This window comes from Melospiza melodia, unplaced genomic scaffold, assembly GCF_035770615.1.
Source record: "Melospiza melodia melodia isolate bMelMel2 unplaced genomic scaffold, bMelMel2.pri scaffold_28, whole genome shotgun sequence".
In the NCBI taxonomy this organism is placed as follows: Eukaryota; Metazoa; Chordata; class Aves; order Passeriformes; family Passerellidae; genus Melospiza; species Melospiza melodia.
Window position 1 is genome coordinate 3,879,785 of NW_026948600.1, and position 143,350 is coordinate 4,023,134.

The 143,350-nt window shown below is 50.3% G+C and overlaps 2 protein-coding genes and 2 long non-coding RNA genes across 4 annotated transcripts; 1 reads left to right on the top strand and 3 right to left on the bottom strand.

Annotated features, from left to right (window-relative positions):
• Positions 1–24,967: 24,967 nt before the first annotated feature.
• Positions 24,968–88,572, bottom strand: LOC134433921 (zinc finger protein 850-like; the record flags this gene model as incomplete). Its single annotated transcript, XM_063182612.1, has 7 exons — positions 88,421–88,572; positions 84,126–84,191; positions 83,387–83,978; positions 83,199–83,302; positions 55,854–56,496; positions 54,647–54,650; positions 24,968–25,840 (listed from the first exon to the last, which is right to left on the bottom strand). Coding segments are annotated over exons 2-7 (2,238 nt in total), but the record flags the coding sequence as incomplete, so codon positions are not given.
• Positions 88,573–89,518: 946 nt separating this feature from the next.
• Positions 89,519–90,461, bottom strand: LOC134433928 (uncharacterized). The gene is made up of 2 exons (XR_010031764.1): positions 90,181–90,461; positions 89,519–89,833 (listed from the first exon to the last, which is right to left on the bottom strand). It is a non-coding gene; the product is annotated as an uncharacterized LOC134433928 (long non-coding RNA).
• A 472-nt stretch (positions 90,462–90,933) lies between these two features.
• LOC134433922 (zinc finger protein 239-like) lies at positions 90,934–99,403 on the top strand. The gene is made up of 3 exons (XM_063182613.1): positions 90,934–91,016; positions 97,868–97,933; positions 98,087–99,403. Exons 2-3 carry the CDS (start codon positions 97,912–97,914, stop codon positions 99,091–99,093), a joined length of 1,029 nt encoding a protein of 342 aa, XP_063038683.1. The 5' UTR covers positions 90,934–91,016; positions 97,868–97,911; the 3' UTR covers positions 99,094–99,403.
• LOC134433929 (uncharacterized) lies at positions 91,570–94,814 on the bottom strand. Its single transcript, XR_010031765.1, has 2 exons — positions 94,261–94,814; positions 91,570–92,073 (listed from the first exon to the last, which is right to left on the bottom strand). It is a non-coding gene; the product is annotated as an uncharacterized LOC134433929 (long non-coding RNA).
• Positions 99,404–143,350: the final 43,947 nt, after the last annotated feature.

Genomic DNA, 143,350 nt, shown 5'->3' on the forward strand with positions numbered 1-143,350 from the left:
AGGGAGTCGCTGGCCCAGGAGAGCTCCAAGGGCTCCTTTTGGAGCGCTGTTTGCAGGGCCCCAAGAGAGGGGCTTCAGTCCCAGCAATGGCTCATCCTGGCCACACTTGGCATCAACAGCTTTCTTTGGCACTGTGAGAACAGGGATGTTGTGCCACTGAGGGAACAGAAACAGTTCCCAGGGCTGCTCCTAAAGGAACCAGGAGCTGGTTGGGCAGCAGCAGTGCCTGGAGCAGACAGTGTTTGTGATGAGCTGCAGAGGAGCTGAGCCCAGGGGCTGTTGGCCAAGGCCAAGGCCCAAGGAACATTTCTCAGCTGGAAGGGCAGCCTGAGAAGGGGAGGAGGGAATGCAGCAGCACAGGGCCCATGGAACCAAGGGACCATTGTAACACTGTGGGGCCTTGTGAGACCAAGGGACCAGTGTGACACTGTGGTGCCTCATGGAATCATGGAGAGCACTGTGACATTGCTGGGCCTCATGGAACTAAGGGAACCGTACTGACGCTGGTTGGCTCCATGGAATGTAGGGTTCATTGTGACACTGAGAGGCCCCATCAAACCAAGGGTCCATTGTGACACTGCGGGGCCTCGTGGAACTGTGTAGACCATTATGACACTTTGGGGTGTCATGGAACCAATGGGCCATTGTGACACTGTGAGACCCCATGGAGCCAGAGGTCCATTGTAACATTGCAAGGCCTCATGGAACCATGGAAAGACCATTGTGACACTTCACAGCCTCATGACACCAAGGCACCATTATGACGCCTTGGGGCACCCTGGCACCAAGGAGACCATTGCAACACTGAGAGGACTCATGGAATCATGGAGACCATGGTGACACTATGAGGCCCCATGGAATAAGCAAAACATTGTGACACTGTGAGGCCTCATGGAACCACTGAGACCATTGTGACTCTGGGGGTCCCCACAGATCCAAGAGGGCCATTATGATACTGTGGGAGCTTCTGAAACCAAGAGGCCATTGTAACGCTTAGGGCTGCATGGAACCAAGGCTCCATTGTGACACTGCAGGGCCTGATGTCATCCATGGTCCATTGTGACACTGTGGAGCCAAAGGAGACCATTGTGACACTGCAAACCCCCAGGGTCCAAAGATCCACTGTGACATTGCAGGATCATGGAACAGAAGAGTCATGTGACATTGTGGGGCCTGGGGAACCACAGAGACGATTGTGACACTTCAGGGCAGCATAAAATTAAGGGAACGTGGAACAGACCTGGCTGCTTTGGCCTCCTGGGCCTCCTTACTGGTCCAGCTGACCTTGGCATGTTGAAGGTCTCTTCTCATCTGCTACTGAAACACTGGGGCTCCATGCTTTCATTACTATGGAAAAGAACTGTCCTTCTCCAGGTGCCCATGGCCTGAATTGGGATTTCACCTCCAACATTGCCTATTGTGAGAGACTGGAGGACATTGTTGGCTCAAAACATTTCATGTGTGGGAGATGACAGGGAAGGTTCAGCCCTGTCCTGCCTAGAATCCCTACCCTTCCTTGGAACCCCAATCCCCCCAGAGTCTCTATCCCAGCCCAGCAGTGTCTGCCAGTCCCTGGCACAGCACAGGCAATGCTCCACAGCCACCTCTGGAGCCCCAGCCCAGCTCCTGAGGGACCAAATGAGCCCAAGTCTCACCTGGGGGAAGGGCCCAGGGAGACCAAAGGGTATTGAAGGCTGACCACAAGGCAAGCACACATCTTGACCCTACCTCCTCTTGGAATTTCCATCTGAACATTGCTGGAATCCAGGATTTCGTAGCTGTGTGTGTGCTTCTCTGTATCTTTTTTGTCTTTCTCTCTCTCTGTGTCTTCTAATAACCTCCTCTTGCAAATTTTGATTAACTTAAAATTGAACAAGCTAAGAGTTTGTTAAGTTGAATGGGCCAAGGTAATGCTTTGAGAAGTGTTTTCTGCTGATTGAATGTGGCATTAAACCTTTTGCTAAGCTCCTCTAATTTTCTAAAATTGCCAGTAAATGCTGTTTGGTTCTTTTGAGCTCCTGAGAATATTTCCCCAGGGAGTCCAACTCAGAGTACACAAACAATTGTAATTCTTTTTAAACGTCTCACTGAGAGAATTTTTTGGGGCAGGGCAGTCAGGGCATGTCTGTCCTCCTTGGCACACCCCAGGCAGGGCTTTCCCAGCCACATTCCACACTCCATTTCCCAGCTGGAGCCGCTGCTGCCTCTCAGTTGTGCTGCCCCAGCCCCAGGGACGCTCTTCTTGTCTGCCCATTCCCCCACGGTCTCTGGGCAGGGATGGCCTCAGTGGGGGCTGCTGACATCCTCAGCAACTTGGAGGCTGCTGCTGAATTTTCCTGCTGCAGAGGCTTGTTCAGCCTTCAGCTGTTGAGTGCAGGAATTCAGTGTCCCAGGGCTCATTAACATTCAGAACACCTTAACCAGCCAAGCCTCTTGGAATAATTTGATTTTAATTTTCATATCTTTTGTGGTTAATTGGACAGATTTGAGTAGTGTATTCAAACTGAATATATTCTATATAAAATGACAGTAAGAAAAGATTTTTTTAAGTCCTTTTAAGCTTTTTCCCCATGTTTATAAATTGACATGCACAGTTCTCCAACTGACACTGAATGCAAGTACCTCCTCATGCACTTGGAATAGATATGAAAATCAAGACCCTTCATGACTGACAATCAATCACACTCTGTCCCTACCCTCACCCCACCATTTCCCCCATCAATGCTGTGGCACCCAGAGCAGCCTTGTGCAAATCTGAGCTCCCTCCAGCTCAGGCTGCACCTGCAGCTTTCAGCTCCTTGGCTCCAATTCCCACCTACTTTCCTTGGAGAAGGAACTACCAGAGACACGGAGGGATGTTCATTTATTGCCAGTCAACAAACCCAAGGGAAGGCAGGGCTCCATCAAATGCAAAAGTCATTCTTCTCCCTGAATTTGCCCTGCCCCTGATCCCCACATCTTGCCCTGTTTCCTTCCTTTCTACATTGCCAGGGACTTTGTGGGACAAGGGAGCTCTGCTCTGACTATGGAGGGAGATGCAAGTGCCACCACTGAAGTGGGAACCACAACTCATCAGGTTTGTGTCCTCTGGGGGTCAGGAACTGGTGAGACTCAGAGGCACAGGAAGTTTCTCTTCATGGCCAACAGACCATAGTGTAACAGGACACAATTTAATAACAGTCACACCCTTCCCTGAGCTATGTGCAATGTCCCAGCAGTGTCTGATGAGTTCCTCCATCCACAAGCAATTTCCATACTAAAATTAATTTCAGACAAACATGATTCTGTGATAGATATAAACACAATTCAGTTCTTGTATCTGGGTGCTCACCCTGGAGTGGGGGCAGAACAGCTTGAACAATTCCTGATTTGCAAAGCTGTCAGTCCTGGATGGAGAAGGGAGGTCAGCCTGCTCTTGGTGTTGAGGAAATGCTGAAACCAGCCTGACTCATTTAATTTCCTCCTGTCCTGGCTGATCTCTCCTGTTTCCTCTTCCACACAATGACTTTTTTCTCCCACCAGACCCCAGTGAAGAGCCTGGCTTCTGTGTTCTCCATCCCCTCCTCACTGGCACTGCCAGGCTGGGATGAGGAGCCCCTCAGCCTTCCCTGCTCCAGACTGTACCAGCCCAGCTCCCTCAGCCTCTGCCCACAGCCCAAGGGCTCCAGCCCCACCTTGGAGGCCCTTCCCAGACCCTTCTCCAGCTGCCAGACATCTTTCCTGCCCTGGGGAACCCAACCCGGCCACAAGGACCTGGATAATCCCCGTCCTTGATGTCCTGGTGACACAGCCCTGGCCCCTTTTCCCCTGTCAGGCTCTGGGGTGGATCCTGTAGAACATCCTTTGGTGGAGGCTGTGGCTCCAGGTGGGCTGGGAAGATCCTGGGGGACAGGGACCCTGCTGGGCATGAACAGCATTGGAGTTGTTGGGAGAAACTGTGAGGGGGAGCTGGGGCAGAGTGACCAACCCAGTGACCTCACACAGCCCTGCTGGGATGTCACACAGCCCCTCTGGGGGATGTCACAGCCAGCTCTCTGAGGTCACAGCCCATTCTCCAATGTCACACAGCTGGTCTCTGATGTCACAGCCAACTCTGTGATGTCATAGTCTGCTCTATGATGTTAGAACCTCTGCCCTGTTATGTCACAGCTTGCTCAGTGATATCAGAGAGGCAGTCCATGCCATAGCTGCTTGATGACCTCACATAACCCACTCTGTGATGTCATAGCCCACTCTGTGACCTTGTGTTACCAGATGATCCGTTGTCTCTACCAGGTGACACCTGGAGCTTGTTCTCCAAAATCCCAGGCCTATGGAAACCACACAGTGCCCATTGTGTGAGAAGGGCAAGTAGAAGTTCAGCAGCCTCAGTGTCCTGCCAGCTCAGCCCGGCCCACCGGAACACTGGGGTCCGTGACCACCACGGACCACCAGAGAGATCCTCAGGACAGAAGAACACATGGGTTAAGGGAAGGGGAAATACATTAATGATTCTGGAGAAATGATTGTCATATGTATGCTTAGTCTGGGAAAATCAATGAATATGTGTGCAAAATACACAAAATTAACAGAATCTTTCCTGCACTCAGCCTGCACGGCTTTGGGAAGAGCTCTCCCCCATGAATCCAGCTGAATAAAGAATGCTTCTTCTTAATGCTACACTGGTGTTAAGGAGTTTTCTGTTTTACCAAATTTTTGGTAACATTCCCACTGCCAAGGAAAACTCTGTCTCCTGCTGTTCACAAACAGAGAAGGGCTGGTGGCAGATGTGGGGCTTGTAGGCTGCCTGGGGCACAGTGACGAACAACTTTTCCATATTCAGTGAGAGAAGGAGGGGCAGCAACAAAATTTCTGCACTTTAATTAGGAAGGGCAGATTTGGCCTATTCGGGATGCAGATTTGAGGAATACCTCAAAAAACACAGATTTTTTTAAAAAAGAAACAGCCCTTAAAAACAAAGGGGTCCAGGAAGGAAGGACACATTTCAAGAAAGTAATCTTAAGGGGCTAGTGAGGAAAATGGCTGGCCTGGCTGTCCATGGATCTTTGGTAACAACTTAAGGGAAAAAAGATGATGCATCATTTTGAAAGGCAAACAGGCAACTAAAAAGTGTTTAAGGAGGTTGTTAGGTTATGCAGAAAGAAAAGGAAAGAGATGAAAGCTCAAGTAGAGCTTAATCTGGCCACTTCTGTTAAAAATAATAGGAAATGTTTCTATAAATAAATTAGTAGCAAAACACCAGATAAAGAGAACCTCTACTCTTTATTGGATGCAGTGGAGAATAGAGTAACTAAAGAAAGGCTGAACTGTTTAACATCTTGTCTGTCTCAATGTTCAATATCAGAACAAGTTGTCCTCAGGACAAGTGTTCTCCTGAGATGGTAGATGGGCACAGGGAGCAGAATAGGCCCCTGGAATCCAGGAGGGAGCAGTTGGTGACCTGCTTGAGCCACTCAGATGCTCACAGGTGAATGGGATAGGATGGGATCAATCCCAGGGGGATGAGGTAGCTGTGGATGAGCTCCCCAAGCTGCTCTCCATCATTTACCATCAGTGCTGGCTCAGCAGGGAGGTCCCAGAGCACTGGAGGCGCCAATGTGAGCCCATCCCCAAGAAGGGCTGGAAGGAGGATCTGGGGAGCTCCAGGCCTGTTAGCCTGACCTGGGTGCCCAGCAAGGTTATGGAACGGATCACCTTGAGTGCCATCACAGGGCACCCACAGGATGGCCGAGGGATGAGAGCCAGCCAGAGCGGATTTAGGGATGGCAGGTCCTGCCTGACCAACCTGGTCTCCTTTTATGACCAGGTGACCCACCTGTGGATGTGGGAAGGGCTGTGGATGTTGTGCGCCTGCACTCCAGCAGAGCCTTTGACTCTGTCTCTGACAGGATTCCCTGGAAAAGCTGCAGCCCACAGCTTGGGCAGGTTCCCTCCTCGCTGGGAGATTTAAGAGCTGGCTGGAGGCTGGGCCCAGAGAGTGGTGGGGATGGTGCTGCACCCAGCTGGTGTCCAGGCACTGGTGGTGTCCTCCAGGGGTCCGTGCTGGGCCCAGTCATGGTTAATATCTTCACTGATTATCTGGCTGAGGGGATCGAGTCCAGCATTCACAAATTGCAGATGGCACCAAGCTGGGTGTGAGTGTGGATCTGCTGATAGGCAGGACAAGAAGACACAGCCTTAAGCTGCATCAGGAGAGGTTCAGGCTGGACAATAGGAATAGGTTCGTCATAGAAAGGGTGAGTGGGCATTGGAATGGGCTGGCCCGGGGGGAGGTGGCAGAGTCACTGTCCCTCTCCAGTGGCACTTAGTGGCATGGTCTTGGTGACAAGGCAGTATTAGGGCATTGGTTTTTTTTATGATCCCAAAGGTCTTTTCCAGCCTATTTGATTCTGTCATTCTGTGATGATTGGGACACTCTGGAGCCATTGTGACACTGCAGGGCCTCATGGAACTAAAGGGACCATGGTGACACTGTGCAGCCCCATAGAACCAGGGGTCCAATGTGGTGCTGTGGGGCCACATGGAACCAGGAAGTGCACCGTGACACTCTGGGTCCTTGTGGAACGACAGAGACCATTGTGACACTGCAGGGCCTCGTGTAACCAAGGGGTTTCACCATTTTGGCACTGCAAAACCAAGGAGACCATTGGGAGACTCCAGGGCCCAGTGGAACCAAGGGGCCATTCTGACACTGTGGGGCCTCATGCAACCAAGGGGACATTGTGACACTGCAGGATCCTGTGCAACCAAGGGGCCACTGTGACACGATGGGGCCTCGAGGAATCTGGAAGAACATTGTGACACTGTGTGGCCTCATGGAAACAAGGAGTCCTGTAGGCGACGGGGGTCACGCACGGTAGGGATGGATGGAGACGAGATCTCTTTGAAGCCAAGTTGTGAAACTATCGGTTTATTACAAAGGGCGTGGGTGAAGGGTCCTGTTGCGAGCTGCCAGCCGCAGCTCGAAGCAGGGCCCAGAGAGGAGAGGCTTAAAGTGTGAGAGAGTCAACAGCAAAGATTTAAGAGTGGAGAGCATGTAGAAAGGAGGGGGTGAAGAAGTGCAGAGGGAAGACAAAGAGACAAAGAAAGAAAAGGGCGCGAAGAGGAGCACGAGAGCAGGCAAAGAGATAAGGGAGAAGAGAGATAAGAGAGCGTGGAGAGCAAGCGAAAAGAGAGCAAAAAAAAAGAGTGCGAAGCTCCCGTTACAACACAATAAATTGTCTTCAGTGTTGAATATGCAGATTCTCATTAACCAATCTACTACAGCATGCATATCTTATAACATTTCCACACAACCTATAAGAATCACTACATTACCATACTATGTTTACGTGTTAAACCCTAAATCTTATTCTTTGGGCCCTATCTGCCAAGCTGCAAGGCCTGCTCTGACTCTTAGGCCTGCCTGCTTGCAGAGGGAATTGTTTCCTCCAGGGGGGATTACATTGAACTGGTCACAACTAAGGTAACTCAAAGGTTTCTTTCATTTCAATCTCCTTTATAGTTTCTATATTCTCAAAATCTTTTGCTAGGCAGTCATATTTAAAAGGCTTTCTTGTTTCATCCTGCCCAACAGAGTCCATTGTGTCACTGAGGGGACTTGCGGCACCACAGAGACCATGGTGACAGCGTGGGAGCTCATGTGACCATGGGCCCATTGTGACATTCTGGGACCCCATGGAACCAAGGGGCTACTATGAAACTGCAGCACCAACAAGAACATTGTGACACTGTGAAGGCCCACAGAACCAAGGATTCTAAAGTCACATATTGGGGCCCCATGGAACAAAGGAGACCAGCGTGACAGTACATGGAACAAAGGAGACCAGCGTGACAGTAAAGGGCCTGGTATAACCAAGAGGCCATTGTGACACTGAGGGGCCCTTAGGAACCAAGGATATCTTTGCAGATGTCACCAAGCTGGATGTGAGTGTTGACCTGAAGAAACATAGGAGTGGTCTGCGCAGGGACCACTGATAGGCTGGATCCAGAGGATGAATCCAACAAGGTGAGGATTAACAAATGCAGGGTCATCCAGGCCCTGCTTTTTGGCGCCTGTACTACAGGTTGGGGAGGGAGTGTCTGGACAGCAGCCAGACAGAAAGGGACGTGCAGGGACTGATGGACAGCAGGCTGGACATGAGCCAGCAGTGTGCCCAGGTGGCCAAGAAGGCCAATGGATCCTGGCCTGGATCAGGAATAGTGTGGCCAGCAGGAGCAGGGCAGGGATTCTTCCCTTGCGCTTGGGGGAACTGGTTGGGCAGCACCTCGAGTGCTGTGTCCAGTTCTGGGCCTGCTGGGGTGGGCAATTAGAAGAAATTTGAAGCAGAAGGAGTAAAGAAAGCAAAGGTCAAGCCAAGGAAATGCTCAGGGCAGTTTGGGGGTGGCTTCCAGGCAGCCCCTGCTCTGAGCAACAGTGTCTGCAGTGCCACAGGAAGCTCCCAGCTGATGGGAACAAACTTTCTGGCTGACTGCAGAGGCCAGGACAAAGCTGAGTGCTTTCCCTGGTGTCCCCCAACCCTTGCTGGCCCCAGGGGCTGATGGCATTTCTGCTCCCTCATGTTCATGCCCCCACAGCAACAGGATGGGGGTGCTCCTGTATTGGAGAATTTTGCTCAGAAATGGCTTACAGAGTTTTGTTCAGACATGCCATAATCATATACAGCTGATGGAAAAGTAAAAGGCAGCTGTGAGCAGAAAATTCTCACAGCCTGTTTCTGTAAACAGCTAAGTTTTTAAGCCTGTCTTCAATAACAAGTAAACATTCTGTCCTTGGCTGTCTTGGGAACAGACATGGAGGTTTGGAGAGCCCTTCGTATCAGGGTGAGAACACAAATCTTGGTTTCAATAACAAACCACAGGTATAGAAAATAAAAGGAGGGGTTAGTGTTTGATCTGTGGCCTATGGTGAGCTCAGGTTTGCAATATATATGAGCTTAATTAACACAGTTATAAAAACCTGCATTTTGGATCAATAAATTGGAGTTCGATGCTGATCAACAAGGATGGGTCATCTCCCTTCGCTTTCAACACTCCTGCCTGCTGTGTGCAATGCAAACAGGGGCTGCTGAGCCAGTGCTGCCGTGTCTGTTCCTGCAAGGATGGGGCACCTGTGTGAGCTGGGGGAGAGGCCAGGGCTGCAGAGGGGGGATGTTGTTGGCAGCTCCATGAGGACGCTCTGGGACACTGCCCTGGGCTGTCCAGCGCACTGGGGATGAATCAGCCCTTGCTCTGCTGCTCCTTCCCATCTGCCTCATGGCCCTTGCAGAGCCCCAGCCATGCTGTTTGCCCCCAGCCTGCCCACAGCCAGCCTGGGGCTGATCATGGGAGTTTCTGTGCTGAGCATTGGCCTGGGCGTGTTCTTGAGAGAGCCTGGGCAAGGAGCCTGGAGCCCCCAGGCCCTGGCCTGAGGCATCAGCACTGCCCCAGCAGTGCCCGTGGCCTGTCCCTGCTGCAGCCCCGGCACTGCCACACCCAGGACTGTGCCTGGCCCCGAGAGCACTCAGGCCCTACAGCAACACCAGGGCCACCAGGGCAGTGGGACAGGGCCATGGCAGCAGCACTGGCAACACCAAGTGCTGCTGCTGCTGGGCACAGCTGATGGGCCAGCACTGATCTGCCCCCAGCTCTGCACACAGACATTGCTGCTGCAGTGCAAGCATCTGCTTCTGCAGAAATGGCACAAACAATGACATTTCTTTGGGGACAATATTAATACATGTAATAGAGAAGGAAAAAACCCACAAACAAACCTAAAAGAAGTATCAAAGATAACTTTTATTACCAGTGATTTTCAGAAATTTTCCAGCAGTTTAATGTTCCTAAAATCATCCAATCATCAGACTCCTCACAGCAGCCTTGGGCTCCTGGTTCCTCGGGCTGCAGATGAGGGGGTTCAGGGCTGGAGGCACTACGGAGTACAGAACTGACAGGGCCAGATCCAGGGATGGGGAGGACATGGAGAGGGGCTTGAAGTAGGTAAAAAATGAGGTGCTGAAGAACAGGGAGACGACAGCCAGGTGAGGGAGGCAGGTGGAAAAGGATTTGTGCCGTCCCTGCGCAGAGGGGATCCTTAGCACAGCCCTGAAGATCTGCACATAGGAGAAAGTCATGAACACAGAACAGCCAAATACTAAACCGCCACTAACAGCAATCAGCCAAAGTTCCCTGCGGTAAGAGTAAGAGCAGGAGAGCTTGAGGATCTGTGGGATTTCACAGAAGAACTGGCCCAGGTCATCGCCATGGCAGAGGGGAAGGGAAAATGTATTGGCTGTGTGCATGAGACTAGTGAGAAAGGCACTGGCCCAGGCAGCTGCTGCCATGTGGGCACAAGCTCTGCTGCCCAGGAGGGTCTCGTAGTGCAGGGGTTTGCAGATGGACACATAGCGGTCGTAGCACATGATGGTAAGGAGATAAAACTCTGCTTCAATGAAGTACATCAAGAAAAAGAGCTGAGCAGCACATCCTGTGTAGGAGATGTCCCTGGTGTCCCAGAGGGAATTGTGCATGGCTTTGGGGACAGTGGTGCAGATAGAGCCCAGGTCAGTGAGCGCCAGGTTGAGCAGGAAGAAGAACATGGGCGTGTGCAGGTGGTGGCCGCAGGCTACGGCGCTGATGATGAGGCCGTTGCCCAGGAGGGCAGCCAGGGAGATGCCCAGCAAGAGGCAGAAGTGCAGGAGCTGCAGCTGCCGCCTGTCTGCCAATGCCAGCAAGAGGAAGTGCCTGATGGAGCTGCTGTTGGACATGTGCTGTGCCTGCACATGGGGACCTGTTCATGGAGAAAGGACAGTGAGAAGTCAGGAGAGGCTTCTTTGAGCCAAACCTGGGTCATTCCCTATAGATTGTCCCACTGGGACTCACCCAGCCTTGTTCCTGCTCTGGGAAATCCTTCACCCAGGTCCCTGCCTGAGTTCCAGTTGTGCTGGCTGAGTGTGCCAGGAGCAGCCAGGGCTTTGCATGGGGGCCCTCAAGGAGCCATCTCTGCCCCACTGCCCTGGGTTTGTGGCCATGGGGTAGAGGGACAAGGCTGGATATTCAGTATTTGTCAGGGGAATCACTCGTACTGCTGACATACTATTAGCATCTGCACTCCCAGTTGTAACACAAATAGATGGCAGGAGTTGGTTTTAGGAATTATTTTCCTATCTACCAATCATTCCTGGCTCTCTGAGGTCAGAAATCCCCAGCATTTCTGCTGCACTCAGAGTTTGCCACTGAGAGATGTGAGAGGCAAAGGATTTCCTGTGGCTGAAGGAAGGTGAGGGGCTCGATGGGCTTGTTCAGAACCTGCCCTGGCTTTGCACCTTTGGCTGCAATCAGAGCACAATCACACTCCCTGGGTCACCCTGGGACAAACCAGACCCTGCCCAGAGCAGAGGGATCCCTGAATGTCTTGCCCTCTCTCAAGGTCTCTGGGCAAGATCTCAGCACCCCCTTGTGCCAAGGACACTCACAGCTCCCTTGGCAAACCCAACAGCATTTCCTCAGCACTGGCAGCTCTGCCCTTCCCCGTGGGACATTAAGGGAACTCCCAGAGGCTCTGGCACAGATTTGCACCCAGGAGGGCAGCTCAGAGCTTGGAAGGGCACAGCAAGGAGATCCCTGGCAGTGCCCATGATGGGATCTCAGGGATAGGGCTCAGCTCATTCCCCTTTCCCATGGACTGCTTTGCTCACAGCCCCACAGATGCCAGGGAATCTTGGACATCCCATTCCTATGGACAGCCCTGCCTGGCAGGAATGCCAAGGGCAGTGCCTGACTCAGCTGCTGCAAATGCCAGAGCCTCCCTGAGAGCAGCAGGTAACAGTGACAATATCAGGGCAGGGCAGAACCAAGAGAAGATGTTGTGGTGCTGTCCCTGAGAGGGCAGGGCAGAGACAGCCGGGCACTCAGGACACTGTTCCCGTGCCCAGCTGTGCCCGGCACCTCCCACACACCAACAATGCTCCCCTGCCCCCAGCACTGCTCTCTTCAGCCCCCTCTCCTTCCCTGAGCATCTCCCTGGGCCTGGACATTCCCTCCTGAGAGGAGCCTTGTCCCTGCCAGCGCTCACAGAGCCCATCCCAACCTGTGTGCCCTGGCCAGGGCCCTACAGAAACCTGCCCGTGTGCAGGGCCCTGGCTGGGGCAGGCTCTGTGTGCAGCTGGGCAAGGGCAGCTCAGGAGAGCCCTGCTGGGCCCTGCAGAGGTGATGCTGCTGCTGTCCAGGGCTGAGGAGTGGCTGATGGCCCTTTGGGAGGCTCCCAGCAGAGAGACTGATTAAATTTACAGTTCTGCAGTCCCTGTAAAAGATCAAACATTACTTTGATGATTCTGCTGTGTCCCTTTCAACTCAGAATCTTCTGTGATTCTGGGATTACAATTCCTGCTCTGCTTCTCTCATCCCCCTGTTGTCTATAATCCAAAGAGAAAAAAACAAAAAAAACAAAAAAAAACAAAAAAACAAAAAAACCCTTGCTACAAGTGTTAGAACAGTAAAGTAAAAACCAGATATTAATTGAAAGCTTCTGGGTGTCCCAGTGGGGATGGGTCACACCCAGGCCCTGATTTCAACAATTTATTGAGATTGATTAACTAGGATATTTAACAGGAACATTCAATAAGAGATTCAGTTGCCCCAGTTACACACCTCTGGCTGAATCCATTGGAGTAGGTCCAAGGGCTTCTTTGCCTTAACTTTTTATAATGACTGCTCATATTCTGCTCATTCTCAAAACCCAAAATGTTCCTATATGTCCAGTTCCTAGAAGACTACATAGTATTTCAGGACTATATAAAAGAATAGGACTATACAGCATTTTAGGAATATATTTAGACTGTCAGGTTATTAAGAGAAAGGTAAGAAAACATACTAGATTTAATTCAGGATTAAAGCTTTTATAAGAATATAATAGTGGTTTAAGAGGTCCAAGAGTTTAATAAACTAAGGATTATAGTATTGTAAATATATAATAGTAATTTAGAGAGCTATAAACATATAAAATGTAAAAAATACAAAAATCTTTTGTCATCACTCCAACGTTTCCATCCTCTCCAAGTAGGAAATTGAAAACACTCTCAGGAAAGCTCCTGATCTTTCCAGCAATCCCAGGCTTACCTTCTTTGGGAAGTGTCCTCTGGAGCTGTGCCCAGGCACAGCAGGGAGCAGCCCTGCCCCACCCAGCCCCTCTCAGCAGCAGCCCCTGCCCAGCTCAGGGTGGCTCCTTCCCCCCACAGCTTCTCCCCAGCGCTGGGAGCAGCTGCCAGGGCTGGCTGAGAGCTGTCCCTGGCAGGCAGCAGAGTCCCTGCCCCAGCACAGTGCCCTGGGCTGCAGGACCCTGCTCTGCAGGACAGCCCTGGGCACCCCTGGCTGCAGCCCCGGCTGCTCAGCCCTGCAGCAGAGCCTGGCAACAGGAGCTGCCTTGGGCTGTGCCTGGGCTGGGGCAGCAGGGAAAGCCAGCCCTGGCCTAGGACCACAGCCCTGCCCTGGAGCAGCTCTGAGAGTCCTCCTGAAAGGTCCTAAAAGCTGTGGGATGTGCCAGCTCCAGGAGATCCCTGCAGGAACTGCAGCTTCTCTTCCCACAGCCAGGGAATTACTGTTTCAAACCTGGAATGATTTCTGCTCTAGTGAGCCCTGAGTGAGCTCTGCTCTGTGCTCCCAGCCCAGGCTGAGTTTAACCCCTCTGTGCTGTGCCCAGGGTGGCTGCAGGCAGTGCCCCAGCCCTGCTGGGCTGTGCACAGGAGCTGCTCCTGGGCAGAGCTGTCTCTCTGCAGCGCTGCCCTTGCCAGGAGCTGCCTCTGTGCCATGAACCTCTGTGCAGGTTTTTCAAAGGACTTTGGGTTTGGCTTTTCCCTTGGAGTCTCTGAGTGGTTTGTGCAATCATGGCCTCCAATTATCTGCTGTAATTAGTCCCTGGAGAGGCTTTGTCAGTAACAGCACTCAGTGGGGCTCATTAATACTTGAGGGTACTTCATTTATTATAAGGTAGTTGGTGTTTTCCCTTTGATACAGACTTTGTGAGAGGTTTGTGCAATCATGGCCTCAATTATCTGCTTTAACGAGTCCCTTGAGAGCTTTGTACTGAAACTTAGTGGGGCTCATTAATACTTTGAGGTACTCAAGGTTTTTAAAGGTATTTTAAGGATTTAAGGATACTTTTAAGTACTTTTAAGGATTTTCCTTTCCATACTGAGTCTCTGAGAGGTTTTTGTGCCGTCCTGGCCTCCAAATCTCTCCTCCAAAGAGTCCATGAGGAGCCTGTGTTGAGGATGGACCTCAGTAGGACCCATTCATGCTTTGAGACACTTTGGGTGTTTCCTCTGACTTTTCCTCCTGGAAAGGTGTGGTGGTTTGACCAGGAAGAAGTGGGAATTCTGGGATGCTGTGGTCAAACCAATGGGTGCTTGGATTTTGATATTGGCACCTGGTGTAGCCAGTGGGGTTTTGGACACACCTCTGAGAACACACAGGGGTTAAAAGCAGAGCTTCGGCCCTGGGAGTTCTCTCTTGGGACTTCGAGGGACGGAGGTCGGATCTCCCTTCCCCCGTCCAGCCGCTGCTGCTGGGCGGGAGAGGGGCAGCCATGTGGTAGGCCTGGGCCTGGACAGAGATGGGAGGTGAGGAGGCCCTGGAGGATGGAAGGGTGGAGGAGCCCCAAGAGACATCAGGCAGCCATTCCCCCCCCGGAGAGAGAGAGGGAGAGCTGGCGACAACGAATGTGATAGCAGCCGGCCCAGGAGGAGAAAAGGGGGGGAATGCAGCGAGGGAGGAGGTGCCCGGCCAGCCGGAGCAGCAGCAAGTGTGGGAGTGCCGGAGTTCTGGGACAGACAGAGACTGAAATTTTTAACCCCTTTCTTTCATGATTGGGACCTTCCAAAAAAAATACTGATCCTCCTCGGAGCTGAATAAGACGGGAGATAAGAGATGAGATGAGACAAGGACCTGGCCCGAAGGACGTGGAGAAGGCTTGCTGAGTGGAGAGAGAGGTGATTGGAGTGGCCTTTTGGCTGGACTTTTCTTGTGTAGCCATAGACTGAACCAGTTTTATTCCTGTGACACAGAGACTGCATTTAGGGGGAGGCAGTGCCTCAGAACCAGGAGGGTTCATTGTGGGGACCCCTCGGCCCCTGGGGTTGGATAAAAATGGGGGGGACAGATGTCCCAAAGCAGAGACTGCGCCTTTTTGGAGTGAGACAAGGCATCCTTAAAAGACAACTCTAAAAGCAGCTCTGGTCCATGCCAGTGGTGAGAGCACTGAGCATGGAAGGAAGATGTTACAAGCGGCAAAAGGACTTTCCGGGCAGTGCCGAGTGACATGGAAGCACACGAGGTTTCAGCGTGTTTCCAGGGGAAGCCTATGGTGCAAGAAAGACTCCTCTCCTCTTCATGGACTGAAGTTTGAATATCCAAAAGGGTGATGCCAGACTGGGCAGTTGGTGATTTTTGGGGGAATGTATCGGATTGGGAAAATTTTGGTGGTGGGGAGGAGGAAAGTGTTTTTTGTAAGGTTTTCAATCTTTTTTCTCTTATAGTTTTTGTTCCGTCTTTCTTTTCTTGTAGTTTAGGTAATAAAGTTTTCTTTATGTAAAAGCTGGAGCCTGCTTTGCTTATTCCTGGTCACATCTCACAGCAGACACCAGGGAGAAGGTATACTCATGGGGGCTCTGGCTCTGCCAGGCCCAAACCATGAGAAAAGGTTTGTGCCATCTCCTCTCAGGCCATGAGGTTCCAGTGCTCAGATCAAAGTGCACCACAGGGCTCATTAGGATCAAGCAATTCCTGACAAACCATGGCTCTGCCTTGTTTTCCCTCTGCTCTCATGCAGTTCATCAGGAAGGTTTCCTTTTATGTTTTGGTTCTCCAATTTGAGATTTCTTGGCAAATTCATCAATTATTGTGGTGTGTTCAGTTTTGGCTGATTACCAGTGCACTCGCTAGAATATACTTACTCATTTCCTGCTGTGAGAGAGGATTAGGAGAAAGGCAAAACAGGCTCAAAACTTTAAGAGTGTATAAAGAAAAGTTTATTAATAGCAACTAAAAGAAAGAGTAATAAGAATGTTGGGATCGGCGGGAGAAATGCGGCACGCAATATGAATGATCAGCAAATCTCGAACTTTATTGATAGGCACACATCTTTATGTCGGTGTTAATGAATCTCATACATATTACAAAGGCCAGCTCACTATTGGCTAGTAACTTATCAGCCAACTACGCCTACTTCTGCATTCTTGTGGATATTTTATTGAAACTTTTCTTTGTATTTCTGCCAAAGATGTTCTCCCCTATCCTGTTGTTGCACCAAGGGCACAATGTCCTTGCCTGTTATTGGACACTGACTCCTGACTCCTATATTGTTGCCTTCAAGCTTAACCAGCGGCATTATGTCGACGTGACCTTTCTCGGCTAGCCAACTGTCCACAAAGCTCTCCACACTTCCCCCGTTTTTCTGTTGGACAAGCATAGTCTGATTAAATGCAGCAGATATCATCCTTTGCACCATGTTCTGTAAGCACATGCAAAAACATGGCAAAATTAACACTACTAACAGAGCTATAATGCCCACTATAATGCCAGCTTTAACAACAGAACGTAACCATGATCCCAGGCCTAACGATAAGAGCCATCCATCAATACCGAAACCTGATTCTACCTGTAAGTTTCCAATTAACCTTCGCAATTCAGCGAGCTGGGTATGGATGGAGACTGCGAATGGTCAGAAAGATTCAAGAAACACATGCCCTCAAATTCTTCACAGCCATGGCCTTGTGCAAGTAAAAGAAAGTCAATCACAGCTCTATTTTGAAGCAGTGCATGACAAATAGAATCAATATCAAGCAAAAGGCTAGAAAGTGCCAAAGAGGTGGCATTGGTTTGCTTTGCAAGCCAGCATCCCAACTTATTTAGGGCACCATAGGCACCTGCAGCTGCCACCCCTGGAGCCAAAAAGGATGCTGCAATTATGGCCCCTGGGGACCAAAATTTTACATCGTCCCTACAGTCAGCAGTAAATGCATGGATCATTCTCTTATGTCGATAACGGTGGCGGCTCATGTTTAATATCATGGACGTATTGGGTGTAAGCAGAGACAGCCGTCCAATTGTACATGGCCCCCCCACACAGCATCGATGGGACACCAAGCATGGTCCCCACAGATTAAGAAGTAACCTGCTGGCAGTTGAATAGGGTCATTTGATGAGATTGACACTTTCCCTGTGGTATAATTGCACCAAGCTGTTGCATTACGGTACACAGCCATGCTGGAAGTTACAATAGTGGAATGGTTTTTTGCTGAAAACTGGCTTCTATGGTTAAAATTAATACATGCATCTGCCATCACTGAACCTAAAAGCTCCAATTCTTGGGGTTCCTGTGGTGCTACGGGGAGGTGAGAAACCCATTGGTCCCAATTATCTGCAGTTGTCTTAGGATTGTCAGTTTTGCAGGTGGGTACACCTGAGGGACATGGCCAGGGATCTGCTGGTAGTCCTACTAAGCAAGTTGTGGATGGATTACCGGGAGGAGATAATGACAGGCAAATAGCCTCCTAGTTTGTTAAGTTTGCCAGGATAACCCAAATATTAGTCTTAGGCTGAGGTGGGGCCCATGCATGATAAGTTTTCACCTCTCCGGCAGCATCTGCACTGTCTGCTAAGAGGGTGAGGATCAGCAACATAACAGCATAAATGTGCCACATCACCCTGGTCTCCCCAGGCGCTGTTTTGAACCACCCACACATTTGGTAGATAAACTTGTTTCCCACAAGTCGTTAAGAATGTCTCTCCTTTCCCCTTCTTTCTCCTTGATCTGCCCAGATTTAACCTCTTTAGGTCTCTCAGACAATTGTCCCACGCTTGGTTGAGATCTTGATCTGCAGAAATCGGACCTATTATACTTGTTTGTGAAAGGGGAATACCCCTACCACACTTAGTCTGTAAAATATGCAACTTGGACTGTCCCAAAGCACGTTTAACTAAATGCTGGGTTTCCCACCTAAACCATGCAATAATTTTCTGTTCTGGTGACTCATACAACTGTAACCCTTGGCAACCAGGTAATCCTGTAAAGGCCCGGAGTTCTGCTTGCCAGGAGCCGAACCGCCAATAAAATCCACAGTTCCTGCACCACAAATAAGGTAATTGAGTCTGATGTAGCCACTTAGTTTGCTGACAGCCCCCACAGAAAAACAATACCCATGCAGCACACTGTCTATTATGACAATTAATACAAGCTTGGTCCCTAGGCCCTCTAAAATCAAATGTAGAAAGCGCTTGAAGCAGGCTTAGTATATAATCTAAGGATTTACACCGATCAATCGCTCGGTAGATAGCCAAACTACACTGTCCTTTCAGCTTAAGAAGTATTGGTCGAAGGATGATCAACAGCTTCGTCTCTACTCGCTGACAGTCTTCTGCGCTCAGTTGATGGAGTTCTGGTGGTTCCATCTAATACAGCTGCTCGGGTCCATTTAGCAGGTACCCATAAGGATCCTGTAGGGGTAGAGACACAAAGATGTTCTCGGCCCAAATATAACACCTTAGCAGGACCTTGCCATTGCCCTGTTTTAGGATCTCTGTATTTTACCCATACGTCTTGCTTTACACTCTCTTTCTCCTGTACATAGTGGTGAATGTGAATTACAGCAGGCACCTTGCTTTCCCCAAAAACACACAAGTGATTTAAAACAAATAAACGCCTTAACAATCTTTCTTGCAGTTCTCTAATATCCATGTATTTACCTAGATATCTTTTCAAGGTACCATTAGCTCTTTCTACGATTGCTTGCCCTGTCGGGGAATTAGGAATGCCTGTCACATGTTCTATCCCCCACATTTGCATGAACTACTTTATTCTTTTGCTGCAGTAGGCAGGCCTGTTATCTGTCTTAATACACCATGGCACTCCCATTACAGCAAAGCAGCTGCTGAGATGCCTCTCCACTTGCCCAGCTTTCTCACCTGTCTGTGCTGTGGCCCATATAAAATGACTATAGGTGTCTATAGTAACATGCACATACTTCATCCTTCCAAACTCAGCAACATGTTTGACATCCATTTGCCAGGTCTCATTTGTACTCAACCCTCTTGGGTTAACTCCCAGACCTAACCCGCAGACCCCATTATGATGACTACACATGGGACAGGCTTTGACTATTGCCCGTGCCTCGCCCATAGATATCTGAAATTCTCTATGGAGACCTTTTGCATTTTGGGGAAACATGGAATGTGCCTCTCTGGCAATAGTCTGCCTGGGAATTGTAGTAATTTGTGTGATTGAGGCTAGTTTATCTGCTTGCACATTACCCTCTCCTAGACCAATATCCCATTTGTGACTTCTGATATGGATAACAGAAAAGGGATGTGTTCTCAGCTTAATTGCCCTCTGTAATTGAATAAACAGTTCATGTAAGCTCCTGTTTTGAACCTCTTTTATAGGCGTCCTCTATTCACTCACACACTCATGCAACATACAAAGAATCTGTCACTATGTTGAGGGCCCCCGAAAAATGCATCATGGCCCATAAAACAGCCAATAGCTCCATCATTTGTAAAGTATCCGACTTGGAAGCCTGGAGAATCTGATGGTGCCATTGTCCCTTTTCCTGCCAGGTCACTGCAGCAGTTCTTGATTTTCTTCCTGCATCCGTGTAGGCTGTTATAGCATCCAACAGGGGCTTCTGTGATCTTTTTGGGCATTGAATCCAACCCCACCGCCCTATCCAGTTCAATGGTATATTGGGAATATCATCAGTGGCAATCACGCTTCCAGCTCCCAGCGGTGCCTCTTGTAATTCCATATTGTTTATCAGGTACCAGGTCAATGTATCTTTCTTCATTGGTATCCGTATCTGATCAGGCTCCTTTCCCGTAATCTGTAATGCACGTTCACGACCCTTCTTAAGCAGGTCAGCCAAAATTTCAATTTTTTGAAGAAGGGTTTTATGCTGTTGAAGTGGAGGAGATATCCATTCTAAGGCCCAAGCCTCCCCCATTTTTCTGTTTTGCTGAATAAGTGCACCCAGTAAAAATTTAGTTCCACACCAAACTGTCAGCTGTATGGGGAGGTTAAGATCTCGTCTCTGGACACTGCCCTGTGTCACACAGTCCAATATCTGCTGAAGTGTCTTAACCTGCTCAGAGGTTATATGGACAGGTTATGCTGGGTCAGTCCCTTTTAGTAAAGGTCGAAGTTCATCTAACAACTCATTTGGGATGCCCACAATAGGGCGCAGCCATTGCTGATCACCAAATAACTTTTAAGCATCATGCAATGTATGTATTTTAATTTTGAATTGCAATTTCTGGGGGGTAACAACCTGATCAGTAAGCGTCCATCCCAAATATTTCCAGGGTGCAGATAATTGAATTTTTTCAGGAGCTGCAACCAAGCCATGTAGTTCCAGGGCCTTATGTATTTCTTGAATTTGTTGACCTGCAAAAGGTTGTGGCTGCACAAATAAAATATCATCCATGTAATGATAAATGGTTGTTTTGGCCCAGACCTGTCGCAAAGGTTGTAAAGCATTGTCAACATACAGCTGACACAAGGGGGCGCTGTTGCGCATTCCCTGTGGGAGAGTAAGCCATTCAAATCTCTTGTCTGGTTCTTCCCTATTTAAAGCCAATAAGGTAAATGCAAACCTCTGAGTGTCTCGAGGGTGAAGAGCAATAGTAAAAAAGCAGTCCTTAAGATCCACAATTAACAGTGGCCAGTACTTTGGCAACATGGCTGGGTTAGGCAAACCTGGTTGTAAGGCTCCCATAGGCTCCATTTGTTCATTTACAGCCCATAAATCCTGTAGCAAACGATACTTTCCCGACTTCTTTTTAATAACAAAAACAGGGGTATTCCATGGGCTTACTGACAACTGTAAATGACCCTGCTCATATTGTTCTTGTACTAGTACATGTGCTTGTTCCAGACTTTCCCTTTTTAATGGCCATTGCTTAACCCACACTGGTGTGTCTGTGTTCCAAATGAGTGGGATTGGGAAAGTCCACACAATGGCCATTAGCCCAAAGAGTACTCATTTGTCAGCACTACCCCCATTTGAGCAAAAATGTCCCGACCAATGAGGCACTGCACAGTAGGAGGCATAGGCACAACAGAGAAAACACTCCGTAAAATTTTTCTGTCAATACTTACTGATAACATGGGTGATTTCCTTGCAAGCGTTAAGCCTCCAACCTCGGTAACGGCTACTGTGGTTGGCTGTAACGGCCAGTTGTGGGGCCAGCAATCCGGGCTGATAATGCTGGAGTCTGCACCAGTATCTAATAAACCTTCCAAGGTTTTCCTGTCACCCTGATACTCTATCAATACAGGAGGTTTTGGTCGAATGTTTAAGTTCATTGTTAACAGAGTAAGTCCTCCATTGGAGCCAAAGCCCCGTTCCCCCTGGACAGTGATTGATGAGGGGGTAATGTTTTAGTCATTTGTTCCAATGGAACTAATTGAGCTATCCTCTGTCCTTTCTCGATTCATATCGGTGGAAAAGGAGCGAAAGGGCCGCTCCTCTGTGTGAATCCTCTGGTGCCTGACAAGATGAGAGCTGGTCTGAAACCTCTTCCTGCATTTATCACACTCATAGGGCTTCTCCCCAGTGTGGCTCCTCAGGTGGTAGATCAGGTGGGAGCGCTGGCAGAAGCTCTTCCCACACTCCCCACACTCGTAAGACCTCTCGCCAGTGTGGATCCTCTTGTGGACAATCAGGTTCGACTTGTGGGTGAATCTCTTCCCACTTGGGGCACTTCCAGGGCTGCCCTTAGTGATGGCTCTGTTGGTGTCTGGTCAAGTTAGAGCTCTGAGAGAAACTCTTCCTACGCTCAGAACACTCGTAGGGCCTCTCCCCGGAGTGGATGCACCAGTAGCTGATGAGAGCAGTGTTCTGCTTGAAGCCCTTCCCACAGTCAGGGCAGTTGAAGGGCCTCTCATCTGTGTGAAGCTGCTGGTGCAGGAGGAGAAAGGAGCTGGTCTGAAACCTCTTCTTGCATTTAACACACTCATAGGGCCTCTCCCCAGTGTGGATCCTCTGGTGGCCAAACAGGTGGGATTTTGACATGAAGCTCTTCCCACACTGCCCACATTTGTAGGGCTGTTCCAGCCCTGTGTGGACTTCCATGCGGCGGGTCAGGTGGCTTCTCCTCTGGTAGCTCTTCCCACATTCCCCACACTCAAAAGGCCATTCCCCAGTATGGTTTCTCTGGTGGATGGTCAGTTCAGAGCTCGTCCTGAAGCTCTTTCCACCCTCTGCATACTCATAGTTTTGTTCCTCCGTGTGGGTCCTCAGGTGGGCAGTCAGGGTGGAGTTCTGGGTGAAGCTCTTTCCAAACTCAGGACACTCGTAGGGCCTCTCCCCGCTGTGGATGCACAGGTAGTGATGAGGCCGGAGTTGTACCTGAAGCCTTTTGCACAATGGTGGCAGCAGAAGGGCCTCTCGCCTTTGTGACTCTGCTGATGCCTGATGAGACAGGAACTCATCTGAAACCTCTTCCTGCATTTATCACACTCGTCGGGACGTTCTTCTGTGTGGATTCTCATGTGGCGGATCAGGGAGGATCTCAGGGAGAAGGTCTTCCCACATTCTGAGGACTTGTGGGACTCCTCCCCCTCCTGGAGCTGCTCATGGATACCCAGCTCTGAGCTGCAGCTCCCTCCCTGGCCCAGGGTGGGCCTTTCCCCCTCAGATCCCCGTGATCGGCGTTTGCAGCCCCTCCTCGTAAGGGATCTCTGGGGCTTTTCTTTTCCCTTTGATTCCTGTGCTGTGGAGCTGCACAAAACAGCCTCTTCTACAAGGTTCTGCTGTGGGGATTTGACCTCCCTGGTCTCTGGCCTAAGCTTCTTGTCTGGGGAAGGAAGGACAAGGAGAAGATGGGATTTGCCTCTGTGCCACAGGGAAGGACAAGGAGATCCTCCCAGTGCGTCCCCAGCAGGACAGCTTTGGCACCAGGGTTGTCCTGCAGCCGGGGGCCGTGCTGGGGTGGGAGATGGAGCAGGAGAGAGGGGGAAAGGGGCACTGACTTCCTCCTCACCTGCCTGGGGCTCCTGGGCCATCTTCTTCCTCAGGGCGTCCTCCTTCTTCATCGGGCCAAGGTTTGGAAAAAAAAAATCCTGGTTTGGGGGAAAACAAAGGGCTGAATGTGTTGGGTTTGATAGTCCTGTTGCCCAAGTGCAGCTGGAGAAGTCAATGCCCCTTTCAGCCTTGAGGGGCCTGGAGCCCACTCATCCCCAGCCTCCCCCACCCCTCCAGGCAGCCAGTTTGTCTCCCAGCTCCGGGATCGCCCCTCTGCGCTCTTCCCCACTCCAGGGCTCCCGAGCTCCCGTCTGCTCTCCTGGGCATCCCCCAGCCCGAGATCACCCCTGTGCCCATCGGTACCAGGCGAACATGAGGCTGTTCCCTCCACGGGAAATTAACGGTTCAGGTTTGAGGTCCTGCAAGAGTCAAAGATCCCCTGCCCCATGAAAAAACCCTCCCAGAGACCCCCCCAATGGATCTGGTGCACGCTCCCCCTCCCCACTCACCTGTGGCTTCTGGAGGGGGCAATGCAGCAGGAGTCGGGGGAGCTTCAGCCTGAGCGGCAGGGGAAGGCGGCGGGGAAACCAACGTGGTTGTGCTGCTCCTCTTCCTTCTGCTCCTCCACTTACTCCTCGTCTGTTTCTCCTCTTCCTTCCACTTTTCTTTCACTCCTAGACCGGCCCAGGCAATGCTGACACCCAAAAGCAGCCACGCTCTGCCCTGGGCGGGTTCGGAAACAGCATGGCAGTAAAACTGGGGAGTGAAATGGGAGCATTGGGAAAGATCATGAGAGCAGCAGGAAGGAATTGGGAGCGCTTTCCCTGCCAGTCCCGCTTTTACTGGGAGAACTGAGAGGGAACTGGGAGCAAACAGCACTCAGAGGCGGCTGCAGCCGGCGGCTAGTGGGGCCACGATAGAAGGCCTGGTTATGAGAATAAGAGAGCGATCACTTGCTGGGATTGGTGGACGGGAGCAGCGCGGGGTTTGCTCGGTTATGTGAGGGCCGGGAGGGGCCGGAGCAATGGCGGCGGCGGCCGGTGAGAGGGGACAGGGAGCGGGAATGGGGACCGGGAGCGGGAATGGGGACGGCAATGAGGACAGGGAGTGGGTATGGGGACAGGGAAGAGGCATGGGAATGGGGACATGATCGGAAATGGCACGCGGAACTGGAATGGCACAGAGAATGGGGACAGGGACCGGGAATTGGAATATGGGTATGGGACGGGGAATATTGAAATGGAAATATGGGAACAGGAGTGGGACCGTGAATAACAGAAGGGGAACAGAGACTTGGAATATGGGAGACAGATAGGGAATGAGACTGGAATGAGATTCAGGCTGGGATGGCAGCGGAACGGTACCAGGGTGACATGGGAATGGGTGGGTGAGAGGGGGTGACAGCAGGGAGAGGGGGATCCTGAACAGGGACACTGGCAACCAGGACAGAGGGACATGGAGACAGTTCCAGGGCAGGGGGGCCTTGATCAGCTGTGCCACAACTTTCACCAGGGTCCCCAAGCACTTTTGCAGCTACTGGGCCTGTTCTGCCCAAAGCCCTGAGCAACCCCCAAGTCCCTCCCAGGAACGCCCACCTCCCTCAAACCAAACATGCCCCCCGTCCCCTGGCAGATCCCCCCATGTCCCCATCAATGGCTTATTCCAATGTCTTTTTTTTTACCCTAGTTTTGTGTGTTTTGAAGGGACCAACAGAAATGAAAGGAAAATCCAGGCCACGGGGTGCAAGGAAGATGTGAAGCAGCTGGACAGGTGGTTTCTAAAATGGATAACCAGCAACAGGAATGGCCTGGGCTCTGCTTACCGGCGTTTCCTGGGGATTACCCAGGGTGGATCCCTCTGTGGTGGCTGGAGCTGGAGCAGTGCAGGAAGGTCTTCCTGCACTTGGGGCACTCACTGGGCTGCCCTTAGTGCTGGCTCTGTTGGTGTCTGCTCAAGATAGAGCTCTGAGAGAAGCTCTTCCCACACTCAGGACACTCATAAGGCCTCTCCCCACTGTGGATGCGCCGGTGGGTCACGAGGGTGGAGTTGTCCCTGAAGCCCTTCCCGCAGTCAGGGCAGCGAAAGGGCCGCTCCTCCGTGTGAATCCTCTGGTGCCTGACAAGATGAGAGCTGGTCTGAAACCTCTTCCTGCATTTATCACACTCATAGGGCTTGTCCCCAGTGTGGCTCCTCAGGTGGTAGATCAGGTGGGAGCGCTGGCAGAAGCTCTTCCCACACTCCCCACACTCGTAAGACCTCTCGCCAGTGTGGATCCTCTTGTGGACAATCAGGTTCGACTTGTGGGTGAATCTCTTCCCACACTCGGGACACTCATAGGGCCTCTCCTGGGTGTGCATGTGCTGGTGGCTGACAAGGGAGGAGTTGTACTTGAAGCCTTTCCCGCAGTCGGGGCAGAGGAAGGGCCTCTCCTCTGTGTGAGTGCGCTGGTGCCTGAGGAGATCAGAGCTGGTCTGAAACCCCTTTCTGCATTTATCACACTCGTAGGGTTTCTCCCTGGTGTGCCTCCTCATGTGGACAGTCAGGTGGGAGATCCGGCTGAAACTCTTCCCACACTCCTCACACTTGTAACACCTCTCCTCGGTGTGCCTCCTCAGGTGGACAATCAGGCAGGAGATCCAGCTGAAGCTCTTCCCACACTCCTCACACTTGTAAGACCTCTCCTCGGTGTGGCTCCTCAGGTGGACAGTCAAGTTGGATCTCCGGCTGAAGCTCTTCCCACACTCCTCACATATATAGGGCCTCTCCCCCGTGTGGATTTTCATGTGGCAGATCAGGTTGGATTTCTGGCTGAAGCTCTTCCCACATTTCAAGCACTTCTGGGGCTTCTCCTTACCCTGAAGCTGCTCGTAGACCACGAGCTCTGAGCTCCAGGCGCCTCCCCGGTCCAGGGTGGGCCTTTCCCCCTCAGATGCCTGAGATCTGCGTTTGCAGCCCCTCCTTGTGCGGGATCTCTGGGGTTTTTCCTCCCCGTTGGATTCCTGTGCTGTGGAGCTGCTCAAAACAGCCTCTTCCACAAGGTTCTGCTGTGGGGATTTGTCCGCCCTGGTCTCCATTCTCAGCTCCTGGTCTGGGGGAGGATGGGATTTGCCTCCGTGCCACAGGGAAGGACAAGGAGATCCCCCCAGTGCGTCCCCAGCAGGACGGCTTTGGCAGCAGGGTTGTCCTGCAGCCGGGGGCCGTGCTGGGGAGGGAGATGGAGCAGGAGAGAGGGGGAAAGGGGCACTGAATTCCTCCTCACCTGCTTGGGGCTGCTGGGCCATCTTCCTCTTCCTCACGACCTCCTCCTCTTGCATCGGGCCAAGGTTTAGAAACAGGAAATCCTGGTTTGGGGGAAAACAAGGGCTGGGCGCGTTGGGTTTGATGGTCCCGCTGCCTGTCTTGGTGTCTGCTAAGGAAGGCAGAGCCTCCCTTAAAATTGAAAATGTAAACCCCCTCCCTCCAAAGTACTATAATTTTGAAATTAAGGGGCTCTCAGGGAAAGATATGGAAATAGGAATAACAGTTCTTTGCTAGGAAAAATAAAATGAAAAATGTAATAGTAGAAAGAAAACCACTGACAGAGTCAGAATCCAAGCTGACACCCTGTTAGTCAGGGTGTTTGTTGCACTCCAATTAAATGGTGGCTGCAGTCCTCCTGCAGGGACAGATGTGGTTCTGTTGAAGCAGTGGTTCCTGCAGAAGGGTGTAGTTTTCCTCCAAAGGTCCAGTGGTGGTGTAGATAGGTCTGGTCTTCCTCGGCGAATCCAGTGGAGAAGAAAAGCTGCTCCTCTGGGAATCCAGTGGAGAAGAAACGCTGCTCCTCTGGGAATCCAGTGGGAAAAGCCTGACTGTGGTGTTCCAAATCTCTGATTATATCCAGGTGGGAATGCCTGGCTCCTCCCCATGGGTGGAACATCTGCCAATGGGGTGAGGTAATTTTATCAGTCCTGCAGTGAGGCTCAATGGCCCATTAACAGAAGATATCTCCCTGGAGGGCTTGTGGAAGAGATAAAGAAAACTGCCCAATTAACAGAAGATAACTGCCCCACCTCTAACAGATGGCAATAGAATACATACCCACATCTTGCATTTCCAACCTCAGACACTCTCCGTTGCTCTCAGTAGCCCAAAGTGTGATCCCAGTTGCTCCCTTTTAACAGCAGTATGATCCCAGTAACTTCCAATATGATCCAAGTCATCTACCACTATTCCCAGTATGGTCCTAGTATAATCCTAGCTGCTTCCAGTCCATCCCAGTATGGTCCAAGCTGCCTCCAGCTACATCAACACAATCAGTCCCAGTATGATGCCATTTGCTACCAGCGTGCTCCCAGTTGCTCACAGCATCTCCCACTCACTCTCAGAATGATCCCAGTCATTCCCAGTATATCACATTAGCCCCTAACATGGTCTCAATTGGCCCAGCAGGTTCCTACTCACTTCCAAAATGATCCCAGGATGATCCCAGTACAGCCCAGTCCCTCCCAGTGATGCCACTCCTGGCATCCCCCAGCCCTGTCTGTGTTCCCCCCTCCCAGATTGCCTGATAGGAGCCCCAGGGGCTGGAAGGCCTCAACCAACATCCCCAGCAAGCCCCAGTGTGGATGTGCAGCCTCCAGTTTTCCCAGTCTGCCTCTCCTTCTCCCCAGGCAGGGTTCTCCTCCTCCTGCTCCTCCCGGCCCCAGCGGGTGGGAGCAGCTGAGAGCCCCGCACTGCCGAACCCGACCTGTCCCGGCTCCATCCCCGCTCCTGCCGCGGGCTGCGAGGGCTGCAGGACCGGGGCAGGAGGAATGGGATGGTGGAGCAGGGAGGGAGAAGCAGCAGGACAAGGGCTGGAGGGAACAAGAGAAGGAGGAGGAGGAAGAGGTGTGGAGCAGGAAGAGGAGGAGGACGGGTGGGAGGAAGAGCTGGGTGAGAGGAGGAGGAGTGGGAAGTGGAAGCGGGGGGAACACAGGCTCCAGCCCTCGCTTTCTCCGCAGCACTCCCGGACCCTGGGGCATTTCCCCCCCATATCTCAGGTGATCACAGAGGGGGAGCTCAACCAAATATCCTGGGTGCTCCATAGCTGGGTATCTTTTTGGGGATGGGGGGATTTTTGGAGCTCAAAGGACTCCAAAGCTAAGCTGCAAATGCCCATTGGGGAGATTTTGGCGGTGTCCTGGCAGGTTGTTTCTTCGCGGGGGAGGGCAAGAGAGGGGAGAACACTGGGACACCGACGTGTGTAGCCCAGAGAGAGGAGACCGCCAGGATTCAGCCCGGAGAGGGGAACACCCTTGCGAGGGGGAAACCCTGGAGCTCCCCACAGCCTGGAGCAGAGTCAGGGGAAACGGGAGCGCTGAGACACCAAGAGCCCCGGCATTGCTAAGAGGGAGCCCAGAGAGGGGGATCTAGGGAACCCCTGGGGGCTGCAGGGAACCCCCAGCAGCACAGAGAAGGGGGAGCCCCAGAAGCCCAAGGTCAGAAGAGCAGAGAGGGGGGACCCTGGGGATTCCCGTGACAGCCTGGAGAGGGTGTGGACTCCTGGAGAGGAGAATGCTCAATAGATGCAGGACTCCAAGAAGTCCAAAGTGGAGAGACCAGAGAAGGGCAATTCATGGGGAGCTCTTTTTTGGAATAATCATGAGACATTCAAGTCTTGGCAGGCTTAAGGATGGTATTTCTCAGGGTTTTTCCAACTAAAGTTTTTTGGTCTGGAGTTTTTTTTTTGGGCAGGATCTTGGTGGTCTGGAGATTTTTATGGACACAAAATGTCTGGAGACTTCTAGAGATGGGTTGGGGCAGGAGGAATGCCCAACAAAATGCTCTCATACCTTGTTTTTCTCATTTCCAAACCTCAGCCAAGTCTGTTGCCCTGTCTCTGGGAACACCCGCTGGTGTCACCTCGATACATTGTCCCCGCTGCCTGGTGTCGCTCTCTGGTCTGTTCCCTGTGTCATCCCATTCCTAGTGTCCACCATGCCTGGCATCAACCCCTGGTCCATGTCCATCTTGTCTTATGTTGCAATGCGAGATGTAACCAGCAGTATGTATTTTATCACCATCTGTTGAAACCAGGAGGAGCAGTGTTCTTTATCACTTCCATGACACATCCCTCCTAACACCAGGGCAGATATTCTCTATTAATGGGCAAGCTGTTAAAACCAGGTGAGGCAGGTTTATTTTTATCTCTTCCATAACCCATCATCCCTCCAGGGAGATATCTTCTGTTAATGGGCCATTGAGATTCACTGAGTGACTGATAAAATTAATCAACAGTGGGTGTTCCCAGAAATGGAGCTCACAGACTGGGCTAAGGTTTGGAAATGAGAAATCCTATTTCCAAGAGAAAAACAAGGTATGAGAGCATTTTGTTGGGCATTCCTCCTGCCCCAACCCATCTCTAGAAGTCTCCAGACATTTTGTGTCCATAAAAATCTCCAGACCAAAAAACTTTAGTTGGAAAAACCCTGAGAAATACCATCCTTAAGCCTGCCAAGACTTGAATGTCTCATGATTATTCCAAAAAAGAGCTCCCCATGAATTGCCCTTCTCTGGTCTCTCCACTTTGGACTTCTTGGAGTCCTGCATCTATTGAGCGTTCTCCTCTCCAGGAGTCCACACCCTCTCCAGGCTGTCACGGGAATCCCCAGGGTCCCCCCTCTCTGCTCTTCTGACCTTGGGCTTCTGGGGCTCCCCCTTCTCTGTGCTGCTGGGGGTTCCCTGCAGCCCCCAGGGGTTCCCTAGATCCCCCTCTCTGGGCTCCCTCTTAGCAATGCCGGGGCTCTTGGTGTCTCAGCGCTGCCGTTTCCCCTGACTCTGCTCCAGGCTGTGGGGAGCTCCAGGGCTTCCCCCTCGCAAGGGTGTTCCCCTCTCCGGGCTGAATCCTGGCGGTCTCCTCTCTCTGGGCTACACACGTCGGTGTCCCAGTGTTCTCCCCTCTCTTGCCCTCCCCCGCGAAGAAACAACCTGCCAGGACACCGCCAAAATCTCCCCAATGGGCATTTGCAGCTTAGCTTTGGAGTCCTTTGAGCTCCAAAAATCCCCCCATCCCCAAAAAGATACCCAGCTATGGAGCACCCAGGATATTTGGTTGAGCTCCCCCTCTGTGATCACCTGAGATATGGGGGGGAAATGCCCCAGGGTCCGGGAGTGCTGCGGAGAAAGCGAGGGCTGGAGCCTGTGTTCCCCCCGCTTCCACTTCCCACTCCTCCTCCTCTCACCCAGCTCTTCCTCCCACCCGTCCTCCTCCTCTTCCTGCTCCACACCTCTTCCTCCTCCTCCTTCTCTTGTTCCCTCCAGCCCTTGTCCTGCTGCTTCTCCCTCCCTGCTCCACCATCCCATTCCTCCTGCCCCGGTCCTGCAGCCCTCGCAGCCCGCGGCAGGAGCGGGGATGGAGCCGGGACAGGTCGGGTTCGGCAGTGCGGGGCTCTCAGCTGCTCCCACCCGCTGGGGCCGGGAGGAGCAGGAGGAGGAGAACCCTGCCTGGGGAGAAGGAGAGGCAGACTGGGAAAACTGGAGGCTGCACATCCACACTGGGGCTTGCTGGGGATGTTGGTTGAGGCCTTCCAGCCCCTGGGGCTCCTATCAGGCAATCTGGGAGGGGGGAACACAGACAGGGCTGGGGGATGCCAGGAGTGGCATCACTGGGAGGGACTGGGCTGTACTGGGATCATCCTGGGATCATTTTGGAAGTGAGTAGGAACCTGCTGGGCCAATTGAGACCATGTTAGGGGCTAATGTGATATACTGGGAATGACTGGGATCATTCTGAGAGTGAGTGGGAGATGCTGTGAGCAACTGGGAGCACGCTGGTAGCAAATGGCATCATACTGGGACTGATTGTGTTGATGTAGCTGGAGGCAGCTTGGACCATACTGGGATGGACTGGAAGCAGCTAGGATTATACTAGGACCATACTGGGAATAGTGGTAGATGACTTGGATCATATTGGAAGTTACTGGGATCATACTGCTGTTAAAAGGGAGCAACTGGGATCACACTTTGGGCTACTGAGAGCAACGGAGAGTGTCTGAGGTTGGAAATGCAAGATGTGGGTATGTATTCTATTGCCATCTGTTAGAGGTGGGGCAGTTATCTTCTGTTAATTGGGCAGTTTTCTTTATCTCTTCCACAGGCCCTCCATATCTTCTGTTAATGGGCCATTGAGCCTCACTGCAGGACTGATAAAATTACCTCACCCCATTGGTAGATGTTCCACCCATGGGGAGGAGCCAGGCATTCCCACCTGGATATAATCAGAGATTTGGAACACCACAGTCAGGCTTTTCCCACTGGATTCCCAGAGGAGCAGCGTTTCTTCTCCACTGGATTCCCAGAGGAGCAGCTTTTCTTCTCCACTGGATTCGCCGAGGAAGACCAGACCTATCTACACCACCACTGGACCTTTGGAGGAAAACTACACCCTTCTGCAGGAACCACTGCTTCAACAGAACCACATCTGTCCCTGCAGGAGGACTGCAGCCACCATTTAATTGGAGTGCAACAAACACCCTGACTAACAGGGTGTCAGCTTGGATTCTGACTCTGTCAGTGGTTTTCTTTCTACTATTACATTTTTCATTTTATTTTTCCTAGCAAAGAACTGTTATTCCTATTTCCATATCTTTCCCTGAGAGCCCCTTAATTTCAAAATTATAGTACTTTGGAGGGAGGGGGTTTACATTTTCAATTTTAAGGGAGGCTCTGCCTTCCTTAGCAGACACCAAGACAGGCAGCGGGACCATCAAACCCAACGCGCCCAGCCCTTGTTTTCCCCCAAACCAGGATTTCCTGTTTCTAAACCTTGGCCCGATGCAAGAGGAGGAGGTCGTGAGGAAGAGGAAGATGGCCCAGCAGCCCCAAGCAGGTGAGGAGGAATTCAGTGCCCCTTTCCCCCTCTCTCCTGCTCCATCTCCCGCCCCAGCACGGCCCCCGGCTGCAGGACAACCCTGCTGCCAAAGCCGTCCTGCTGGGGACGCACTGGGGGGATCTCCTTGTCCTTCCCTGTGGCACGGAGGCAAATCCCATCCTCCCCCAGACCAGGAGCTGAGAATGGAGACCAGGGCGGACAAATCCCCACAGCAGAACCTTGTGGAAGAGGCTGTTTTGAGCAGCTCCACAGCACAGGAATCCAACGGGGAGGAAAAACCCCAGAGATCCCGCACAAGGAGGGGCTGCAAACTCAGATCTCAGGCATCTGAGGGGGAAAGGCCCACCCTGGACCGGGGAGGCGCCTGGAGCTCAGAGCTCGTGGTCTACGAGCAGCTTCAGGGTAAGGAGAAGCCCCAGAAGTGCTTGAAATGTGGGAAGAGCTTCAGCCAGAAATCCAACCTGATCTGCCACATGAAAATCCACACGGGGGAGAGGCCCTATATATGTGAGGAGTGTGGGAAGAGCTTCAGCCGAAGATCCAACTTGACTGTCCACTTGAGGAGCCACACCGAGGAGAGGTCTTACAAGTGTGAGGAGTGTGGGAAGAGCTTCAGCTGGATCTCCTGCCTGATTGTCCACCTGAGGAGGCACACCGAGGAGAGGTGTTACAAGTGTGAGGAGTGTGGGAAGAGTTTCAGCCGGATCTCCCACCTGACTGTCCACATGAGGAGGCACACCGGGGAGAAACCCTACGAGTGTGATAAATGCAGAAAGGGGTTTCAGACCAGCTCTGATCTCCTCAGGCACCAGCGCACTCACACAGAGGAGAGGCCCTTCCTCTGCCCCGACTGCGGGAAAGGCTTCAAGTACAACTCCTCCCTTGTCAGCCACCAGCACATGCACACCCAGGAGAGGCCCTATGAGTGTCCCGAGTGTGGGAAGAGATTCACCCACAAGTCGAACCTGATTGTCCACAAGAGGATCCACACTGGCGAGAGGTCTTACGAGTGTGGGGAGTGTGGGAAGAGCTTCTGCCAGCGCTCCCACCTGATCTACCACCTGAGGAGCCACACTGGGGACAAGCCCTATGAGTGTGATAAATGCAGGAAGAGGTTTCAGACCAGCTCTCATCTTGTCAGGCACCAGAGGATTCACACGGAGGAGCGGCCCTTTCGCTGCCCTGACTGCGGGAAGGGCTTCAGGGACAACTCCACCCTCGTGACCCACCGGCGCATCCACAGTGGGGAGAGGCCCTATGAGTGTCCTGAGTGTGGGAAGAGCTTCTCTCAGAGCTCTATCTTGAGCAGACACCAACAGAGCCAGCACTAAGGGCAGCCCAGTGAGTGCCCCAAGTGCAGGAAGACCTTCCTGCGCTGCTCCAGCTCCAGCCGCCACAGAGGGATCCACCCTGGGTAATCCCCAGTGAACCCCGGTAAGCAGAGCCCAGGCCATTCCTGTTGCTGGTTATCCATTTTAGAAACCACCTGTCCAGCTGCTTCACATCTTCCTTGCACCCCGTGGCCTGGATTTTCCTTTCATTTCTGTTGGTCCCTTCAAAACACACAAAACTAGGGTAAAAAAAAAGACATTGGAATAAGCCATTGATGGGGACATGGGGGGATCTGCCAGGGGACGGGGGGCATGTTGGGTTTGAGGGAGGTGGGCGTTCCTGGGAGGGACTTGGGGGTTGCTCAGGGCTTTGGGCAGAACAGGCCCAGTAGCTGCAAAAGTGCTTGGGGACCCTGGTGAAAGTTGTGGCACAGCTGATCAAGGCCCCCCTGCCCTGGAACTGTCTCCATGTCCCTCTGTCCTGGTTGCCAGTGTCCCTGTTCAGGATCCCCCTCTCCCTGCTGTCACCCCCTCTCACCCACCCATTCCCATGTCACCCTGGTACCGTTCCGCTGCCATCCCAGCCTGAATCTCATTCCAGTCTCATTCCCTATCTGTCTCCCATATTCCAAGTCTCTGTTCCCCTTCTGTTATTCACGGTCCCACTCCTGTTCCCATATTTCCATTTCAATATTCCCTGTCCCATACCCATATTCCAATTCCCGGTCCCTGTCCCCATTCTCTGTGCCATTCCAGTTCCGCGTGCCATTTCCGATCATGTCCCCATTCCCATGCCTCTTCCCTGTCCCCATACCCACTCCCTGTCTTCATTGCCGTCCCCATTCCCACTCCTGGTCCCCATTCCCGCTCCCTGTCCCCTCTCACCGGCCGCCGCCGCCATTGCTCCGGCCCCTCCCGGCCCTCACATAACCGAGCAAACCCCGCGCTGCTCCCGCCCACCAATCCCAGCAAGTGATCGCTCTCTTATTCTCATAACCAGGCCTTCTATCGTGGCCCCACTAGCCGCCGGCTGCAGCCGCCTCCGAGTGCTGTTTGCTCCCAGTTCCCTCTCAGTTCTCCCAGTAAAAGCGGGACTGGCAGGGAAAGCGCTCCCAATTCCTTCCTGCTGCTCTCATGATCTTTCCCAATGCTCCCATTTCACTCCCCAGTTTTACTGCCATGCTGTTTCCGAACCCGCCCAGGGCAGAGCGTGGCTGCTTTTGGGTGTCAGCATTGCCTGGGCCGGTCTAGGAGTGAAAGAAAAGTGGAAGGAAGAGGAGAAACAGACGAGGAGTAAGTGGAGGAGCAGAAGGAAGAGGAGCAGCACAACCACGTTGGTTTCCCCGCCGCCTTCCCCTGCCGCTCAGGCTGAAGCTCCCCCGACTCCTGCTGCATTGCCCCCTCCAGAAGCCACAGGTGAGTGGGGAGGGGGAGCGTGCACCAGATCCATTGGGGGGTCCCTGGGAGGGTTTTTTCATGGGGCAGGGGATCTTTGACTCTTGCAGGACCTCAAACCTGAACCGTTAATTTCCCGTGGAGGGAACAGCCTCACGTTCGCCTGGTACCGATGGGCACAGGGGTGATCTCGGGCTGGGGGATGCCCAGGAGAGCAGACGGGAGCTCGGGAGCCCTGGAGTGGGGAAGAGCGCAGAGGGGCGATCCCGGAGCTGGGAGACAAACTGGCTGCCTGGAGGGGTGGGGGAGGCTGGGGATGAGCGGGCTCCAGGCCCCTCAAGGCTGAAAGGGGCATTGACTTCTCCAGCTGCACTTGGGCAACAGGACTATCAAACCCAACACGTTCAGCCCTTTGTTTTCCCCCAAACCAGGATTTTCTTTTTCCAAACCTTGGCCCGATGAAGAAGGAGGACGCCCTGAGGAAGAAGATGGCCCAGGAGCCCCAGGCAGGTGAGGAGGAAGTCAGTGCCCCTTTCCCCCTCTCTCCTGCTCCATCTCCCACCCCAGCACGGCCCCCGGCTGCAGGACAACCCTGGTGCCAAAGCCGTCCTGCTGGGGACGCACTGGGAGGATCTCCTTGTCCTTCCCTGTGGCACGGAGGCAAATCCCATCTTCTCCTTGTCCTTCCTTCCCCAGACAAGAAGCTTAGGCCAGAGACCAGGGAGGTCAAATCCCCACAGCAGAACCTTGTAGAAGAGGCTGTTTTGTGCAGCTCCACAGCACAGGAATCAAAGGGGAAAGAAAAGCCCCAGAGATCCCTTACGAGGAGGGGCTGCAAACGCCGATCATGGGGATCTGAGGGGGAAAGGCCCACCCTGGGCCAGGGATGGAGCTGCAGCTCAGAGCTGGGTATCCATGAGCAGCTCCAGGATGGGGAGGAGTCCCACAAGTCCTCAGAATGTGGGAAGACCTTCTCCCTGAGATCCTCCCTGATCTGCCACATGAGAATCCACACAGAAGAACGTCCCGACGAGTGTGATAAATGAAGGAAGAGGTTTCAGATGAGTTCCTGTCTCATCAGGCATCAGCAGAGTCACAAAGGCGAGAGGCCCTTCTGCTGCCACCATTGTGCAAAAGGCTTCAGATACAACTCCGGCCTCATCACTACCTGCGTGCCCACGAGCACGGCCTGGGGATCCTCTGCAGGTAAAATGGGGGGAGAGACCCCTCCCCAAATTAACAAAAATCCTAAAAACCCAAAAAACGGAAATTTGGGGAAAAAACCCGGAGAAAATAAAAAATTCTGAAGAAAAATATCAAAAATGGGGGGGAAACACTCAGGAAAGGGGAGCAGATAGGGGCAGTAAAGGAAGGCGGAGACCCCTCCCCTAATTACCAAAAACCATAAAAATTAGAAAATCCCAAAGAAACTGAAATTTGGGGAAAAAATACCCAAAATCCTGGAGAAAAAAGCATCAAAATTTGGGGGGAAAATACAAAAAAATTCTGGGGAAAAATATCAAAATTTAGGGGGAAAAAAGGGGAGGGGGTGGGGACCCCTCCCCAAATTAACAAAAACCCCAAAAATCAAAAAAATCCCATAAAAAACCCCCAAAATTCAGGGGGAAATCCCGAAATTTGGGGGGTCTTGGGATGGCTTGGGGAGGTTTTGGGTGATTTTGGGTGAATTTTGGGCAATTTCTGGGGGATTTCTGGTGGTTTATTGGGTGGGTTTTGGGGTAGATTTTTGGGAGATTTTCAGGTGATTTTTTGGGCATTTTTGGGGGATTTTTGGGTGATTTTTTTGGGTCATTTTGGGGTGTTTTTTGGGGGAGTTTTGGGTGATTTTGGAGGGAATTTTGGGGAAGGTTTTGAGGGGATTTTGGGGTGATTTTTGGGCTGTTTTGGGTGATTTTGGGGCAGTTTTTTGGGGGATTTTTGGGTTATTTTGTACTATAAATACTGAATTTTCCCAAAATCACCGTTTTTCACCCCAGCCTGTCCTCAGGCTGCCCCAAGGGGCTGCGGGAGTGCCGGGACCCCATGTAGGAGGAGTTTTGGGGGAGTTTTGGGTGATTTTTGGGTGTTTTTTGGGGGTTTTGGGTGAATTTGAACTGAATTTGCCCAAAATTGAGGAAAATTCGGAGATGAGGGAAAATTCGGACAGACTCTCACACTGGCTCAGTGCCTTTCTGTGACCCAAGTATGGGGCTCGGGCTCTTCCTTTTTGCTCTGGGATGCAAAACCTTTTCACTGCTTCCATGTGACTGAACTCTCGAGGTCCCTGATGTGAAATGTTTTAACACAGCTCCTGCTACAGCAGACAAGTTTGGATTTACAAATGTGAAAGGAGAGCTTTTCTTTTGGAATTTAAAACCCGGCCAAGAAGGCTGGAAGGAAAGAAGAAAAGGATTCAAAAACCAGCAGAAATGTACTTTATTTTATGAAATGGGTTGGCCCTGCCCTTTCTCCTATGACCTGAGCAAAGTGAGCAGAAACGTGTGTTTCCCTTGTAGATAAAGTGTCCCTGCTGAAAGAGTTCAGCTACCAATGGAATCACCTGAGTGGCCAAGCCCTGCTGGATGTCACCGAGCGTATCACAGGTTTGGCCTCCCCTTCTGAGCCCAGAGCTCTTCCCAGGGAGCATTTACAGGGAATGCCTGTGAGCAGACAGCAGAGCAGCTCCTCCAAACCAGGAGGTGCTGAGCGTGTCCCTGCTGCCCCATGGCCAAGGCAGGTGGGTTTGGCAGGTTTTCCCTGGCTGCTGCAGGGCTGGGCAGCACCTGAGATGGGGGCAGCGCTCGGCCTGGGGCTGAGCTCTCACTGGGGCATCTCAGAACCACCTCCAGCAAAGGGAGGGCTAAAAATGCCCCAGCTGGCTCCTCTCTGGGGAGCTCAGGGACATCTGTTATCTTTGAGGGGAAGTGGCAAATGCTGTTTCAGGGCATCAATTTGTTTTGTCCTCACAGAATTCTTGTTTGTCTCTTGGAAAGTTTTGAGGCTGAACCGTGCAGAGCCTGGGGGTCACAGCTTAGGCTAGAACTCAACAGAGGTACCAGAGGCACGGGTTCAGTGCAAGGCAGCCTCTGGGGCACAGGGACAGAAGCAGAGTGCTGAGGCTCCCTGCCTGTGCTCTCAGAGGGGCCTTGGACTGAGCCTTTCAGGGTGTGCAAACAGTGTCTGCCTGTGTCAGCGCTGCCCAAAATGATACAAATGCAGCTGATAATTGATTCCTCAGCGGAGCTTGCTATGTCAGCAACAGCCAAGGAATGGAAAAAGGATAATCTCAATATATAATGGAGAAGATTACTGATAGCCTTGCTTTAACTGGGGCTAAATCCACTGCTAATTATGCCAACATCTTTGAATGCAAGGTTTAATACACTTTGTGTCTTCATTAGGAATCTCAAAAGGGCATGTTTAGCAATTGGGAATGTCAAAGGGCCTTAAAGACCATTTGAATAAAGTAGATCTCCAGCAATAGGGAATTTAGTTTAGCAGTTCTTTTGATCTCTTTTTTAAATATAGGAATTAACCATAAATTATGAGTACTTTAGAAAGAGCAGATGTTCTCTCTAGTAGGAACAGAGAGCTGTTCCTCACGTTCAGTAGTCACCAATGTCTTTAATTGCATTTAAACTCAAATACATTCCCATTTTAAAATGGGTACCATAACCCTTTCCTGCTTAGCAGAATTGGTTTTGGGTACTTGCAGGAGCTCTTTCAATGTTGATGACTGCTGGTGGATTAACAGCATAGAGAAAATGAAGTCTCTTCCACCAGAGAATATTAAATGGCTGCTAGATAACATTTTGTGTGATCAGAAAATAAGAATGGTTTCCAAAGCATTTCAGGTTTTGATCTCTCAGCCAAATCTGCCATGCAAGAAGCCTGTTGGTAGTAAATATTTGTCTGTGTTTGATAAAATTCAGTTCAGAAAATGGACAGAGAGGTTTCAGAGAAAATATGAGAAAAGACTCGTGTTTTGGTTACATTTCAGTTCCATGTGTAGCATTTTTCTTTCTCTATGCCCCTATTCAAGTGGACATTATAAGAAAAAATGCCATTAACATTGAGAGGGGGAGTGGCATTAAAATGTGAGGATGCCCAAATGCCAAGGCAATGGGGTCTGGGTAATTCTCTCAGATACCCTGAGGTTTGAAACAGCTCTTTGTTGGAAGCCCCAAAAGCATTCTGCCAAAGACACCAGCTGGTCACTGATGTTTCCCATCCAGCTGTCAGGCAGCAGCCATCTCTGGTGGGCTGGAGTTTTGAGGTGTGTTCTAATCCTGCCCTTTGCTGTGTGCCGCTGAGCAAAGGGAAGTGCCAGATTAGACATTTGGCACTTGACATCTAAGTTACAAAAATGGAATCATCCCTTTTATTAGAAATCTCTCCATTTCCTCTCTATGGTGCATTTCCAAATCTTCAGTGTGGGTTTAGACAACTTCTTAATGGAAATCAAAGGCAGTTGGACATTTCATTCATTGTTCATGCAGAAAGAGATTGTGAAATAATTTAGTAAAGGTAGGAAGTCTGCCACAGGGACAAGGGCTCTGGTTGGAGCAATTAGTGCTGAGGGGTTGGTGGTTCTGTTTCCAGGATGCTCAGCTGCTTTGCCCGTTTCTGGACCAAGGGGCTCTGTGTGCTATTTTGCTGCTCTTGGCCAGAGAGGCTGGCAAGAAGCAGAAGCAGAGGTAGATCCTTGTTGCAGTGAGGCTGGTGGGTAAGGAGCTGTGTCTCTGTCCCGGCAGTGCTTGTGCAGGGGGTTCATGCCAGGAGCCCTGAAGTCATCCAGCGCGACGCCCTGCCCGTGCTCTGGCCCTGCCTGGAGAACAAGGCGCTGCCTGTGCGGAGCGCCAACGTCCGCACCGTGGCCACCAAGCTGGCCTCTGCCCTCTGCAAGGTGATGGGCACCCAGCTGAAGGAATGTGCTGCCAGCAAGCCTCCACATGTGCGGGAAAACCTCTCCAAAATGTTGGGCTGGTGAAGGCGAGATGTTCTCCAGGAAGCTGAGGAAGCGCTGAGTTGGACACCTCTGGATTTGCCTTTTTAGCTGTGCCAAAATGACGAAATCCTAAGGAAAGGTGTGCATCTGCCCCTGCTCTCTTCATTGCCCTTCCTAGTCATGGCATGGGGGGCCTGGAGCAGCTCCAGACTGAGGACAAGATGAAGGCAATCATGGCTCAGCCTCACACAGAGGTGAGGGGGGAGCTGGGCCAATCTCTGCTGGTAGGAAGGGTCTTGTGGCAGCCCAGAGGGGCCGTGCACATTGCCAGGGAACAGCTGTGCCCTGCACGTGCCCCTGCAATGAGCTGTGCTGCTGCCAGTGCCCCTGGAGCTGTGGGGCTGCTGAGCTGTGGGGCAGGCAGAGGAGCAGGAGGGTGTGTGTGCAGCTGAGCCATTCCTGGGGAGCACAGGGCTCTGGGCTCCCTGCTGTCCCAGGGCAGCCCAGAGGCCAGGCTGTGCCTGTGCCAGCTCTGGGCAAGTGGCTCAGGGTTTTGCCCTGGCCTGCCTCACGTGTCTGCCAGCAGGAGCATGTTTCCCTGTGCAGCTGTTTGTACATTTCCAGGAAATGTGTCCCATGAAATATGGAGCTTCAGCTGCTTTAGGTTTGCATTGTGGCCTCTGTTAAACTTTGCCTCTCTGTTAAAATTTGTGTCTCTATTTTGCAGATCTGGCTGGTTACAGTCTTACCGAGAAGTTTTCTCTGAACACTTCTGATGTTCCCTCACCCACAAAGTCCTTGCCTCCCCTCCAGAAGAGCTCTCTTTCCTCCAAGCTCAGGAAGAAGCTGCCGCCTATATGAAGAGTGTTTGAAGAATAGGATTGATGTGTTAGGCTTCATAGTTAGAGCTGTACATATGTTCTGAACTTTAGATGCAGTTTTGATTTAATGAGTTTTGATGGTATCTTTCAAATTTGATTACATATTTTTATTCTATATATTTTATTTTGATGATGAAGAAAAGTAAATAAATAAATAAAATTTAAATAAACCAGGAGGAGAATGTGAGACCATGACCTGCTAGCCTAGAGATTATGGGAGTGCAGCTCACTCAATGTGCCAGTGTCTCACCACATCCTTTCCTTATTGAGTCTCTCCTCTTCCTCTTTGGCCATGGTTTCTTTGTGTCATTTGTGCTGCTGTTTTCAACTTGTCATTGTAACAGGGCCACACATTGACATGTTTGGGGGACAATGGATCCAAAAGATCCTGTCTAGTCAAAGGTTTTCTACCTAGGGGTGTTCTCTGCTCACCAACGGCCTGAGCAAAGAAACCAAGAGAAGTGTGCCCAAATCCCAAAGCTTTGCTCCTTTGCAATCTCCCACAGATCTGGCTCACAGGTGTCTTCAATCACAATTCTATAGGTAAGAAGAGGTAATGTATTTCACTGGGAAATGATGCACTGCTTTGGCAAAGTCACCTGTATGTATATTTACCCGGGACAGCAGTCCAGCTGTGTTGTTTGCACCTTGTTTGCAGAAGGATGAGTGCACTGGGAGGCCAATAACAAGTGACAAGGGTTCCTCAAATCTGCACTGCAGCCTGGGCGCCATTCAGCCCAGAGCTAGGGGATCATTTGTTCCCATGGACCAGTGCTTGCCAGTGGAATGAATTGCTGCACAGCTGGAAGAAGCAATTCTGGATTCAGCTCCAGCTGTTGGTGGGCAGCATGATCATTGACAATGCTGCCCTTCCAGAAATTATTCTGCAGTTTCCTTTCATAGTCATTTGAAGCTTTGAAACTTCACATTTCGATTTGCTTTGCCTTAAGGAAAAACACTTCTGGGCCAAGTGCAAACTGTAACCTTTCGGCAGCAAAGTCCTCATGGTTGCCAGCTTCTGATGTCACACAATGTCACCTGACTGCCTGTGTTTGCTTAGCTCTGGGTCTAGTCCCATCCCAGTAAAGCCCAGGCAGGGTGGCACGTTGCAGGGAAAACTTGTCCATGAGCTTATGGGGTTGCCATCAGCAGCAGAGTGAATGTGCCCTTTGGGGATTCCTCTGGAGACAAAATTTGGGACCCACTCCGTGCCACAATATTCTCTTAGATCTTTTTGAAATATCCTAGAAAAGGCTGTGAAACTTCACATCTCCTTGCACAGCTACTGTTTGAAGAGGGGCATTTTGGTCCCTCCTCAAAGTCATTGCTCTTGTACATGAGAAACATGAACATCCACCAACAGGAATGATGCATGGTCCAGCTGCTGCTGCTGCAGACAACTGGGCAGTGCAGACCTGAGTATTACCAATATGAGCACTTAATTAGCATTTCATGCTCCTTCAAGCTCTCCAGATCTCAGGGCTTTTTGTTTCAAAGCAGCCACTGCACCATCTCTAGGGAAGAACAGGAACTGGGAAACAGCGACTGCCAGCCTTGCAGGGGTGTAGGGGAAAACGTGAGGTGTCTGCCTCAAAAGATGAATGGGAAGAGTGTATTTGCCAAAGCAAATGCTCTGTTAGGACAGCCGGATCAGTTCTTTACTGCATGCTTGCATGAAGATCATGTGGGATCTCCTTTTTGTATCTCATGCAGAAAAGGAGCTCTTAATAATACCATGCTACTTAAACCAGATTGGCATGCAGCTCTGTAGTGGTTCACAATGAAGCAGACTGCCTGCTCTGTCACTGCCAGCCCTGGTGAGCCTGCGAGGGACTGTAGTTTATCCCATGCCTGTTTTACCTCCACGCAGAGCTTGGTTTTCCTTATTAGTGTGGAGTAAATAGAAGAGTAATAAAATGGACAATTAGACTGACCACTTTGGAGGATATGCTCATGCTTTCGCATGTCAGTCCTGCACCTCATTCTCCCAAGGCCTGTTATTCATCAAGAAATATTTTAATACAAAAACCTCAGCTCTCATGTTACATCTGAATAAAATTGCACAAGATCATCAAGAATTCTGCTGTCAGGAACAAGACAAGAGCCTTCTGACACTCACTTGCAGCTGTCCTGGATTGCTGCAGCCCTTTGTGAAAAGCTGCAGAGAGAGTGTTTGGAGTTGGTTTGGGCCTTTATGAAAGATCTATGGAGCAGTGCGCAGGGCTCTCCTGGCAGGAAACTGTGGAGAGTTTTGTCAAAGAGTGGCTTGAGGAGAGGGGACACAGCCAAATCAATTTGGTGAAGATGTCCTAACTAGGGCACAGGCCCTTTCGCAGGCAGGGTGTCCTTGTTGACAAAGAAAATGCTGAAGTTATACAAGAATGGGATGTGGAATGCAGAAGTTACTATGCTTGCTAACCACAAGAATGTAGATAAAGGCTAAATTAGGCGGGGTTGACATGTAGCTGAAGAGCCAATCCTGAGCTCAGCTTTTGCAATATGTATGAGGCTCATTATGGACTGTATTTAGGTTGCCGAATCAATCAATAAATCAGACCTGTTGATGACCATCTGGTGTCCTGGTCTCCTTCCTTTGACAACTGGTGACCCTGACGTCTGCCTCCACATCTTGCTGAAAAAGAGAACGGGGGAGGACGCGCCACGGTTGAGGGAAGTTGGAGTTGGGTCCTGATAGCAGCCAGGATGGTGCCGGAATTTTGAAGCACCCTCGAGGTTCTCATCGGTGACTTGAGCCATACGTGTCTGCCAGAGCCTGGAAAGCTGCAACAGCACTGACGTATACAAATAGGTATGGATAGGCAAGCAGCATATGATCTTTTCACCGCGTATTTAGAAAGGCGAGGAGCAAAGGGGATAGATCTAAAAAAGGAGCTACCAGGGTTGTTAGCCTATGGCTATGCTAAGGGGGTTTTCCTTAACCCACATACGGTCCATGAGCTCGCGAAATGGAGAAAATTTGGGGATATACTGTGGGAAGCGGTGTTAGAAGATGGTAAGACAGCAGAGAAATAGGGCAAGCTATGGTGGGTGGTGCACAATACACTGCTTCGGCATGTCTCTGAGCACAAGGCAGCAGAAAGGGTGACAGAAACTAATAAGAGGAATATAGGGTATGGTCGTGAGGACGATCCTTTTGAGCCTTCAGTAAACAAGGTGTTAATACCAAAGGGTTCAAAATAGTGTTGTATGGAGGATCCTGTTACAGGCGTGGGGGGCCGTCCGCACCTTCTATGTCGGAGGAGAAGGATGAGTTGGAGGATGGCAGAGAGAGCGAGCTAAGCCTGCCGCCCCCCCTGCAGAGAGAGAGAGTTAAGCCTGCCACCTCCCCGCAGAGAGGGTGAGCTGAGCCTGCCACCTCCCCCACCCGAATGGCCTGCACAGAAGTGCCAACAGCGCAGAACTCTCGGAGAGTCAGATTCTATCCCAGGGGCACTCAGTGACCTATGGGAGGAGATGGCTAAACAGAGGAGGGAGGCTTGGGCTGCTCTGGCAAAAGAGGCAATGCAAACGGGAGATGGTGAGGCTATGGAGTCCGCTTTTGCTCTTGCCTGTCCAGTTACATACACGCCACAGTATGATGCTCAGGATAACCACACACAGGATCTGGCAGAGTATACCCCTTTAGACTGGAAGTTGTTATCTCAGTTGCGGTCCACAGTCAGTCAGTTCGGTGCAAAAAGCGAACCTGTTAGGCAGATACTGGATTATCTCTTTAATACGCAGATTTTGTGCCCAAATTACCAAATTATTTGAGGGGGATGGTACGATTAATATTTACTCAGCATCAGCAATTGTTGTTTAATGCGCTATGGCAAGCCTTGGTTAATGAGTTGGTTGCGTCACAGCGAGCTCAGGGGGACCCGCTGCATGGAGTGACGATAGATGAGCTCATGGGCTTAGGGGCATATTTGTGCACGGAGGCACAGATGATATCAGGAGCAGATAAGCTTAGAGAAGCTATGCGTTTGGTACGTGCTGCCATAGAGAGGGTTAAAGAGCCAGGAGGGCTGCCGGTGTACATGGGCATAAAACAAGGTAGAGAGGAATCATTTGGGAGTTTTATTGACAAAGCAGCTGCGGCTATAGACCGGGCAGGAGTTGCAGAATATACGAAGGGGGCGTTATTGGAGCAGTGTACCTTACAAAATAGCAATCAGGCAACGCAAAGGTTGCTAGCCACTCTGGGAGGAAATTGGACCATTGAGGAAGCACTAGAGTGAATGGCATTAAGGCCAACAGCCTCACAGGCATTTTTAGTAGATGCCTTAAAGGAATTAGGATTAGGGCTGCAAAAGCAAGCAGAATGCACTCAAAATCAGGTGTTAGCTGCTCTTACTCCTCTCCGAAATGGCTCCATGACAGTCACACAGGGAGGCTCGAGATCACATCTCAAGTGCTACCGGTGCAGCAATGGGGGACACATGGGCCGAGAATGCAGAGCGACTGGCGTGTGGTGCCAAAGCTGCCAATCTAGCTCCCACAACACTACGGCTTGTTGGCACCGATCGGGAAACGGTTAGTGACATCAGCGCCACCTTCTGTCTGCAACCAGCAACAGCAGGGAGCATCGGCTTGGACATAGCAGCAGCAGTAGATGTCACATTAATGACGAACCGGCCTGAAAGGATACCATCTGGAGTAAATGGTCCTCTCACGCTACAAGGACAAAAATGTGGAGCATTATTACTAGGACGCTCCTCGACATTCATGCTGGGACTATTTGTATTGCCTGGGGTCATAGACGCAGACTATACAGGGGAAATACAAATCATGGCTTACACCCCTTATCCCCCAGTTAAAATAACAAAGGACAACGCATCACACAATTGGTACCACTACCACAGATGACATCGGGTATACCATCGTTTACTGGACAGAAGCGTGATGAGAAGGGTTTTGGCTCTACCGGTATTACACTTTTGACTGTGGACTTACAGGAGAGACCAAGACAAAAAGCTGAGATCACCCATAGACATCAGAGCATAACCCTCTATGGATTACTGGATACAGGAGCAGACACCAGCATTATATCTCCAGAGGCATGGCCACAACATTGGCCCCTGCTCCCATCAGTAAACATGCTCACAGGAGTAGGAGGACTTACTTTTGCAAGCAGAACACCGCTTCTCTCAGTGCGCATTGATGGGCAACAAGTGTCCGTTGTGCTTTCAGTCGTTCAGTTGCCTCCTACGGTCTCCTGCCTGATAGGCAGGGACATTTTAACACAGCTGGGGATGGTGTTGACCAATCACCACCCTTTGGGGTAATTGCCATTGCTGGGACTTTCCCCATTCTACTCACTTGGAAAACAGATACACCGGTGATGGTTAAGCAATGGCCCTTCAAAGGGGTAAGTCTTATGCATGCCCATGAATTGGTGAAGGAACAATACACGCAAGGACATTTACGACTCTCAATGAGTCTCTGGAACACGCCCATTTTTGTGATTAGGAAGAAATCAGGAAAATACCGCCTGGTACACGATCTGCGAGCTGTGAATGACCAGATGGAACCGATGGGGGGAGCCTTGCAGCCTGCTCTTCCGAATCCAGCCATGATCCCACAAGATTGGCCACTTCTAATCATCGACTTAAAGGATTGTTTTTACACTATTGGGCTGCATCCCGATGACATGAAGAGGTTCGCCTTTACCCTACCAGCAATAAGTCATGGAGAACCAGACAAAAAATTTGAGTGGACGTCACTACCACAGGGGATGCACAATGCCCCTATGTTGTGCCAGCTTTATGTTGATGCTGCATTACAGCCATTGCGTCAGCAGTGGCCAGCTACCATAATATATCATTACATGGATGATATCTTGTTTGCGCAGCAACAACCATTTTCCCCTTTGCAGGTTGACAGGATCAGAGACACTCTTGCAGCATATTCACTTGTTATTGCCACAGAGAAAATTCAGACCACGAAACCATGAAGTATTTGGGATGGACCCTAATGGACCAAACAGTGGTACCCCAAAAATTAGAACTGCACTTGGACATTAAGACTTTACATGATGCTCAAAAGTTTCTAGGAGACTTACAGTGGCTAAAACCCATTGTGGGAATACCAAATCATTTGTTAGAAACCCTACGACCCTTGTTAAAGGGCACTGATCCCTCTACCCCCATGTGCCTCACAAAGGAGCACCATCTTGCCTTGCAGCAAATCAGCAACTGTGTGCAACAAGGATATGTGTCTCGTCGATAACTGGATTGCCCTATTGATCTCACTGTTCAGAATAGCCCTTGCCACTTGTTTGGCGCTCTCCCAGTGTGAAAACAAAATGGGGGAGATACGGGTATTGGAATGGCTGTCACCACCGCTACAACATAAAAGAACAATATTCTCAAAAATCAAACAATTTGCTGCGTTGATCAAAAAAGGCCATCTCAGAATTACTGAAGTGGACGGTAGAGAACCTGCCACCACTAGGCTACCCATGGAAAAAGAAATGCTGGACTGGTATCTGGTTAACTCTACGGACCTACAGGAAGCACTATTGACACCATCTGCAAAAGTGCAGACAAGCAAGTTAGTGCCCATGGTCCTGCAATGGATGACAGAATGGGACTGGATCACTCGGCCGCTGAGAAGAGAGAGCCCCATAGAAGGAGCCACCACAGCCTTCACAGACGCAGGGAAAAAACCGAGACGTGCTGCTGTCACCTGGCAAGAAAAAGGACAATGGAAGCATCAACTTCTTACAGCAGACCCTGCAGATAGCCTACTAACCTTAGAATTGTTAGCAGTAGTATGGGCAATGTCCAACCTGCATGAGCCCTTGAATGTGGTCACAGACTCCATGTATGTCGCTGGAGTAGCCAGACGTATAGAAGGAGCAGCAATTAAGGAAGTGAATAACAAACAGCTGTATGAGTTACTGGTTCAATTAAGGAGAGCTCTCCGGGATAGAAGTGCAGTGTACTCTGTAATCCATATCAGGAGCCATAAGTGGTCTGAGGGTCTAGGAGATGGGAATGAGCGTGCAGATAAATTGGTTACCTTACCCATTGATAACTCTTGTCCTGTTGATAAGCATACATTGGCAAGAGAAGCCCATAGTAGATATCATCAAAATGTGAAAGGGTTGGTGAGGAACTTTGATCTGGGCTTATCAGAAGCCAAGGCCATTGTCAGGGCATGTCTAATATGCAGTTATCATAATGGGGGAATAGGTCTGGGCTGCGGAGTTAATCCTCGAGGTTTAGAAATGAATGAGAAATGGTAAATGGATGTCACGCATGTAGCTAGGTTTGGCAGGCTTAAGTATGTGCATGTTACTATAGATACATATAGCCATTATATATGGGCTACAGCTCAGGGAGGCGAGAAAGCGATACATGTGATCAGGCATTTATTGAGTTGCTTTGCTGTTATGGGAGTCCCACAAGGTATCAAAACGGATAATGGTCTGGCTTACACAAGTGCTAGAGTCCGAAAGTTTTTGGACCAATGGTCTGTCAAGCATGTGACAGGTATTCCGCATTCCCCCACAGGACAGGTGATAGTAGAACGAGCAAATGGTACCCTCAAACAATATATTGACAAGCACCAGGATTTAAAGGATCCACAAGCATGCCTGGCTAAGGTTTTGTATGTGATCAATCATTTATGTATTTTTGGGGAGGATGATGCCACCCCTGCAGTTAAACATCACCCGAGATCAGGTCAGGAAACTATTAAGGAAACAGAGGTCTGGGTGTAGAACCCAAGCACAGGGATATGGGAAAAACTCTCAAAAGTGCTATATTGGGGTGGGGGATATCTTTGTGTTTCCTCACCAACAGGGCCTTTGTGGGTGTCTGCCAAGTGGACTAAACCTGTCTTTAATGCAGCATCTGGTGAACAACCTTAAGGAGGGGGACAAGGAGTGCCTGAAGAAGAAGCTGCTGCTGATTTTACAACCCTTATTGCTGCAGCTGAAGGGACACTCGAAAGCAGTGGACAGAGCAGCGACACGCTGCTACAGGACGGCCAGGGAACTGATTGACAACGTTGAAGCACTATCGACCTTCCACATAAAAGGACCAGCAAGGGAGCGCTGCCTTGAGTGTCACAGCCCCTGTTGTGCTGCGTGGGTAGCTCTGTATTGTGGGGGTTGTGGTAAAACCTTTTGGTTAGAACAGTCCGGGATCTGGGGTTTATGGTGTAACACCTGCAAGCATGACTACGCATGGGGGGAAGACTGGCAAAGGGAACTAAGGAGACAGACGGGACTAGGTACGGCTCTAGCTTTAAATCTTTATGAGTCTCCCGAGCAGAAAATCTTGGCCTATTACCAGTGGGAGGTACAGTGTATTGTGAAAAGAGTTAAAGCTCAAAGTAAGTCATACATAGCTTCTGCTAGGTGTAGAAAATTGGTGCCTTTAACACAGCATTCAGTTGTAGGACCCATCAGAGGAGATCCCGATCAGGCATTGGACTCCTGCATCGAGGCCCTACAGAGACGGAGATTGCAAGAGTTAGGATCGATGAGGTTAAAGACAGATAAGAAAAGGAAAGTGAGAAAGAAAACAGAAAAATGAGGCTTATTTTTGTTATACTGCTCAGTGCTGTGACGGACGGGGCAGTAGGAGTAACACGCTTTAATCAGCCAAGAGATAACATATGGATAACGCTTGCTAATCAAACTAACCAATCATCACTTTGTCTTAGCCTTGGAGGAGTTACTAACCCATTTTGAACATGCTTGGTGGGGCTTCCAGTGTGGTCTCCTTGGGAATTTTGTAGTCTGATTGATAACCAAACTCTATGCATGCAGAATATGACAAACATTAGGTTACCCACACAACAAGGGTACACTACAAGTCAAAGTGACGGTTACCGCCAGTGCTTAATAATCTTATCACTTAATACTACTTTGTACTCTCCTCCAGAGGAGTTGGATATCTTCGGAAGTGCAAACGCCAGTATGACTAACACCTCAAATGGTGGATGGTTCAGTTTCGATCCCTTAGATCCCCAGAATTTAAATCAGCATAGAGGAGCATGGGCTACCCTAGATTCATCCCTGAATTTGGGTACAGTGTCTCAGCAGCTTTATAGCCAATGTAACGGCACTAACATCACGGCACTGATGAAATTACCCACAGGGTTATTTTGAATTTGTGGAGACAGAGCTTGGAATGGTATATCAGCCAGGCCACAGGGTGGACCTTGCTATTTGGGAAAATTGTCATTGTTTCACCCCAATGTGTCTTTATTAATGCAATTGAGTCAAAATTCAAGCAGGAAGAGACGCAGCCTGCATGACTTAGACTGCAGCCAGATAGGACCCACAGTTTTGGAGTGAGTTAAAGCAAGAGATAGTTTCAGCTATCTTGCCAGGAGGAGCTGCAAATAAAGCTATGAACTTAGCAAAGCAATTGGGATGCTGGGCCAAGGATGAGCTAAACAAGACGTCACAAATTTTAGATATGCTAACCGCAGATGTGCAAAGTGTTAATCATGCTGTTTTGCAAAATAGAGCCGCTATAGATTTTTTGCTTTTAGCACAAGGTCATGGATCTGAAGAGTTTGAGGGAATGTGTTGCATGAATTTGTCCAATCACTCTGTATCTATTCATGCAAAGGTAAAAGAATTATAGCAGGGACTTCACAATCTTAAAGAAGAAGAGGGTTTAGGAATTGACAAATGGCTTAAAAACTTAGGACTTGGACTGTGGCTGAGAAACTTTGTGACATATGCTATAGAGATACTGGGTGTGATTTTGATGCTTTTGCTTATTTTGCCTTGTATCTTAAATTGTATTCAAAACATGGTCAGCCAAATGATAGAAAGAACCTGGCAGACTAGCCTCCTTGTCCAAGAACAAAACGGGGGAAGTGTGGAGAGTTTTGTCAAAGAGTGGTTTGAGGAGAGGGGACACAGCCGAATCAATTTGGTAAAGATGTCCTAACTAGGGCAGAGGCCCTTTTTGCAGGCAGGGTGTCTGTTGGGAATTTAGCCGACTAGAGAATGGAAAAGTACAAGGCCGTGGCTAATTCCAAGTCCTGCACCTGCAAGATAGCGTGTCCTTGGGCCTAGCTGAGTATGATAACGAGTGGACAGAGAGATGTAAGAAATAGAGAACGTAGGCCCAAAGGAATGAGGAAGAGTTGATGGTATAGTTTACCCAATAGATCGCTTGGCTTACAGAATATTCATAAGCTTATTACTTGCTGTATAAGTGTCTGATGCTTTCTTCAATAAAGGGGACCTGTTGATGACCATCTGGTGTCCTGGTCTCCCTCCTTCGACATCTTGCCAAGTGTTTTGGGAACAGATGAGTGGTGACCCTCATGAAACCACTGCCATCCAGACTTGTCCTGGCAATATTCCTATGGGAACAATCCCTGGATATAAGGAAATTTGGAGGTGAAACTCCAATTCTGGCCATACGTGCCTGGAGCAGAATGTCAGATCTTTTCCATAGGAAGGAAAGCATGAAGCACCACTGTTTCAATAGTGGATGAGACCCTCAACATGCCAAGGTCAGCCTGACCTCTTGGGTGGTCAAACCAGCCAGACCTGTACTGTATTCCTTTGTTTTTATGGGGCCCTGAAGTGTCACAATGGTGCCTTGGTTCTGTGGGGCTCCACACTGCCACAATGGCTCCTTGATTACAAGAAGACCTGAAATGTCACAATGGACCCCTTGTTCGATGGGATCCCACAGTGTCACAGTGGCTCCCAGGTTTCACAATGGTCCCACTGATTCCATGAGGCCTTGCAGTGTCACAATGGTCTCCATGGTTCCCCAGGCTCCACAATATCACAGGACTCCTCTGTTCCATGAGCCCTGCAATGTCACAATGGACCTTTAGACCCTGGAGGTTTGCAGTGTCACAATGGTCTCATTTTGGCTCCACAGTCTCACAATGGTCCGTTGATAACAGGAGGACCTGCAATGTCACAATAGACCTTTGGCTCCATGCAGCCGTGTAGTGTCACAAAGGCCTCTTGGTTTCACCAGGCCCCATAGTATGAAAATAGTCCTCTTGGTTCTGTGGTGACCCCCAGGGTCACAATGGTCTCACTGGTTCCATGAGGCCTCACAGTGTCACAATGCTTTGGATCCTTATAGTGTCACAATGATCTCCATGATTCCATGAGTCCCCTCAGTGTAACAATGATCTTCTTGGCTCCATGGTGCCTCACAGTGTCACGATGGCCCCTTGGTTCCATGAGGCTGTGAAGGGTCACAATGGCCTCTCCATGATTACATAAGGACTTGCAATGTCACAATGAACCTTTGGCTCCATGTGGTCTTGCTGTATCACAACAATCCCTACATTCCATGGAGCCACACAGAGTCAGCACGATCCCCTTGGTTCCATGAAGCCCAGCAATGTCACAGTGCTCTCCATGATTCCATGAGGCCCCACAGTGTCACAATGGTCCCTTGGTGTCACAGGGCTCCACAGTGTCAAGGTAGTCCCATGGTCTCACAGGGCCCCACAGTATAACAATGGTCCCTTGGTGTCACAGGGCCCCACAGTGTCACAATGGTCCCTTGGTTCCATGGGCCCTGTGCTGCTGCATTCCCCCCTCCCCTTCTCAGGCTGCCCTGCCAGATGAGAAATGCTCCTTGGGCCTCGGCCTTGGCCAACAGCCCCTGGGCTCAGCTCCTCTGCAGCTCATCACAAACACTGTCTGCTCCAGGCACTGCTGCTGCGCACCCAGCTCCTGGTTTCTGTAGGAGCAGCCCTGGGAACTGTTTGTGTTCCCTCAGTGGCACAACATCCCTGTTCTCACAGTGCCAAAGAAAGCTGTTGATGCCAAGTGTGGCCAGGATGAGCCATTGCTGGGACTGAAGCCCCTCTCTTGGGGCCCTGCAAACAGCACTCCAAAAGGAGCCCTTGGAGCTCTCCTGGGCCAGCGACTCCCTCTGAGTGGGGCCTCTCCCAGCCGGGCACTCTCCCGTTTGCTGCACTTGGGGATCCCAAACAATGATGGAGCCTGCGCTGATCCCCCCATTCCTCCAGGCTCCTCCAGGTTCAACCCTTTGGCCTTTGCTGGGGAGATGCCAAAGGATCCACAGTGAGCATTGCCTGCCCTCAGGAGGATTTCTTACAGGTGTCTAGCACTGATTTTTGTGTCTGTGTGTACATGGGAGTGCCTGTACTAGGGAAATGTGGCAGAAATGCTGCTCTCTGAGGGCTTGTAGTGCCTTGGATAGCTGAGTCAGTCAGGCCTGTAAGTAAGGTTACATCATGACAAATAAGTTATGAGTTTTTTTTTTTTTGCAAAGTTTACTATGTTGTAAGCTAAGTTGAATATTGTTTAATGTTATTCCACTAATAAATCTCTAAGTCATTGGTTGTAAGTGAGGTTAAATTCTGTTAAGTGCTGTTCTTTTCCTAAATTGTGAAGTTGAAGATATCAGTTAAGGTTAAGGTATCAGTGAAGTCCTGTTAAGTTTGACCTTTGTCAAGCTTTTATTTCTTTATTCATTTTAACCTTGCCCTCACTGTCCTTGTGTCTCACACACACTGGTACAGTTCTCAGCTCATTTCTGGTTTGATTGCCTGGATTCTGTTTGGTTTTGTTGTTGCTTTGTTTCCTTGTTGTGCCTGAAGTGTCCAGTCAGGAGAAGAGTGACTCTTGCCAAGGAACTCTGTGCTGCTGTCCCTTAATATTCAGTCTGGTTTTTGCTGCTCCCTTGCTGGGGATTTCTTCAGCGCTCTCAAGGCCTCATTCATAACAGGGTGAAGGAGCCCTGGCCCAAGCTCTGGCCCTGGCGGACATGGGGACGCTGCCGGAGGGTCCCTGTCCCCCTGTGCCACCCCCAGGGCCCCGTCCCCCCGTCCCCGTGTCAGGCTCTGGGGTCGATCTCGTGGAACATCCTCTGGGGGAGGCTGCGGGGCCGGGGGAGGGGGGACCTGGGATGACAGGGGACCCCGCTGTGCACGAGCAGGGTTGGACTGCTCTGGGGGAACTGTGAGGGGACCGGGGCAGAGTGACCTCCCCAGTGACCTCACACAGCCCCTGTGATGTCACACTGCCCCTGTGATGTCACAGCCCCTATGATGCCACACAGCTCTTTTGCAATGTCACACAGCCACCAGTGATGTCACAGCCCACTCTGGGTTGTCACACAGCCCCTGTGATCTCACACAGCTAACTATGAGATGCCACCCTATGATGTGCTACATCTGCTTTGTGATGTCACAGAAGTCTCTGTGATGTCACAACCTGCTCTATGATGTTACACAGCCACCCAGTGATGTCACAACCCACTCTCTGATGTCACAGAGCCACCCTCGATGATGGCAGAGACTGCTCTATTGCCTCACACTATGATGTCACAGACAGCTTTCTGATGTCACAAACCCCTCAGTGATGCCACGAGACCTTTTCTGTGCTGTCATACTGGCACTCTTTAATGTCACAGCACATACTTTGAACCTCACAGCCAGCTCTATGATGTCATCCAGCCATGCCATGGTGCCACAGCCTGCTCTGTGATGTCACAAAATCTCCTCTATGATGCTGTAGCTGCTCAGTGACTTCTACAACAAACTCTCAGATGTCATAGACCAATCTGTTGACTTCAAAATTGCTTCCTAGAGCACTATATTCTAATACTTGATAAAGATCCTGAACTGTGGAGTAAATAGCTCAGGTTAAAATCTTTCTGTCCGATCATGATCAGAATCAATCAGAGCTGTATTTATACAAATATATCTGGTATTCCATCATTAATCCTGTGGGAAAAATTGGGGTAAAGTTCAATTCCACCTCTCCAATCCTTTACACATTAACCTTTGACAAATTCTTGGGCTGGGATTGGATCCAGCTGTTCCCAGTCTCCTCTCTTAGAAGGAATTTTAGTAGTCTAGGAGCCCTGCAAGGGTTTGAGGATCCATGGTGGCTGTTGGGTGTACTTTCTGCACCTCATGTATCAGGAGGAGTTTCTCCAATAAAGAAACAAAGCTTTTGCCTGAAGCTCCCACTGTGCCCATGACAGGAACCCCTGTGAGTGTCTGGAACATCCCGGCTCTTTGGCAGCCTGGGGACTCCTGGGATGTCACCGTGGACCCCCGTGAGTGCCTGTGACAGATCGGTGCCTTTGCAGCCCAAGGTGACCTGGGATGTCACCATGGAATGGCTGAGAGTGCCTCTGACCACAGGGCTCTTTACCATCCTCAGAAGGCCCTGGAAGGTGTCCATGGAGCCCCTGTCTGTGCCTGTGACATTCCAGCTCTGGAACAGCCTGGAGACTCTTGGAATGTCCCCACGGAACGCCTCTGAGGGCCTGTGAAAAATCTGATCCTTAGCAGGTAACCATCACCAGGCCCCTGTTGCTATGGTCAGTTTCCATGGCAACCATCACAAACCCCCTGATGCTATGGTCAGTTTCCATGGCAACCATCACCAGCCCCCTGTTGCTATGGTCAGTCCCTTGGCAGCTCCATGGAGACCCCATGCCAGGGGTGGTTGCCATGGACACCAGCTCAGGCCTGCAGCCACAGCCTGTTGCCATGGCAACCGTTGGCAGCCCCATCCCCAGGCTCATGGGATCCCAGAACCACAGAATTGGCTGAGCTGGGAGGGACCCATCAGGATCCTCCAGTCCAACTGCTGGCCCTGCACAGAACACCCCAAAAATGCCAGCCTGGGCCTGGCAGCGCTGTCCAAACGCTGCTGCAGCTCAGAGAGCCCTGGAGCTGGGACCCTTCCCTGGGGAGCCTGGGCAGGGCCCCAGCAGCCTCTGGGCAAAAACATTTTCCTGACATCCAACCTGAGCCTGCCCCGACTCAGCTGCAGCCGTTCCCTCCACTCCCGTCCCTGGGCACCAGAGGGAAGAGGTTCCCACAGCCCCAGCCAGGGACCCGCTCCCAAGGCTGTTGCCATGGCCACCAGGGCTGGGACCAGCTGGGATTCTCAGTTTCCACGGGCGGGGGTTCAGGAATGGGATTCCTCAATTTCCTGCCCCTGCTAAAACCGTGTTGCCTTCGCTGCCCTCCCGCCTCCCATGGAAAGGACAAAAGGCAAAGATCCTGGGCTGGGATAAGAACAATTTATTGGGAACAACAATGAGATAAGGAACAAAGAAAAAGAAATTATATTGATAACAGAAGGGATAAATGAAACAGTTTACTGGGAAAACTAATACATCAACAACAGGCTCTTCCTGGCCACAATTTCCCCTGTCTGGAAAGGACACCCTTCTCCTCAGGGAGAGAGAGGGAGTCCCTTTCCTGCCCCTGCCAATGTTCTGAGGTGCGAGTGAATGTAATGACACGGCCATGGCCAGACCCTCATGTTCTTCCGTCCCACATCATGTCTTTGGCAAGGGCAGGAAAAGGGACAGGTGTTTTTCCAGCATAGACCACAGGGAAACTGGATCACCAGGGTTCTTCCCAATGTGGGCCCTCTAATGGGGGATGAAGCTGGAGTGGTGCATGAAGCTGTTCCTGCATTTTTGGCATTTGCAGGGCTTCCCTTACTGGTGGGTCCGTTGGTGTCTGGTCAAGTGAGAGCTACTGGTGAAGCTTTTCTCACACTGGGGACACTTGTAGGGCCTCTCCCCTGTGTGGATGCGTCGGTGGGTAATGAGGGTGGAGTTGTGCTTGAAACCCTTCCCACAGTCGGGGCAGTGGAAGGGCCTCTCATCCGTGTGAATCCGCTCATGCAGGAGGAGATGGGAGCTTGTCTGAAACCTCTTCCCACATGTGGCACACTGGTAGGGTCTCTCCCCAGTGTGGATGCGCCAGTGCTTGATGAGGTTGCAGTTGCGCTTGAAGCCCTTCCCGCACTCAGGGCAGAGGAAGGGCCTCTCCTCAGTGTGAATCCGCTGGTGCTGGAGGAGATTGGAGCTGCTCGGAAACCTCTTCTGACACTGGGGACACTCGTAGGGCCTCTCTCCAGTGTGGAGACATTGGTGGGTCACAAGGTTGGATCTGTAGCTGAAGCCCTTCCCACACTCCCCACACTCGTAAGGCCACTCCCCAGTGTGGATCATCTGGTGGCTGATCAGGTTGGAGCTCCACCTAAAGTTCTTCCCACACTGCAAGCACTTGTGGGGCTTCTCCCCATCATGAAGCTTTTTATGGACCACCAGCTCTGAACTCTGGCTGAAGCTCTGTCCACCTTCCTGGCTCAGGGTGGCTCTTTCTTCTTCAGAGCACCCTGGGCTGGGTTTGGAGCCCCTCCTCATGGGGGATTCCTGAGGTTTTTCTTCCCTGTTGGATTCCTGTGTGCTAGAATCACTCAAAACGGTCTCTTTCACGAGGTTCTGCCTTGCAGATTTTTCTTCCCTGGTCTCCATCCTCAGTTTCTTCCCTGGGGAAGGAAGGACAAGGAGAGGATGGGATTTGCCTCCATGCCAGAGGGAAGGGGAAGGAGATCCCTCCAGTACATCCCTGGCAGGACAGGGCTGACAGCAGATTTGTCCTGCAGCCGGGGCCTGTGCTGGGCGGGGAGATGGAGCAGGAGAGAGGGGGAAATAGAAACTGACTTCCTCCTCACCTATCTGGGTGTCCCGGGGCTCCTTCGTCTTCCTCACAGCCTCCTTCTCCATCCAATCAAGGTTTGGGAATGGGAAATCCTGGTTTGGGAAGAAAACAAAGGGTGCGCCCATTTTCTTTTGTACTGGTTTGAAGGCAAACCTTTGGAGCATCTTAAGGAGAATTACAATTTAAAAGAAAACTAAGATCAAGGCAATGATACAGAAACACTGCCTTAAACTGACAGAGTCAGGATATAACCTGACACCCTGTTGGTCAGGGTGGTGGCAGCTGTCCCAGTAAATGGTGACTGCAGTCCTGTTGGAGAGATGAAGGTGATTCTGTTGAAGCAGTGATCATGCAGAAGGGTCTGGTCTTCCTTTGGAGGTCCAGTGGTGGTTATGGAGCTCTTGTCCTCTGGCAATCCAGTAGGCAAGCTGCTCCTGGTGTGGCAAGTCTCAGCTTATATCCAGGTAGGAATGCTTGGATCCTCCCCCTGGGCGGAGCATCCCACAATGGGAGGATGGAATTTTATCAGTCCTGCAGTGACAATCAATGACCCATTCACAGAAGATATCTCCCCTGGAGGGCGTTATCAGTGCTGAGTCCTGGAAGAGATAAAGAACACTGCCCCACCTGTTTATAGCAGTTGATGAAGATGGGGATTGAAAACATGCATTTGGTTACATCTTGCATGGCAACCTGAAACAGTGGGGTAATCCCTGCTCAGGGGGTGAACACCACCCCCCTTACCCAACCTGGCTCAGGTGTAAAACCCCCACCCTGGGAAGGCCACACACACAGGGGATAATGTCGTACTTGCCCTGCTCCAGGGGAGGTCTCTGTCCCTTGTCATTCCATTGCTCTCTCCTCTTTTCTCTTTCTTTCCAACTCTCTCTCTACCTCACATTTACTGTTCAGTAAAATCCATTTTGGATTTGGTCTTGTTAGCACCTTAATTGGGGCAGAGGCATATCTCTAACAATTTTCTTAACCGTATTGCCATATTATTTTGACACAGTGAGTTCAGGGCACTGTTCTCTGACCCCAAGTGCCTTTGACAACAGCATGGTTCCCTCCATTGAGGAGGTTGTGGTTCTTTCTGGAAGAACTCTTGGAAACTTGGACACAGTGCCTCCTTCATCCTGGGGACCTTATGGAACTTATAAAAGTTTTATTTCTTTATGGGAGAAATGATGAGGGAAATGGCTTTTATGGGTGGCCAGTGTAAAGAAAATAATTTGCTGTCTTTCCTTATAAAGTTATTAAAATCACTGGAGGAAATGGACCATATGTTACCAGCGAGACTGACAAGGTTCATTAACCCCATGGTGAGGAACGCAAGGCAGCTGAAAGTCCCACAAGAAGCCCAGCTCAAGGAGCTAAATTTCCAAATAAGTCCTGAATTCCCAGGCTTGGGGGCTTTACCAAATGTGAAAATTATTTTTCTCTTGATCCCTGTCACCTTTGTGACTGCTACACAGAGCTTTCCATTCCTTTTAATAACCTGTTTTGGGCCAAATTTCCACTTTCCTTTTATCGGAACCTGTCAGCAGCTGAGCTGGAGCTGTGCAGGAAGCAATGAATATTGGAATTGCCACATCACTGCTTGGATTGTCAGTTTATTCATGTTTGGGATTTGTTTGCGCTTTCATCACAAGTTACTTGTGGGAAGAGGATATATTCATCAAAGTGATTTATGCAGAGTCAAGTTTGATTTCTGCCAAGTTTATTTTGTCCAGTGCCCAGGGGATGCTCAAGGGGTCTCTGTGCCTCTCACACTGGGGGATGCTTGGGAGGGGTTTGGGGGTGTTTTTCCTGTCCCTGTCACCCCAGGGCATTCCCCAGGGGGTCTCCATCATTTTCACCCAGGGAATGCTTGGGGGTTCTCCCTCCCTCTCATACCCTGTGCCAGGGGATGTCTGGGGCAGTCTCTGTCCCTCTCAGCCCAGGGGATGCTCGGGGGTCTCTGTCCCCTCCCTCTGTGGGATGCCTGGGGGGTCTCCATCCCTCTGGCCTCAGGCAATGCCTGTGCAGGGCTGGGGACCAGGGGCTCTGTGTCCCTCTCACCACTGAGGGTGCTCGGGGCTGGGGGGGCTCTCCGACCTTCTCACACCTGGGCAGGCCGGGGGGGTCTCTGTCCCTCTCAGCCCTGCTGTGACCCCACCCAAACATCATCGGGCTCAGAGGGACAGAGACACCCCCAAAGCCCCAGAAGGGCTGAACCCGGGATTTGATTTGGGGCTGAGGATTTAGGAAGGGGCTGGAATTGGGGCTGGGCTTGGAGTTGGGGCTGAGGATTTAGGAAGGGGCTGGAATTGGGGCTGGGCTTGGAGTTGGGGCTGAGATTCGGATTAGAGCTGGGATTGGGGTTAAGGCTGGACATGGGATTGGCTTTAGGGCTGGGGTTGTGATTGAGTCTAGGGCTAGACAAGTCTGGCACTGGGATGAGATTAAATACAGAACTGTGAGTGTGTTTAAACATGGAGTGAGACTGAGACCAGGATCAGGGTCAGGTTTGGGACTGAGCTCACCCAGAGCAGGACAGGGAGAATGTTACGGTGGGAAGGTTTAGGGAAAATCCTGGTTTGGGGAAAAACAAGCTGTGAATGCCTTGCGTTGGGGATTCCTCCCACCCATGTCCTTTTCTAGAAGTCACCTGATGTCCAAAAATCAAGAGTGAATCACAAAACCTACCAGGAGTTTCCCATTTCCAGTCTCATCCCTCTTGGGTTATGGTTGGTCCCCCATCTCAGGGCTGGTGGGGATCCCATGGGTCCTGGGGATCCCCCCTCTCCAGGGTCCTGCTTTTGGATTTTGGGAGGTTCTGGAGTCCCAAGGTCCCCCTCTCCAGCCTCCTCTCAATCCAGCCACTTGGGGTTCCCCTTTCTTTCCACCACCCTGTCCTTGTTTAGGGCAAAATCGGTTGAAACCCTCCAAAAGGAGTTTCCTCTAGAATGCTGATTCAGCAGCCCCACCCTCAGCCAGTCCGGGAAAATATTTCCGGGGAGAAAAGTGGAAAAAAACTTTATTCTACAGGCAAAGCATTCACCAGCACAAAAATTGAACAATATTAAGCAATAAAACCTCCTGCTGCTCCAAAATAGATGACAAACTCCGAAAGTCCCTCCTTGGGTTGTAGCTCCGTGCACTCAGTGTCTTATCAGTCTCTTATCAGTCTCTTTTCAGTCCCTCCAGCACTGGAAATGCTGGCCCAGGCTCAGCCAGGTGGGTCACAGGTGCGAGCTGCCGGTGGTGTTCTGGCTGTTCAGTGCAGAGCAGATTTAAACAGCTCCAAAGAAAAAGAAAAACCACAGTCCAGGGAACTTCTCTGCCTCAGCGAGCTAAAAACTAACTAAAAGCAAAGGAGAGCTCTGTCCTGCTCTCTGTCCATCCAGCAGCTGGAATGTGGAGGAGTGAGTGCAGTGTATGAAAACAAACTGCAGCTTCTTCCTCCTCCCCTTTGCTCTCAGAACCAGCCTTAAAGGTGCAGAACTCATTTCTGGGCTAAACAGACCGATGGGGTACGAGCATCATGAAGTCACCCCAGGACACGCCCCTGTCAGGGTCAGGGGGTCCCGTCCCCGCCTCATCTCTGGGCTGCCGGGGGTCCCCCAGCTCCGGTATCGCCCCTTCCCCTCTCCCCGCCCCGGGGGTCCCCCGTTCCACAGCCCCGGCTCTCACGGGGATCCCCAAAACCAATGTCCCGCCCCGTCGGCACCGGGCCATCCCCACGTGGACCCCCGGGACCCTCCCGAGGGGCGATCGCGGCTGCTCTCCCCCCGAGAAAGCTCCTCTTGGGGAGCCCGGAGATATCCGGGGCTCGAGTCCGGGATCTGCCGGCTCCAAACACTCTCCAAAAAATCCTCCCGGAGACCCCTGGCTGGAGCCGGGGCGAGCTCGGCCTCTGCCCTCACCTGCGGCTCGGGGCTGGGGGCGATGCTCCCGGGGCAGGGGATGCTGCAGGCTCGGCGTGCGGGCGCTGCGAGCGCCGCGATTCTCCCCCTCCTGCTCCTGCTCCTCCTCTCCCTCCTCTTCCTCCCGCATTTCCTCCGCTGCCAGCCCGGAGCCCCCTTTCCCACCGCTCTGCCCCGCGGCCCCGCAGCACCGGCTGCTGGGTGGGGGAGCCCCCGATCGGCCCCAGGGCTGGGCAGGGGCTCGGGGACCCCCCCGGGGCGGATCCGTCCCCCGGCCCGAGCCCCAAATTCCGCTCCGGGGCCGCCGGGCTCTGCGGGCCCGCCTGGCAACCGGTGAGTCATCGGCGAGAAAAGCTCTGGTTGGCTGGAAATTGTTTACCGCGTCCTCTGATTGGCTGGAATTGTAAAAGGCGCTACGCCCTGCGGCTGTTGCTGGGAGCTGCGGAGGCCGGGCGGGAGCCTTTTCCTGTTTCTTTCTGTTCTCTGAGACCTCTTTCCTTTTTCTTTCTCTCTTTGAGACCTCTTCCCGGTTTCTTTCTCTCCCTTTCTCCTCCCCATTTCTTGTTCCGTTCAGTCCACGCTCAATAATCGTCGGTTGCTTTCCCACGCTCTCATTCGCTCCTTCCCTGGGGCAGAGGCGTCTCTCCCTCGCGGGGTCGTAATCCATGGACAGGGTCCCTTCCCACCCCAGTCCCTGGAAAATGTCCATCAAAGCCACCTTTGCTATGTGCTCTGGGAGCCCACAGAGCTGCTGGAGCTTCTCCCCTTGGGAGGCACGGCAGGAGCGGCACCCTGGGAGCCTCGGGAATCCACGGCACACACTGCAGGGTCTGGAATTCCAGTTCTCAGCTATGAAAAGATGTTCCTGCCCTTGAGGGCAAAGCTGTCAAGAAGGAGCCAAAAGCCAAGTGGAACAAGATCTTACAGTGGCATTTCACTGCGAGCCTTCATAACTTCCCCCATGGTTGTTGTAGCTCCTGAATTGGGAATTAAATCTGGGCGCGGTCTTTGGTGTGAGCTGCCCTCGGTCAAGGAAGACACTGAGAGAGAAACAGAGCAGGGAAAGAGAGGCAGGAGAGAAAAGAGGGCACAAACACAGTCAGCTGAGAAGGTGGCACTCTGAAAACAGACCAGAACTGACTGAAAAGGAATATAACAGAAAGGAATAATTTTGCACCTTTTTTTTACTATCAAAATACAATTTCAGCCCCTTCTCACAAACCTCTTGCCAGTGTCATTCACCAGGGCTGCCAGAAAGTCCTTCATTCTGGGTGGATGTTCCAGGCTGCAGCCACAAGGAAAGAGGGAATGGGGATTTTCCTGCTCCTGGGGAGTTTGACATCCTCAGCTGAGGAGAGGAGGAGACACCAGAAGAAAAGGGCAGCAGGACTTCACCTTTCCACAGGATAAACGGGGCGGGGGAATCTCTCATCCTGTCTGCTGCTGCTCCACAGAGATGTGAGGACTGATCCCAGAGCCCCAGTGGTGACAGTCAGGGCTGCCCTCAGGGAATGCTTGCCTGGTATTGAGGGGCAGCATGGGAGGACCTGGATCTTGGGGCACCCAGCTGTCCCCCATGTTTGGAGGTGCCTGAGGAGGGCTGGGATGATGCCAGGGACATCCTGCAGTGACATCCCCCCGTCCTGCCCTGGGTGAGCTCAGTCCCAAACCTGACCCTGATCCTGGTCTCAATCTCACTCCATGTTTAGACACACTCACAGTTCTGTATTTAATCTCATCCCAGTGCCAGACTTGTCTAGCCCTAGACCCAATCCCAACCCCAGCCCTAAAGCCAATCCCATGTCCAGCCTTAACCCCAATCCCAGCTCTAATCCGAATCTCAGCCCCAACTCCAAGCCCAGCCCCAATTCCAGCCCCTTCCTAAATCCTCAGCCCCAACTCCAAGCCCAGCCCCAATTCCAGCCCCTTCCTAAATCCTCAGCCCCAAATCAAATCCCGGGTTCAGCCCTTCTGGGGCTTTGGGGGTGTCTCTGTCCCTCTGAGCCCGATGATGTTTGGGTGGGGTCACAGCAGGGCTGAGAGGGACAGAGACCCCCCCCGGCCTGCCCAGGTGTGAGAAGGTCGGAGAGCCCCCCCAGCCCCGAGCACCCTCAGCGGTGAGAGGGACACAGAGCCCCTGGTCCCCAGCCCTGCACAGGCATTGCCTGAGGCCAGAGGGATGGAGACCCCCCAGGCATCCCACAGAGGGAGGGGACAGAGACCCCCGAGCATCCCCTGGGCTGAGAGGGACAGAGACTGCCCCAGACATCCCCTGGCACAGGGTATGAGAGGGAGGGAGAACCCCCAAGCATTCCCTGGGTGAAAATGATGGAGACCCCCTGGGGAATGCCCTGGGGTGACAGGGACAGGAAAAACACCCCCAAACCCCTCCCAAGCATCCCCCAGTGTGAGAGGCACAGAGACCCCTTGAGCATCCCCTGGGCACTGGACAAAATAAACTTGGCAGAAATCAAACTTGACTCTGCATAAATCACTTTGATGAATATATCCTCTTCCCACAAGTAACTTGTGATGAAAGCGCAAACAAATCCCAAACATGAATAAACTGACAATCCAAGCAGTGATGTGGCAATTCCAATATTCATTGCTTCCTGCACAGCTCCAGCTCAGCTGCTGACAGGTTCCGATAAAAGGAAAGTGGAAATTTGGCCCAAAACAGGTTATTAAAAGGAATGGAAAGCTCTGTGTAGCAGTCACAAAGGTGACAGGGATCAAGAGAAAAATAATTTTCACATTTGGTAAAGCCCCCAAGCCTGGGAATTCAGGACTTATTTGGAAATTTAGCTCCTTGAGCTGGGCTTCTTGTGGGACTTTCAGCTGCCTTGCGTTCCTCACCATGGGGTTAATGAACCTTGTCAGTCTCGCTGGTAACATATGGTCCATTTCCTCCAGTGATTTTAATAACTTTATAAGGAAAGACAGCAAATTATTTTCTTTACACTGGCCACCCATAAAAGCCATTTCCCTCATCATTTCTCCCATAAAGAAATAAAACTTTTATAAGTTCCATAAGGTCCCCAGGATGAAGGAGGCACTGTGTCCAAGTTTCCAAGAGTTCTTCCAGAAAGAACCACAACCTCCTCAATGGAGGGAACCATGCTGTTGTCAAAGGCACTTGGGGTCAGAGAACAGTGCCCTGAACTCACTGTGTCAAAATAATATGGCAATACGGTTAAGAAAATTGTTAGAGATATGCCTCTGCCCCAATTAAGGTGCTAACAAGACCAAATCCAAAATGGATTTTACTGAACAGTAAATGTGAGGTAGAGAGAGAGTTGGAAAGAAAGAGAAAAGAGGAGAGAGCAATGGAATGACAAGGGACAGAGACCTCCCCTGGAGCAGGGCAAGTACGACATTATCCCCTGTGTGTGTGGCCTTCCCAGGGTGGGGGTTTTACACCTGAGCCAGGTTGGGTAAGGGGGGTGGTGTTCACCCCCTGAGCAGGGATTACCCCACTGTTTCAGGTTGCCATGCAAGATGTAACCAAATGCATGTTTTCAATCACCATCTTCATCAACTGCTATAAACAGGCGGTTAGTGTTCTTTATCTCTTCCATGACTCAGCCCTGATAATGCCCTCCAGGGCATTATCATTAGCATCTTCTGCTAATGGGCCATTGAGTGTCACTGCAGGACTGATAAAATTCCATCCTCCCATTGTGGGATGCTCCACCTGTTGCCATCTGATGCAAGGCAAGGCGACCTGGTTCTGAGGAAACGGCACTGCTACCCAAACTCTCCAGGGTTGATCGGGCCAAGAACACGCAGACACCAACGTGGTGGACGGTCCAAAGGCCTTTATTGCCCCGTCTCGTGGGATTTTGTAATCTGGGAGGTTTTTCTCTACGTCAGGGGGTCTTACCTTACTGTAATTGGTTAATAAGGAGTGGAAAGTTACTAGTGTTAGGGGGGTCTATATTCTTGGGTGATCCCTTATCACTATGCGTTAGGGGGAGAGGAATCCTGCTGCTTTCCGTGACATCGCAAGATTTTCCGTACGCCTGTCCCTATCTACCACATCTCCCCCCCCCCTTTTTCACAAATGAACGAGGTAGTCATATACATAGGTACTGAGATGAGGCATGAGGTTGTTGACAAAGAAAGGGGTTTGGTAAACCTGGGTAAGAATTTTGCCAGGCAAGCTTAGAAAATCTTGTGACTGGCAGTGTTCCCAGGTCGAATTCACAGCAGTTGTTCCCGGCCTATGAACAGGATGTTGGCCCGTTCTAGGCAGGTCTGAATGAATGAGACTAGCTTGTTCAGCAGGCAAGATCCAAAGGTGACAGCTAAAAGTAGCATTGCCAATGGACCTATTAGGGTAGAAATAAGGGTGGTTAGCCATGGTGATCAATTGAACCAGGACTCGAAGCAACCCTGTTGGACATTCCTTTCTTTCTGTCTCTGAGCCAGTCTGTTTCGGAGTTCTGCCATGGAGTCTCTCACGACTCCCATGTGGTCTGCATAGAAGCAGCACTCCTCCTTCAAGGCGGCACACAGGCCCCCTTGCTGCATGAACAGGAGGTCTAGTCCTCGCCTGTTCTGCAAGACTACTTCTGAGAGTGAGGAGACTGACTTCTCTAGAAAGGAGATGGATTTCTCGATCCTCTGCAGGTCCTCGTCAATCGTTGCCTGCAGCTGTGACAGTCCTTGGTGCTGTGTCGCTAAGGCTGAGACTCCTGTGGCCGTTCCGGCTGCTCCTAGGCCCAGCAGCATTGCGATAGTCATACCTGTTACTATTTCTCTTTTGTGGAGCCGGCTGGGTTCCTCAAAAAGGTGATACACTTCTTCATCTCCGTGGTACAGGACCCTAGGAACAATCAGAACTTGGACACAAAAGTCATTAGAGTCATCGAATTTGGCAAGGAACACACACGGACTCACTCCAGATCGCTGGCAAACCCACATCCCAGATGCCGATGGGACTACCCATTTATTGTTTTTCCTGTTGGGTTTGACCACTTTGGTGCAGACGTTGATTTTCCGCCTAGCTAGGGTTGCATTGCCAAAGCATCTTCCCCGGCCTGTGATTCCTTTGCGGGGGGTGTCCCATCTACATTGGTTGGGTGAATCTGCTGTGGAGTAACTGAAGGGAGTGTTTAAAGCGACTCCTTCGTAAAAGGGAGGTTCGACATCATAACAAAGCCAGCAGGATTCGGTTAGGTTAGGGTTAGATTCGTTCAGGGATTGGAAGGTAGCTTCTAATATACGAAGGATTGGGTCTGAGTCTGACTCGGCTGAGCGGCCTATCTGAAAGGCTTCCGCATGGCCGGTTGGGATATCAGCGACCCTTGCGGGCAAGGCTTTGGGGTGGGTCGCGTTTCTCCCTTTTGGCACGCTTTTAATCACTTTGTTGGGTCCGACCACTCGGGGTGCCGACGGTTGGAGCCTAATAATTCGCACATTCACCCTCTCTTTTGACCCTTGAAGGACTACTGTCCACGTTCTGCCTATTGCCCAACTGGGGTGATGCGGCTGCAAAACTGTCATGTTGTAGTTAGTGCATGTCCGAATTTTTGGGACTTTATGGCAATTTTGATGGAAGGTTCCATGAAAGAAGAGTGGTGTTTTTCAACCGATGGGTGCCCAGTTGAACTGTAAGAATTTGTCAGGCTCTTGTGGCTCCCACCCAGGCCCCGACGGTCTGGCATCTGTGACGATGGTTTCGCAGCCCCAGTGCCCACAATGTCCCCACCTGGGTGACTGCAGTAGCTTTTCTCAGGGTTTGAAGCTGGGCACCAGTAGGATAGGTACATGTGTGTGGCGTGTGGGGAATGGGGGTCTACCTTTGGTTGTCCTGGAAACAGGTCGGTGATGCAGAGCACGAAGGATGGGGCGTTCGGTGTGGTGATTTCTTTGAGCACCTTGTCACTACTAAGGTGTTGCATGACCCACCTGAAGGGCCGATGGGGGTAGTGGTCTGGGCTGGCTTGCCCTCTGGCGACAAGCCCCAACAGCAAAATCACACAGAAACACCGTTGACGCTTGGGTTCCACCCGTGCGGGTCTCTCGGGCGCTGCCTGGCGGCTTGGTGGTCTGTCACTTTCGTCTGGAATGGGGATGTATGCATCACGAGGACGTCCCATGAGCATGTCCTGTGAACAGAAACTCACAACTCTCATCAGTCTCATTCTGCTAGTTGTGAAGGTCGGGCTTGATTGACTCAAGTAGACACCACCTGATTTTGCCGTCCTTTTTGACAGCTGTGTACCCTCGCCCCGTGAGCATCAACCTCCAGCCCCGTTCCCATTCGCCTAGCTCGTTTCTAATTACCACCTGTGGGCCCTCCGCTCCTGTTTCTGCTCCCAGGCCTTCTGATCCTCCCTTTTTCATCTGCTCCAGTCGCTCCAGCTGCCTCTGGCCCTCCTGGTACAGCTCCTCAGCCCTCAATACCCGCTCCTCTACATTCTGCTCCATCTGTTTCACAATGCCCTGCCGGGCTCTCACCAGCTCCTGCTTCCTCTGGCGCTCCCGCTCCTCCTGGACCTCCATGCCCTTCTCCCGCTCCATTTCCATCATCTTGTTCAGGTGCTTCTCTTCTTCCGCCAGTTCCTCGAGGATCATCTACTTCTCCAGGACTTGCTTGTCCCAGGTCATGTTGCACTTGGCACTGAGGAACAGCGCGTTCAGTTCCCGCACATCTTCCTCCTCCTTCAGCTTCATCCTTGTCGCTCGCTGCGGCAGCTTCTGCTTCCCCTGCTGCAGCTCCTCATCCACGTCTCTCCTGTGGTCCCTCTCGTCCTCCAGCTCTGCCTTTCTCTGCTCCTCGATCTGTGCCTTTTTCAGGCCTTCTGCAACGTCCAGATGCCTTTCGCTGCGGCGTCCGCTTTGTTGTTGCCGATCTGGAAGTGGCCTTTGACTGGGTCGTGGCTGTTGATGTGAATGACTGACACAGTGCCCTGTCGCGAGGAGAGTGCTTCTTCCAGCATTAGGACTGCTGCTGATGTTGACACTCCTGGTCCCTTTTTTGTGTGAAGTGTTAAAGCCACCAGCTGGGTGCTTTTCCACGCCCAGGACTGCCCTCCCACTCCGTTCACTGGAGGGACTTCTTTAAATTGCCAATGTCCGGGCCAATGTGCTTGGGGAAAAATCGTGCAGTCTGATCCCGTGTCCACCCAAAACTGGAGCCCTATGACGTGGGGATCCTGACTGCCGTAAAGGCGGCATGTCCCCCACACCATCAGGGGCTCCTTCCCTATTCTCATGGCCAAGGCCACCCAGGGATCCCGCTTTGGGGCACCTCCTGCTGGCTCTGTGACACTGGCACGGCTTGTGGCGGTGGGGGGTGCGAGGGTGCTGAGGGTGCTGCATAACTCTGCCATTGTGTTGCTGGCGGGGATGTGAAATTGACTGCTCCCTGTGGGGGCATGGGGTATGAGGGTCCCCTGCCCCACTGGGGGTTGGCATAGATGGGCCGTCTCGCATTTGCAGTGGGAGGAGGCTGAGCATGGCCCGCGCGCCCCCTCCCTCTCCCGTTTCCCCGGGGCCGGGATCTACAGTCCCTAGCGAGGTGTCTTCCCGTAGCTCCTACAGGTCCCTCTCGGGCGTGCTTGGAGTGAGGGTGCTGCCAGGGAAAGCTGTGCCGGCTGGGGACAGCTCGCTGAGTTGCTGCCCTTCCCCGGAAGCCTGGGCTAATGCGGTTGTCCTGCCACTCCTGCTTAATTACAATCCGCCCGGCCCCATCAAAAAGCATGTGGCTTATTTGCGTAATATCAAAAGTGAGCAGATCGTTATTGCTAGAAAGGTCGTCCTCAAGAGTGGGTACTACAGCAGAGTTGATCCCTATTTCTGAAACCGCTTTGGCTTCTTTTGGGTTAACTGGGGTATATGCCCTTTGTTGGTTCCCCCACGCTCCGGCAACCCACCCCGGGAAAGCGTGCATGGAGGCTGCCGGTGCCCAGTCCCCACAGGCTGCTTTTATTTTTCCCCAATCGGCGAGTTTGTGTTGCGATTGTTTCCCGATATTGTTTAAAGCTTTATTCGGTTTCGCTCGAAACCGCATTAATTCTGCTCTCTCAGTTTCCGAGTCCCAGCCGGACTCGGTTGGCTCTTCCGAGCTGTCTGAGCAGCTATTACTTGACTCTGAGGTGGAAGCTGACTGCCGGTACACTTCCAGCGCTCCGTGCCGTTTTGTTCGGCTTCGACCCTGCTCCTCCCTTCGGGGGTGGTGCCGCTCCCTCTCCCTGGGGTCCCCCCGCCTCCTGCCGGGGGAGGTCCTTACCCTAAAAGGACCTAATTTGAATAGAGCGCTCTGGTTGGTTTTGCACTCTACTGCGGGGACTGCCCCCCTTCCCCGCTCGCCCGCGCATGCGATGTTAAGCAGGCTGGCTGCATTTCTGCCCCCCGCCTCCTCCCTTCCGCCCTCGCCATGTGGTTCGGCGCCATTTTTGAACGCACATGGCGGGGGCGAGTTTTTACTGATCCCGGCGGGGTCCGACAATCCGGCCTCGTTCCGCGCCTCCTCTGCGAGTCCCTGCCAGAAGCATCGCGCGCGCTGCTCTGCTTCTTGCGCCAGACCGGCGGCCGGCGGGGAAGAGACGGATAGAGAAACCGCGGATTTTTCGGACAGTTCCGCGGGGGGGCTAGGACCTGGCGGGCTCCGCGGGAAGGTCGGGGGGTCCTCTGGGGGCTCCGGGGGGTCTCCTGGGGGCTCCGGGGGGTCCGGGCTCGGGAAGGGGTAGAACGCGCCCGGCCCCTGCATATTCCCGCCGTCAATCTGATCTCTCTCAGAGGCGGTCTGTGTCATGGCCCCCACCCCCAGCTTTGGTGTAGCTAATAAACGTATACGCGCGGCTTCCCGCGTCTCCTGTTCTTCTAACGTCTTGCGTAGGGCCTCTTCTACTTTCCCCCACGCTTTGAGGTTTTTACCACTGCCTGTGGACTTAGAGTCCTCTGCTGAGGCGGCAGTGCACTTCTCCCACGCTTCCGAATATAATATATTTACCGGACGTTCGATCGTCCCCAGCTCTAGGAGCCTTGCAATAGCAAGATTAGAGTTCCTGAGCTCACCTTTAGTTCCCCATTGCTCATGAGCCTGACTTACGACCTTCGCTGTGGATTCCATGGTCCACGCTGGTCCGGAGGCGTCCCTCCTGCTGTGGTCAGGTCTGCTGCCACAGCCGCTGTCCTCTGTCCAGGAGAATCCCCATTCCCCGGGCACAGATCGGCTCCCGGGTGTCGGCACCAGATGTTGCCTTCTGGATCAAGGCAGGCGACCTGGTTCTGAGGATCAGCATGGCGACCCAAACTCTCCAGGGTCGCTTGGGCCAATGACACACGCAGACACCAATGTGGTGGACGGTCAAAAGGCGTTTATTACTTCTTCTCGTGGGGTTTTATAGTCTAAGGGGTCTCTACATCAAAAGGGGGTTTGTTCTTCTTATCTATGGTTAGTAGGGAATGGAAAAGTACTGGGTAAGGAAAGGAAAGTTACTGGCACTACTGTTAGTGGGGCCGCACCCCTAGGGTGATCTCTTATCTTAGAGGAACAGGGGGTCCTGCCTTTCCATGACATCGCGAGATCTTCCGGAGCGCCTGTCCCTATCTACCACAGTGCCTTGGGGTGGTCTGATCCCAAATTTGGGGATTTGGGGGTTGTTTGACAACAAAATTTGGAGGTTTTGGGGTGGTTTAATCCCAAATTTGGGGATTTTGGGGTGGTTTGACCCCAAATTTTGGGGGTTTTGGGGTGGTTTGACCCCAAATTTGGGGCTTATGGGGTGATTTGGCAACAAATTTTTGGGATTTGGGGGTTTTGGGGTGGTTTAATCCCAAATCTGGGGGGTTTAGGGTGGTGTGACCCCAAATTTGGGGCTTTTAGGGTGGTTTGAGATGCTTTAATCCCAAATTTGGGGCTTTGGGGGTAATTTAGGACAGGATTTCAACCAAAATTTGGGGCTCTTGAGGTGGTCTGACCCCAAATTTGGGGATTTTGGGGTGGTTTGACCCCAAATTTGGGGGTTCTGGAGTGGTATGGGGGTGATTTGACAACAAAATCTGGGGATTTGGGGTGGTTTGGGGTGGTTTGATCCTAAATTTGTGGATTTGTGGTGGCTTGACCCAAAATTTGGGCATTTTCGGCTGGTTTGGGGTAAGAATTCTGTGTGTCTCGGGCTCTTGCACAAATCCAACCCGGCCGGCTCTGGACCCTGGCCCACGCAGTCTCACATGGACAAAGTTTATTTTCTACTCCAACATTTATAGTTTATAATTTTCCAAAAGTGAAAAAACGTGAAGTTTATTTTCTGACTCCAACATTTATAATTTTGCAAAAGTGACAAAATGTGAAGTTTATTTTCTGACTCCAACATTTATAGTTTATAATTTTCCAAAAGTGAAAAAATGTGAAGTTTATTTTCTACTCCAACATTTATAGTTTATAATTTTCCAAAAGTGAAAAAACGTGAAGTTTATTTTCTGACTCCAACATTTATAATTTTGCAAAAGTGTAAAAATGTGAAGTTTATTTTCTACTCCAACATTTATAGTTTATAGATTTCCAAAAGTGAAAAAATGTGAAGTTTATTTTCTGACTCCAACATTTATAATTTTCCAAAAGTGTAAAATTGTGAAGTTTATTTTCTGACTCCAACATTTATAATTTATAATTTTCCAAAAGTGTAAAAATGTGAAGTTTATTTTCTGACTCCAACATTTATAATTTATAGATTTCCAAAGTGACAAAATGTGAAGTTTATTTTCTACTCCAACATTTATAGTTTATAGATTTCCAAAAGTGACAAAATGTGAAGTTTATTTTCTGACTCCAACATTTATAATTTATAGATTTCCAAAAGTGACAGTGGACTGGAAGGTGACAGTGCCACCTCTCCAATGACCCTGCTCAAACCAACAGTCCATCAATTTCTCCTCCTCCATAAAGGAATGGAAAACAATGAGTTATTTACAGAAATTGTGTGAGAAAGTTCACTACAAGAATGTCAACATCAGAAGGCTTAGAAAATCTTAAAAAACCAGGGCGACATCTCACCCTTTTCCATTTAAAAAAGAAAAAAAAGAGAAAATTAACAATATGGAAAAGAAACCTTGTGCCTCGTCTGCAGCCTGCAACGAGAGATGGTGGTTCAGAATCACAGGATGATTTGAGGATTATCATTATGAAAAAATAATACAAAAATTTCAAAACGTAATAATACAAATAAATATTCAAAAAATAATAATTATAATTCTAATTATAATAACAATATAATTAATACAAATACAAGTATATAAATATAAATATAAATATAAATATAAATATAAATACAAATACAAATACAAATATAAATAAATACAAATTCAAAAACTAAAAAACATTTGATTTTTTGATGATTTTTATCAAAAAGAATATATTATGATTTTTATTTTATTATTCTGCACACAGTGAGATGGCTGACTGTGCACAAAGCCTTTGCCCACCGGCCGTGCGGGGTTTCACCCTGCATTCCCCGTTTTGGTTTTTGAAGAAGCCGCTCCCAAGCACCACGAGCGCGTTCTACAAGAGCTCAACCAGTTGTGACAGTGGAGCCCTGGAAAAAATTAGAGATGGAATCTAAAATGTTGGGCTTTGTGCTTTTCCAGATCAACTGCACCTGCGTAAGCAGAATGATAAATTATATAATTGTTAGATGTGATGATTGTTCAGTCATTAAATGTAATTATTATATAACCATAAGAAGAATAGTGAGAAACTATGTTGGAAATTCAGAGAGGGGCTAAATTTATGTATACACTAGAACAATATAAGTTTAATAATTAACATGAAAGTTATGTAACGATAGAGTATAAACCATGATCATTTCGGATGTATGGTCGGAGTCAGATTTGGGTTGAATACGCCCCGATTCCCAGAGCTCTTAATAAAAAGCACCGCATATAATCCCCCGTGATTCTGTGTTTCTGAACGCTAACAGTCGGAGGACGAGGGACACCAAACTTGTGCGAGACACCCCACAGGTGCAGCAACTGCCGCACCTTCTGCGATGCGCAGGCAGGACCATTGTCGGTTTTAACAGTAGAAGGTGTTGTTATCACATTTCTAGAGTGGCTTGGGGGTGATTTGACAACAAAATTTGGGGATTTTGGGGTGGTTTGGGGTGGTTTGCTAGCAAATCCCTGAGAGTCCCAGCTCTCAGGCTGCCACAGCTCTCGGCTATCCCATCTTACATCGTGTCGGGGTCACCACTTGTCATTCTCACATTTCTAGAGTCCCAGCTCTCAGGCTGCCACACCCCTCGGCTGTCATATCTTCAATCATGTCGGGGTCACCAATTCTTGTATTCATATGGTTATTATCTTATTTCTGGAGTCCCAGCTCTCAGGCTGCCACAGCTCTCAGCTGTCCTATCTTCTATCACGTCGGGGTCACCAATCGTTGTATTCGTATTGTTGTTTTCATATTTCTAGAGTCCCATACCTTCTCAGTGGTTTTCTCACAAGCAGCTCTTCACAGCAGTGTTGTTCCTGCTTCTTCTTCAGAGCTCCTCCAAGGCTCTCCCTGACGGGCCGACCCACTCCCTTTTATCCCAGTTATCTTCATTGGCCACAGCTGCCGCCCAATTAAGGACATCACAACTGCGGCCCATTTAGAACAACCAGGATCGGGGCAAGGCCACTTGTACAATACATAGATTTTACTACTACTTCTACTGTAGAAGGTATGCCCAGAACCGCAAAGGCCTGCCTCCAGTGGGCGAGGACATCACGGGCCTTCTCCCCAGTGTGAGCAGAAGCCCACGCAGCAGAGGAGAACGTGTCCACAGTGACATGCACATACTGGAGCCGGCCAAACTCGGCAACCTGGGTGACATCGGTCTGCCAAAGCTCCAAGGCCCTAAGGCCTCTGGGATTTACCCCTGCTGGTAGAGGCGGAGCAAGTGCGTGGCAGTCATCACACGACTCGACAATGTCACGAGCCTCAGCTGGCGTCAGCTGAAACTGCTTCTGCCGGGTATGTGTGTTCTGGTGGAAAAACCCACGCGATGCCTCGGCCTGTGCGAGTGTATCAGGCTGAGGCGCTGCCCACGCTGGGTTAGCCAACTTGTCAGCCCTTGCGTTACCTTCCACTATAAAACCTGGCAAATCGGTGTGACTCCTCACATGCAGAACATAGAATGGATGAACCCGGGCCTGAATGGCACACCACAAGGTCTTCAGTAAATGAAACAAGGCAGGATCTTCAACTTCCTGAAGGGCGGCTGTGGTGAGCTGGGGGTCGGTCTCTTTCTTCAGGCAACAACAAGAGGACACAGTCTCAAGTTGCGCCAAGGGAGATACAGGCTAGAATTAAGGAGGAAGTTTTTCACAGAAAGAGTGGTCAAATACTGGAATCATCCACCCAGGGAGGTGGTGGAGTCACCATCCCTCAATGTGTTTAAGGGAAGACTGGATGTGGCACCTGGTGCCATGATCTATTTGAGGTATTAGAACATGGGTTGGACTTGATGACCTTAAAGGTCTCTTCCAACCTAGAAATTCTGTGATTCTGTGTGTGATTCTGTGATTGCTGACCTCCTTCAAAACCGGATGACCCAACCTCTGTGTGGTATCAGCCACACAGGCGGAATCCGTGACCAAGTTGAAAGGTTCCTGGGAAAATTTCTCAAGTGCCATGACAGCAGCGTTCAGTTCAACCAATTGGGCTGACCCATCCCCATGGCCTTCCAGAACCTGCCACTCAGATCCATCCCTCCAGGTAACAATGGCCTTTCCTATTCTCCCTGAACCGTCGGTGAAGACGGTGGGTCCTTGCACGGGTTCCTGGCTACTTTTGGGCCGCAAAGATATTTGTGTGAATTTTGCCATTGCAGTAGCCTATGGCTGGGCAGATGATAAATGATCTGCCCTGAAAGGTTTTCCAGAACACTCTGCAGGGACACACTGTTTGCAAAGCTCCAGTCAAAATCCTCCCGTTTCACTGGGAATGTGATCTTTGCGGGATCCACACCCATCAATTGCAAACACCGTTTCTGGCATTTGATTATCAAGCGAGCGATCAGCTCAAACAATGGGGTTGCCGTCTTCTGCGGCTGATGGGACAGAAAAACCCATTCCAGAACGTGCAAGGAATCAACCATTTCTCACTCCTTTGGCCAATGATGGAGTGGGATGCGAATCTGGAGTGGTGATGAACACAGTGACATCAACGGAGGGATCAATGCGTTAAACCTGACAAGCCGAAACAGCTCGCTGAGCCACCTCCAACGCCTTACGCGCCTCAGGGGTCAGCGTGCGAGGCGACTTTAGATTGTTAGCGTTCAAAAACACATAATCACAGAGCGATTATATGCAGTGCTTTTTATTTAAGAGCTCTGGGAATCGGGGTATTACCCAAATCTGATCCCAACCATGCATCCAAGATGATCATGTTTTTATACTCTATCGTTATATAACTTTCATGTTAATAATGAAACTTATATTGTTCTATTGTATACATAGATTTCAGTAAGCTTGGCCCCCCTCTGAATTTCCAACATAGTTTCTCATTATTCTTCTTATGGTTATATAATAATTATATTTAATTACTAAACAATCATCACATCTAACAATTATATAATTTATCATTCTGCTTACGCAAGTGCAGTTGATCTGGGAAAAGTCAAAGCCCAACATTTTAGATTCTATCTTTAACTTTTCCCAGGGCTCCATTATCAAGATCAGAGTCTCCTTTCAACAAATCATACAGAGGAGACAGCTGTGTGTCGCTTAGTCCCAAGAACGGATGTAACCAAGTGATGACACCCACCAATTTCTGAGCATCATTCAGTGTCTTCACAGAATGCACAAATTGCACCTCCTGGTGACGGATCGTCCGTTCCAGAGTTTTGACCCCCAAGTTCTTCCAAGGCGGTTGTTGTTGAACCTTTTCTGGAGCCACCTGCAGTCCATGAGCATGCAAAGCATTGAGCAACCGAGGCTGAATCCTCAGCAGCTCATCCTCAGAGGATACAGCCACCAAAATTTCATCCATATAATGATACAGACGCGCATCAGGAAACTGCTTGTGAACTCCAGACAAGACAGGAGAATTCTGCATGCCCTGGGGCAACGTCCTCCATTGGTATCTCTGTGCAGGCTCAGCCTCGTTAATCGCTGGCACCGAGAAGGCAAACTTCAGTCTGTTATCGGGATGCAAAGGAATCATAAAGAAACAATCCTTCAGATCCACCATGAGGACCGGCCAGTCTGCGGGAAGCATGGTAGGCGATGGCATGCCCGCCTGCAATGTTCCCGTGCTTTCCATCACAGCATTGACCTTCTGGAGGTCTCGCAACAACCTCCATTTCCCAGATTTCTTTTTGATGCAGAAGACAGGAGTGTTCCGGAGACTGGTAGAAGGCTCCAGATGACCTTGTGTGGGAATCCACAAAATTAAAGGATTTTGGGAAAGCTGCAAGATGCAGGCCTCAGAGAGAGCAGAACTGTGAGCAGAGCTATACAGCAGCCATGAGATAGGTCAGCAAAAGAATTATTTAAACTGTAGAAAAGCAAGGGCAAATAGAACAATGGTCTGTGCATTAACACTTGTCTGAATAGCTCTCTAAGCTACAGAAAGTTTATCTAGCAAGATATTGGGAAGGTTAAAGCTTAATAATGGAGCTCGGTGCATTGTGTTTTAAGGCTTACAAGCAGGTATTGTATTCAAAATAAGAAAGTGTTGTTTTAACCAAAGGTACGTGTGCTTATGGGGATTGGATAGAACTACTGTCAATGTGCTTTTGCTTTGTGTGATTGGTCAAGAAATTTATAAAGTAAGTTGTAACATTAAGTTCCTGGTCTGCTGCCTGGAATGTGAGCTGCTGGCATCTTCCCATTGTCATAACCATGTTATGAGACTGATGCTGAAAATTAAAGCAGCTCGGGGCATGTTCTACAGCAGCTCTGTCTGGTTCATGGTTTGTACAAAGCCCCCCTGCCAGCTCCACCCTGGTCCAACTACTCCTGCACCAGGTTCCGTAGGGCGTCCAGTTTATCTTGAGGGAGGGGCCACTGCTTCTCCCAGACAGGTTTGTCCACCAGCCACCGAATAGGAGGCGTAGGACACTCTGCACCCTTCATCGCAGTGACCCCCATCAAAAATCCGTCCCGATGCGCTCCCCCCAGACAGACAGAACATCCCTCCCCCAGAGGTTGGCAGGAGTAGAAGTGACATCAGGCCTGACCCAGGCTGTCTGTCCCTCCGGGTTCGTGACCAGCACGGGCCGCTGGCTCATGTAGCATTGCGCCGTCCCTCCCAGGCCCGCAACAGACGTCCCCACCGGATCCAGGGGCCACTCCGAGGGCCAGGCGGTGAGGGAGAGAACCATGACATCAGCACCGCTGTCGAGAAGCCTGTGGGGGTGGATTTCCGACAGTGTCACACCAGGAACGGACAGGGTACACAGCATCTCGGGACGGTCCTTGGTCAGGACAGCAGTCCAGCAAACTTGAGGCGAGCCGGTGGATCCAAAGCCACCAGCTCCACGTGACCGGTCAACTGTCCTGCGAACAGAAGACTTAAAAGGCATAAGTTGAGCAAGCCGTGTCCCTTTTGGGATTGTGACGGGAGGGGGTGGGTGTGGAGACCATGGAACAAATCTGCCCTGTGAAATCTGCATCAATGAGCCCCAGGTGCACAATGATGCCCTGAAGGGTGGCACTGGACCTCCCCACAAGGACAGCACTCATGCCCCCACTCAAGGGATCAAAGGCATCCAGGGGAACCTTGCGTATCTCAGATGAGTCTAAGACAACTTTTGCTGCGGTGCAGACGTCCACGCCTGCTGATCCGCGGGTGCTGGCTGCAAGCCAGCAAAGGAGACCTCCATCGGCTCCGGGGTCTGGAGAGAAGCTTGTGTCTGGGCACGTCCCTGCTGCTGCGCGCTCCGCCTCACGTTTCCCGAACCTGGCAACGCCTGGCCATTAGCATGAACAGTCGCCTTACAAATATTGGACATGTGATTCGGCCTACCACACCAACTGCACAAGAACATGGGGAATCTGAACTTCTGTGCCTTCTTCCCCTGCTTCTTGCCAGCCGGCGCAGTCCCCTGCTGTGGCCACCTTCCCTGCAGTGCCACCCAGACCGGCACAAGAACATGGGGAATCTGAACTTCTGTGCCTTCTTCCCCTGCTTCTTGCCAGCCGGCGCAGTCCCCTGCTGTGGCCACCTTCCCTGCAGTGCCACCCAGACCGGCTGCACAGCGGCAGCCACGGCAGCCAACTCCTGACCCGGGGGGTGATGTCTGCACAGGCCTCCGCCATCTGGGAGACAGTAGGAACACCAGGCAGAGCCACTATGAGCCTCCTGCAAGCATCATTGCAATTACACCTCGCAAGGTTTGCAATCACAACCCTCCTTGCCACAGGATCAGGCACCTGCCTCTCCACAGACGCAGTCAGCCTTGCCGCAAATGCCATGAAAGGCTCTGTCGAGAGAAGGGGACCAGGACACCAGCTGATTCATCACAGGTCCCGTTTATTGAAGAAAGCATCAAACACTTATACAGCAAATAATAAGCTCATGAATATTCTGTAATTTGCACCGTCCATTGGCCACACCACAACATCAGCTCTTCCCCATTCCTTAGGGGTTACATCTCTCTTTTCTCATGTCTCTTTCACTATTTGTTATCCTACTACAGCTAGGCCCAGGGACGTGCTATCTTACAGGTGCAGAACTTGGAATTAGACACGGCTTTGTACTTTTCCTGTCTCTAGTCAGCTAAATTCCCAACAGGCTCAACATCCCCCTGGACGATGGCTGCAAACGGCTGCCTCGGAGCAGCCATTTCCAGGGTCTGAACAATCGCTGCCATGCCCAGCGGGTGGCACGGGTCAAGCACAAGAGGATCGAAGCCAGCCTGCCCCTGAGCATTTTCATAAAGCCCCGTGCCCAACAGCATGTCAGCAACAACCCCCCACCTGGGGTCCTGCGGCGCCAGCGCAGCATTCTGCACCACCACGTGGGCTGCCAAACGAGCCCACTTGGTCTAAAAAACCCCAAATTGCACAGGGTCAAAAAGAGAATGTTCCACACAATGGAGGTCATGAGGCGCCAGCACGTCCGTAGCAACCCTCCAGAGAGTGTGCATAACCTCAGCAGACCCCAAACCATGCTGTGAGATGCAAAGCTGTATTTCGTGTCAGGTACAAACAGGTGACGCGTGTACTCGTGAACGCGAAATGTGTGGATACCGACAATGGGATAGTTGCGAATTCTAATAATAACTGAGGAAAATAAAGCATGGAAAAAGGCCTTTGAACCTATCTTTTGTTTGCAATTAACCCTAGTTGATTTAGGAGCATTGGAATTAAGGTGTTAAGGATGCTGCTTTTTGCTTGCATTTAATCCATAAAAAGCTCTGCAATAATAACCTTCTGAAGTATAATTTTAGAATATTACTTGTATCCTTGAAACTATAGCTTTGGAATATATATAAAGGAAATATGCTTATCTCATGCCTTTTTGAAGCAGAGAAAAACACCTTGAGAAAGGAAGATGAACATCACCTCAAGGGTTTATGGTTTCAACCAAAGAGAAGCTGGACATCACTGTAATGAGATTTATGTTCTCTGCAATTAAAAGGTGGACACACATCTGGGGAGCTGGACCCCACCAGATGGGATTCGTCTTCTTCTTTCGGAAGCTGGACCGTCACCATCTGAGAATACTCATTTGAGATACATCCTGAGAAATTAAAATCACAATAGTGTATAGAATTGTGGTGTAATAATTTGGAATAAAAATTGCTGATGAGTAAAAAATTTGAAATAGAAACTGCTGAGAAAGCTGATAAGTACCCCTATAAATACCTGTAACCCTGAATTATTGGTGTGCAGTTGGAGGGAAAACTTCTCCCACTGTACTCGGCGCTGTATTGCTCATACTTTACCATAATAAATAATAAATTGATTGCTGCTTGAATATTGGCCTAGTCAAGCTTCTTATTCATAGCAATGCTGAGCAACCACATCACAGACTTCTCTCTCCAGCTTATACGAAAGGGGTTCATGGGTGTTGTGAGTGACACCCCTGAGCACAGGGAAAGCCTGGGAACCCCCTGGCAAAGCCACCGCACCTGCTGTGTCCCAGTCCTTGGGCCCCACAGGGACAAGAGGAGATGATTGATGGGAGCCAGGTCAACACCACTCGCCCCTGCACCCCCTGCAGCACCGGCAGTGTCGAAGGAAGGAGACCAGGACACCAGATGGTTCATCACAGGTCCAGTTTATTAAAGAAAGTATCAAATATTTATACAGCAAATAATAAGCTTATGAATATTCTGTAAGCCAAGCAATCTATTGGTTAAACTATACCATTAACTTTTCCTCATTCCTTTGGGCCTACGTTTTCTACTTCTCACACCTTGCTGTCCATTTTTTATCATACTCAGCTAGGCCCAAGGACACGTTATCTTTGCAGGTGCAAGATTTGGAATTAACCACTGTCTTGTACTTTTCCATTCTTTAGCCTGCTGCTTTCTCAACAGACACCCTGGCTGCAAAAAGGCCTCTGCCCTAGTTAGGACATCTCTATCAAATCAATTCGGCTGTGTCCTCTCTCCTCAAGCCACTCCTTGACAAAACTCTCCACACGGCAGAGCCAGAGGAGCCCACTCTGCAACCCGGCAGATACCATGAACAGGCAGGCTCATTCATCTCGTTGGTCTTGGTTTTGGCTTCTCGCCAGAAACGCACGGGGTTCCTCAGACACACGGTCACCTGGCACAAGGGAAGCGTCCACAAATTCGACGAGGAAGTGCCACAGCCCCGGGAGCCCACTGGCCTCCCGCTGGCCGTGTCGGCATTTGCGCTAAAGGTAAATACCTCTATTACAGTGCCCTGATGAGGTCTCCAGGGTGAGAGAAGGATGAGAATCTTGTTTGATGATCAGAAGGCTGGATTTATTGATATATGATATATAATATATTATAACTATACTAAAAAGAATAAGGAGAGAAGTTGCAGAGGCGGCTAAGCTAAGAATAGAATAGAAAAGAATCTAAAAACAAGAGAGTTCTCTGTCACTGTGTTCCAGAGAGATTGCCCTGTGATTGGTCCTTAATTGTACACACGGAACACGAACCAATCACAGGTGCATCCTATTGCAATTCACAGCGGCTGATAATCATTGTTTACATTCTCTTTCTGGGGCCTCAGCTTCCCAGAAGATGCACAAGTCCCAAAGAAAGGATTTCTATGAAAAAATGTCTGTGACATACCTCAGCGCCCTGTCGTGCCGCAGCCCCGGCAGGGGAGCCTTGGTGGGCACAGGTGCCGGCACGGCCCGCAAACCCGGTGTGGGCTGGGACGATGTGACCATGGTCACAGGGGTTTTCAGGATGAGAGAGAGACGAGAATGTTGACTCCATGATCAGAAGGCTTGATTTATTATTTTATTATATATATGTATACTACATTATAACTATACTAAAAAGAAATAGAAAGGAAAAGGTTTCTCAGAAAGCTAGGCTAAGAATAAAATCGAAAAGAATGAATAACAAAGATCTGTGTCTCAGCAGAGAGCGAGAGCAGCTCTGCCGTGAGTGGTCAGTACATCCAAACACCCACAAGAGACCAATCACGGATCCACCTGTTGCATTCCACAGCAGCAGATAACCATTGTTTACACTTTGGTGCTGAAACTTCTCAGCTTCAGCAGGAAAAATCCTAACGAAAGGATTTTAATGAAAAGATGTCTGTGACAGGATGAGACCAGCAAGGAGCCCCTGTCCCCAATACAGAGGAGGAGTGGGGTGCCCAGAGAGGTGCAGCCCGTGGAGCCGCATCACTGCAGAGCAGCACAAGGGAGCCTGGCACAGCCAAATCCACCCCGGGGGAACCATCGCCATCCCCCAGTTGGATTTGTCCCCCAGCACACTGTCCCAGGGTGGGGAGAGAGCTCCACATCGCACAGAAACTCAAACACCCCCTCGCCCATGTCCGAGACAGAAGGGCTCCACTGGGAACTCCGAGGGATACAAGAACCAGACCCCCGCCAAAGCTCCTCACACTTTTTCCACTGCACCAGCAGCGATCCCACGTCTGCGGTGCAATCATCAAAGAGGGCCTGCATGAGGCGGACCCCCACGAGAGACCACTCCTCCTTGGAGAATGGCTCTGCAGAGTCCGAAAAGAGCCCTTGCTCTCGGGCCCACAGAAACAATCTCTCAAAATCATCCCAGGAAACAGAAACCTGTTTCCACTCCAGGACCCCCCTCCAGAGATCCAAAACGAGGGAATCCTCCTTGAAACTCGCAGAGGTTGCCATCACCACCAGAACAGCAGGCAAAGCACCAAAGAGGGGGGACAACACAACCTCACCAGCAATCTGGACTCTGTGTCTCAGCCTACACTCCGGCAGTCACCAGATGTCACTAGAGGACACAGAAGAACAGAAGCACACACCGCTGTTCTTAGGGTGAAGGAAAAGGGAAGTTTATTTTCTGACTCCAACATTTATAGTTTTCCAAGAGTGACAGCGGACTGGAAGGTGACAGTGACACCTCTCCAATGACTCTGGTCAATCCAACAGTCCATCAATTTCTCCTCCTCTATTAAGGAATGCAAAAGAATGAGTTATTTACAGAAAGTGTGTGAGAAAGTTCGCTACAAGAATGTCAACATCAGAAGGCTTAGAAAAACTTAAAAAACCAGGGTGACAGAGGGGTCAATTAAAACAGGGCAGGGATCAATTAAATCAAGGGAGGGTCTTTGGTGGTCACTGGGGCAATTAAATCAAAGGAGGGTCTCTGGTGGTTTCTGGGTTAAGGGAGACACTGAGAGAGAAACAGAGCAGGCAAAGAGAGGCAGGAGAGAAAGGAGGACACAAACACAATGACCTGAGAAGGAGGCACTCTGCAAACAGAACTGCAATGGACTGAAAATGAACGGGAAAGAAATCAATAAGTCTGAGAGTTTTATTTGCTATCAAATACATCCCACAAACCCTGACCCACAGAATATCCATCCCACCAATCTAATTGAGATCCTACTACTCCAAATCACCTCCAAACCCCATCTCACCCTGGTGGCTGTGGAATCGAGTAGGTTTGTGAAGAGGTAGAGCTTTTTTGAGGTGCGAAAAAGCCCTTTTGATGTGGGCCTGAGTTCTCTGAGTCTAAGACTGAGCTGTTTTCACTGGGATTTGAGGTGACAGATCCATCCCTCTTGGCTTTTAGACAGCAGAGAGGCGGAGAAGATAAAAAACTTAATGCGAAACCAAAAGGAGAAGCAGCCAGGTGTGTTGCCAACATGGATCACAGGGAATGTGAGTGACCCGGGCTGTGCCCAAAGTGCCTCCTCCAGTGGGGGATGGAGCTGGAGCAGCGCACGAAGCTCTTCCCGCACTCGGGGCACTCGCAGGGCTTCCCTTACCGGTGCCTCTGTTGGTGTCGGGTCAAGTGAGAACTCCTGGAGAAGCTCTTCCCACACTGGGGACACTCGTAGGGCCTCTCCCCAGTGTGGATGCGCCGGTGCCTGATGAGGTGGGCGTTCTGCCTGAATCCCTTCCCGCACTCGGGGCATTGGAAGGGCCTCTCCTCTGTGTGACTCTGATAGTGCCTGATGAGACGGGAGCTGATCTGAAACCCCTTCCCACACTTGGAACACTCATAGGGCCTCTCCCCAGTGTGGGTCCTCTTGTGCGAGGACAGGTGGGAGCTCTGCGAGAAGCTCTTCCCACACTCCCCACACTCGAAGGGCCTCTCCCCAGTGTGGGTTCTCTGGTGCTTGATCAGGTTGGAGCTCAGGCTGAAGCTCTTCCCACACTCCCCACACTCGAAGGGCCGTTCTCCAGTGTGGATCCTCTGATGCTTGATCAGGCTGGAGCTCTGGCTGAAGCTCTTTCCACACTCCCCACACTCGTAGGGCTTCTCCCCAGTGTGGATCCTCTGGTGCACAATCAGGTTGCAGTTCCGCCTGAAGCTCTTCCCACACTCCACACACATGTGGGGCTTCTCCCCATCATGGAGCTGCTCATGGAGTACCAGCTCCGAGCTCTGGCTCCATCTCCCGCCACCTTCCCGGCCCAGGCTGGCTCTTTCCCCCTCAGATCCCCACCAGCTGCATTTGCAGCTCCTCCTCGTGCGGCATCTCCGGGGCTTTTCCTCCCCGTTGGCTTCCTGCGCCGTGGAGCCGCTCAAAACGTCCTCTTCCACCAGGTTCTGCCGCAGGCATTTGTCCTCCCTGCTCTCCATGCTCAGTTCCTGCTCTGGGGGAGGAAGGACAGGATGGGATTTGCCTCCATGCCACAGGCAAGGGCAAGGAGATCCTCCCAGGGCTGAGCTGCAGCCGGGGCCGTACTGGGCTGGGAGACGGAGCAGCACAGAGGGGAAAGGGGCACTGACTTCCTCCTCACCTGCCTCAGTGTCCATGGGCATCTTCCTCTTCCTCACAGCATCCCAGGGGTTGGCAATGGGAAATCCTGGTTTGGGGAAAACAAGGGATGAGCACGGTGAGTTTGAAGGTCCCTCTGCCCGAGTCCGTCTCTATAAGTCACTGGCCACGTGGGCTCCATAAAAACCTCCCAAATACCAAAAGATTCAGCCCTGGAAAAGTCTCTGAGGAGTTCCCTGTCCCTGGTCCCTCCCGTCTGGTGTTCAGGGGTTCCCCCCTGTCCCAGCTGCTGGGGTCACGCTTGGATTGGGGGTCCCCCTTCTCCTCGGTGCCCACCCTGCCCAGGCTGCTGGCAGTCCCAGCAAGGCCAAAAGCTCCCCCCTCTTGGCTCTCCCCATTTCGGGATGCCGGGGCTGTTTGGGCTCCCGGGCTCCCCTCTCCCCTCATTCTCTGCTCGGGGCTGCACCGGCTCCAAGGAGTCCCCCCTGCCCCTCTCCAGGCTCTTGAGGCTCCCGCCAATGGCGGCGCTCCCCCCTCTCTGGGCTCCCCACTTTGGGCTCCTGGGGCACACAGGGCTCTGCTCCTCCAGGCTGCCTCTGCTGGCACCACCACCGGCACCCCCCGATGTCCCCCCAAGGGGCCTTTTCCGCTCTGCCTTGGACTGCTTCATTCTCCAAACATCCCCCAAAAACCCAACTGGGAGTGACTGGGAACATACTGCAGGGAACTGGGCTACGCTGAGGGATACTGGGAGTAACTGGTACAAAAGTGAGGGTGAAAGAGCAACTGGAACCATGTGGAGCACAACTGGTTCATACTGGCAGTGACTGGGAGCACACTGGGCTCATCTTTGGATCATACTGGCAGGGACTGGACTAATACTGGGAGTGTCTGAGAGCGACTGGGAACACACCCTGCACATCATCCCCCATACTGGGCCTGACTGGGAGCAACTGGGAGCATGCTGGGAGCAAATGGCATCATACTGGGAATGACTGGGCTGATCTAGGAAGCAACTGGGAACCATGCTGGAGGCGGCTGGGACCATACTGGGAGAGACTGGAAGCATCTGGGATTATACTGGGACCACACTGGGAGGGCTGGCATGTGACTGGGATCAAACTGGAGCTTACTGGGATCACATTGAGGTTGAAAGGGAGTGACTGGGATCACACTTTGGGCTACTGGGAGCAACGGAGGGAAACTGGGACGATGCTGCAAGCAAACTGGAGAAACTGGGAAGGACTGGATGCATGCTGGAGGCAACTGGGATATACTGGGCATGACTGGGGGATCATACTGGGAGAACTGACACCTTACTGGGGCCACTGGCAGTGCCTGGAAATGACTACAGACATGCTGGGGGCAACTGGGATATACTGGGAGTGTCTGTAACCATACTGGGGGGACTGGAACCACACTGGGAACAACTGGGACCATGCTGGGGAGAACGGGGCCCACACTGGGGGCACTGGCATCAGACTGGGAGTGAGTGGGAGCAACTGGGGTTAGACTGCAGGTGACTGGGATCATACTGGGAGTTGCTACACTCATACTGGGATTATACTGGGTGTGAATGGAACCTGACTGGGGGTTACTGGGAGCAACTGGGATCGGCTGGAAGGTTCTGGAACCATGCTGAGAGCACTGAGACTACAACTGGGGCAACTGGGATCATACTGGGAGCAACTGGGACAAGCCTTTGAGTACAGATAGAAACTGGGATAATGCTATAGGAAACTGGGAGCGACTGGGATCATTCTGAGGAAACTAAAACCCACTGGGAGTGTCTCTAACCATACTGGGGGGACTGGAACCACACTGGGAACAGCTGGGATCATGCTGGGAGCACCTGGGACGATGCTGGGGGAAACTGAATCTACCCTGGAGGCAACTGGGCACAACTGGGACCCTGCTGGGAGGGACTGGGACTGTTATTGGGGCAACTGGGATCATAATGGGAGGAACTGGGAACAACTGGAATTATGCTGGGAGCAACTGGGATCACACTGGGATCACAGTGAGAGCAGCTGAGTCCATACTGGGTTACACTGGGATCTCATTGAGAGCGACTGGAATCATACTGGGAGTGACTGGGAGTGGCTGGTTTTGTGGATTTTGGGGGGTTTGGATTTTGGGGGATTTTATTGGCATTTTGAGGGGGAGTTTTTCTGGGGAAGTTTGGTGTTTATTGAAATTTTTTGTGTCTTTTCTTTTTAATTTTGTTTGTTTTACTGGGATTTTGTTGCGATTTTTTTGGGACTCTCAGAAATTCTGGGGGTTTTATTGGGATTTTTAGGAGATGTTGGGGCATTTTATTGGCATTGTGGTAACATTCAATAGGATTCCTAAGGGATTTGGGGTTTTTGGGGATTTGAGGGGTTTTGTGGAGTTTTTTGTGTGTTGCCAGGATTTCTTTGGATCTTGGGGGAGATATTGTGGGACTTCTTATAGTTTTGGGGACATTTTTGGGGGATTTAATCAGGATTTTTGGTGTTATTGGGATTTCAAAGGATTTTGTGGGCTGTTATTGGGATTCAGGGTGTTCTAATGGGATTTTGAGAGATTTAATTGGGATTTTGTGGGTTTTATTAGGACTTTTGGGGGTTTTAAGGAGATTTTGGTGCCTGTCAGCTGTTCCCCACACCCAAGGAATGCTCCAAAGCCCCCCTAAAATTTCACGAAAACTCCAAAAAATCCCCAAAAATTACATGAAAGCCCTCAAAACCCCCAGAGAATCTCCAGAAATCCCAGTGGAACTCACCAAAATTTAAAACAACTGCTAAAAATTTCAATAAATCCCCCCCTCAAAAACCCCCCTGCAACCCAAACAAAACACCTAAAATCCAAAATCCTCAAATCAACAAAAACCCCAAAATCACGTAACCATCCCAAAATCCAATAATTCTCCCCAAAAATTCCCCCCAAACCCCCAACAAAATCCCACAAAGCCCAAAAAAGCCATCCCGAAATTCCCAAAACCCTCCAAAACCCCAAAATCCCCACAAACCCCCCAGACTCAGCGGGGCCGTCCTGGATCAGGGGGCACCGGCCGGTGGAACAGGAGCCACTTCAGGCGGCCCTCGGAGCTTTTTGGGGAGGGGGCACCATGGGAAACCCCTCAAAAACCTGGGGGGGGGGGGAAACCCCTGCTGTGCCCCCTCCCCCCGAAACCCCGGTTCAGGGTGGGCCTGGGACCCCCGGGACCCCCAAATCTCCCCCGGGACCCCTCCAGGAACCCCAAACCGCCCAGAGCCCCCCCAGGGTTGGCCCAGAACCACCCTGGACACCAAAATCTCCCCAGGACCCTCCGACCCCCACATTTCCCCCCAAAATTCAACCCAGACCCATCTGAGACCCCCCCGCAAACCCATCAGACTGCCCCAAATCCCCCTCAGACCCCTCAATCCCCACCAAACCCTATGAAATCCCCTCAGAATCCCCCACATTTCTCCAGAGCCACCTCAAACCCCCCAGATCCACTCACAACGCCCCAGTTTCTCTCGAAATCCCCCAAAATCCCCTCAGATCCTCCAAATTCCCCTCAGATCCCTCTTAACGCACCTGAGAACGCACCAGATCCTCTCAAGTTTCCCCCAAGCTCCCCAAAGCCCCCTCAGAACCCCTCATTCTCCCCAAACCTATGCACACCCCCCTATTTTCCGTTGATGCCCCCAAAAATCCCCGACTTCCCCTCAGACCCGCCCCAAACCCCCGCAGTTTCCTCCCCCCGTCCCCACCTCAGCCCCGCTCTCCCCTCACAATCTCCCGCCACCACCGCGCGCACGGGCTCCCAACAATGGCGGCGCACCCCGCCGAACCAAACAATCACCGCGCCGTACATCAGCGAAACAACCAATCACGGTGCCGGTCCCCTCAGCAAGGCCCGCCTCCCCGGCGCCGCCCCAGCCAATCCGAGGCGAGCCGGAAGCGGCCCCCCCCCCTTCCCGCCGCTCCTGGGCCCCGCCGGGCTCGGGACAGGAGCGGGAGGGGCCTGAGAGGGGATCGGGGGGGGGGCGGGTTCTTGGAGGGCCTGGGGGGGTTTTGGGGTGGGGTCGTAGGAAGGTCTTGGAAGGGTCTGGGGGTGTTGGGATGGTCCTGGGGGGAGTTTGGGGAGGGTTCTGGGGGCTCCTGAGGGTGTCCTGGTATTGGAATAAGAATCCCAATATTACCAGTTAGATTTTGCCTGGGCCAGTCTGACCCTTGCTGCTGGGCCAAAGGCAGCAACTGTGGTGTGTCACCCCAGAGATACCCTGGCTTGCTGGTGGTTGCAGCTGGGCACTGAACAAGTCCAGGCTTGTTAGGAACTCAGTTTACCTCAGGAGGAGAGCTTCAGGCGATGGTGAAGAGAAAAAGAGATGGATTCTGCTGGAGAGTTTATATCCAGAGGTATATTCCAAGGTTACAGATGTCAGAACATAGGCAACTGCTCCAACAGAACCGGCCTAAACGTCTGATCACCTTTTTAAGCTCAGGGTCAGTGGAAGGGGAGGGAACAGGTGAGCCACCAACCAGGTGAGAGGGGCAGGGTCTCAGGGGGGGATGACACCCAGACAGGCCAATGGCCCCCGGGCCTGAGGGGCATCCTTTGAACTTGACCAACCACACGACGCCTTGCTGGAATGTTAAACCTGACTGACAGCCCAGCAGGGGGCGAGGGGGAAGGGGAAGAGAGGTATTGGCACACCTGGGGAAGGGAGTTTACAACACATTGCAACATCCTGGGAGGGTTCTGGAGGTTTTGGGGAGGGGCTTTGGGGGCTGTGGAAGGGTTTGGGGAGAGGATCTGGGGGAGTCCTCAGGGGACATCCAGGGCTGGGCCCGATTGGGGTCTGGGGGCAGGTTCCTTCCAGGCACGGGCATTCCAGCATTCTGTCAGGGACTACCTGCCCTTCTTCCCTCTGCTCCCAGCTGCAGAATGTGCAGCAAAGCCGCCTTTGCTGTCTGCTCGGGGAGCCCAGCCAGCTGCTGCAGCCTGACCCTGCCCTGCACAGCTCCCCTGGCAGGCACGGCAGGAGCAGCGCCCCGGCAGCCTCAGCAATCGCCCTCTGACATCTCTGGCACACACTGCCATGGGCTGCAATTCCAGCTGCCAGCAAGGAAAAGATGCTCCTGCCCTTCAAGGCCAAATTCTGAAGGGGCCAAGACACAAGTGCAGCAAGATCTTACACAGACATTTCACTGCCAGCCTCTATAACTTCATCCAGGGCTGTTTGAGCACCTGGATGGGGAAGGAAAAAAAAATCAGGGGAGGGTCTTTGGCTGGAAGCTGCCACAGGTAAAGAGAGACCCTGGAAGGGAAAAGGAGCAGACCAAGGAAGGCAGGAAAGAAGGCAGGACACAAATGGCAACCAGCTGACAAGGTGGCACTCTGAAAACCAAACCTGGGCTTATGGAATAAGAATGGGACAGAAATGAAGAATTCTGAAACTTTATTTACTTGGCTTCTCTGAGCAATCTGTGAAGCCAGGACTTCACCATCCTGACAGGGAAGAAGCATTTTCTAGATCAAACCTGAGCTTCGTCCCTTTTACTCTGAGCCCAGTAAATCTCAATGAAGTCATTTGTGGTCGTTTTCATCAAGGGCCCAAGCTTTTTGTTCCAGCACATCCAGCAAGCACCAGGCAGGACAGCACAGGAACCCAACACTCAGCTGAGGGATTCAGAACATCTAAACACCAGCAGGGCACATTGCTCATTTTTGCTCCAATAGATTTGAGAAATGAAACCCTGGGGATGAGAGCTCTTTTTCAGAGCAGTAATTGCTAGTTGATGTTAATGAAGTTGATAGGGTCTGAATTTGAAGTGTTGGTCTGTTGTTAAACATTGAACGTTACAGTTCTAGGACTTGCCTTTAGTTGCCGCTATCCAGTGTTACCATTTTTCCCTGTATTTGTATCTCTCCCCGGCATACTCTGTATTTGTGCCCCTTTCCGCCTCAGCCCAGATTTGTATCCCTTCCCGTCCCAGACTGAATTTAAATGAGAGGCCGTGGGAACTCCATGAACCCTCTCTGAACAACAAACCAGCACATAAACGATGACTTTACCCCAGCAGAACCGCACTAAATCACCCACCCTTGAGCAGAGCCGGATTCTGTCCTGCCCCCATAATTTTAATAGTGCTCAGCTTGGAGGATCCCCCTATGCTCCGAGCCAACGTTGCCTTCCTAAGGACTCTGGTGAGGACGGAAGCCCCGGCTGTGCCGAGAGACAAAGCTGCGCTGCTGCTGCTGCTGCTGCTGCTCCTCCTGCTCAGCGCGGTCCTGTGGGAGCAGCGGCGCTGTGCGCGACCCCTCGGGTTCCGCACCCAGAGCTGTCTTTAATAAAGGCCTTTTGAAAGGAGCTGCTCTCCTGGCCCTGTTTATCACACTGCCAGAGCCCCTCCCCAAAACCTCCAAAACCCTCCCAGGACACCCTCAGGACCCCCCCAGAGCCCGCCCCAAACTCCCGCAGGACCATCCAAACACCCCCAGACCCTCCCAAGACCTTCCTATGACCCCTCCCCAAAACCCTCCCAGACCCTCCCACGACCACCCCGCTTCGGGATCCCTCTTAGGACCCATCCGCGCCCCCCAGGTCCCCCCTCAATGCCCCAGGGCCCCTCCCCAAAGCCCCCCCGGACCCTCCCCCGCCCCCCCGATCCCTTCTCAGGCCCCTCCCGCTCCTGTCCCAAGCCCGGCGGGTCGCGGCCGCGGTGGGGAACGGAGGGCCGCTTCCGTCTCGCCTCTGATTGGCTGGGCCGGCGCCGGGGAGGCGGGCCTTGCTGAGGGGAGCTGCGCCGTGATTCGTTGGTTCGGGGCCGTGCAGGGCGGTGATTGATTAGTTCGGCGGGACGCGCCGCTCTTGGCTGGGGGAGCCGGCGCACGCGGCGGAGGCGGGGGGAAGCTGGAGCGAGTCTGGATTGTTCTCAGGTGGGTTTAGGGGGATCTGAGGGGAAGTGGGAGGGTCTGAGGGCATTTTGGGGGATTGTGAGAGGAACTGGGGGGTTGCGAGGTTGGTCCGGGGAGAAATTTGGGGGAGTCTGAGCGGATTTCATAGGGTTTTGGGGGGAATTGAGGAGTCTGAGGGGGATTTGGGGCAGTCTGATGGATTTGGGGGGGGGGGGGGTCTCAGGTGGGTCTGGGGTGAATTTTGGGGGGAAATGTGGGGGGTTCTGAGAGTCCTGGGGAGGTTTTGGTGTCCAGGGTGGTCCTGGGCCAACCCTGGGGGAGCTCTGGGCGGTTTGGGGTTCCTGGAGGGGTCCCGGGGGAGATTTGGGGGTCCCGGGGGTCCCAGGCCCACCCTGAACCGGGGTCTCGGGGTTTCGGGGGGAGGGGGCACAACAGGGGTTCCCCCCCCCCCCCCCGGTTTTTAGGGTCTCCCATGGTGCCCCCTCCCCAAAAAGCTCCGAGGGCCCCCTGAAGTGGCTCCTGTTCCACCGGCCGGTGCCCCCTGTTATGAATATGAAGCTTGACTAGGCCAATATTCAAGCAGCAATCAATTTATTTTTTAATATGGTAAAGTATGAGCAATACAGCGCCGGGTACAGTGGGGGAAGTTTTCTCTCTAACTGTACGCCGATAATTGATGGTTACAGGTATTTATAGGGGTAGTCATCAGCTTTTTTCAGTAGTTTCTATTTCTAATCTTTTACTCATCAGCAATTTTTATTCCAAATTATTACACCACAATTCTATACACTATTGTGATTTTAATTTCTCAGGATGTATCTCAAAGGAGTATCCCCAGATGTTGATGGTCTAGTTTCCGAAAGAAGAAAGACAAATCCCATCTGGTGGGGTCCAGCTCCCCAGATGTGTGTCCACCTTTTAATTGCAGAGACTATAAATCTCATAACAGTGATGTCCAGCTTCCCTTTGGTTGAAACCATAAACCCTTGAGGTGATGTTCATCTTCCTTTCTCAAGCTGCTTTTCTCTGCTTCAATAAGGCGTGAGATAAGCATATTTCCTTTATATATATTCCAAAGCTATAGGTTCAAGGATACAAGTAATATTCTAAAATTATACTTCAGAAGGTTATTATTGCAGAGCTTTTTATGGATTAAATGCAAGCAAAAAGGAACATCCTTAACACCTTAATTCCAATGCTCCTAAATCAACTAGGGTTAATTGCAAACAAAAGATAGGTTCAAAGGCCTTTTTCCATGCTTTATTTTCCTCAGTTATTTTTAGAATTCACAACTATCCCATTGTTGATGTCCACATATTTCGCATTCGCAAGTACACACTTTGCCTGTTTGTACCTGACACGAAACACAGCTTTGCCTCTCACCCCCTGATCCAGGACGGGCCCACTGAGTCTGGGGGGATTTGTGGGGATTTTGCGAGGGTTTTGGGGATTTCGGGGTGACTTTTTTGGGCTTTGGGGGATTTTATTGTCAGTTTCGAAGGAATTATTGGAGGTTTTGGGATGTAATTACTGGGTGAGAATTGCGTGATTTTCGGGCTTTTGTATTTTGGGGGCTTTCATTGGGGTTGTGAGGGGTTTCTTGAGAAAGGATTTATTGAAATTATTTGGAGTATTTTTTAATCTTGGTGAGTTCCACTGGGATTTTCAGAGATTCTCTGGGGTTTTTGAGGGTTTTCTTGTAATTATGGGGGATTTTGTGGGATTTTCATGGAATTTTGGGGGGCTTTTGGGGCATTCCCTTGGTGTGGGGAAGAGCTGAGAGGCACCAAAATCTCCTTAAAAACCCCAAAGTCCAAATAAAACCCACGAAATCCCAATTAAATCTCTCAGAATCTCATTAGAACACCATAGAATCCCAATAAAAGCCCACAAAATCCTTTGAAATCCCAAAAATCCTGAATAAAATCTGCAAATCCCCAAAAAATGTCCCCAAAACCATAAAAAGTCCCACAAAATCTTCCCCAAGATCCAAAGAAATACTGGCAACACACAAAAAACTCCACAAAACCCCTCAAATCCCACCAAAAATCCCGAAAGACCCCAAAACCCCAATGAACCCCACTAAATGGCTCCACAATGCCAATAAAATGCCCCAACATCAACTAAAAATCCCAATAAAACCCTCAGAATCATTGAGAATCCCAAAAAATCCCAACAAAATCTCAGTAAAACCCCCAAAATTCAAAAGAAGCCACAAAAATTCAATAAACCCCCAAACACCCGCAGAAAAACTCCCCCTTAAAATGCCAATAAAATCCCCCAAAATTCAAACCCCCCAAAATCCACAAAACCAGCCACTCCCAGTATGATTCCAGTCTCTCTCAATGAGATCCCAGTGTAACCCAGTATGGACTCAGCTGCTCTCACTGTGATCCCAGTGTGATCCCAGTTGCTCCCAGCATAATTCCGGATGTTCCCAGTTCCTCCCATTATGATCCCAGTTGCCCCAATAACAGTCCCAGTCCCTCCCAGCAGGGTCCCAGTCGTGCCCAGTTGCCTCCAGGGTAGATTCAGTTTCCCCCAGCATCGTCCCAGGTGCTCCCAGCATGATCCCAGCTGTTCCCAGTGTGGTTCCAGTCCCCCCAGTGTGGTTAGAGACACTCCCAGTGGGTTTTAGTTTCCTCAGAATGATCCCAGTCTTTCCCAGTTACTCCCAGTTTCCTCTAGCACAATCCCAGTTTCCATCTGTTGCTCAAAGGGTGGCCCCAGTTGCTCCCAGTATGATCCCAGTTGTCCCAGTTGTAGTCTCAGTCCTCTCAGCATGGTTCCAGAACCTTCCAGCCGATCCCAGTTGCTCCCAGTGTGTCACATTTTCCTCCCAACATGGGCCCAGTTGCTCCCAGTAACCCCCAGTCAGGTTCCATTCACTCCCAGTGTAATCCCAGTATGATTGCAGTCTACTCCCAGTATGATCCCAGTCACTTGCAGTCTAATCCCAGTTGCTCCCAGTCACTCCCACGCTGATGCCAGTGCCCCCACTGTGATCCCAGTTGCTCCCAGCATAGGCCCAGCTGTTCCCTGTGTGCTTCCATCACTCCACTGTGGTTACAGACACTCCCAGTATGGTCCCAGTTGAACCCAGTTGTCCCTGCTCCAGTCCCAATTACTCCCCAGATGATCCCAGTCCCTCCCAGCATGGTCCCAGTTGTTGTTACTATATTTCTGGAGTCCCAGCTCTCAGGCTGCCACAGCTCTCGGCTGTCCTATCTTGTATTGCTGTTGTTATATTTCTAGAGTCCCGTACCTTCAGGGTGCTCTTCTCACACACAGCTCTTCACAGCAGTGTTGCTCCTGCTTCTTGGTCAGGGCTCCTCCAAGACTCTCCCTGCACGGCCACCCCACTCCCTTTTATCCCAGTTATCTTCATTAGCCACAGCAGCCACCCAATTAAGGACATCACAGCTGCAGCCCATTTACAATTAGGATCAGGGCACGGCCACTTATACAATACATAGATTTTACTAGGACTCCTACTATACCCACTCACTCCCAGTTGCCCCCAGTGTGGGCCCCGTTCTCCCCAGCATGGTCCCAGTTGTTCCCAGTGTGGTTCCAGTCCCCCCAGTATGGTGACAGTCACTCCCAGTATATCCCAGTTGTCCCCAGCATGTCTGTAGTCATTTCCAGGCACTGCCAGTGGCCCCAGTAAGGTGTCAGTTCTCTCAGAATGATCCCCCAGTCATGCCCAGTATATCCCAGTTGCCTCCAGCATGCATCCAGTCCTTCCCAGTTTCTCCAGTTTGCTTGCAGCATCATCCCAGTCTCTCTCACTTGCTCCCAGTAGCCCAAAGTGTGATCCCAGTCACTCCCTTTCAACCCCTGTATCATCCCAGTAAGCTCCAGTTTCATCCAGTCACATGCCTGCTCTCCCAGTGTGGTCCCAGTATAATCCCAGTTGCTTCCAGTCTCTCCCAGTATGGTCCCAGCTGCATCCAGCATGGTTCCAGTTGCTTCCTGGATCACCCCAGTCAGTCTCAGTATGATGCCATTTGCTCCCAGCGTGCTCCCAGTTGCTCCCAGTCAGGCCCAGCATGGGGGATGATGTGCAGGGTGTGTTCCCAGTCGCTCTCAGACACTCCCAGTATTAGTCCAGTCCCTCCCAGTATGATCCAAAGATGAGCCCAGTGTGCTCCCAGTCCCTGCCACTATGAACCAGTTGTGCTCCACATGGTTCCAGTTGCTCTCTTTCACCCTCACTTTTGTTCCAGTCACTCCCAGTATCTCCCAGTGTACCCCAGTTTCCTCCACCGTTCTTCCAGTTCCTTCCAGTATGATCCCATTTGCTCACCAGCACTCCCAGTCAGCCTCAGTGTAGTGGCACTCACTGCCAGTATTATCCCAGTCACCTCCAGCATGATCCCAGTTCATCCCAGTTGAAGTCCAGCAGTTTCCAATCACCACCAGCATGCACCCAGTCACTCCCAGTTCCTCCCAGTTGCTCCTAGCATGTTCCCAGTTACTCACAGCTATTCCCAGTCACACTCAGCACCATCCCTGTCACTCCCAGTTTATCCCATTTCTCCATAACATGGTCACAATTGCTCCCTGCAGGCTCCTGCTCACTCCCAGTATGATCCCAGTATGATCCCAGTCTCCATCAATGCGATCACAGTCTGGCCTGACATGGCACTATGATCCCAGCATGATGTCAGTACATAGCAAATACAGTCCCAGTCACTCCCGGTACGATCCCAGTATGATCCCAGTACAAAGCCAGTAGAGTCCCAGTCACTCCCGGTACGATCCCAGTATGATCCCAGTACAAAGCCAGTAGAGTCCCAGTCACTCCCAGTACGATCCCAGTATGATCCCAGTACGAAGCCAGTACAGTCCCAGTCACTCCCAGTATGATCCCAGTCCAGCCCAGTCCCTGGCAGTGCTGCCACTGCTGGGATCCCCCAGCCCTGTGTGCGTTCTCCCCTGGCGGATGTGCCGAGAGGAGCCCCAAGGGCTGGCAGTGGCCAGGCAGGGTCCCCAGCAAGGCCCAGTTTGGATGTACAGCCCCCAGTGTGCCCAGTTTGCCTCTCCATTGGCCCGGGCCGGGCTCCCCCCGCCCGCAGCGGCTGGGAGCAGCCGAGAGCCCCGCGCTGCCCATGCCGACCTGTCCCGGCTCCATCCCTGCTCCTGCCGCGGGCTGCGAGGGCTGCAGGAAGGGGCACCGAGGGTGTGGCTGCTGCTGGGGGAGGAGAAGGAGGGAGGGAAGGGCAGGGATGAAGGGGGAGGAGGAGGAGGGGTAAGGGAGGAGGAGGAGGAGAAGGAATGGAAGGGGCAGGATGGAAGAGGAGAAGGAGGTGGATATAACACAGAGGAGCTCGAGGAGGGATGGAAGAGGAGGAGCGGGAGGAGAAAGAGGAGGGAAGGAGGCGGGGTTACAGGGGAGGAGGAGAGGGAGGAGGGATGGAGGAGGAGAAGGAGGTGGGGATAAGACGGAGGAGGAGCGGGAGGAAGAGGCGGGACAAAGGCTGATCAAGGCTGATCAAGGCTGATCAAGGCTGAGCAGATGGAGCCGCGTTGCAGCCCTGCCTGAATTCGCAGCCCCCAGCCGTGGGATCATCGCCCCCCCGCCCCCGTCGCGCCGGTTAGCGGGGAGGGGGAGCCCGGCCCAGACATCCCAGGGGGTCCCTGGGTTGGGTTTTTGGGGGGATGTTTTTTGAGAACGAAGCAGTCCAAGGCTGAGCGGAAAAGGCCCCTCGGGGGGACATCGGGGGGTGCCGGTGGTGGTGCCAGCAGAGGCAGCCTGGAGGAGCAGAGCCCTGTGTGCCCCAGGAGCCCAAAGTGGGGAGCCCAGAGAGGGGGAGCGCCGCCATGGGCGGGAGCCTCAAGAGCCTGGAGAGGGGCAGGGGGGACTCCTTGGAGCCGCTGCAGCCCCGAGCAGAGAATGAGGGGAGAAGGGAGCCCGGGAGCCTAAACAGCCCCAGCATCCCGAAATGGGGAGAGCCAAGAGGGGGGAGCTTTTGGCATTGCTGGAAGTGCCAGCAGCCTGGGCAGGGCGGGCACCGAGGAGACGGGGGACCCCCAATCCAAGCGTGATCCCAGCAGATGGGACAGGGGGGAACCCCCGAACACCAAAGGGGAGGGACCAGGGACAGGGAACTCCTGGGAGGCTTTTCCTAGGCTGAATCTTGGTGTTTGGGAGGTTTTTATGGAGCCCACGTGGCCAGTGACTTGTAGAGACAGACTCAGGCAGAGGGACATTCAAACTGAACATGTGTTGGGGAAGATGAAACAGAAAAGCCTCATAAATATGATTGTCTGGCAAAAGAATTTGAGAATATTGAAACTCTAAGCAAGATTGAGATGGAAGCAAGCTTTGAAATACCTTAGTGAACAACTGGAAAACAATGGTGTGGCCTGACTAAAGGTAATCCCCTTTTGTTGAAACAATTCCCTCTGCGTGCAGACAGACCCAAGGGTCTGAGCAGACCCTACTAGCTCAGCAGAAGGAGTCCAAAGCGGTGATTTTAGGGTTTAAAATGTAACACAGTATCATGATGTAATGATTCTTACAGGCTGTATGTAAATGCTCTAGGATTTGTATCTTGTACTAGATTTGATAGTGAGAAATAGAATATTCAACAGAGAAGATTTATTGTATTGTAATGGGAAGCTTACTCTCTTACGCTCTTCCCCTCTTACTCTCTCACCCTCTCATCCTCTCTACCCCTCTCTTCTCTCGGGCCTGCTCCGACCTGTGGCTGGCAGCTCCAAGCAGGGCCTTGCACCCAGGCCCTTTGCAATAAACCGCAAGTTCCACGACCTGGCTTCAGAGATCTCTCGTCTCCGTCCGTCCCGACCATCCTACCCCTCAACGCTCCTACAAACGTGCTCATCCCTTGTTTTCCCCAAAGCAGGATTTCCCATTGCCAACCCCTGGGATGCTGCAAGGAAGAGGAAGATGCCCCGGGACACTGAGGCAGGTGAGGAGGAAGTCAGTGCCCCTTTCCCCTCTGTGTTGCTCCATCTCCCAGCCCAGCACAGCCCCAGCTGCAGCTCAGCCCTGGGGGAATCTCCTTGCCCTTCCCTGTGGCACGGAGGCAAATCCCATCCTGTCCTTGTCCTTCCTCCCCCAGAGCAGGAGCTGAGCATGGAGAGCAGGGAGGACAAATGCCTGCGGCAGAACCTGGTGGAAGAGGCCATTTTGAGCGGCTCCACGGCGCAGGAAGCCAACGGGGAGGAAAAGCCCCGGAGATGCTGCACGAGGAGGAGCTGCAAACGCAGCTGGCGGGGATCTGAGGGGGAAAGAGCCAGCCTGGGCCGGGAAGGCGGACAGAGATGGAGCCAGAGCTCGGAGCAAGTGCTCCATGAGCAGCTCCATGATGGGAAGAAGCCCCATACGTGCGTGGAGTGTGGAAAGAACTTCAGGTGGAACTGTGACCTGATCCTGCACCAGAGGACCCACACTGGGGAGAAGCCCTATGAGTGTGGGGAGTGTGGGAAGAGCTTCAGCCTGAGCTCCAACCTGATCAAGCACCAGAGAATCCACACTGGGGAGAAGCCCTATGAGTGTGGGGAGTGTGGGAAGAGCTTCTGTGGGAGCTCCAGCCTGATCAAGCACCAGAGGATCCACACTGGAGAACGGCCCTTCGAGTGCGGAGAGTGTGGACAGAGCTTCAGCCAGCGCTCCCACCTGATCTCGCACCAGAGGACCCACACTGGGGAGAGGCCCTACGAGTGTTCCAAGTGTGGGAAGGGGTTTCAGACCAGCTCCCATCTCCTCCGACACTATCAGAGTCACACAGAGGAGAGGCCCTTCCAATGCCCCGACTGTGGGAAGGGATTCAGGTGGAACTCCACCCTCGTCAGACACAGGCGCATCCACACTGGGGAGAGGCCCTATGAGTGTGATAAATGCAGGAAGAGGTTTCAGACCAGCTCCCACCTCCTCCAGCACTATCGGATTCACACAGAGGAGAGACCCTTCCGCTGCCCCGAGTGCGGGAAGGGATTCAAGCACAACTCCACCCTCGTCAAGCACCGGCGCATCCACACTGGGGAGAGGCCCTACGAGTGTCCTCAGTGTGGGAAGAGCTTCCCCAGCAGCTCTGACTTGACCCGACACCAACGGAGGCACCAGTAAGGGAAGCCCTGCGAGTGCCCTGAGTGCGGGAAGAGCTTCATGTGCTTCTCCAGCTCCATCCCCCACTGGAGGAGGCACTTTGGGCACAGCCCTGGTCACTCACATTCCTTGTGATCCATGTTGGCAACACACCTGGCAGCTTTTACTTTTGTTTTGGCCCTAATGTTTCTAACTTCTCTATCTCTTTGCACTCCAAAACTCAAGAGAGATGGATCTGTCACCTGAAAACCACTGAAATCCCAGTGAAAACAACTCAATCTTACCCAAAAGGGCTCAATCCCACCTCAAATAAACTCAGTGCCGTACCAAACTCACTTGATTCCTCAGCCACCTAAGTAAGATGGGGCTGGGAGGAGATTGGGAGAAGTGGGATCTCAGTTAGAGCGGTGGGATGAGGATTGTGTGGAGCTGGGTGTGTGGGATGCATTTGATAGCAAATAAAATTCTCAGACTTACTGATTTCTCTCCCGTTCATGTTCAGTCCGTTGCAGTTCTGTTTGCAGAGTGCCGCCTTCTCAGCTCATTGTGTTTGTGTCCCCTATTCTCTCCTGCCTCTTTGCCTGCTCTGTTTCTCTCTCAGTGTCTCCCTTGACCCAGGGACCACCATAAATCCTCCCCTGATTTAATTGACCCAGGCACCCCCAGAGACCCTCCCTATATTTAATTGCCTCAGGGACCACCAAATACCCTCCTTTGATTTATTGCCCCAGTGACCACCAAGGATTCTGCCCTGATTCAGTTGACTCCATCCCTGATATAATTGACCTCTGCCCTGTTTTAATTGACCCCTCTGCCACCAAAGACCCTCCCCATATTATTTATTATTTTATTGCCCAAATATTATTTTAATTCCCAGTCCCAGGAGCTGAAGTCCTGAAGGCTGGCAGGGAAATGTCTCTGGATTTTGCTCCATTTGCCTTCAAGGGCGGGAACATCTTTTCCTGTCTGGAGCTGGAATTCCAGACTTTTGGAATGTATGCCGAGCAATACAGACTGGCATCAGATATGGACTGGGATCAAATGGATTGGGATCAAATATGGACTGGGATCAAATAGGGACTGGGATCATATGTACTATCCCGAATTTCCTCATTATCCAAAAATTCCCATAATTCTGGAATTTCTGTTATCCCAAAATTCTCATTATCCCAAATTTCCCATTATCCCAAATTTCCCCATTATCCCAAAATTCTTGTTATCCCAAATTTCCCATTGATCTGGAATTTCTGTTAGACTGGAATTCCTGTTATCCCAATTTTCCCCTTGATCCCAGAATTCCCATTATCCTGGAATTTCTGTTATCCCGGAATTCCCATTATCCCAGTTCCCCATTATCCCACTCTCCCAGTTCCCCCCATTATCCCAGTCCCCCACATTATCCCAGTTCCCCCCTTATCCCATTTTTCCTGTTATCCCAGTTTCCCCCGTTTTCCCACTTCCCCCCCACCCTGCTATCCTGTGCCCCCCAGTTATCCCAGTTCCCTACTCAGCGGATGCCTGAGAGACTGGAATCCTATACACTGGGACAAACTGGAATGGGATAGCCCAGACTGGGATCCTATGGATTCGGATTATATGGAACTGGGATCCTATGGACTGGGATAAACTGAACTGGGATACCCTGCACTGAGATCCTACGGAAAAGGATAAACTGGACTGTGATAAACTGGAATGGGACCAAATAGGGATTGGGACTGTATAAACTGGAACCCTGTGAAATGGGATCCTATAGACTGGGACTGCACAGACTGGGACCATATGGATCCGGGCCATACACACTGGGATAAACTGGTCTGAGATTCTATTGACTGGGATCCCACCAAACTGGGATCGCATGGACCGGGACTGGAAATACAGGGATGGCATGGAAGAGGAGGGATAACGGAGATCGAGAAAGGATGGAAAAAAGAGGAGTAGGTGGGGTTAGGGAGGAGCAGGAGGAGGAGGAGGGGTAAAATGGGAGGGAAGAAGGAGGAGAAGGAGGGAGGGTCAGGGAGGAGGAGGAGGAGGGAGGGAAAGGGAGGGACAAAGGAGGAGAAGGAGATGGGGAAAGAGGAGGGGGAGGAGGGATGGAAGAGGAGAAGGAGGTGCAGTGAGGGAGAAGGAGGAGGAGAGGGGATGGAACAGGAGGAGCGGGAGGAAGAGGAAGAGGCGGGACAAAGGCGGATCAAGGCTGAGCAGATGGAACCATGCGCTGCTGCCCTGCCTGAACTTGCAGCCCCCACCTGTGGGATCATCGCCATCCCCCGTCGTGCCGGTGAGCAGGGAGGGGGAGCCTGGCCCAGACATCCCGGGGGGTCCCTGGGTGGGGTTTTTGGGGGGATGTTTTTTGAGAACGAAGCAGTCCAAGGCTGAGCGGAAAAGGCCCCTCGGGGGGACATCGGGGGTGGCGGTGGCGGTGCCGGCAGAGGCAGCCTGGAGGAGCAGAGCCCTGTGTGCCCCAGGAGCCCAAAGTGGGGAGCCCAGAGAGGGGGGAGCGCCACCATTGGCGGGAGCCTCAAGAGCCTGGAGAGGGGCAGGGGGAACTCCTTGGAGCCGCTGCAGCCCAGAGCAGAGAATGAGGGGAGAAGGGAGCCCGGAAGACCAAAAAGCCCCGGCATCCCAAAGTGGGGAGATGGAAAACAGGGAACTTTTGGGATCGCTGGGTCTCCCAGCAGCCTGGACAGGGCGGGCACTGAGGAGAAGGGGGACCCCCAATCCAAGCGTGACCCCAGCAGCTGGGACAGGGGGAACACTGTAACACCGGAGGCGAGGGACCTGGGAGGCTTTTTCAGGGCTGAATCTTGGTGTTTGGGAGGTTGTCTGGAGCACAGATGTCCAGTGACTTGTAGAGATGGACTGGTGCAGAGGGACCTTCAAACTCACTGTGCTCATCCCTTGTTTTCCCCAAACCAGGATTTCCCATTGCCAACCCTTGGCAGGGTGTGAGGAAGAGGAAGATGCCCACGGACACTGAGACAGGTGAGGTGGAAGTCAGTGCACCTTTCCCTTTCTGTGCATCTCCATCTCCCAGCCCAGCACGGCCCCCGGCTGCAGCATAGCCCTGGGGGAATTTCCCTGCCCTTCCCTGTGGCACGGAGGCAAATCCCATCCTGTCCTTATCCTTCCCAGCCCAGAGGAGGAGCTGGGCATGGAGAGCAGGGAGGACAAACGCCTGCGGCAGAATCTGGTGGAAGAGGCTGTTTTGAGCGGCTCCACGGTGCAGGAAGCCAACGGGGAGGAAAAGCCCTGGAGATGCCGCACGAGGAGGGGCTGCAAACGCAGCTGGCGGGGATCTGATGGGGAAAGAGCCAGCCTGGGCCGGGAAGGCGGCCGGAGATGGAGCCAGAGCTCGGAGCTGGTGCTCCATGATGGGGAAAAGCCCCACACGTGCGTGGAGTGCGGGAAGAGCTTCAGGTGGAGCTCTGAGCTGATCCAGCACCAGAGGATACACACCGGGGAGAGGCTCTACGAGTGTTCCAAGTGTGGGAAGGGGTTTCAGACCAGCTCCCATCTCCTCCGACACTATCAGAGTCACACTGGGGAGAGGCCCTACGGGTGTCCCCAGTGTGGGAAGAGCTTCTCACAGAGCTCTCACTTGCCCCAACACCAATGGAGGCACCAGTAAGGGAAGCCCTGCGAGTGCCCCGAGTGTGAGAGCTTCGTGCGCTGCTTCTGCTCCATCCCGCACTGGAGGAGGCACTTTGGGCACCGCCCTGGTCACTTACATTCCTTGTGATCCATGCTGGGAACACACCTGGCTGCTTCTCTCCTTTTGGTTTGGCCTCAATTTTCTTTTGCTTCATCTTCATCCCTTAAAAACAGCTAAAACAGGCTGCTATTAAATGAAATAAATTGATCAAAGATGTCTAACGTTCCACAATTTCAGAGGTTTTTAAGGGAGAATTGATGGTTTAGGGACAATATTTTGGAGGATTTGTGGGTTCTCTGGGGGGATTTTGGGCAGTGTTTTCCATCTCTTTGCACTCCAAAAGCCAAGAGGGTTACCTCAAAACAACTGAATCCCTCTGAAAACAACTGTTGCATAATTTTGTTCAGACATGGCTTATAGAGGGACCATGAAAATATACAGCTGGTTTAAAAGTAAAAGGCAGCTGTAAGCAGCAAGTTCTCAGGCTTTTTCCTTAAACAATAAACACCATGTCCTTGAGTAAAGTGATGAGAAAAAACATGATGGAAAACATGGAGGCCTTGAGAATAGTCAATAACAAATCAACAACAAGATGAGAAAAACAAATCTTAGTCTCAACAAGAAACCACAGATCTTGACAACAAAAGGAGGGGTTGGTGTGTAATCTGTAGCCAACAATGAGCTCGGGTTTTGCAATATGTATGAACTTAATTAACACTACTATAAAAGTGTGTAAGCTGGATCAATAAATCAGATTTCGATGCTGATCAATAAGGATGTGGTCGACTCCCTTCGCTTCCTCAAATGGTGACACCCGATTGTGATATGGCAACACACCACGGAGGAGTGAAGATACGGCTCGGGTCCTGAGAACCAGCCGGGATGGCAGAAAACGCGGAGAAAAGAAAAAAAAGGGATAAAAAAGAAGCTGGGACGCGTCGTGCCTCGGGTGTCGAGGCGAGCCCGACCGATACGTGATGCACGGACCTTGAAGAGGCTGCAACAGCGCTGACGATTTAGGTATGGAAAGGCAAGCAGCATATGATTTATTTACTGCCTTTTTACAAAAAAGGCAGTTTAAGGGGATAGATTTGCAAAAGGATTTACCAGGGTTTTTGACTTATGGCTACGATAGGGGAGTTTTTATTAACACCCAAACGGTTCACAAGTTAACGGAATGGCGTAAATTCGGTGATTTATTATGGGAGGCTACTTTAGAGGGCGATAAAACTGCCAAGAAGTTAGGTAAATTATGGAGGGTGGTTCACAATGAGATGTTAAAGCTTCAGGCTGAGAAAAAGGCTGCCCAGCAGGCTAACGCCGCTCATGGGCGTAATAAAGATTACGATCAGGACAGGCAATACGATCAGGACAAGGGATTACCATTAGCCCCTGCAATGAGGACGGTCTTATTACCTGCTTAGCCACCCTCTTCTGCTTCAAGCCAGGCTACACAGAGCGCTTCTGAGGCTTCCACACCCCCTGAACAACATGAACTATGGCCAAGACCACCCAATAATCTCCTGCAAATCAATGAGCCGATCCCTGGGGCGGAAAACGACCTAGCGGGGGCTATTGCAAGGGAGCGGAGGTTGGCTTGGGCTAACCTTGCCAGAGGCGCTATGAAAAAAGGGGATAAGGGAGTTATCAGCGCTGCTACCGAGCTGGCTTGTCCTGTTGTATTCCATCCACAGGAGGGAGGGGGCATGCAGGCTACCATTACAGCCCTTGATTGGAAATTGCTGTCTCAACTGAGGTGTCTACTGTTAGTCAGTTTGGAGTGAAAAGTGAGCCAGCCAAACAGATGTTAGATTGTATTTTTGATACCAGTCTTCTTCTTTTGATGAATGATTGTAATGAGATAGCTAAATTGATCTTTACTCAGCCTCAGCAATTGTTATTCAATGCTCATTGGCAAGGGCTTCTAAATGAATGCGTAGCACAATTAGGGCTAGGCTTACAAGAACAAGCAGGGACCTCTCGGAATCAGGTGTTAGCTGTTCTTGCAACACTTCAAACCTCAGCAGCACTGCCTCCGACGGCTAATTGGGGCCAAAAATGCCATTCAGACACCGGGAAGCACGAACTGCAGTGACCACGCACCGACACAAGTCATCGCTGCAGCATCAGCACCCTCTCCTGTCTCCAACCCACCAGCACAGGGAGCCTCGGTTTGGAACTGGCAGCCACCGTAGGAGTTACACTGATGACCCCGCACCCACGAAAAATTCTGACAGGGATTCATGGACCTATTGTTATACAGGGTCAAGCTGGGTGCTCTGCTGTTCAGAAGATCATCCGCATTGGGATTATTTGTTTTGCCAGGCGTCAGTGGTGTGGACTATATGATTATGGTGCATACCCCTTTCCCACCACTCCAAATTAACAAAGGACTGAGAATTGCTCAGCTGGTGCCACTTGAGCCAAATGACTAAGGGATTACAGACTATGAAAGGACAAGAGAGGGGGGAAAATGGTGTTGAATCCACCGGAGGACTTACCTTACTGACTCTGAACCTTTCTGAGAGACCAAAGAAAAGGGTGGAAGTGGAATTTCAGGGACAGAAAGGATCATTTTCAGGCTTGCTCGACACTGGAGCAGATTCCAGCATTATTAGCCCTAGCCGTTCGCCTCCTCTCCGGGTTCGCATGAATGAAAAACAGCTAACAGCTTTCTTACCACCTACCAGGACATTGTGGCTCAGTTGGGGGTGGTTTTAACCCTTTGGGGTAGAAGCCACTGCTTGGACCGTGGCTGAGGAACCATATGTTGCAGAATTTTGTTCAGACATGGCTTATAGAGGGGCCATGAAAATATAAAGCTGGTTTAAAAGTAAAAGGCAGCTGTAAGCAGCAAGTTCTCAGGCTTTTTCCTTAAACAATAAACACCATGTCCTTGAGTAAAGTGATGAGAAAAAACATGATGGAAAACACGGAGGCCTTGAGAACAGTCAATAACAAGTCAACAACAGGATGAGAAAAACAAATGTTAGTCTCAACAAGAAACCACAGATCTTGACAACAAAAGGAGGGGTTGGTGTGTAATCTGTAGCCAATAATGAGCTCAGGTTTTGCAATATGTATGAACTTAATTAACACTACTATAAAAGTGTGTAAGCTGGATCAATAAATCGAACTCCGATTTATTGATCCAGCTTACACACTTTTATAGTAGTGTTAAGCAACTGAATTTTAATTCATATGGGCTCAATCCCACATCAAAATAGCTTGTTCCCACCTTAAAATAAACTCAATCCGATGCCAAACTCACTTGATTCCACTGATGGCATGGTGAGATGGGGTGGGAAGGAGATTGGGAGAAGTGGGATCCCAATTTGGAGCGGTGGGATGGGGATTGTGTGGGGCTGGCTGGTTGGGATGTATTTGATAGCAAATAAAACTTTCAGAGTTACTGATTTCTGTCCCTTTCAATTTTTGTCAGTTGCAGTTCTATTGGCAGAGTTCCACCTTCTAAGCTGATTGTGTTTGTGTCCTCCTTTCTCTCCTGCCTCCCTTTGCCTGCTCTTTTTCTCTCTCAGTGCCTCCCTTGAGCCAGGGCAGCTGCCACCAAAGACCCTGCCCTGATTCAGTTCCCAGTGCAGGAGCCACAACAGCCATGGGTGAAGTTCTGAAGGCTGGCAGTGAAATGTCACTGTAGGATCTTGCTCCACTTGGCTTTTGGCCCCTTCATAAGAGCTTTGCCTTCAAGGGCAGGAATATCTTTTCCTGGCTGGGAAATGGAATTCCAGGTCCATGGAGTGTGTGCTGTGCAGGACCATACAGACTGGGATCACGTGGACCAGGATTTCACAGGCTGGGACCATAGGCATTAGGAGCAGAGACTGGGATCATACAAACTGGACCATACGGACCAGGATGCTGCACCAGATTGATGTAAACCAAGGAGGTCCTGCCCTGCCTGGGGGTGCAGCCAAAGCTCCCTGGAACAAATGGAGAGTTTCAGGAGGGATCCCAATTCCAATCCCATTTCTAATCCCATTTCCAATCCTTTTGCCGATCTCAGAGTCATCCTGGCGCTGATCCTGGTCCCGGTGCCAGCCTCGGTCTCTGTCTCAGTCCCGGAGCACTCCCAGTGCTGATTCTGGTTCTCGTGTCAATCTCAATCGCACAGTGGTGCCGGTCCTGGTCTCTGTCTCAGTCTCAGAGCAGTTCTGGACCCAGTGCTGCTGCTGGTGCCAGTCTTGGTCCTGGAGTGCTCCCACTGCCAATCTCAGTCTCGGTCCTGGTCCCAGAGCGCTGCCGGTCTCGGTGCTGGTTCCGGTGACGGTCTCGGTCTCAGTCCTGGTGGGCTCCCGGTCTCGGTCCTGGTCCCGGTCCCAGAGCAGTCCCGGTGCAGGTGCCGGGTTCCAGTCTTGTTCCTGATCCCAGTCCTGGAGCGCTGCCAGTGCCAGTCCCAGTTCCAAAGCACTCCTGTTGCTGGTCCCAGTGTCAGGCTTTGTCCCAGTGGCAGTTCTGGTGCTGGTTCTGGTCTGGGTCTCGGTCCTAGTCCCGGTGCCGGTCCTGTAGCGCTGCCAATCCCAGTTCCCGTGTTGGTCTCAGTCTTGCTGCTGGTGCCGGTTCTGCTGCTGTGTTTGGTCTTGGTCCCGGAGAATTTAGGTCCAATTGGGTGATTTTAGGCCAAACTGGGCAGGTTTAGGGTGGGTTTCAGATCCCTTACAGTGATTTCATGCCTTTTGGGGTGGATCTTATGCCCCTTTGGCTGATTTTATGCCAAATCTGGAGGGTTGAGGGTGGATTTTAGATCCCTTTGGATGATATAAACCCATTTGGGTGGGGTTTGGGTCTGTTTGAGTGGTTTTAGGATAAACTGGGCAGTTTTAAGGTGGATTTTAGATGACTTTGGATGATTTTAGGCCTGTATGGTTGGATTTTAGGCCTCTTTAGGTAATTTTAGGTTGAACCAAGCCTTTTAATGGTGATTTTAGTCCCTTTGTCTTACAGATGGCTAATGAGATGATTGGCTCTCACAATTAAGGGATGAATACTGTGTCAATATTAAGAGAAGCTTTATTGATGTGTGATTACGTTATTGCAGGCTGTTGTTTAGATGTCCTCTGTTCTCCCCACAGTCCCCTTTCCCCCTATTGTTACCATCAGACAGCCTGAGCCATCCAGGACAAGTGGAAAGAAGGTGAATACAAAAGCTTGTTCCTCGGGGAGGGGGCGTGGCATGACACGACCTGACCCTCCAATCAAGCTGCAAGAAAGCAGACTCCACCAATAAACAGCAAAGAAGAGTTGACTGACAGACTGTGGGAGGGGCCAGGGTTGGCTGATGCAATCCTTGGGGTATAAAAGGCGGAGCGTCCATCTTGAGGATGAGCCAGGCACGTGGTAGGCAGCCACGATGGAAGCTCCCAGGCCTGTTCTTCCTTATTTAGTCCTTTTCTTGTCATTTATGTTAAGGTTGAATAAACCTTTTAAAATTTTCAAAGTCAGCAGTCGTTTCTCACAATAACCAAAGGTTCCTTTACTGGAGTTTGGTGCACAGGAGAAACACCAACCATATATTCTCAAGAGGTCAAAATGACACAAAATTTTACTGCCAAAGTACAGAAAATCAAGAAACTTTGGAAAAAGATTTAATAAAACATCTAATTCAACATAAAACACCATAGCAGTAACTTCCTTAACTCAGCCTGTTGCACCTGGAAACGTTTAACCACTTCAGTTGTTGAGGTACCAAAAAATGTTCCATATCAAGAGCATTATAAGGAGCAAGACAGGAGGACAGAAGCTCTATAGAAAGAAATGCACATGGCTACCAACTGCTGGGGTTTCAGTGTGGGTGAGACACAAACCCCAGCCATGGAACCCTTGTGACACATCAAGGCCCCTCTGGAGCAAAGAAACCATTGCTGACAGAACAGAAACTCATGGAACCAAGGGGCCATTGTGACCATGCAGATCCAAGGACACCATGGTGGCACTATGGAACCTCATGGGAGCAAAGAGACAATTGTGACACTCTGGTGCCTCACGGAATCAGGGGGACCATTGTGAAACTCAGGCCCCCTATGGAACCAAGGGCCAAGGATGAAGCTGTGGGGCCCATGGAACCAAGGAGCCGTTGTGACACAGCGGGGCCACAGGGAGCCAAGGGGCCATGGGGACATTGAAGGGCTCAGGGAAGCCAAGAGGCCATTGTGACACTGCAGAAGAAAGGAGAACACTGTGACACTGCAGGGACTCCTGGAATCAAGGAGACCCTTGGGACACTGTGGGGCCCCATGGAACCAACGAGACAGGGAGAAGATGTGGCTGGTTTGGCCTCCCGGGGGCTGCTGGACAGGTCTGGCTGACCTTGGCATGTCGAGGGCTGCTTCTCACCTGCCCCTGAAGCACTGGGGCTCTGGGCTCTCCTTCCTATGGGAGAGAACTTTCCTGGTCCTTCTCCAGGGCCCTATGGCCAAAACTGGGATTCCTTCTCCAAATTCCCTTACATGCACAGATTGTTCCCAGATGAAATCTGCCAGGAGAGACAGATCTGGCTGCCTTGGCTACCTGGGGCCACCTCTCATCTGCCTTTGAAACCCTGGGACCATATGCTTTTCTTTCCTATAGGAAAAAACCATCCATCTCGACCAGGCACTCATGGCCAAAATTGGGCAACTGCCTCTGGAATTCCTTATATCCAAGGATAGCTCCCAGACAAAAGCTGCCAGGACTGACAAGTCTGGCTGGCCTTGACTTCCTGAGGGCTGGCCCTCATCTGCCTCTGAAACACTGGGGCTCTGTGCTTTCCTTCCTAATAAAAAGAACTCTTTTTCCTGTCCAGGTGCCCATGGCCAAAACTGAGATTCCACCTCCAAAATGCCCAATATTCAAGGAAAGCCCCTAAACTAAAGGTGCCAGGAAAGACAGGTGTGGCTGGCTTGGCCTGAGGGTGGCCACCTCTCATCTGCTTCCAAAACACTTGGACTTTATGCTTTACTTTCCTATGGGGAAAAAAACCACCAATCTTGACCATGGCCAAAATTGGGATTCCACCTCCAAAGCTCAGTACATCCAAGGATTGCTCCCAAGTGAAAGCTGCCAGGACAGAGAGGTCTGGCTGCCCTTGGGCTCCTGAGGGTGCCTCTCCCCTGCTGTCCAAACACTGGGGCTCAGTGCTTTCCTTCCTATGGAAAAGAACCGTCCTTCTTATCCATGCAGAAATGGCTGAAATTGAGATTCCACCTCTAAAGTTCTTAATATCCAAGGGTTGCTCCCAGGCAAAATCTGCCTGTACCGTCAAGTCTGGCTGGCCTTGGCCTCTGGTGGCTGCCCCTGCAATACTAGGGCTGGGTTCTTTCCTTCCCATGGAGATCCCTGGGACACTGGGGACTTCATGGAACCAAGGGGATCATTGTGGCACCACTGGAGCCCATGGAACCAAGGGGATCATTGTGGCATCACTGGAGCCCATGGAACCAAGGGGATCATTGTGGCACCACTGGTACCCTTGGAACCAAGGGGATCATTGTGACACCACTGGAGCCCTTGGAACCAAGGGGATCATTGTGGCATCACTGGAGCCCATGGAACCAAGGGGATCATTGTGGCATCACTGGAGCCCATGGAACCCAGGGGATCATTGTGGCACCACTGGAGCCCTTGGAACCAAGGGGATCATTGTGGCACCACTGGAGCCCTTGGAACCAAGGGGCCTTGGTGACACAGTGGGGCTTCATGGACCCAAAGGCCATTATGGCTCTGTGGGGCCTGATGGAACCTTGGAGACCATTGTGACCCTTCAGGGTCTCGTGTCACCAAGGGGGCATTATGGCACCTCAGGGCCACCTGTAAGCAAGGGACCATTGGGACACTGTGGGTCCCCATTGAACCCAGGGAACATGGAACAGCTCTGGCATGCTTGGCCTCCCAGGGGCCACCTGACAGCTGTGGCTGATCTTGGGATGTCAAGGGCTGCCTCTCATCAGCTCCTGGAGCACTGGGGCTCCATGCTTTCCTTGCTATGGAAAAGAACTGTCCCCCTTTGCAGATGCCTATTGCCAAAATTGGTACTCCCCCTAAAAAATTCCTATTTGCAAGGGTATCTCACAAAACAAAACCTGCCAGCTCTGGCTGGCCTTGGCCTCTGATGGTCACCTCTCATCTGTCCTGGAAACACTGGGGCTCTGCTCCTTCTATCCTGTGGAAAAGAACCAGCCTTCTTGTCCACGGACCATGGCCAAAATTTGAATTTGGCCTCCCAAATTCTGTATATCCAAGGATTGGTCCCAGACAAAAGGAGCCAGGACAGACAGGTCAGGCTGACCCTGTCCTCTGGTGCTTTTCTTCGACTATGAGCTGAATGTTTTAATTTGGAAACATCTTGGAGAGGGCCCAGAGGTGTCCCAAGGAGGGGTTTGGAGGCCTTGGGCACATGAGCACTGTATAGGGACAAAGGAGCTCTGTGCTCAGTGGGGTGGAGGCTGAGGACAGTGGAGCAGAGCCAGAAGAGTGTTTAAAGAGCGATTTCAGTGATGGTGGATTCTTTTGACATAGTGGAAAACAGCCAGAGAGAGAAAGAATTAATGCCAAGTGCAGCTTGGGAGGCTCAGACTGGCACCAGGAGAAAGGAATTTCCCTGGCAGGGCAGGGCTGTGGTGCAGCAAGTCCCCAGCAGGAACCTGGAGCAGCCTAAGGCTTTGTGTTGGCAGGCAGAGGCAGGCAGGAGGCAGAGCTGTCAGCAAAGGAAGGGCCCAGCCAGGTGGGGCAGCCGGGGGATGCCGACAGCCTGCAGGGACAGAGGCGCAGGACAGGGACACCGTGGGACAGCCTGGGCTGCACAGGGCACAGGGATGTGCAGCAGCTGCAAGACAGCCCTGCCAGAGCCACCTTGGGCAGCACTTTGGCCATGGCTGCTGGCCCTGGGCCTGAGGCCAGGAGGGGACAAGTGACCCTTGCAGGGCTGGGGCCTCATTGCCTCCTTGTCCCTGCTCAGCAGCCTGGCAGGGGCTGCCCCATGCTCCTGCCCTTGGCATTGCACATGCCCACATGCTAGTGCCCATCCCAGGAAGAGCCCTGAGGAAAGAGGGAGGGACAGGATCTGCCTGGCCAGGGGCTGGGGCTCAGGCCTTGGCCCTTTGCATTCCTCAAACACATCCAGGTGTGCTAAGCACTAGAAACACCTTTGCCTTGTTTGTCCCCAGCTGCCATCACTGCCTCCAGTGTTCTGCTCTCCCTGGAACCCAGGGACACTTTCTCAGTCCTGTCCCTCACAGGGATCTCTTTAAAGTACAAGAAACTTCAGTGTTTCAATCTCACTTTGAGCTCTTGAGAAGTTCTTTGAGTACACGCTGAGGGACTGGGTCTGATGCAAAGAGCACCAAAGCCCCAGAGGCTCATTAAAGTCCCTGTGCTGTGTCTGTGCTGCTGAGCTGGGCTGGGCTTCTGGCCCAGAGGCAGCTCCTGGCAAGGGCAGCGCTGCAGAGACAGCTCTGGCCAGGAGCAGCTCCTGTGCACAGCCCAGCAGGGCTGGGGAACTGCCAGGGCCCCTCAGGGACACCAGCAGGGCACAGACAGAGCTCACAGGGGCTCAGCACTGGCAGGGGCTGTGGGATGTCCCCGAGGGGGCTGTGTCGCAGCAGCACCTCTGTGGCTGTGTCATAGAGGCACAGAGCAGCTGGGATGTCAGCAAGGGGCTGTGTGACAGCACAGAGTGAGCTGTGTGAGGTCACAGATTGGGCTATGACATCACAGAGTTTGTTATGTGAGGTCATTGAGCAGCTGCACCATCATATAGGGGACTTTGTGACATCACAGAGCAGGCTGTGACATCACGGCATGCCTGTATGACATCATATAGCAGGCTGTGCAGTCAAAATGTGTGCGGTGACATTACAGAGTGGCAGAATGACATCACAGAGAGGATTGTGTGACATCACTGAGGGGATTGTGACATCACAGAGGTGGCGTGGACATGATAGGGTAGGATGTGACGCCATAGAGCAGACTCTGCCAGCATGGAGGGTGGCGTTGTGGCATCAGAGAATGGGTTGTGGTATCACTGGGTGTCTGAGTAACATCACAGAACAGTCTGTGACATCAGAGAATGTGCAGTGACATCACTGGGTGAGTTTGTGACATCACAGTGTCTTCTGAGACATCCCAGGAAGCAGCTGTATGACATCACAGAGTGATATCCCAGCATTGGCTCTGTGACATCACAAGGGGGATTTGTGAAATCCCAGCATGTGCTGTGACATCACAGGGGCTGTGTGACATCACAGATGCCCGTGTTATATCACAGGGGCTGTGTGACATCACAGATGGCTGTGTGATGTCACAGGAGCTGGGTGACATCCCAGAGATGGCTGTGTGACATCACAGCTGGCTGTGTGACATCACAGCTGACTGCGTGACATCACAGGGGCAGTGTGACATCACAGGGGCTGTGTGAGGTCACTGGGGAGGTCACTCTGCCCCAGCCCCCCTCACAGTTCCCCCCAGAGCAGTCCAACCGTGGTCGTGCACAGCGGGGTCCCCGGTCCTCCTGGGTCCCCCTGCCCCTGGCCCCTCAGCCTCCCCCAGAGGATGTTCCATGAGATTGACCCCAGAGCCTGACACGGGGACGGGGGCCGGGGCCCTGGGGGTGGCACAGGGGGACAGGGACACTCCGGCAGCGTCCCCGTATTCCCCAGGGCCAGAGCCGGGGCCAGGGCTCCTTCACCTTGCTACCAACGAGGCCTTGAGAGCACTGAAAAAATCCCCAGCAAGGGAGCAGCAAACACCAGATTTAATATTAAGGGATAGCACCACAAAGTTCATTGGCAAGAGTCACTTTGCTCCTGAGTGGACACTTCAGGCACAGCAAGGAAACAAAGCAACAATAAAACTGATAGTGGAACCCTGGAAAAAGTTAAAGATAGAATCTAAAATGTTAGGCTTTGTGCTTTCCCAGATCAACTGCACCTGCGTAAGCAGTATGATAAATTATATAATTGTTAGATGTGATGATTGTTTAGTAATTAAATGTAATTATTATATAACCATAAGAAGAATAGTGAGAAACTATGTTGGAAATTCAGAGAGGGGCTAAATTTATGTATACAATAGAACAATATAAGTTTAATAATTAACATGAAAGTTATGTAACGATAGAGTATAAAACATGATCATTTCGGATGTATGGTCGGAGTCAGATTTGGGTTGAATATACCCCGATTCCCAGAGCTCTTAATAAAAAGCACCGCATATAATCCCACGTGATTATGTGTTTTTGAACGCTAACATTTTGGCGAACCCAGAAGGGACTCTTGTGAGTGCTGCTGAGCGAGTTCACGACTCGATCATGCTCCAGCCGGCACCAAGGGATTCTCGGGGAGCCCATCAGCTGCGACCGCTTCCGCTGCTCACAAACATCCCAGGGAGAAAGGTAAGGTGTGTTTTACTTTGGTTTGGATGCCTGCCAAAAAGATGCAGCGAAAGCTACGCTTGGTTGGGCTAAAGGAATTCCTGTTGGTGCAAGCCTAGGCACCGTTCCATAAGACAATCGCGAAAGCGTTGCGGGTTTGGCATTTGTGGTATTTTTGAAATGGAGAAACTTAAAGGGATTTTGGGCAGTAACACCCCTATCCCGCAAAATTCTCCTTTGCGGTGTTTATTAGCACATTGGAAACAAGGTAACTTTGGGGAAGGATTACGTAAAACTAAGTTGATTGATTATTGTAATTCATGGTGGCCAGAATATGCCTTGGAGAACGGTGAAAAATGGCCAAAATACAGTACTCTGCAATATAACACTATTTCGCAGTTAATGTCGTTTTGTAAACAAGAAGGAAAATGGGATGAAGTCCCATATGTTGATCTGTTTTTCTACTTACAGGGAAAGCCAGAATGGCAGAATGAATGTGGATTATTAATGGTTTAAAACATCTGCAAAGTGTGGGGTTTGTGAGGAACGTTGTTTAGAACACTTGGCATTAAGAGAAAGCTTGAGCAGGGAAAATTATACAGATATTGATTTACAAGTAGCTCCAATAGGAACAAGAGAACCTAACCCTATCCCACCTGTTTCATCTGTCCCTATCCCACTACCTGCTCCTCACCCACCTACCCCTGAACCTGTCTCATCTAATACACCTTTCCCTCTTTATCCTCCTCTCCCATCATCACCTGATCCCTCTTCCTCGGAAGATGAGCAAAACCTAACTGTGATAGAATGGGGAAAGAGGTATGTGAGTGAAAAAGATAGCAATGTTAATGAATCAGTGACCCCAATAGCCCATAGAACCCGGGCTCGGGCAAAGCTTGCTCCAGTTGTGCATAGAGATGGCATAAGCAAACAAAAACAGACTGTGATTGCCCCCTTGCGACAAGGTGTCGGAGTGGAAGGGCCAGTATTTGTAAAAGTGCCTTTTTCCCCAGCAGACTTAGTTATTTGGAAACAGTCAGCCGGAACTTATAGAGAAAATCCTGATAAAGTGGCACGTGTAGTAAAAATGGTTATGAAAATGCAAAATCCTGACTGGGATGACATACAACTAATATTAGATACTCTGATGGATTCTACTGAAAAAGAAATGGTACTTAAGGCAGCCAAAGAGAGGGCAAGAGAAGATATTAGAAATGGGCTGGTAACAGGGAATTTAGATGTGAATTTCCCAATTGAGGATCCAAATTGGGACCCTGATTTATTGTGCGATATGAGGAGATTACGGAAATACGAAGAGTGGATCCAAATAGGAGTTCGGAATGCTGTGCCCAAAACTATAAATTGGTCCAAACTATATGAGGTTCGACAGGAAAAGAAGGAATCTCCCACTGCGTTTTTGGAGAGGCTAAAGGAGGTAGCAAGGAAATATAAAGACCTCCAAATGGATACAGAGCAAGCAAAGGTTCAGCTCGCTCTCATATTCTTGGGCCAATCACAGGATGACATTCGTAGAAAATTGCAAAAATTAGAAGGGGAAGAATTAAGGAATTTGGATAAGTTACTCGAGGTCGCTTGGAAGGTATACAACAATCGGGAAAAAGAAGCTAGTAAAAGGCAGCAGCAGAATCTTTTGGCAGTAATACAGGGGAGAGGGAACCCAAATTTCAGGGGGTGTAACAAGAATGGTCGGGGTAGGAGACCAGTTACCCAGGGGTTAAGCCTGAATCAATGTGCATATTGTAAGCAGGAGGGGCATTGGAAGCGAAATTGCCCTAGTTTGAATAACCAGTTTGACCAGGGCAATCAGTTCCAGCAGGCTACCAAGGAGATGGTCCTGGGGGAGTATACCAGCTGACCAGATGTAGAACCGGTAGAACAAGTTAAGGAACCTGTTGTAAATATACAGTTAGGGCATAAAGAGGTCAGATTTCTAATAGATATGGGAGCTACTTTTTCTGTATTGAATGATTTGGAAGGACAAATTGGGGACAAGGAAACGACAATAGTCGGTGCTACAGGGAAAGAGGAAAAACGGCCTTTCCTGCAACCTCTAAATTTGTGTTTTGGGAACAAGGTCATGACACATGAATTCTTATATGTACCTGAGTGTCCAATTCCACTTTTAGGGAGTGATTTGCTAGCAAAACTTGATGCGTTAATAACCTTTGAAAATAGAGAGCTTATAATGAAAATACCTGAATCAAAGACGGGACAGATATTAATGATCAAAGAAAAACCAAAAACCTGTCCCCTCTATCCCAAGGAAGGTAGAAGATGCAGTGATTCCCTCTGTATGAGAGACGGATATACCAGGGAAATCTAAATTAGCACAACCAGTGCATGTAGAGTTAAAAGAAGGGGCAAGGGCTGTACAAGTCAAACAATATCCCATAAAACCAGAAGCACGGCAAGGAATAGTAAAGATTATTGAGAAATTCCTGAAATACCAAATTTTAGAAGAATGTGAATCAGAATTTAATACACCAATATTTCCAGTAAAGAAGCCAAATGGTGAATATAGATTAGTGCAGGATTTGAGAGCAATAAATAAAATAACAAAGGACATTTATCCAGTGGTAACAAATCCTTATACATTGCTAACATCTGTAAAGGAGATATATAAATGGTTTACCGTAATTGATTTAAAAGATGCCTTTTTCTGCATCCCCCTTGACAAAGAAAGTAGGAAACTGTTTGCCTTTGAGTGGGAAAACCCAGGGAATGGAAGAAAGACCCAGCTCACCTGGACACAACTCCCACAAGGCTACAAGAACAGTCCCACCCTATTCGGAAACCAACTGGCAAAGGAACTGGAGATTTGGACTGAAAATGGGCAAGTACCAAGAGACCAATACTTATTGTTGCAGTATGTTGATGATATACTAATAGCTACAGAAGAAAGAGCAACCTGTATAAAGGTAACCATTGAGATTTTAAATTCACTGGGGATGGGAGGCTATAAAGTATCCAGAGGAAAGGCACAAATTGCACAACAGACTGTGATTTACCTGGGATGTGAAATTTCACAAGGGCAACGAAAACTAGGTACTAATCGTATCCAAGCTATTTGTGCTATTCCAGAGCCCCAGAATTTACATGAGCTGTGAGTCTTCCTCGGGATGGCAGGATGGTGTCGCTTGTGAATCATGGACTTTGGACTGATTGCGAAACCCCTGTATGAAGCTCAGAAGACGCAGCCATTCACCTGGGGCAAACCACAGAAAGAAGCCTTCCTAAAATTAAAGGAAGCACTGACAACTGCTCCAGCATTAGGGTTACCTGATCTGTCTAAAGATTTTCAGCTGTTTGTACATGAAAGGCTGCGCCTAGCACTAGGAGTCCTGACACAACGTCTGGGAAGCTAGAAAAGGCCAGTGGGCTACTTTTCCAAACAACTCGACAACATAAGTGCCGGGTGGCCCCCATGTCTGCGGGCAGTTGCAGCTACTGTGATCCTGATACAAGAAGCCAGGAAACTTACTATGGGAAGGCACATAGATGTCAATGTACCACACATGGTAACCATGGTCTTAGAACAAAAGGGGGGCCATTGGCTATCTCCCAGCAGGATGATGAAATTCCAGGTAGTCCTGACTGAGCAGGACGATGTCATATTAAAAACAACTAACCTTTTGAATCCAGCTTTGTTCCTAGGTACCACAACTGAAGAAGGCCCATTAAAACACGACTGTGTAAAAGTAATAGAGTACACCTATTCAGCAAGAGAAGACCTGAAAGACTTCCCACTAGACCAGCCGGAGTGGGAGCTGTTTACAGATGGGAGCAGCTTCGTGGAAAATGGAATCAGATAAGCTGGATATGCGGTAACAACAGTCAATACAGTGGTGGAGGCAAAGGCATTACCACCAAATACATCTGCCCAGAGGGCAGAACTGGTTGCTTTAACCAGGGCACTAGAATTAAGTGAAGGGAAAAAGGTAAATATCTGGACTGACTCAAAATATGCTTTTGGAGTGGTGCATGTACACGGAGCACTGTGGAAAGAAAGAGGACTGTTATCTTCTCAGGGTACGCACATCAAACATCAGGATGCAGTCCTGCAATTGATAAAGGCAGTACAAAAACCTGAACAAGTAGCAATCATTCACTGCAAAGCACACCAATCAGGAAACTCCAAAATCTGTGAGGGAAATCGAAAGGCAGACTGGGCAGCCCGACAGGTTGCTCGAGAGGTACAAACAACAATGGCATTGATACCTTTGAAGCTTAATGTATCCCAATTCAATTTGCCTCCAAAACCAAAATATTCAGTAGAAGATGAGAGACTGGCACGTTTGCTAAATGCACAAAAGAATTCAGAGGGATGGTATGTAACTGCACAAGGACAAATAGTGGTACCCCCCTTGATAATGAGAGAGGTTCTACAAATTAAACATAACGAATGTCACTGGGGAGCAGAGGCATTGGTAAAATTGTTAAAGCAGAGTTTAATTTCAGTACGGATGTTAACAATGGCAAAATCAGTAATGTCAAAATGTGATATCTGCTTGAAAAACAACCCAGTGGCCAGGCGACAGGCACAGCTAGGAAGAATTCAGATAGGAATAGAGCCAGGAGACTATTGGCAGGTAGATTTTGTAGAACTGCCAAGGACTCGAGGATACAAATACCTGTTAGTGGGGGTTGACACATTCTCTGGGTGGCCAGAAGCCCCTCCCTGTCGCACAAACCAAGCAAAGGAAACAGTTAAGTGGTTACTACAGGAGATTATTCCCAGATTCGGGGTACCCCTAGGGGTATCATCAGATAGGGGACCAGATTTCATAGCTACAGTAGTAAGAGAGGTAAGTAGATTGCTGGGGATAAATTGGGACCTCCACACACTGTGGAGACCCCAGTCAAGTGGACAGGTAGAGAGGATGAATCAGACACTAAAAAGGCAAATCAGTAAAATATGCCAAGAAGCCAAATTGCAGTGGCCCCAGGCTTTGCCAATAGCACTGTTGAGGGTTCGGATAAAGCCTAGGAGTGGGATGTCAGTCAGTCCTTATGAGATATTGTATGGGAAACCATATGAATCTCCTGAGCCTAATCCTAATGTACATGTCACAGGAAAGCAGGAAGTGTATAATTATGTTCTGTCTCTTGGGAAAACTTTAGCTCGGCTCTGGAGTATCCTCGTGTGGAATAGACCAGTGACTCTTGAGAACCCAGTTCATAACATACATCCAGGATATGAGGTGTACATCAAGAACTGGAACGAGGAGCCGCTGAAAGAAAAGTGGAGTGGACCCCATCAGGTACTACTGACCACCTTTACAGCAGTCAAAGTAGCTGGCGTGGAACCCTGGATCCACTTTACCCGAGTGAAGAAAGTCCATCCTGGATCACAGACTGTATAAACTCTGGAATGAACAAAGGCTGCAGATAAGACGTGTTTAATTGCTTTCAGAATGCTATCAGTAATTGTGCTAACGTTATGGTTATTAATATCTTTGGGATGTGGAATGCAAAATGATCAACCAACCACTCTTCATTCTAGAATGAAGAGAGAGGTACAAACGGAAACACAGGTGATAAAGGTTTCTAATGCAGTTCGGGCTGAGAATGTAATGATTGGATTAGTCAAAGATTTTGCCAAAATGCAAAACACCAGCCGAATAGCTGCCTGCCTGCCAATACCAAAGGCAGCAGGAGACCCAGTAAATTGGGGAATCATAACATCAAAACTACCTGAAATACAAAAGAACAAAACAATTACATGTAAACTGGTACCCGAATCGAGGCAAGTTACAGAAACAACTCTGGTATGGGAATGTGAGGCCAAGGATAAGAAAGATCAGATAGAACCTTGGGACAGTGCGTGGTCTGTGAGTATTCTTCAAAGATTCCAATATATGGCAATCACCCCTTGGTGTATTAGGTGGGAAGGCCCCGAGAATGAAACAGATCCAGCAATAACAAACACTGACACTAGTAGCAGAACGAGGGCAGACAAAGTAAGTTGGTGGGCATGTAATAAAACTTACGACTGCACTTCAGATGATGAAGAGATAAAACAGATGCCACCCCTGGCAATAGCCCTACAAATTGATTGTGCTTGCAGAGGGATCGAACATAAACAAGGCAGAGTGAATTATAAAGTAATTATAGGGTGTACCAGGATTACAATCCAAGGTCCAGGACAATTTGTATGGGCAGCAAGCGATGGTACCTGGACAACACATCTGCCTGTAGACGGGAAAGTAAAGGAGATTACTTTAGGCCTGCCAACCTTATGTCCAATTTGGAAAAAGTCCCCATTTAACAGAAAACATGAACTTCTGCAGATAAGAGCAAGACAAGAAGTTCTAGACAATGAAAATCCAGATGACACTTGGCAAGAACCCTCTAGTGGAGTGAAATTTGGATGGGCCCTAGAGTCATTGCTTGGTCCTATAGCAAACTATAAGAGCAGAGAGATGCTGTACAAACTTACAGGTCAGGTAGGTAGACTGGCAAGAGTCACCCGGGAAGGATTTAAAGAATTAAATATACAATTACAAGCCACCACAAAAATGACTTTACAAAATCGATTTGCCCTAGATATGTTACTCCTGAAAGAGCATGGAGTATGTGGATTTTTAAAGGGACAAGTTGATCATTGCTGCCTTCATATCCCAAATGTAACTGCAGATGTAGAATATGACATCAAGCAGTTGAAACAAATAGATCATGAAGCACAAGAAGAGCAAAAGGATTTGGCTACAAGCTGGTTAGGAAAAATCTTTAAAGGATTGGGGTGGAATGTGAGTTCATGGATTAAATCTATCATTGAGAGTGTGATAATCTTACTAATTGTATTCTTAGCAATTTGGTAAGTTTACAGCATCTTAAAGGGAGAGATACAGAAGAAAACATCCTGGAACCAGAGGATAATAAAGGCACTAACACGAGATCCACGCCCACCATCTTCTGGTTCTCCAGTTCGTAACATCATCCACGATCAACCCTGGATTTGAAGAACCGAGTACGAACTGAGGAATAAAGGACTGTATCAAGTGAAAACATTTACACCTATAGTGAAGTGAAAATGCTTTCAAAGGGGGGAGAATGATACTGGAACCCTGGAAAAAGTTAAAGATAGAATCTAAAATGTTAGGCTTTGTGCTTTCCCAGATCAACTGCACCTGCGTAAGCAGTATGATAAATTATATAATTGTTAGATGTGATGAGTGTTTAGTAATTAAATGCAATTATTATATAACCATAAGAAGAATAGTGAGAAACTATGTTGGAAATTCAGAGAGGGGCTAAATTTATGTATGCAATAGAACAATATAAGTTTAATAATTAACATTAAAGTTATGTAACGATAGAGTAAAAAACATGATAATTTCGGATGTATGGCCAGAGTCAGATTTGGGTTGAATATACCCCGATTCCTAGAGCTCTTAATAAAAAGCACCGCATATAATCCCCCGTGATTATGTGTTTCTGAATGCTAACAGTTGCAGGGGCTGATCTGTAAGCCTTGGAGCCTCCAAAGGCCCTGGGCTCTGCTTCCCAGCCTGCTCTGCACTGCCCTGAGCCTGCTTTATTCCAGAGACAAAAGCCAGGCCAGGGCATCCTCACCCTGCCTGCATTCCATCTGCTGGCAGCAGCCACTGGCCCCTGGGCCCTACTCGAGTGACAGCTGCAGGGACAGGGCAGCCTGTGCTGGGCAGGGGGCACGGGGCTTTGGGCCCTGGGGCTGCTGCTGCTGCTGCTGCTGCTGAGGGCCATGGGCCCAACAGGGCCCCGAGCTCAGTCCCTGCCCGGGCAGCTGCCCCCAAAGACCCACAATCCCCAGGCATCCCCATCACAGCTGCCAGGGGGAAATACCACGTCTTTCAGGAAAGAAATTCCCCATAGTGACTAAACCAAGAGGTCCAAGGGGAAAGTCAGCATCAGCTGATGTTTACCCACCTTGACAAAGGTGGCTGCTGAGCAGGTGAGATCTCCAGGGCCTCTGGCAGTGCCTGCTCTGCATGAGAGGCTGTTGGGCTGCTCCCAGCGGGACACAGCAGCAGGCTCAGGCCAGCCCTCAGCCCCTCACAGCTGATCCCAAGGAGCAGGCTCAGAAAGCAGTTTCAGACCACTGCCTGCAGATATTTCAAAGGACTACATGTCATTCAAGGAAGCCACCTTGCACATTTAGTTTTGGTGTTGTGTCATGAGAAGCCATGAAGGTGCCTCTCAATGTGCACTCAGGACACTTCCACTGCCATCCCAAAGGGAACACAAATCACAGGCTTCTGCTTTCAGCACTGCTGAGCTCCTCAATGGAGTCAGCAATGAAGTCTCAGGAAGTAGTAGTTTTTCGGATGTCCAGGGGCCTACCACTGCAAATCTAATACCTCATTACTACTATGACGAACTTAAGTAAGTTGCGGCACCCCTCTAAAGCAATGATCTTGCCCATTTGCTTTTGTTGGGTAATGGGGATCAGGTAATTTTCATGATATCATGAAGTTTTTTCTTTCCTTATATGTACTCCCCTAGGTGTTCTCCCCTTTCTTATCCTCTATTGGTCCTAAGTTACTGCATACAAGGTCTTTTTTTCCTGCAGTATAAAACCCTGTGTGCCCAGCCACATTTTGTCTCCCTCCCTGGACCTTCTCCAGCACAAACCACACTGTTTGGAGATCCACACAAACGCTCCTCTCTTGCCTCATCCATCATCCATTCAAGGAAGCCTGCTCCCAGCTCTGGGAGTGCACGTCTCTCACAGAGGCTGGCTGTGGACATGCCACAACAAGGGTTGCCCAAACAGGGACCTTCTTTGGGAATTCCTGAGAGCGCTTCCAGTGACGATTCGACTGTTCCACTGTCACGGGACAGAAGACGCCTTGGGTCAGCCTCCGCCCTTGAGTGGAACCTGAGTTTTATCAGGGCTTGCTGAAGGCAGCGTTGGCACCCTCTAGCAGCAAGAGGGCTGACTCAATGGACAAAGCCCACAGGATATTTTGAAACACCTGCATCCAGAGCCACCAGAGCAGTGAGCTGGGGGACAGCCACCAGCAGTGCAGGATCTTTGGGTCATATTTTAGACCTGTGAGTGGGCCACCCTTTACATCAGGGGCAGCTCTGGGTAACAAATTATCCAAAGATGTGAGGGACATATATGTTCGAGTTAGGGAGGTTCTCCTTTCAGAACGGAAGACTTTTACTAAGGGAAGTTTGAAGTTGTTTGTTCATTGGCTGTTTACGGAGCTCCCAGACATTTCTGTTGATTCAGTTCGTCATGTAGCATTTTGGGACTGAGTTAGGGAAAGACTATCTTTTGCAACCTCAGGGAGTGATAAGAGTGGCAACATTTTCCACAATTTTTCACATATTTTATGGAGTTTTCTCAAGGGTTCAAAGTTCTAATATTCAACCCAGACTTTCTGTTCTGCCCCCAGCATTCCTGAACACACTGATACCATTAGGATGAGAGACAGAAACTGCTGTAAAGCACAGACGAGCCACCTGCTGTCTGACATCTCCCCTCTTTCTCTACCCCTTGCCCAGGTCTGTACAGATCACACAGGCCTGGATTCTACCCTAACTTATTCTCCAGTACCTCTCCTCCCTGGATCCCCCTCAGATAGCTCACAAAATGGAGTCCCTCCTCTGGAGGGGGTCGTCAATGTCAAACTCCCTCCCACCCTCAGCTCTCTCATCAACTCTCCCTATGTTTTGTGTCCCAGCTCTGTGTTAGGTACCACCCCTGCATTGGGATCCAACGCTTCCTTGCCTACTCCCGCTGCCCTATACCCTCCAACTCAGCCCCTTGCGGATCCCACACTGTCGGAGCTGGAAGTGTGAGGGGCGGTAACCGGAAGGCCGCCATCTTGGCTACCAAAGGCCCACAACACCGGGCCTGGCCAGTCACCCCAAGGCCCCGCTCCTCTGCCAGAGACCAAGTTCCCTCTTCTGGAGAGGAGAGGGAAGGTTCATCCCACCTTCAGCATGAGCCTGAGGATTCTTGGACAAGGATGTGGAAGCTGGCGGCAGAAGAGGGGGACTGGGAATTTGTAGCTAAAATACAAGAAGCACCGGTGCAGTAGCAAGGGGGGGCTAAGCCCCAATTGGAAGCTCTCATACATGGGAGATGAAAGACCTTTATAAAGCAGCGAAAAACCATGGGAGGGGCTTGCCCTATATTAATCATTTGTTAAATAACATCTATCCAATACATGTGTTGGTACCCCACAATTTGCGCCATTTTATGCACATCCTACTTTCTCCCACTGAAATTATTCTGTGGGAAGGAATGGGGAAAAAACTACTACAACAACTATTAAAAGACTATGCTAGAGAAGACAGGCGGACACCCCTAACACTAGACCATCTAGCCAGGGAGGAAGATTCACTAAACCTCATTCAATAGACCTTCCCTGAGCTCTTTTAGAAGAGACCTGCAGGGACCTGGGAAATCCCTTCTAAAATTTATTGACCACCTTACACAAGCAATAGAGAAGAAAGTTGAACATCCAAAAGCCAGGAATGTACTGCTTACTAAACCTCCTGAAACAAATGCTAACAACACCTTTAAAGACATTTTACCTTCTCTACCCCTCTACAGAAAGCCTACCATTGCACAAATGGTCGTGGCATGCACACTTAGGGCATCCTTACACTGTGATGCTTCCTGTCATGGTGTATTAGAGGTGCTAGTAGCCTCCCAGGTTAATCCCTGGCACACACATGAAAAAGGACCTTGCTTTAAATGTGGGGAGATGATGCATTCTCAGTAGAATTGTAAAAATACAGACTATTACGAGGGACCTTCTAGGTGTCACAGCCACTTTCCTCACTGCCCCCTCCTCCACATGCTTTCCAACATCACCAAAACCGGTGGCCTGCAGGAAACCCCACACAGACACAGAAAGGTGCCGCACAATGACACCAAACGTGAGGCCGTTCTGCGCTACCTCCCCAACATCATGGAGGACCAGCACAGTGACCTTCTCAGATCCAGCAGGATAGCTCGATCACTGCAGAAAACTCGACAAAAGACAGCTCTGCCTTGGAACCTAAAGGCAGCTGGTAAGTGCCTTTTCTATTCCAATCCACAATATTTATGTTCACCATATTCCAAAAGGCAAATACAGGCCTGAAGGATGGCCCAGAGACATTTTCATTTAACCAACACCAGGGAAGGGATGGAGACAGACACTATACTACCTGAGATAGTCGTCTAGACTTCTTTGAAGGAGATAACTGTCTAAGGTCTATGCAAATTCCCCCCCTTTTCATTCCAAAAGGAACAGTTACAGCCAGAGCCTACCTCCCACGGGATATGATCACCACACCAGCTCATCCAATGCTGATGTGGGCACAGATTATGGCAGAAATAGACCCATTCCAAAGTGTGCTTTGTCATGTAAAGGGAGAAAGAGATGTCTTTCACGACTATTAGATACACGAGCTGACATCACCATAATTTCCCTCTCTGACTGGTTAAAAGCATGGCCCCTGGTTTCAGCGGCTGAAGTGATAATTGGCATTGGGAGAGCCACTACCAGCTTCTGGAGTCAAGGTACCATGTGCATGGAAGGTCCTGAGGGCACAGTGGTACAGTAAGATCATTTGTCACCTGGGCACCAATAACAATTTGAGGAAAGGCCTCTTGTCCCAAAGGGGGACAAGGCTAGACATCATATCAACACCTCAAGATTTCTAGACGGGGCAACCAAGCAGCGCGCCACACTTCAGTCAGCCTGAAAGATCAACAACCCCATGTGGGTGGATCAGAGGGCCCTCCCAGGCAGAAAGTTAAAGGCCCTGCAGTCCCTCGTGCAGGAGCAGCTGACTGGGGGCCACATTGTACCATCTACTAGCCACTGCAATGCGCTTGTCCTTGACATACTGTGGAGAGCATTATTAATAATTGGTTAGCTGAGAAAGGCCACACTGACATAATGCCACTGGTTAAACTGAAGGAGAAAAGTCAGCAGTCAGCAAGCTAAAAGGAAGAGTCAGCAGCGACCTTGCTGCAACATGAGGATAGGGAGTTGAGATTAGCCCTGAATACATCCTAAGAATATGTAGAAAGTATCAAAAGTAGAACCATAGGAATGTAGAAGTAGGCGTAGGTGCTGATATGCAAGCTGACCAATCCTGAGCTCAACTTTTGCAATATGTATGAAGCTCATTATTAACTGTATTTAACCCGCCGTACTGATCAATAAAATCGAGCCTGTGATGATCAAAATGATGTCCTGGTTCCCTTCCGTCGACAAATGGTGGAGAATGCGGGCATAACCGAATCTCTGCCCTTTTTCTCGGATTAAAAGAAAAAGGGATTACGCCACGGTCCGGAAGTTGGGTTTGGGTCCCAGCAGCCGGGACGGTGCCGGAATTTGAAGCACCCTTAAGGTTCACAACGGTGACTTAAGCCAATACGTGTCGCAGGAGCCTGGAGAGCTGCAACAGCGCGCGCTGATTAATAGGTATGGATAGGCAAGCGGCATATGATTTATTTACCGCCTATTTAGAGCGGCGTGGGATAAAAGGGATAGATTTAAAAAAGGAGTTACCAGGGTTATTAGCTTATGGCCATGCTAAGGGTATCTTTTCTAATCCTCATACAGTTCATGAGTTATCAGAGTGGAGAAAGTTTGGGGAAATATTGTGGGATACAGTACTAGACGATGATAAGTCAGCAAAGAAATTCGGGAAGTTATGGCGGGTGGTGTATAACACGTTACTTCAGCAGGTCTCTGAGAGAAAGGCAGCAGAAAGGGCAACAGAAGCTCATAAGAGGAATATAGGGTATGGTCGTGAAGATGATCCCCTGGCACCCTCTGTAACTAAGGTACTTATGCCTAAGAGTCCCCAGCAAAGTGGTGTGGAGGATTTCTCTATAGGCGCAGTGGAACCGTCTGCACCTTTCCTGTCAGAGGGGGAGGGCGAGTCGGATGGTGGGGGGAGGGGCAAGCCAGCTTCGCCTCCGCCGCCAGCCTTGCCTCCGCCGCTACCCCTCAATGAGCCGGCTCCGGTTACAGCTTCGGTGGGGGAGGGGCCCATTTCCCCGCCCGAGGCGGCTCCAGCGGGGGGGCTGGTTCCCCCCCGCAGGCAGGCTCCGCGTGAGCCGGCTCCGGTTTCACTGTCAGCTCCAGCAGGGGAGGGGGGGCTCCCGCTTCCCCCGCGCGAGCCAGCCTCTGCTTCACTGCCCCCCCCGCGCGAAACCTCGGTGTCTGCACCGAAGCGCCAGCAGCATAGCACCCTTAAAGGGCCAGATCCCATCCCAGGGGCACACCGTGATCCATGGGGGGAGATGGCTAAACAGAGGAGGGAAGCTTGGGCTGCTTTGGCAAAAGAAGTAATGCAAATGGGGGATGGTGAGGCGGTGGAAATAGCTTCTAGTCTTGCATGTCCAGTTACATACACACCACAGTATGATGCACAGGGGAACCTTACGCATAATATAGCAGAATATACTCCCTTAGATTGGAAGCTGTTAACTCAGCTACGTTCTACGGTTAGTCAGTTTGGAGTAAAAAGTGAACCTGTTAAGCAAATGTTAGATTATCTTTTTAATACTCAGGTTTTATGTCCTAATGATTTAAGAGGAATAGTTCGGTTGATATTTACTCAGCATCAGCAGTTATTATTTAATGCCCATTGGCACGCGTTGGTAAATGAATCGGTTGCTGTACAACGAGCCCAGGGAGACCCATTACATGGGGTGACAGTAGAGGAGCTGATGGGCTTAGGGGCATATTTGCGTACAGAGGCACAGATGATATCGGGAGCTGATAAACTTAGAGAGTCTATGAGGTTAGTGCGTGCTGCAATAGACATGGTTAAAGAGCCAGGAGGGTTACCGGCTTATATGGGTATTAAGCAAGGAAGGGAAGAATCATTTGGAAATTTTATAGATAGAGCAGCTACTGCTATAGATCGGGCTGGTGTGGCAGATTACATGAAGGGGGCGCTATTGAAGCAGTGTGCCTTGCAAAATAGCAATCCAGCAACCCAGAGAGTGTTAGCTACTTTAGGGGCAAATTGGACTATTGAGGAAGCATTAGAGCGAATGGCATTAATGCCAACAGCTTCACAGGCATTTATAGCAGAAGCCTTAAAGGAATTAGGATTGGGGTTGCAAAAGCAAGCAGAGTCCACCCAAAATCAGGTGCTAGCTGCTCTTGCTCCTCTCCGAAATGGCTCTCTGGCATTCACTCAAGGGGGCTCGAAGCCATTTCTCAAGTGTTACCGATGCGGCAACGAAGGACATACACGCCGAACGTGCCGAGCAACTGGGGTATGGTGTCAACACTGTCGATCCAGCTCCCACAACACTACGGCTTGTAGGCGCCGGTCGGGAAACCATTTGCAGAGCGCGCATCTCGGGGGCCGCGCCCAGACACAAGTTGCCGCCGTGACATCGGAGACACCAGCAGCTGCCGTGACATCGCTGCCACCTCCTGTCTGCAACCCGCAACAACCGGGAGCCTCGGCTTGGACTTATCAGCAGCAGTAGACGTCACACTAATGACGAACCGGCCTGAGAGGATACCCACTGGAATAAAGGGTCCTCTTATACTAAATGGACAAACATGTGGAGCATTATTGCTGGGACGTTCCTCTATAACTATGTTGGGATTATTTGTTTTGCCTGGTGTTATCGATGCGGACTTCACAGGGGAAATACAAATTATGGCTTACACCCTTTATCCTCCGATTAAAATTACAAAAGGACAACGCATTGCACAATTGGTACCACTGTCACAAATGACATCAGGAATACAATCATTTACTGGGCAAGCATGGGATGAAAAAGGTTTTGGCTCTACCGGTGTTACACTTTTAACTGTGGATTTACAAAATAGACCAAAACAAAAGGTTGAAATTACCTATGGGCATCAAAGCATAACCCTTTATGGATTATTGGATACAGGAGCAGATACTAGCATCATTTCTCCAGAAGCCTGGCCACAACATTGGCCTCTATTTCCTTCATCAAACATGCTCACAGGAGTAGGAGGATTTACATTGGCAAGCAGGTCGCCGTCTTTGTCTGTGTGCATTGAGAATCAACAAATATCTGCTGTGTTTTCAATTGTTCAACTGCCTCCTACAGTTTCCTGTTTAATTGGAAGGGACATTTTAACACAATTGGGAGTGGTGTTAACTAATCAGCACCCTTTGGGGTAATTGCCATTGCTTGGACTTTCCCCATTCCACTCACCTGGAAAACGGATACACCGGTGATGGTTAAGCAATGGCCATTAAAAGGGGAGAGTCTTATGCATGCCCATGAATTGGTACAGGAACAATATACAAAGGGACACCTGCGACTGTCCACAAGCCCTTGGAATACACCTATTTTTGTAATCAAAAAGAAATCAGGGAAATATCGTTTGATACATGATTTGAGGGCTGTAAATGACCAAATGGAACCAATGGGGGCCTTACAGCCTGGTCTTCCAAATCCAGCTATGATTCCAGAACACTGGCCACTTTTAATTATTGACCTAAAGGATTGTTTTTTCACTATTGGCCTGCATCCTGATGACATGAAGAGATTTGCTTTTACTTTGCCAGCAATAAATCGTGGGGAACCAGATAAAAGATTTGAATGGACATCTCTTCCGCAGGGCATGCGCAACTCTCCCACTTTATGTCAGCTTTATGTTGATGCAGCATTACAGCCACTACGTCGTAAGTGGCCAGCAACTATAATATATCATTACATGGACGATATTTTGTTTGCACAGCAACAGCCATTCTCCTCTTTACAGATTAACACCATTAAAAATACTCTTGCTGCATATTCACTTGTTATTGCTGCAGAGAAAATTCAGACTACAAAGCCCTGGAAATATTTGGGATGGACTTTGACGGATCAAATAGTGATACCACAAAAATTGGAATTACAATTGGACATTAAAACTCTACATGATGCACAGAAGTTGCTGGGAGACTTACAGTGGCTGAAGCCTATTGTGGGAGTACCAAATCACTTATTAGAAGCCCTACGACCTTTGTTAAAAGGTGTGGACCCTACTACTCCTGTACACCTGACAAAGGAGCATCATCTTGCTTTGCAGCAAATTAGTAACTGTGTACAGCAAGGGTATGTGTCTCGTCGACAACTCGACCACTCCATTGACCTTACTATTTGGAATAGCCCTTGCCACTTGCTTGGTGCTCTCTCTCAGTTGCAAAAGAAAACGGGGGAGATACGGGTGTTGGAATGGTTGTCACCACCACTACAGCATAAGAAAACAATATCTTCAAAAATTGAACAATTGGCTGCATTAATCAAAAAGGGGCGTCTCAGAATTCTTGAAGTGGATGGTAGAGAACCTGCTACTATTAGATTACCTATGGAAAAAGAAACCTTGGACTGGTACTTGATAAATTCAAAGAATTTACAAGAAGCATTATTGATGTCACCTGCTAAAGTAGAGACTAGTAAATTAGTGCCTAGAGTTTTGCAATGGATGACAGAATGGAACTGGATCACTCGACCTTTAAGAGAAGAAAACCCCATAGAAGGAGCTATTACAGTTTTTACAGATGCAGGAAAGAAATCAAGGCGTGCTGCTGTCACCTGGCAAGAAAAAGGACAATGGAAGCATCAACTCCTCACAGCAGACCCTGCAGATAGCTTACAAACTTTGGAATTGTTAGCAGTAGTATGGGCAGTGTCCAACTTACAGGAGCCTTTAAATGTGGTCACAGACTCTATGTATGTTGCAGGAGTAGTCAAACGAATAGAGGAAGCAGCAATTAAGGAAGTGAACAATAAACGATTGTATGAGTTACTGATACAGTTAAGGAAGGCTTTACGAGAAAGAAATGCAGCATATTCTGTGATTCATATCAGGAGCCATAAGTGGTCTGAAGGTTTAGGAGAAGGGAATGAACGTGCAGATAAATTGGTTACCCTACCCATTGATAATTCTTGTCCTATTGACAAGCACACATTGGCCAGAGAAGCACATAGTAGATATCATCAAAATGCAAGAGGTTTGGCAAAACACTTTGAGCTGAGTTTGTCAGAAGCCAAGGCCATTGTCAGAGCATGTCCAACATGTAGTTATCATAATGGTGGGATAGGTCTAGGCATCGGGGTTAATCCTCGAGGTTTAAAAATAAATGAGATATGGCAAATGGATGTTACACACGTAGCTAGATTCGGTAAAGTCAAGCATGTGCACGTCACCATAGACACATATAGTCATTACATATGGGCTACGGCTCAGGCAGGACAGAAAGCTATACAGGTTATCAGACATCTGTTAAGTTGTTTCGCTGTTATGGGAGTTCCAAAGAGTATCAAAACAGATAATGGTCGAGGTTATGTAAGTGCTAGGGTCCGGAAATTTTTGAATCAGTGGTCTGTTAAGCACGTGACAGGTATTCCACACTCTTCTACTGGACAGGCAATAGTGGAAAGAGCAAACGGTACCCTTAAGCAGTATATTGAAAAACATCAAGATTTGACAGATCCACAAGCATGTTTGGCTAAGGTTTTGTATGTGATTAATCATTTATGCATTTTTGGGGAAGATGATACCCCCCCTGCAATTAAACATCATCCGAGGTCAGGTCAGGAAAATACTAAGGAAGCAGAGGTCTGGGTTAAGTATAAGAACCCAAGTACAGGATTATGGGAAAAACCTGCAAAGGTATTATATTGGGGTCGGGGGTATCTTTGTGTTTCCTCACCTACAGGGCCTTTGTGGGTGCCTGCTAAGTGGACTAAACCTGTTTTTGATGCAGCCTCTGGTGGATCGCCTTACGGAGGAGGACAAGGAGCGACTGGGGAAGAAACTGCTTCTAGTCCTACAACCACTACTGTTTCAATTGAAGGGGTACTCGGAAGCGGTGGACAGAGCACTGACACGTCACTATCGGACGGCCCAGGAGTTGATTGGTTTCATTGACTCATTATCAACTTTTCACTTAACAGATCCAGCGAAACTACATTGCCTTGACTGTCACAATCCACATTGTGCTGCCTGGATAGCTCTACGTTGTGGGGGTTGTAAAAGAACTTTTTGGATAGAACAATCATTATTACGGGATTTGTGGTGTCATACCTGTAAACACGAGCACACGTGGGGTAAAAGCTGGCAAGATGAATTAAGGAGACAAACGGGGCAAAACGCATATATAGCTTTAAATCTTTATGAGTCTCCTGAACAGAAGGTTCTTGCTTATTATCGATGGGAAATACAATGTATTGTAAATAGAATTAAGGTTCAAAGTAAATCACGTATAGTTTCTATAAGGTGTAGGAAATTAGTGCCTTTAACACAGCATTCAGTTGTAGGACCCTTCCAAGGGGATCCTGATAGAGCATTAGATTGCTGCGTTGATAAGTTGCAAAAATTAAGTTTGAAAGTGACAGGACCAGTGAAATTAGGAGCAGCAAGATTGAAGATAGATAAGAAGAAGAAGGCAAAAAGGGGAACGGTCTCATTTGAATAGGGGTATCAGTGATTGCTAATTAATTTTCTATGATTAGAACAATTTTGCTGTTGTGGGACCCTCGGGAGGATATAGTTGTTGAGGAGGATAACGAACAAGAACTACGATTACGAAATAAGATACACCTTGTGTTAAAGAAAGACCTTGAGCTGTTAGCCTCATATAGTAAAAAGGCTGAAGAGGCTTTGCGATCACCACCATTGAATTGGTTGCTTTGGGTTGAAGATACACAATTTTATACTGGTCCTTACTTACATTCGCTTCCTTGTTATGTTTGCAAAAGGGATAAAGATAAATGCTATGCATGGGTAGCTTTGCATTGTGCAGATTGTAATCAGGTTTATTGGTATTCACAGAAGTCATTGGGATATTTATGGTGTACATCTTGTTTTGGAAAGTGGATTCGAAATCATATCTGGGTTAGAGCTCTTGAACAAAGTACTGGCCTGCCAGGACGGACAGGATTACAGCTCTTTGAGAGTGCAGAACAGGTGGTTATAGCATATCTTAGGTGGAAGTTACAGGAAAACCTTAGAATATTTGAAATTACTAAAGCCTCACGCATCATAGCAGCTCGCTGCAAAGCTGATTTGCCTTCAAACTTACCTCGTGCTATACCTGTGAGCAAGGATGCTGATTTAGAATTAGATCAGTATATCCAAGAATTGACTCAGCCTTACAATAGACAATCTAGCAAACCAGGGAAAAGACAGCGAAGAAAGAAAAAACAAAGTAAGCAGAAAGAAAAATGAGGTTTGTTTTTGTTATACTGCTCAATGCTGTAGCAAGTGAGGCAGTAGGAGTAACACACTTTAGTCAACCAAGGGAAAATTTATGGGTAACGCTTGCTAATCAAACTAACCAATCATCACTTTGTCTTAGTCTTGGAGGAGTCACTAACCCATTTCGAACATGCCTGGTGGGACTTCCGGTGTGGTCTCCTGGAGAATTTTGCAGTTTGATAAACAATCAAACCTTATGTATGTCTAACATGTCAAACATCACATTGCCGGTGCAACAAGGGTATACTGCAGGTCAGAGTGATGGCTATCGTCAATGCTTACTAATCCAATCACTTAACACCTCTTTGCACTCTCCTCCTGAGGAATTGGATCTTTTTGGAAGTACAAATGCCAGCATATCTAACACTACAGCTGGTGGATGGTTTAGCTTCAAACTTTCGGGTGCTCAGAATTTAAACCAACCTAAAGAAACATGGGCCACCCTAGATTCATCCCTGAATGTGAGTGAATTCTCTCCACAGCATTACAGTCAATGTAACGGCACAAATATCACAGCACCAATGAAATTACCCACAGGAATATTTTTGATTTGTGGAGACAGGGCATGGAATGGTATACCAGCTAAACCACAGGGTGGACCCTGTTTTTTGGGAAAATTGTCATTGTTTCATCCCAATGTGTCCTTGCTAATGCAGCTGAGTCAAAATTCAAACAGGAAAAAACGTAGCATACATGACTTAGACTGCAGCAAGATAGGAGATCCACGATTTTGGGGCACATTCAAGCAGGTGGTAGTTTCAACTATCTTACCAGGAGGATCTGCCAATAAAGCCATGAATTTAGCAAAACAACTAGGATGCTGGGCAAAGAATGAGCTGAACAAGACATCACAAATTCTAGACATGCTAACTGCAGATGTGCAAAGTGTTAACCATGCTGTTTTGCAAAATAGAGCTGCTGTAGATTTTTTGCTCTTAGCACAAGGGCATGGATGTGAGGAGTTCGAGGGAATGTGTTGCATGAATCTGTCTGATCATTCAGTGTCCATTCACACTAAGATAAAAGAGTTACAACAGGGACTTCACAAACTTAAGGAAGAAGACGGTTTAGGAATTGACGAATGGCTTAAAGGCCTGGGACTCGGACCGTGGCTGAGGAACCTTGTGATCTATGCTATAGGATTGCTGGGTGTAATTTTACTGTTTTTGCTTATCTTGCCTTGTATCTTTAACTGTATCCAAAACATGGTCAGCCGTACAATAGCAAAAACATGGCAAACTAATCTCCTTGCACAAGAAGAAAACGGGGGAAATGTGGAGAGCATTATTAATAATTGGTTAGCTGAGAAAGGCCACACTGACATAATGCCACTGGTTAAACTGAAGGAGAAAAGTCAGCAGTCAGCAAGCTAAAAGGAAGAGTCAGCAGCGACCTTGCTGCAACATGAGGATAGGGAGTTGAGATTAGCCCTGAATACATCCTAAGAATATGTAGAAAGTATCAAAAGTAGAACCATAGGAATGTAGAAGTAGGCGTAGGTGCTGATATGCAAGCTGACCAATCCTGAGCTCAACTTTTGCAATATGTATGAAGCTCATTATTAACTGTATTTAACCCGCCGTACTGATCAATAAAATCGAGCCTGTGATGATCAAAATGATGTCCTGGTTCCCTTCCGTCGACAACATACAAAAGCCTGGCAAGGACAAGAGGCGGCTCCTGCAGGACCTCAGGAAAATCAACAATGTCATTGAGGACATAGGTGCCCTCCAGTCCAGCCTGCCCTAAGCCTCCAAGTTTCATCGAGTTTGGAAGATGGTTGTTATACATCTAAATGACTGCTCTTTTGACTTCTCCTTGGACCCCAATGAAAGCCCCTTGTTCTCCTTTTCCGTCCCCAAATTGACAAGCACCGTTACAGAGGTACACATGGACTGCATTGCCTCAAAGAATGGAGAAGAGCCCAACTACTTGTCAATGCCTTGCTGCCCAAATTCTCTCACCCAGACGGAAAAGATGCCCTAATGCTATCATTTTTCATTACATGAACGATACAGTCATTTGTGCAGAAGGTGAAATGATTTTGGATGTTGCAGTACAAATGTCATCACTGTGGTACAGCAGAAAGGTTGTGAGATTGCAGCAGATAAAATCCAAAAGACAGCCCCCTGGAAGTAGCTCGGCCTAAAAAGCACAGAGAGAACCATCACACCCCAAACACTGCACATCAAGGACAACCCAAAGACTCTGCAAGAACTCCACCAGCTCTGTGGAAGCATCAGTTGGGTCAGTTCACTGCTGGGAATCACCACAGAACAACTCATGCTACTGTTCCTGCTCCTTAAAGGCAGTTAAGGACTCGATTCCCACGATCACTGACACCGGAGGCCTAAGCAGCTGTACAAAAGGTATCCTGGATGATTCAAATTAACAGGCACACAGATACCACCCTAATTTTCGTTTCTCCCTGGCAATCCTTGTTGTAAGTCCAAAATTCCATACATTATTGCTTCAGTGGGACTCAACTATCTCAGATCCCCTGATAATAATTGAATGCGTTTTCAGATCACACCAACCTACTAAAATCATAACAACCCCACAGAAAATTATTGCACAACTAATCGGAAAGCTAGAGTGCATCTGTGCTCCCTATCAGGAACAGACCTTGTGAATATGTATTTACTTCTCACTCAGGAGCACCTCAATTGCCTACTTCAAACATCTGAACCATTGCAATCAATATGCCTTAGATCATTTTTTCACAGACAGGATCACCCACCAATTCTACCATCAAAACATTCCTGTGCTGCTCAGGATGTTCAAAATTAACCAAGACCCGGCAAGATCCATTGTAGCCACCGGCCAAAATTGTCAGGAACATGGCCTTGCTTCTCTCACAGCTGGAGTCAATCCAAGAGGACTAGAGAGTCTCCACATCTGGCAATCAGACATCACACTAAGCCTCTTTTGCCAGACTAAAATACATCCACGTCTCAATTGACACCTTTTCCAGAGGGATTTTTGCCTCTGCCCATGCTGGTGAAAAATCAAAAGATGATGCTATAAAACATTATGTTTTAGTTTTTTCCACCTTAGCACTTCAACAGGAAATTAAAACTGATAATACTTCTGCTTACACCTCACACTGATTCCAAAAAGTTTCTGACTACTGCGGTATAAAATATGTTACAAGCATACCACACTCCACAACAGGACAGTCCAAAGCTGGAAGGCCCCGCTGATCCATCAAAAGGATCCTTGATCAACTGAGAGGGGTAATCCAGATATTATCTTCCATTGACAGACTGGCCAAGGCCTTTAATGTATTCAACTTTTTGACCAACTCATTTATAGAGCCAACTCCCCCCATCATCAGGCATTTTACTAATTCAACTGCAGCCCAATTAAAAGAACAGCCACCTGTGTTGATCAAAGACCCTGATTCTAAACAATTTATGGGCCCTTTTCCATTAATTACTTGGGGAAGAGAAGATGCCCTTGTCTTTACAGCAACACTCCTAAGATCGATCCCAGCAAAATACATTAAAACTGTTTCTGGGAACAGTGAGTCAAACACCAGAGCCACCATCAGAATAAAAGAATGGAAACCTAAGAGAGACAGCAGCAGCCTGAGAAAGAACAAGGAGAAGGACAGAAGAAGATCTCCTAAGCAGCGTTGACCACACACACCAAGACCAAGATAGCTCAGACACCACTAACCAGGATCTATGTCTTAACATTTGTAAAAATTATATTTTAGCATTGATATGTGATTCTTCTAATAAGCTGTGTTCACACCCTTGGCTTACAGAAGAGAAAGTTTAGTGGGAACACAACTTAAGTTTCATCTTCTAATCTCTTCATCTGTTTGCTTTTAGGCAACCCAAGCCTCAAGATACTAAATTAGCTAAAGTCAGAGGATGCTGCCATTGGTTGCTGCTGCAGCAGGAATCTGAATGCTCCTCACTGAGCCACATGCCTTCAGCTGGGTGCTTCCACACACAAGCCACAATTTCATGCCCATGGCCATGCCTGTCAGGCATTTGAAGGCATGTGTTTTTTCAATCTGCTGTCACATAGAGAGTCAGTATACCAGGGCATCCAGCTGCTGAAAGATCAAGGAAACAAGATCCAGACGGAAGGCAACAACGACTGGTTCACTGGATTTTCACACACGGGGGGATGAAAAACTGGTTTTCATCTTTAGTTATGACTGTTGTGTGGGCTTTGTTTCTTGTATTCATTGTGTTGGTTATTTTATCCTTTTTTGCTAAATGCCTGCAAAATCTAGGGCAGAAGCCTTCTTTAAAGGCAACAAAAAGGGGGAAGTTCTTGGGGCTCAGGGGCCTACCACTGGAACTGTAATACCTCAGGGCAAAGTGACCAAGGTAAAAGAGAGACATCGCTCTGAATGCAATGGTCTCACCCATGGGCATTTTCAGGCTTCTGGTGGTGCAGCACGTTTTCCTGGCATCACCCAGTTTAACTGCTGTATTTTCCTTATATGTACACCCCCTAGAAGGTTCTCCCCTATATTCTACCATTTTGGTCCTGGCTTACTGCAATGCTACCCTGATTTTTCCCCCCATTTTCCATCTATGTGCCCAGCCCCATTTTGTCTCCCTTCCTGGACCATCATCAGTGCAATCCACAGTGTTTGGAGTTTCACACAAAGATCCCTCACTCACCTCGTTCACCAGCAGTTTAAGCAAGTGTGCTCCCAGCTCTGGGAGTGCAGATCCCTCACAGAGGCGGGCTGTGGCCAGGATGCAACTCAGGAACTGAGTGCAACAGAGAACCTGGCCTCTTAAGAAAAGGCCTGAATCCAACAGCCCACACAAACCAATGCCTTGCATGTCCTTCCATTTTCCTTATTCTCTCAGTTCTCATGCCACATTCCGCATTGTCTGTGACTGGGTTCTTGGCTTCTCTCTCTCCTCTCTGCAGGTGAGGCCACACATGAGACCCTGCAGGAAAAGCCAGACCCAGAGGGAAGTGGGACAAGACCCTTGGTTAGAAACTGTAGTGACAGGACAAGGAGGAATGGCATCCAACTGTAAGAGGTGGAAGAGATTTGATGATGGGAAGAAGTTCTTTACTCTCAGGGTGCTTGTCCCTGACACAGGGACCAGTGCAGAGAGGCTGTGGATGCCCCATCCCCAGCAACATCCAAGGCCAGGTAGGACAGGGGCTGCAGCAACCTGCTGTGCTGGGAGCTTGCTCAGCTTGGAACCACATCATCTTGAGGGTCCCTTCCAAGCCAAACCATTCAAGGATTTGATCATTCTGCCATCCCCATCTCCCACTGAGCAGCGGCCCAGAATCTTCAGTGACATCACAGCTCCCAGAGGGTTCCAGGTGGAACGTCCAGGATCTGGAAATGAGCACAGCAGACACTTCACCGGCTGCCAAGTGTCAGTTGCCTTTTGCTCTGTGCTCTGACCCTCAGTTCTGAGGTGCTGCTACTGCCTGGGCTTTTCCTGCTGCCGGCTCTGGAGCGCCAACCTAGCAGGATGTGCTCTGCTGTGCCAATGGAGGTACAGTGCCATGCCAGGCAGGGGGCACCTGGCTTGGGCAGGCTGCAGCCATGTGGGAATGGATGGTGTGGGACAGGAAGCCCACTGGGAGATTGTGCTGCCCCTTGCAGACTGACACAGACATTGTGGATGTGGAGATGGATGTGGACCAGGGGCTGGATGATGAAGAAATGATGGAGGTGGACTCCCCCTCTACTTCCATGTCCTCCCCTGTTGAGGACAAGGAAGTAGAGGAGGAGGAAACCATTGAAGAGATGGAGGTGGATGAGGAGGACAACATCGAGGACATGGAAGTTGATGAGGAAAATGAGGAGGAGCACATGGTCCTTGGATGAAGATGCAGCCCCACAAGTAAGACAGGCAGATGCTTCCTACGCACTGCCCACACACACTAATGCCAGGCTGGGGCTGGGATTGATGGCCCCGCTCAGGGACACGGTGCCCGCAGGGGGCCTGGATTGTGCTGCCACAAGCACCAGCCCCGGCCTGCCCTGCCCTTGCCTGGGGCCACACCAGCCCTGCCAGCCCCGGCCCAGCCCCTGGGGGCCAGCTGCCAGCCCTGCTGGGCCCAGTGCTGCCAGCTGAGTCCAGCTCTGCTGCTTCCTTTCTTCCAGGACTCATGCACATCATGGCACAGATGCCACGTCTTTGTAAATATGTTTGAACATTTAGAAGTTTCCTGTAATTTGGTATGAAAGTTTAGAAGATTTCTGTAAATACGTTCACTACATTTGAAGTTTCCTGTAAATACGTTTTGAAGATTGTTAGCCCATCAGATTCCATGTAAATATGTTCTGTACATTGTTGTTGTTGTTGTTGTTGTTATAACAATTGTTATAATGACACATGTTCTGTAAATCCTAGATTTGCCGATCTTCGGCAAATAAATACTGTTTCTTTTTAAAACCTGACTTCTCTTGGCCATTCCTTTGGGCACAGGCAGCCTTTGCACACTTGTGGGTTCCACTTGTTCCGCGTTCCTGGGGCTGGAGGTCCCTGGGGTTGCTGGCACCGCCACCGTGGGGCTGGGGGTCCCTGTGCACAGGGGCTCCCACTGACACCACTCCTGGCCCTGGGCACTGCTGCTCTTCCTGGCCTGGGGCACAGCGCTGTCCCCAAGAGCTCAGCTCTCACCAGCTCTCACACAGGGGGATCTCACAGCACTGGCCCCTGCAGCCATGCCACCAAAGCAGCCAGCAAACCTTCAGCCACCCTTCCTGCTTCAACCACACGGACTCCTGGGCCCAGAGCCGGCAGCAGGCCACAGCCATGCAAAATCCACCTGCATGCTCTCAAGGCCACCACAGCCTTGGCAACTGGGCCACCTGAACCTGGGCTACTGCAGGGACTGATTTTTAAGGCTTGAAGCTCCAAAGGCTCCCGCCTCTGCTTCCCGGCCTGCTCTGCTTCCCAGCCTGCTCTGCACTGCCCTGAGCCCGCATTGTTCCAGAGACAAAAGCCAAGTCCGGGCATCCTCACCCTGCCTGCATTCCTGCTACTGCCAGCGGCAACTGGCCCCTGGGCCCCACTCGGGTGACAGCTGCAGGGACAGGGCAGCCTGTGCTGGGCAGGGGGCACGGGGCTTTGGGCCCTGGGGCTGCTGCTGCTGCTGCTGCTGCTGGGGGCCATGGGCCCAATAGGGCCCCGAGCTGAGTCCCTGCCCGGGCAGCTGCCCCCAAAGACCCACACTCCCCAAGCATCCCCATCAGAGCTGCCAGGGGGAAATACCACGTCTTTCAGGAAAGAAATTCCCCATAGTGACTAAACCAAGAGGTCCAAGGGGAAAGTCAGCACCAGTTGATGTTTACAGCACCTTGACAATGGTGGCTGCAGGGCAGGTGAGATCTCCAGCGCCTCTGGCAGTGCCTGCTCTGCACGTGAGCCTGTGTGGCTGCTCCCAGTGGGACACAGCACCGGGATCAGGCCAGCCCTCAGCCCCTCACAGCTGATCCCAAGGAGCAGAAAGCAGTTTCAGACCACTTCCTGCAGATATTTCAAAGGATTACATGTCATTCAAGGAAGCCACCTTGCACATTTAGTTTTGGTGTTGTGGCATGAGGAGCCATGAAGGTGCTTCTGAATGTGTGCTCAGGGCACCTTCCACTGCCATCCCAAAGGGAACACAAAGGACAGGCCTCAGCTTTCAGCACTGCTAAACTCCTCACCCAGCAATGAAATCTCAGGAAGATGTAGGAATTATGTGCACCAGGGCACCTGGCCTGAAATAACAGGCATAAATCCCTCAGGGCACTAAACCCAATGACTTGCATGTCTATACTTTTTTTGTCCTTCTCTCATCAGTCATGTCAATTTCCCCAAAACCTGCCATTTCACAAATGGTCAAGGCATGCACCATTAGGGCGTCCGTACACCGTGATGCCAGCCTAGATAAGACTACCAGTCAGGGTGTAGTAGATGTGCTAATACCCTGTAAGTTTCTCACCCACAAACATATGAAAAAGGACCTTCCTTTATATGTGGAGAGATGGGGCATTTTTAACAGAACTGTAACAATATAGGCTATTACTGGAGACCTTCTAGGCATCACAACCACTGTCCTCACTGCCCGCGTTGTCCACACATTTTCCAACACCAGCAAAACTGGTGGTCTGCGGGAAACCCCACACAGGCACAAAAGGCCCTGTGCGATGACGCCAAATGCGAGGCCATTTTGCCCTACTCTCCCCAACATCGTGGAGAACCAGCACAGCAACCTTCTCAGATCCAGCAGGACAGCTCGATCGCTGCAGAAAACTCGACAGAATACAGCTCTGCCCTGGAACCTAAAGGCAGCTAGTAAGCGCCTTTTCATTTCCAATCCACGATATTTATGTTCCCCATATTCCAAAAGGCAAATACAGGCCAGAAGAATGGCCCAGACACATTTTGATTTTAACCAACACCAGGGAAGGGATGGAGACACTCACTACATTACCTGAGGTGCTCGCCTTGACATCTTTGCAGGAGATAACTGTCCAGGCTCTATGCTTAGACCCTCCCCTTTTCATTCCAAAAGGAAGAGTTAGAGCCCGAGCCATCCTCCTTCGGGACTTGATCACCACACCAGCTCATCCAATGCTGATGTGGGCACAGATTACAGGCCCAAATAGACCCATTCTAAAGTGTGCTTTGTCATGTAAAGGGAGAAAAGATGTCTTTCAGGACTATTAGATACAGGAGCTGACATCACCATAATTTCCTGCTCTATTTGGCTAAATCAATGGCCCCTGGTTCCAGCTGCTGGGGTAATTATTAGCTAGCAGGGGAGAGCCACTACCAGCTTCTGGAGTCAAGGTACCATGTGCATGGAAGGTCCTGAGGGCACAGTTGCTACAGTAAGATCATTCGTCACCCGGGCAACAATACCACTTGGGGGAAGAGACCTCTTGTCCCAAAGGGGGACAAGGCTAGAGATCCTATCAACACCTCAGGATTTCTAGATGGGGCCACAGAGCTGCGCGCCACACTTCAGTCAACCTGGAAGACCAATGACCCCATATCGGTGGATCAGTGGCCCCTCCCAGGCAGAAAGTTAAAGGCCTGCAATCCCTCGTGCAGGAGCAGCTGTCTGTGGGCCACATTGTACAATCTACTAGCCTCTGCAATGTGCCTGTCATTATCATATGAAAGCCGGGCAAGGACAAGAGGCGGCTCCTGCAGGACCTCAGGAAAATCAATGAGGTCATCCAGGACATGGGTGCCCTCCTGCCCAGCCTGCCCTCAGCCTCCATCATACCCTGAGACTAGCAGATGCTTGTGATACATCTAAATGACTGCTTTTTTGACTTCTCCTTGCAACCCAATGAAAGCCCCTTGTTTGCCTTTTCCATCCCCAAATTGACAAGCACTTTTACAGAGGTACCAGTGGACCATATTGCCTCAAGGGAATGATGAAGAACCCAACTACTTGTCAATGCCTTGCAGCACAAATTCTCTTGCACAGCCGGAAAAAATATCCGAATGCTATCCTTTTTGAGTACATAGACCATATATTAGTTTGTGCAGAACCTCAGATCATTTTGGACTTTGCAGTACAGGATGTCATCACTGCAGTACAGAAGAAAGGTTTTGAGAGAGCAACAGATAAAGTCCAAAAGACAGCCCCCTTGATGTAGCTCGGCCTAAAAAGCACAGAGAGAACCATCACACCCCAAGCACTTTGTCAAAGTGGTCGCAAGGGTTGTTGGGTGAAGAGAAAGTCGAGAATGTTGAATCCATGTTCAGAAGGCTTGATTTATTATTTTATTATATGCATACCCCATTATTATTGTACTAAAAAGAATAGAAGGAAAAGTTCTCAGAAGGCTAGCTAAGCTAGGAATAGAAAAAGAATCAATAAGAAAGGAGCTCTCCCCAACTCTGTCCCAGAGAGAGCTCGGTCCTTGATTGGCCATTTATTGTACACATCTAACATGGGCCAATCACAGATGCACCTGTTGCATTTCACAGAAGCAGATAACCATTGTTTACATCCTTTTTCTGGGGCCTCAGCTTCCCAGAAGGAAAAATCCTAAAGAAAGGATTTTTATGAAAAGATGTCGGTGAC

Bases quoted from the DNA above. Each gene is read 5' to 3' on its own strand.
- LOC134433922 (XM_063182613.1), top strand. From the start codon at position 97,912: ATGCCCCGGGACACTGAGGCAG. The intron at 97,934-98,086 runs GTGAGGAGGAAG...TTCCTCCCCCAG, and splicing joins GCCCCGGGACACTGAGGCAG to AGCAGGAGCTGAGCATGGAG.